Here is a 142,500-nt window from a genome sequence, read left to right as displayed (position 1 = left end):
GGGCAAAGGTGCTGGGGTGCCATTCCCCAGACCAACCCTGAAGCCAGAGGGACTGCTGACAGGGTGCCCGGCCCTTGGCGGCCCTCTCTGCGTTCCCTGCTATCAGCTGGTATTTATTGTCCTGCAGCCTCGTAGCGAACCAGGACAGTCAATCCCAGAGAGGATTCTCCCCCTTTTTTTGACACAGTTTGAGCCAGATACAGGGCTGCTCCATGAACAAGGTGTTTGTGCGCCTGAGGCAGCGAGACTGCGCTTGGTGAGGAATAGCAGGTCATGTCCAGGAGCCAGGGGCATGGTTGCAGGCCACGACTCCTGCAGGGCCACCCAGCTTTGGTGCAGCACAGGTGACACTTTGGCAGGACAGGACGGGATGCAGCAGAGCGGTGGCAGGGTGGAACCCCACGGAGGGGATACCCCTGTGGAATGCTGCTGCTGGCAGCACATCCCCCATGTCAGCCACCTCCTCTGGACAACTGGCAGAACCCCTTGTCCATAACGCCACAGATCGCAGGCTGGCTACCTTTGAATTTCCTCCCGTCTGTGCCATCTAGTGCCCAGTACAAGAACTGGGACTGACCCAGCGTCTCACCCACAGGGGAACAGCCCGGCTGCTCTGGAGAAGAGGCTGTCCTCTCCCTGGGCCAGCACCGAGCCCTGGCCCGGGCAGGGGTGTGCTAGGAGAACCTCTGAGATGCTGCACCGCCTGCGTGGAAAATCCCACTTAGCTCCAGGTAGGATCGTGGTGCGCAGGTGTGTCTGTGGGGAGAGTGGCTGTTCAGAGGCTGGAGGTGAGGTGAGGCTGGGGGATTTTACACTGCCAGAGGCTCCAGGTAGGGAAAGGAAGGCTTGAAGCTCTCGGGAATCCTGCCTTTGCTTTTCAGGCATTGCATTCTCATAGCATACGCTGGCGCTGCACACATGTTTTAAGGGACAAAAATACTGACCTCTGGCTGGAATTCTCCTATTTGGATGGACTTCAATGCTATTCCAAGGAAAGCTACAGTTAGCTTTACTTAAGTGAATGTCCTAGACCATAAGACACTTTTTTTTTCAATATAGCTATAGGTTGTTGGGCATAATCTTTGTTACGCCATTTCTTAGGTAAGTTCCTTGTACTAAGTTATATTTTTTTCAAAAAGCTTCTATAGATGTAGCTTGATCTGCCAGCTTTGATTCTTAACTCTGCCTCTGTCCTCTTTATCCTTTTCAAAGGAATACGTTTCCTCTTTACAGACCCAGTTTCATTTATAAGCTCTAAATAAGAGGTGATGAATCAGGAGCTAACAAATTCCTCCTTCCTTTGCTGCTTTTTTCCCCCATATCTGTATAAGAGATTTAATGGTGATGAAAAGAGCTGCTAACTCAAACCCATCAGTATATATCTATCTTTCATATTGGTTTATCAGAGCCAGGGATTACATATTTCTCTATACTGAATTTCATCTGCTCTTATTTGCCCTGTTTCACAGATGTTTTGAAGTTTTCCACAGGCTCTTTGAAATTTTCCTAATGTCCTTTGCTAGCTCCATATGTTATCTTCTGCTGATAACACTGAACCTGCTGCCTCTAGCACCTATAGGGCACTCCACTCAGCTTTTTCTACATGAAGTTTTGATCATTCCTTCTTCACTTGTAACTTGTATTGGATTAAAAATTACTATCTGATATCTGCTTCCCAGAACTTCTTATTAGGGACTTCAGGGAGTTAGTAGTAAAAACATTCAAGGAGCAGATAAACGTATTCCCATTCTCAAGATCACATCCAGGAGTCGGTGAGTTCTGCTCCTCTCTGTTTGTGAACTGTATCTGCTGGTTTGCTCTCCATAAAGCTCTGCAGGTTTGCCTCTCCAGTATATATTGCACAGGCATGTCATCCTGTTTCTGAAATGTAACTTTTCTTACTCATTTATTTTTTTTCTTGGTACTTTAGTAAGCCTGACTTCTTAGGAAGTCTCAGTAGCCTTTTCAAATGTGAAAGGGTGGAATTAGCATCTGATAGGTAACTGGCTGTGGTGATAACTCGGTGGTTTTGGAGCTGGCATCCTCAGAGGTCTCCTGGGGCTGCTATTGATCTTGGCATGTTAGTGCTTTTGAAGGGACTGATCTTTGAAACCAGGGCTCCAGGAAGTCATTTAAGGGTGTGTTTGCATACTGCTGAGCACTGAAACTGTGAGGATTTCAGTGGGAAGGAAACTCATCTTGAAACAGATGCAGTGTTTATCTGCTTTCCCTAATTAGCGCTCCATCTTCCTGGATGTGGTATTCTCCAGAGCATCCCCTCAGCAGTGGGAGGCTGCTGCTGGTGTCAACCCCCACCTGCCCGAAGCTTAACTGGTCCCAGCTGTGCTCTCCTTTACTTCTGGGGTGCCTGAGCTCAGTGCAGGTGTCTTGCTGTGCTGCTCACACAGCTGTTTTCACATCTGCAGTTGTTCTGCTCCTGAGACAGAGTGGTGCAGAGGCAGGGTTGGTTCTCCAGCAAGATCTTGGCTCCTCACAGGTCTGTAAGCTTCTTTATTGCTGTCTCTCAGCTACTATGTTTGGGACTCATAGTCTCTAGGGCTTCACACCTTCCCCTATGTAATGAACTCCCAAGTCTGTTGGTGTGCCACTGTCTACACAGGCTTTAAAGTGTTTGTGTGAGATGGGTGGCAGCAAGAGTCCTTTCTGCACTTTGTCCCCAGAGCCCCTTAATTAAGAGAGAAGCCCAAAATCTCTGTTTTACATGCAAGGAAATGGAGGCTCAGACAGGCAATGTGATTTATTGCAATCATTTAGCAGCAGAGACAGGAGTAAATACCTTCCCCATTTCTCAGCGCCATAACCCAAAGGCTGTGTTTCCCTTTACCCAGGCCATGTCTGTGCAGCAGAGTCAATACGGCTGTACCTTGGGGAGGTTTGGTGCAGGGGACTTGTTCCCTGGTGCTAAGGAGGTGCTTGGCCTTACGTGCATCACCTTCAACTGCGGCACAGCGGCGGCTGTGCTGGGGTATTGGGGAGGAAGTGGTCAAGGGCTGAGCTCATTGTGGCGGCTGAGCCTGGCTTTGCCCAGCCCGTCTGGTTAGAGCGGTGCAGGGAAGGGTTGTGTGACAGCTGAGCTCCCGGCTCCCCAAATGTGCGTCTCAACTTTAATTACAGTGGCACTGCTGCCTGCGTATAATTAGCAGTTAAGAAATTCTGAGTGTGATGTTAATAAGCTGAGAGTAATGCAATTTGTCTTTTCTATAAGAGATGCTTTGCAAACAAAAAACATAATTAAAAGCGCACACACGAGGCAAACAGCAACTGTGCAGTGGGTGCGTTACTGCTCTATGTGCAGCACGATTGGCATGTGGCCTGACCTGGCACACAGGTCCCCCTTTGGGGCAATCTTCATGATATGGTTCCTGGGGGACCAACATGTAAAAACTGCAGGATTTGGCTCAATTACAGGTTTTACAAAAGGCTCTTCCCATTCTTCTCAACTCTCTTTTGATATAATGTTGTTCCTCAATAAGGATGAGTCTCCTGGGTGTCGTCCTTGTTGCTTTTCATTCCTGTGGCCATTGTGTTTCTGTGCTCTTCCCCACAAGCCCAAATTAGCTTGAGGCTGGTGGGATCTCTGTGGCAGAAGCCAGCAAGGCGGCCAGGGCGGCATGGGGAGAGGTAGGAAGCCCTTTCAAGAGCAGCCAGCATTTCTGGTACCCTCAGATCTGAGCAGCCAGACTGAGCCCTTGACTCTGTCTCTCTCCCCTGCTCCTTCCTGCTGTCTTAAAAAAAAAAAAAAGTCTCTTTTGTCTAGTCTCCTGTCTCTTCACAGACCTGCCCTGCCCTGCTGGAGTTCTAAGTTGATTTCTGGCCATGGGAGCTCTCATGGGGGAGCGGCCCCATTGAGTCCCCAAGGTCTGTTTACCCCAAATCCCCATTACACACCAGAGCTGACCTCACCAGCAAATCGTCTCTTTTCCCCAGCGCTGCAAGGCAACTGTGCAAGGGAGGGAGCGGAGGCACAATGGCTATCAGAAAATGACTGTATTGTCTCCCCATGCATCAGAGGGCTGGACTCAGGGATGTATGCCTGACATCTGGGGAAAGGAGGAGGGTGGGAATATGGCTCCAGCCTGTGGGAAGCCCTTTTGCTTCTGTCTGCAGGGGAAGGTGAAGGACTTGCCCTGGAGAGGCCGCTTGTCCTCCTGCAAACGTCCATTTGTGCCTGATGGCACTGGGTGCTGCAGCTCTTGTAATTTGGAGGGTGCCTATGTTTGTACCGCCCCTCCTCTCAACCTGTGGGAGACATCCTGGTCTTTGAGAGTGCAGAGCCAGAGAAATGCCAGTGATTTCCCACCTGTTGCCATTTTTCCCTGCCTGGGAGCAGTGGTCAGGGATTTCTGGTTGATAAGGGGGGCTTAAAAGCAGCTTGCTAACTCATATACCTTTGTGCTGTGCAGGTGTGACTATCCTGCTGCCTACTCTGCCAGCTAATTATAGCCCTGGTGTACTGGGAAAACAAACAAAGTCTTCCCCAGATATCATGTTGAAATGTGGTAAAGGGATCTGTGACTTCCACTGGCAGTGGAAATGGCAGCAGGTGTGGGCTCAGCTGATGGGAAAACATCCAGCATCTGCTCCATCCCAACATAGAGAGGCTGTGGAGCAAACACAGAGCAGCCCATCCGTGTGGGATGGAGAGGGAGAGCTGGTGGGACCGATGATGGAGCCAAGCTCGTGTTCAGGCTTGGTCGCTGTGCAGTGCTGCGTGCCCAGCCTCTGTGGCACGTGTGCTCCTTCCAAAGCCATGGCCAGTGGGTCTTCCCAGGAGCTGTGCTGGTACAGCCTCTGCCTCCAGCCCAGCCAGCCCATTCACAATTTCCAAGACGGGGTGCAAGCGCTTTGAGGCAGAGGTTTGTGATTCTGGCATCTCAAAAGCAATGGCCATCTCTGGTGCCCTTTGCAGCACTGAAATGAACAAGCCTAAAAAAGATAAACCAGACAGGGACTCTTTTCTCCCATCTAGGGCTTTAGGACCTCTACTTGAGATGTGAGTTTTGTTCTCCTGATAGCGAGTTTTGTCTCTCAGCACAGGGGACCTATTGATGTTTGAACACTTACCCTTCCGCAGTCTTGTGTTATGCTCTGCCCAGAGGAGGAGATGCAGTGACCATCAAACCTGCCAGGTTTCTGCATTCAGATGCAGAGCCCATCAAGACAGCCTCCTGTCTCTGTGGTCTTTTGTATGAACTTTGTGACCACCATCCTGTGAACACACAGAATCATCCAGTGATTTCAGTGTATACTCTTTGGCTGGTGGAAGACGAATGCACTTGACTGGTTTGCTGAAGCACGGGCTGTGACAGGAGCCTGCCCCATTCTACAATAGTGCCCATCCCACATAAGGGCTATGGCTCAAGGATGTTTTCACCAAGATTATATCTGTACTGTGCATTTTCCTCTTAAGGTCAAAACTGTTGGGTTGCAAATGTCCATGCAGAGATGAACTGTGTTTCCCAAGTCTTAACTGGACTAACTGTGAGCCTGAAGGGCTAGGGGAGTACTCGGAGCTGCAGGGAGTGGCATCTTTAGAAAGGATAATCCATTTATTTCCCAAGGCTGTCATTCTGGGGAACAAACAGTGAGTGGTAGGTGCTGAGAGCCATTGGAACAAAACAGATGTAAGTCCAGATCCTCACTTACAGCATGAGCTGTCTGGCACAGTAAGCAACCTTCCTGTGTAGTGCTATATGAATTATCTGTACTGCTGCTGAGCACCCTCCTCACCTGCCCACAGCAGGGAAAATGGTCCTGGTGTAAATCAGAATTCCTCAGCCCATGGAACCCTTGCTTCTGGGTGTTCATCCCAGAGACGGGTTTGCCCTCTGGAGACTGGTGGTGGTATAGCCAGAAAGTAGGTAGCCTCTGCACACTCAGTGCAAATTAGCACTTTAAAGCCTTCTCAAGGGGCTGGGTGAAAATCCTTTCCACGCAGCACCTGGAGAGCCATCAGGGGCTCTTTGCTCCTGCAGCACAGCAGGTCTGGGGCTGGCTGCACCGCTCCTTGCCTCCGCTGCTTTGCCTCATCCCTCTCTGAGAGGTTGCAACCCCGAAGCTGCTAAGTGGTCTGATTGAAAACTTGCCATACTAAGGCAACCCCAGACTGATTCCGCCTTACCAGGATGCGCTGAATTTTATGCTGAGAGGTTTCATTTGTTGCTCTGAGACCAGTAGAGCTGATCCTGCAGCAGAAACTGCTGAGAAAGGGACAAGGTGTCATGAGGCTTCCTGAGAAGTGTGGTTCTCCCAAGGTGAAGTTTGGCTGGGCCGCACACACAGATCTCTACGGGACTGAGCCTTGGGTAACTTCTGAGCTTCACGTCTCTGAGTCTCACTGATTCTTAGGCAGAATGGAAAAAGATTCATGGAGTTCTGCATAGTGGACCTTGGCTCCTTCTGGGAAAAGTCCTTGTTCCTCTGGTTTTAGGTCCCTCTTGCTTTGGTTAGACTTTAACAGCAATTAGTTACCCAACAACTTTATATAACAATCCACAAGTTTTCCATTAAGTGGCAAACACGTCGAACTTCCCAGCTTCACTGCTGCAATCTAATCTGTCATTTTTCACAAGGAGACAGAGTTACCTTCATGTTTTATTGATTTCCTGTTTACAGCAGGGGAGAAACATGAGAAACAGCAAAAACAACAGCCCACGGAGATCCAGGCACTGTGCATTAGATCACTGTCAGTCTCTGAACTTGTCACTTCCAACTGCGTCTGGATTTACTGCATATATAGGACACATGACAGGGAAGAGAGGTGATGTCTAGCAACACACTTAAAGGAATCTGGGGGGAAGACTGTTTATTCCAGCCCAGGCACTGAGGCCAGGTCAAGATTATCTCTGTTGCCCTATTTCTAAAGTGTGGATATGAATGCTTTTGTCTTGTTGGCCTGTAAGGCTCCCTGGCCCTGACAGTAGCTTAAAAATGCTGTTAAGTAGCAAAAGTTTTTGTTGTGATGATGGTAACAATTTGGCAATCTGGACAGGTTATGGAGTTTGGGGATCTTCCTGTAGGTGCAGCGAGTACTGGAGGATGTTATTTGGTAGGCAGCTTTACCCAGTCTCTCCTGGGTCTCTCCCTCTCTTACCATGAGTATCAGTGGAGAAATAGGGGAAGGGACCAATTATAACTCTGCTCTTCCTCTTTGTACTTACAACGTGATTAGAGCTCGCTCTGCCACCAGCCTAGTATGTTTAGGTTGTCTCCAAACTAACCTGTAAAAGGCATTGTGCACCTTGAGCAAATGGGGAGCTTTCTTTGGGATGGTTGGTATCTGCTGCAGTTGTGGTCATCCTTAAAAATGCTTGCCAGAGGTGCAGATTTCTTCTTTGGATAAGGATATCCGAACAATACAATGTTAATTGTTTCTTGTTTGATCCCAACAGCTCCAAAGCCAGGCCCCCTCCAAAACAACAGAACAAGAGGGAATAGTTTACCGAGATCATGCTTATGTAATTTGCAGGGGAGTACAAATATAGTGAGCAAATCTTACACATGTAAGAGAAAATTAGTTTGTCCTAGATAAGAAAAAAAATCTCTTATGCAGCCTTCCTAGGAGTTAGAAGAAGGGGATCTACATCAGATGTGTGTCTGATTTTGAGTCCCTTGACACTACCAAAGCAGGCCTATTCCTACAGGTAAATGGGATTTGGACAGCGATTTGGTGTACAGGAACACTCCTTACAGTGTTTTAAATAGCTCTGTTACTTGGGCTGGACAGGTGTTACGTGAAGAGGACAGGGGAGGTCTCTGGCTGAAAAATAGCCTGTGAAGTGGAAAAAGTAGCTCCAGTTCAGTAAGCATTACGCAAGCAGCTCTGCTTGAAAGACTCATTCCCACATCTCCCCCACCCAAAGCCAAGAACTATCCATGGAGGTTCGCCTTGGTGTGGGATTTAGATTCTGGGAACTGGTTGCATTTATTTGGCTGTTGTTGTGTAATCCCGCAGATCTTTGTGCCATTGCTGGTAGGTGACAGTAACTCTATGAATTCCACTTTGTGAAAGGCTGGGCTGGCTCCTGCCTTTTCCAGTTGCTGCGGCTGAGAAGACACGCACATCTTTTGTTAGATTTGGCATCTCCTTCATACAGCTATTCCAGAGATAACCAATAATTTATAAGCTCTGAATCAGTCAAACCTTGTCCTAATACGTGACGTGGCTTTTCATGGCCGAACAAACCCTTCAGTGAAAGATCAACAAAACCGTAATGAAGGAAGTTGAAAATGAATTATTTTCCCTTTGGAGAGCAATGGTACATCCTTGAGAGATTTCCTCTCCATTCACAGGCCACAAGACTTCCTCTGATGGAGAAGGACAGGATGTGCCTCCCAAGAGCTTCCCAGGTCAGTGTCCGGGACACCACCTTTTACAGGATGCACGTTCTTTCTCCTCCACAGAGCTCCCAGCCCCTATGGCCATGGAGCTGGGCAGTGCTCCAGCATCAGCTAACTTCGAAGAATGCAGGAATAGGTTTTTCCTTACCAGGGTGGATATGGGGGCAACAGTGCTCTAACGCAGAGGGTGTCCCTGCTGTCACAGCTTGTGCCATGGGCAAAACCAGCAACCAGCAGCGTATTGCTCGATGCACGAAGAAAAGGGAAGAAACAACTTTGCCAGTAGAGATTCACTCCTGGGACTACCCAACGTCAAAGTATTGTCTCCATTCAAGTCTGATCATTCCTCTCTCTCCACCCTCTATGCTGTTCCCTTTAGCGTGAGAAAGTACGGTACGGAAAGTCTCTGACCACTCTGTTCTCAGCTTGCCCTGTGAGCCAGTAATTCTTCAGGGACGGAGAGGGGGAAGGGTGGCATGCCTTTACTGCTCAAAGATACAGCTTCATTACATCACCCTCCCTTTCTGACTACTCCCATATATAAGGTCTTGCTGCCACTCAGCTCTGTGTGACCGATCTGGCTTTTGAAATCCATCTTTCTGGGAACCTTTGAGGAGCAAGCAGCAAGAGAGCAAGGCAGAAGCACCTTCTTTTGGTGTCACTGGCAGAAGTTGAACTGCACCCCCGAAGAACAGAGGTTTTAAAGTAGTGAGTAAACAGCGTGATTTTATCTATCATCTTATTTTTGTCTTCTCTTATTTTGGTTGGATCGGGCTGTGAGATAGAGGAGTTGTTTCTTTCCCTTTACTAAGTACCTTTCCAGCTCTTTAATCATATTTTATTAAAGCACACCTTTGTTTCACAAGCCTTCAGGCTCAGGTTTGAAGAGAAAGTGTTTCTCTTTTATAGAGATTGCCAAGTCTTAATCTCCTGTGTTGGCTTTGGATTCTCTTAATGAAGGCCAGGTCACAGGCAATAGCATTTCTACCCAGGTAGTCTGAACAGCTGCTGATTCACCCCTTAAGAGAGCTACTTAACTGGCTTGATGGGGTCAGCAGTACATGAACTGATGGTTTCAAGAGGAATTGGATTTTCTGACAGGTGCTGAGATCAGAGAAAGGAGCTGGGGATCTAGTGACCTGGGATCTCAGTCAGGTCACCGGGCAAGTTATTTCATCTCTGTATGGCCCATCCTACCCTTGAAGGTGCTCTATCTACCGCCCAACTTGATGTCGGTCTTCATTCCTTGTTGGGTTGAAAAGGTCTGTGGAAAGGTTGGTGTCCAGGGTCATAAGACCGAGTCACAATTTGCCCCTGATTTTGGATGTAGTGTGAGAGGGCCTGCTCATAAGAGAAGTGCTGCTTTAGCAATCTGACAGAGGAAATACTCTCAAAACTACCGGAGGCATCAGAGCTATACAAACACTGGAAGGCAGATTTCATGGGGTCCTAAAGATGAGAAATTCTTACTTAATTCAATGTCCTGCTGGCAAGTGGTCCTCTTCAGAGAAAGCTAGGTCTAAGGAGTGGGCTGAAATCCATAGGTCTTGCATACCTCCTCTTTCCACATCGTTCTGGGCTTGTAAGTGGTAACCTGGAAAATGCAGACTCTGTTGGGAGGGGAGTTCAAGCACTGGCAGGTTTCTTAGGTGGCAGCAAGGGGGAAGGGCAGGAGGCAGGTGCAGAGCCAGGAAAGCTGCAGGGACGATGGGACGATGCTGGGGGTGTTTTGCAGGAGCAGAGTGGATTGGATGATGTGGGAGAGAACTGAGCTCCTGATGCAGAGCAGGGAGAGCGCTCAGCAGGGCACATCAGGGGATTAGTTGTGTATGGGGAAACTGGCCTGTGAAGCAGAAAGAAATGTCCTGAAATAAACCAAGCAGGCCACATTTAATTCTTTGTAAATAAATTTCTGTTGCAAGGAACAATCAAGAGCAACTGCATTTGTGTGAGAAGGAACAGATTCTGTCCAGGAAAATTAATATTTAGACACATGAAGGACCAGGACAACACCCAGGAGACCGTGTGCTCATTACCAGAACAAAATAATGGCTGTCTTCTACGTGTGCTTGGAAAACAAAGACCTGCTCCTGCCCTTGGCTGTTTCTCATGCTGTGGTATATCCATCTCATGCTGATTGCTAAAGCTGAATCCAACAGCCCTGGTTACCTCTCTAGTGGAAGACGTACAACATCCCCCACTAAAAATCCACTCTGTCCCCATACAGCTGTTTCGTTTGAGCTGAAGCTCACATCAAAGGTAGCCTCTTGGGACCAGGGCTCCTCTCTCTGTTTCCAGCACAAGGTCCCAGTCCTGGGATGCATTTCCCGATTCAGCTGTCCACAATAAGCAGGAGTCAGACCGTGACTGCTCCAGGAGTGGCAAAGTTATTCAAACCAGCTCTGTGGCAATTAAGACACTCATGTATTGGCAGAGTCTTGATTTAGCAAAAGGACGTGAATTTAAGCAGGTAGCTGCAAATATTTTCAGTTGGAAACTGAGCTCTTTTCCAGTTTCTGCTGAAGTTCGTGGAAACCTCTTCAGTGAATGCAGCACTGAGTTCATGTATTATTTTGGAATCTAGGTTTTTGTTGTTTTCTTTTCCCCCTGTCCAGATGCTCTACAGCCTACAAAATAAACGGTTACCTGCTATGGCAATAAAGTTAAATAAATCCTTCTGCAAAGGACCAAGAAAGTCCAAACTTCATCTGTGGTCTGAGAGCTTCGGTGGGCATGTGAAGTAAAGGTCCAACTGCAGCAACCCTCTGGCCTTGAGAATGGGCACCATTTTCCCCCCCCTTTAGTTTCCGCCTTTCCTATTCTTTAGTCATTTTTGTCTTCCTCTCTGCCTCCTTCATTCCTTTTTTCTCTGTTTTTCCCTTCCGCCAGCTTAGGTTTTGTTCTTTCCCCCTCTCTTCCTTCAGTAGCCCTCTGCCCTCTTTTATTCCAGGACGGTGAGGTTGAGGGGAAGCTGTGAGGGGCTGTGCCGCTGAGCTGATTGCTGTGCGGAAAGGCAGGTCTGTTCACCGCAAGAACACAGTCCCGTTGGGGGCCTGGCAGAAAGGCTTTGCAAAGACGAAAGGGCTTCATAAAGCTGAAAAATAAAGGGTACAAATTGGTGTAGTTTTTGGAAACTGTGAAGCTTGACATAAAATTTATGAGTAAAGACTGAGTCTAAGTAGCAGAAAGATAATAAATTGAGGAAAAGTGATAAGACAGACCTTGATCAGTCACCGTTTTCTGGAAGGAAGAGGCAGAAGGTTTGCATTTATTGTCAGATAGGACTTGAAATGAGGTAAGGTTTAATGAATTGGTCCTTGTTACTGTCATTGTGCTCACTTTTGCATACGGAGTTATTATAGAAAGTCATTTGAACAGAAAATAGGAAATAAGGGTTAACATCCTTTATTACCAAAGTTAAGAAAGTACTCTTACAAAATACAATATCACTAGTAAGCTGTTATTTCTTTCATGCATACGTCCTCTTTATCTGACAGAACAAGATGATGCAAGATGCAGAAATATGCTTTCCAGGAAAGCTCAGAAAACAGCTTTTTGTGCTGACCCTTCTTATAGCCTAAGCTATATAACCTAAATACCAGTACACCTTTCATAATCCTTTTGAGTATCTTATACCACTGTCTAATAATCTTCTCCTTTAGATTCATATATCTTCTACATGTGGAATATCCTTAGGATGATAATCACACTTTGCAGAATCAGAATCCAGTGGGATGAAAACAATTTTATTAATATGCCAGCAACATGAATCCTTGATGTCAGAGAAGTACAACCTTAAAAGGCTTTATCAAAACTTTCCCCCTTTAAACACATCCCGGTGGTCTTTGTCAAAGATAAATTGCTATTCCTTCTGCACAGCAATCAACAACACCTCTTATGGCCAAGGAGCCTCGTCAGCTGTCACACCGAAACACTGTCCCAGTAACACTACTTCAGCCTCCTGTGAGGGCAGAAGATAACCAGAACTGGGCCACGTGTTTGGCAAGAAAGGGTTAATAAACCTCTCCATTTACCAGTATCTTTCGTTTTGCTTGCCTTTGCCCCAGGGAGGAGCGTGCACCTATGGATGATACGGGAAACCAGACTTCATAAAATGAGAAGATGTGAGTTAGTGGGTTCCTCCTCTTTGAGCAGGTGCATTATAGTGAAAGCAGCTCTCACTGGAGCGTAAGAGGTGCTTTGGCTGTGGACAAACATCTGCTTATTTAGTTTCAGCTCTGAAAGTCAACAGTTGTGTTCCTGCTCTTAGTCAATTTGACCTATTACGTGCTAGGCAACTTTTCTAGTTCCTAAAGTACCTTTTCTCTTAAGAGTATCCCCTAGTGACTTGTTTTCCAGGGCTTTTGTAGCAGTCATCTCTTTTTTGCATCAGTGTTTCTCCTGTAGTATTTAGCTTAAATTAGGACTGCCTGCTACCCGTGCAGCTGGTTCTTAACTTCCACTGATTGCCCTAAATGTGGAAGACTGGAGCAAGAAGAAAACTGTTATTTAGTGGGAAGAAGCCTCACATGCTTATTAACATCTCTGTGTTATTGGGAACTCAAGATATTATTCGACACTTATGTTCAGGTAGTATTGTATTGCAACATTGCTCTGTTAGAGGGAGGAAATGATGGGGGGAAAAAAAAACCCCTAACCTGCAAAATGACGGCATCTTGTAACAGCTTCTATTCCAATAATGCATTAGTTTAACCATCAGGAAATTGAGACCTTGGGTTGTGTGTTCTGCCATAAAAAGGAGGAGTCTGAACAGCAGACGTGGTTGCGTGATCTGTATTGTGTGAGTTGTTGCTGGTGTTGCTTCCTGAAATTCCTGTGGAAAAAATCAATAGGGTGTGGGGGAAGAAACAAAAAGAAAAACTACCCAGAAGTGCTTTCAGGTTGCCTGATGCACTTCAGTAGTTGCAAGTTCTGTTAGAAGAGCTGTGAAGGCGTTGCTTCATACGATGATGGATGCAATCCTTTAGCAGAAGGGACTAACTGAAATTTCACTCCATTGCTCATGTTTCAATGTAATACTACATGCTAATTTTTGGGGAATGTTAAAGATGACCATGCCATGAACATCACAAATGGAAAGAGGTGGCAAGCCCTGCAGGAGGTACTTTTTTCTTTTTTTTGTAATGGGTTGAGATTAACAAGGCAGCAATGCACCTGCGTTAACCATGTATTTCTGTTTGAGGTGTGGCTTGGCTGTGTGAAACATTCAAAACTGAGTTATAACAGGAGAAGCTATTAGATCAGTGCCTGGACAGAGATACTTGACAGTTCCCTAAGTCTACGTAGAACTGAAATGAGGTGGTTGTGCATAGTGCAACCTGTGCACAGCACGGTATTCTCCTATCAGAACCAGAGACACTAACTTCAGGTTTCATAACTTTCTCTGACCCCATCTTCAACTCTACTTGTGCATAAGTGAAAGAGTAACTTGCTGAGGAGTATCCAACTTGTTCCAGTTCTGCGCTGGTAAGAACATGCTGCAGATGAGAGTGCATTGCCCTTGGAATTGGACATAGGAATGTGCTTAATTTTGGTGGCTCACTGTTCTAAAACTTGCCTTTCAGTAGTGGGGGTTAAAAGTAACAGCTGGATGATAACAATTTAGAGGAGAGGTTTCTTACAGATAGCAGCCTTTGTACCCTCTGAGACAAACGTGGAGACAGGGAGACACTTTTCTGACTTTGACCTGCTTCAGGGACATAGTTTTATAGCTCTGAAGTTGCCTTTAAGCATAAAACCTGATACTGTTACACCTATGATGTTAGTAAATTAAGAAAAGGGTTCAGTTCAGATTGCACCTTGAATTCCCCTATAAAATATTAATCATTTAATATTAAAGGTATGACAGGCTGGAAGTGCGGTTCAGTTTATTTGAGGCAGAGGACAGATATCTTTCCACACTGTCTGCCCCTTCAGAGGATAGTTGTTTTGGAACAGCTCCTGTCACAATCCTTTTCTGTGGAGCATCATGGGTCTCACATCAATAAATTAGATTGTATGTGTTACTCACTGAACGTGGCCTGGGCTCTGAATGTGTGCATTAGACTGGCCAGTAGAAACAGTAAATACATCAAATCCTTCTGAGTCTTCAGAACATTTCCTGTGCCAGTACCTACTTTCCAGAAAGCTTCCATTTTTGCTCAAGATCTCTCAGACAATAGCAATATAATGGAAGCGACCTGGCCTCTTGATGCAATGTCTTGAAACAGGTGTTTGAAAGTCGTCTTTGAAAGATGGGCACATGCGAAATTCTTTCCAGATATCTCAAGACTGGAATGCTCATGTTTTATAATGCTGATTTTACCAAATGCAAATGTTAAACAGAACTCCATTTTGGTGCCATTACAGAAAAGATGTAGTTTTAAGCAGAGGAATCATGGCTTGTGTTCCCCAAAGCCTTTAGTCTTGGAGCTAGGTCAAACTTTATTGCTGAGTCGTTGTGATATAGGTACCACCCTTCTGAAGTAATAAATATCCAGTGTGTCAAAGGTTGGAGTGGGGCAGAGGGACTGGGCAGGTTTGGAATTGAGATATTAACCACTTGACTGATCCTAGTAGGTCAAAAGTTAGCATCTAGCAGTGCTGACTGGCATTTAGGCAGCCTTTGTTTCATTCTGCACTTGCAGGACAGCCTGCTGGCTAAAAACCAGGCTTAGGACATGTGGGCTTGAGTCCTCGCTGTGCTCAAGTTTCAGGCAAGCTGCGATTCGCCTGTGCTGCGTTCTGGGTGGGCATTAGCTCTTGTGTTCAAAGCTGGGTCTGAGGTTTCTAGCAAGCCATGGGCAGCAGCAGTGGCATAAGCTTTAGCAGGCGAGTCCTTAGAGTCCAAAGACACTTCATGCAACTCATCACCTTGAATCTGGGGGGGGTTTATGCTACACTGCTCAATGGCAGGCGAGCTGCAACCTTTGAGCTGCAACTGTACTTCTAGACTTGGTGCAAGCAGACATGATGTAGAATTGCTGCTTAAAAGCCTCAGTGAGGTTTAGTGATGGAGGGTGGGTTTCTTCATCCCTACCTTCCTGCCCTGGCATCCTTCCTGCAGGAGGGCGCTGCCACGGGAGCAGGGGTGGCAGAACAGGCGTTGCATCTACTCGTTGCCGCTGGAGTATTAATCTGAACTAAAACCAATGACAATTTAAGGTAGCATGTAGCTGTGATTGCTGAAGAACAGACGATACGTGAGCTGATCAGGTGCCCTTGCATTGCATGCAGTCACTCACACTTGGCAGAGAGGTTATTCCCACCAAATATAATCACAGCTGAATCTGTCAGGGTGTCTGGGTTTAGCTGCAAGGTACAGGCATGCTTAAAACCCAGTTTCATTTTGAACAATAAGGGTACCAGTTGGTTAGGCAAGAGGGGTGGCAGGGTACAGGACCACATGGAGATGGGAGCACTTCTACTTAAGGTGACCACATATATTCTCAGTTATGTGATCAGAACTTAAGAGCCAGCAATGAGGTGTGGGAACACTCACATTTGCACCAGGTAGCAACTGAATCAAAGAACGATTCTGCTGGTGACACGCAACCTTTGTGGAAGCCAAAATATGCATTTTAAAAGGTGTGGGCTCTTGACTCTTCACCCAGTCAATGATTACTTATGCATTCCTCTGGTGAATTCAAGCATAATGAGTTTCAATGGGTTAATCTCCATGAGCAGAGCAGTACAAATATCAAATAGTATGGTACACTTCAGAGAGCTTTTATGGGAAGATGGTGGTTACTGCTACAAGGATGCATGGTCCCTAGAAAGCGGTTTGCTGTTTGAGAAAGGATATTCAAAGGATACCAGTACATAAAGATCTGAGCAGAAAGACAGGACGGACTTGCAGATACTCTCAAGAGGTAAGGGGGAATTAGAAATTACCTTCATTAAGCCACTTCCCTCAGCCTGGAAGTGCTACGTGGGATTTCTTATTCAACAGAATGTGGGACAGTGTGACTTTTTTTACTGTATCGGATGAAAGCTTGCCAAAAGAGTGTGATAGGACCTGACTAACCAGTCTGAATAAGCTCAGGTCTAATAAACAACTTCTATTTTAATGGCAGAAGAACATCTGAAAACATATCTCACAACAGTTGGGAGAATAGAAGTATTTTAATGAAGCATTTTGATTTTAAATCGGGTGTGAATGTAACAGTGATGTTCTGAATGACTTTATAAAACTTTATTTTAATAACTTGCATTTTTGAGGTGGTTTGCCAGTTCTGGATTTCTGGGAGGTTTACAGCTAGAGAAACTGTGAAAACTATGTGAAATGGGGTATTCTGCATTTATTCCACCTTTCTGCCTTTTCTAACTGCATAGTTTATGCTGAAGTGTCTTAAATTTAAAAAAAAAAAAGTTGGATTTCATGCTAAAATTTATGCAGGAAACACGAAAGCATTTTTGGGGAAAAAGGTTGCTTCAAGAGGAAATTATTGTCTCTCAGTGAACTTGGAGTTTACAGTGGACAGAATACTACATGCCATTAGGCTTCAGAAAACCTAATGCTTGTGGAGGAGTTTCAAATCTTGATTACAATAGCTGTCTTTGTGAGCAGCATACCTGAAAGCCAGCTGGAACAGCCTGCTTTATTCAGGGACTTTTTGCTCGGCTCTGTTCGGTGTCAGTTATCTCTGGCTCGACATCACAGCAATAAGTAGGGACCACTGATGTCTGCGGAGGCCTTTCTCCCTAAAATTGATCTGTATGCACATGAGCCTTCAATGCCAGGCTTAACGAAGAGGATGCTGAAAGCTTTTAACCTGCATCTGGGAGGAACAGCCCTTGTGAATAAGTAGCCTGTCCTGTCAAACAGTACGTGCACCTGTAGCCAGACAGGAGGTCAGACCGATCGATTCTGCAGACCTGATCCCGAAGCACGGTGTCAGCACAAGTCTTATATACACCTGTGTGATCAATTGCAGGCGCCCTCATTAGGTTGTCACACAATGCTGGATCAGTAATGGGACGTTTGTGTGAGCAGCCCCAGCTGCTAGCAACCCCATTCTGCTCTTTTGAGGCCTCTGTTGGCTTATACTCCTGGGGACCCTGTGGTAATCTTGCAGCTCTTCACTTTATGTCCCTTTTCACTGAAAAGTCACTGACAGTTCAGTATACACAACAGTAGAGTGTGAAAACATGATTTCAGTTGCTTATTATTAATTATTTAAATATGGCAATGTTATTGATATGGATTAGAGTTTGTGTTTTATCAGAAGAGCTTAGCCTATGTGCTGTGACAAGATTCAAGATGTCCAGTCCATCCTTGCATAACATGTGCTGCCTGGGGAAAGTAAGGATGGGTGTTTCAAAGCTGATGGTCAAGTATTGCTGCTGGGCTGGGGGTGGAAGTACCAGGACCTCTTAGGAGCGGGCGCTGAGGTTTGCGGCTGTTGCAAGATGGGTTTAAAGCCTGTTTGGTTAAAGTTTCAGGTGTTGTCAGTGAATGCTTTCTTCATTACTTCATGCAGGAACAAGGCAGTGCCTGGCCATACCTGGACTCCTTTGTCATCCTCTGGTATCCCTCTCTTCTCTCTCCCCTGCCTTCTGGCTGGTACATCTCATCTTTCTCCTCTTTCAGTTCTCCTGGTGCTTTCCCTGACCATGGCAGGTTCCTCATCTCTCCAGCGTGCTCCAGCTCTCTTGGCAGAGATGTCAGACCCTGTATTCCCTGCCTGTTGCACTGGGGTTCTTTTAATTCAAAAAACAATGTCATATTTAAAAAAATGTTGTGGATGTTGTGATACATCCAAATACAGCTCAATGGGGTTGCTCGTATAAGTGTAACTCTGCTACTTGCTGGTCCTCCCCATCTCCCAATATAAATTAAGACAAACTATCAGCCTACATTTTAAATTCCGTGGCTAGGACTGGCTGTTGGACCATTATAGCAGAGAGAAATAATCATGTTGCTTTTAATGGTTTTATAGCCCCTCTCTCCTGGAGACCTACTGCTGCTGCCAAGCAGCGCTGTGTGACTGAACTGCTGGCCAAGGCTCCAAACAGCTGGATTTGGCAGAGATCTGAAAGTTGAAGCCAGCCTAGGCAGACAATAGCTGGGGAGCCAGCTCAGGTGGCAGCCCACAGCAGCTGCTCCACTCCCCGCAATAAATCATAGCAGGGACTCGACTTCAGAGCCGAGACTCAAAAAGTCTGTCGGTGCAAAAACTCAGCTGTTCCTGCAATGCGCCTGCCCAGGACACTGGGCAAGCACGGTGAGGTGGGTTAGAGCGTGGATGTCTGCAGGCTCCTGATCCATCACCCGATTGCTGCACGGCAAACCGAGCGCCTGTTCGGCTTGGTGCTGTGACACAGTTTGGAAGGCGGTAAGGACCATGCAAGGGACCCTCTGGGGTCAGGCCTGAAATAGGTTGTGGGAGTTGAGCTGGCAGTTAAGATGGAGAGGATTATTCTCAGCTGAGTTTGCTCTCTGTACTGTTGCAGAAGAGAAAGCTGCAATTCTTTAGCTCATATGTCTGCAGCTTCCTTAGCAGGATCAATCTGACAGATTGCACAGATGCGCTTTTATTAAGAACATTCCCTTTTTGTGGCCCCACTTGGGTCCCAGAGTCCCAGCCCAGAGGGCAACGTGGTACCACAGCGCAGTGCAGGAGCGGTGCCCAGCAATCGGTGTCTCTTCTCCACTGCAGACTGCGCGCTGGTTCCTGCTCCCAGGGGTGCGTGTCTGATCCTCGCCCCAGGGGCTGGCTGCGGGTCAGGAGCTGCACCTGAGGCATATGAAATGGGCTGGAGGGCCCCTTTCAAGCTCTGTGCATGCACTGGGCACCCAGTGTGGAGCTCTTATGGGTCTAGGAGATGCTCACGAGTGTCATCTGAATCCAGAGAGGAGGTGAAAGATGAGAGCAGAGGTACCATCTGAGGTTTCCCCTTCTCCTGTCCTGCTCTCAGAATAACTTGCCTGACAAGGTGTTAAATCTTTCCAGGAGCCCAGCAGCGAGGCAAGCAGTTGTGCAGGAGAACTGCACAGCCCCAGCCAGGAGCCGATGGGTTAATGTACCACCCATGGGGCTTGAGTCACCCCAGGCTTGGGGGACAGCCCAGCATAGAGCAGCCTTCAGATAAAACAAAGTACCTTCTGCCTAGCTGGGCCGCAGATAAAAGATGCCATGGCATTTCTTGTGAAGCCTGGAGGAGACTGCCAGTGCTGAAGCTGAACTCTCTCTGCCAGCAAAACTGTCTTTAAACTCTGAGGCTGTGTGTGAGCTATTGTCGGGAACATAATGGCTTCTCTGTTTCCCTGCACAGTCATTGCTCTGCAAACACGCCACTGGTCTCTTTTAAAAGTAGTTGGGTGTAAATCAAGTTCTAGAACCTGGAAAGACGTTTCATCCATTTACCTTTTACTGCCCTCGGTTGACATTTGTTTACAGAACAGCACATAGAGTAGATTTACACCCTGGTTTGAGCTGCTTTACTTGGAAATGGACATCTTCAGCACTCAGACTGAGACTCACATATACAGGGCTTGGATAGCAAATATATATCTTCTAATTTAAATAACAGGGGGGTGAAGTGAGGTGGAGGGGGCAGTGCTTGCTATTCTCCTCCTTCTGAGAAGAGTTTTGCTTTGGCTGGCCTGGCCTTTTTCCTCTAGTTAGCTCAGTGCTGGCGCACGCACTGCTCCCTAATCCTGCTGCTGCTGCAAGGCAGCGAGCGCTGCTCTGACTGCCGGAGTTTGCTCTGCTTTGGGCTGTTGAACATCCATGGAGGATGGGGCTGGTGGATCCACTCTTCACTCGCAATGCCGGGGATTGGCTTGTCTCTGAGGATGGCAGATGCTTGGGTAAGGTAAAGGGCATCTTGGCTTTTGCGCAAGCACAGTGGTCGTGGTGAAAACCTAACCCTGCACTACACGGGGAAGTTGGTCCCTGAAGGCAATATGATGAATTTAAGTCTTTTTTTTGCTGGAACAATCCTATAATGGGAAAGGTCAAAGAGTAGCTATTCAAGCTGTGTTTCATGAACTGTCAGTCCCAATATGGTGGCAGTGACTCTCCATCTCCCCAGTAGCTCTCGACTAATACTGGTGTATGTCTGGAATACGCTCACTGGAGAGCTCCTCAGTGTCCTGGTGCTTGGTCACAGGTGACCTGTAACCCTGTGCACCCCAAGAGCATCTATGTGCAGGACTGGGAAACATGGAGACATGAGCACTGGCCATCACCCTCTGAAAGTGGCAGGTTGATTGGAAAGGTGCTCTGGCCAAGGGCCCTGAACAGGAGCGTGTGCTGTGCTCGCCCTGGGGTGTGCCAAACAGCTTTGGCCAAAGTTGCTCACTAGTGACTAAGATGTGTTTTGCGCTGGTCATTGACAACCTTCTGGACAGAGACTCCTTCACAGACAGGTTATTTAAAAGCAGATTATACGAAGTTAAACCTCTGAATTTTTCCTCTGTGAGGATGATGTGAGTCATGAATAATATCAATTATGTTCTGCTCCTTGGACTTCCTTTCTCATCTGCGGCTTTTTTGGTGTATGAGGTTACCTACCTGCTATAAGACAGGTTCTCACTCAAGTGATGGTTTGGGTCCTTTTCATTGCTGGTACTGTAACATTTCAGAGCTCTTATCAAAAGGCTCCCAGGAGTGCCTGGGGTGCTCAGTGAAGTAGATCGCTCTGCAAACAGGATGACAGTAATGGGTAAAGGGGAAGTTGGTAAAAGCTTTGGAGTTGTTAGAATGGTTGTTCTGCACAGATATAGCAGAGGCATAAAGAAATGGCACCAGCGGTGCCCACAGAAAAGGTCTTGATATGAATCTGAGTGAGGAAATTTGGGAGACCCCCTCTGTGAGAGGTTCAGGGGAGGAGGAGCTGCTCACTGCCCACAGCTCAGAACTCATGGAAACCTGATAAAAAGCAAGGGCTGAAAAGATGGGAAGGATTAATATATCCAGCCTCACCACGCGGCTGTGACGTAAGGAAGAAGAGGTCGACACAAATGGCTGCTCACCTGCCCGCCTTCAGGGTGTGGGCAGGATGCGGTCCTCGACTCCATCACGTTACAAAGGAGGTGAAGGGCCTGCCAGCGTGTGTTGGAGGGGGAATCTGGTATGAAGTCTCTGATTGGTATTGCTGACTTGATTTGGGAAATAGGTAAAATCCAATCTGACATTGGCCCCTGTCCTCCTAAGCAGAGCAGTAACTTAAATGCCTGCTGAGCATCTAAAATCCTCAGACCGTAAAGTCACAAAGAGCAATCGGTTGTCCTGTCACCACTGAAAGGAAATGGTACAGGATATCTTGAACATCCCCTCCCCTCTTGATATTCTATTTCACTTCAAAGCAGAACATCACTCTGTAACTGTTAAGGCCAGAACTGGGCTCACACCTTCCCCGGCCACTCCTTCCCAAACTGCCCTGCCATAGGCAGAGCTGTCATCTGCCGGAGGTAGAGGGGAAAACAGTGGATATGAAAGAAGGTAGAAGAAAAGGCTGCTCTTGTGCCTGATCATCTGCTCCCTAGTTCCCATGTCCCCCAGAAGCAGCAAAGCTAATGATCCTTTTTCTTTCCACAGGAAGATGAAGCAGTGCTATGTGGTGACCGGAGTGCTGACCGCAGCCCTGCTGGGGCTCGTCTTGTTCCTGGCTCTCTTCTTTGGGCTGCGCGCTGGCTTGGAGGACACACACATTTATCAGAGGGCAGCTGTGGCTACAGATGCGGGGCAGTGCTCAATAATTGGGAGGTACCTGCTGACTGTGCCACGACTCTTGTTATCTCTGACAGTTCTTCTGCAAGGCAAAACTGTTGTTTCCCTGATATCCAGGTGCAAGCCTGGCAGTTGCCCAGCACAAATGATCTCTAACCTCACTGTAGAAAGAGGAGGCCATAATAAAACTTGAGCTTTTAGCATGCCTCACCAACGGTCCTGCAGTTGCTCAAAGACAACATAGCAGGCAAAGATTCCCTAGATGCATGAACGAGGAGAACGAGAGATGCTTTTCAAGGTCCTTTTAAAAACCATTTATTAAGCTCTTTCCCAGTTGTAGATGCAAGTGCTGCAGATTTCAGGCTCCTCAGGGAGTTGTCATTTCTCATGTGTAATGAATGTGTCTGGGATGTCTGTCCCCAAGCATACTTTGACACATCTCGGTGTTTTCAAGGTAGTTTGGATGTGTGTCTAATGAGGGCTGGTGTGGTCTGCACCTAGATCGTTAGGATCTGCTCTCTAAGGTGACACGGGCTCAAAACTTCTGTTCCTGAGGAACCTATAGACTGAGTGTGGACATATGTACATTAGAGAATCTGTTATAGCTGCTCCAATGAGATGACTCCACTGCTGACAGGTAGCTGAGACACGGTAACATGTCACCATATGATGCCTTCTCTTCTGCTGCACAGGGACATCCTTCAGCAAGGAGGATCAGCAGTGGATGCCGCGATTGCAGCTCTGCTTTGTGTAGGACTCATGAATGCTCACAGCATGGGCATTGGAGGGGGCCTCTTCTTTACCATCTACAGCAGCACAGGTAAGGGACAAGGCCATACACATCTGGGACAGTTAGAGAACTACTTATCTAAAGCAGGTGATTTATCCTACCTGAGCAAAGATAAGAGACTGATTCCCACAGCTTCTGGGGGAACAGGCTGTCCTCAAAATAATTGTCAAGAAACAGGCTTGCATTGATCAGACTTCTTCAGCAGAGACCATACCTGTGTGTTAGGTCCAGAGCTAAACATCATCTTCCTTGCTCTGTCATTAAAGGAAAAGTGGAAATCATTAATGCAAGAGAGGTGGCTCCAAAAAGAGCATCAGAGGACATGTTTGGGAACAACACACAGCTCTCTCTGAAAGGTATGGCAAAGGTTGTTTTGTTGGTTAGGGGGAACTGCATAGCTCCAACATTACCTGCTACTGACATGTCTGAATTAAGACCTTCTTTTGCTTAGGTTCTTGCATATCTACAGGATTTCTCACCTAGAAATGTCCTCTACTTTACACAACCTGCAAGCACAGACTGTGTCCTCTTACTGTAAAGTGTTCTCCTCTGAAGGACTGGAAGCTGCAGGCAGCTATGATAGCTTCCATGTTCTGAGCAGCTTTTCTCTGATACAGAGCCAACTGAGGAGAAATGACCCAAAAACCTGAGTTACCAGCAAGAGGACAGACGTGTTTCAACAGTCCAGAATATATATGCAGAAATGTGAGGTCAAATAATTCTGTTAGTATTGTATGCCTAAGCTGAGCTGGTCATAGTATACATAATATCTGCCTAAAAACAGGGCTGATAGAGAAGGCTGCTCTAGCTCCTAGTCCACTAATCGCTTTCTTTTCTTGCTGTGGAAGACTAATACATTCTTTATCTGCTCCAGGAGGACTGTCCATTGCTGTTCCAGGAGAAATCCGTGGGTATGAACTGGCTCACAAACGTCATGGCAAACTGGCATGGAAAGACTTGTTTCTACCCAGTATCAAGTTGGCAAGAGAAGGATTCCCTCTTGGGAAAGGACTTGCAGCAGCCATCAAATCAAGAGAGGAGTCAATTGAAAGCAATCCCTCATTGTGGTAGGTAGAGCAGTCTCGCTGTGGCAGGTAAAGCAGTTGCTGTTCTGTGCAGAGAAATTTGGGGTGACTGCATCCTAGCTGAGGAGTCTCTGTGCTTGTGTAATGTAGTGTCTGTGAGGAGTGTGCCTCCCCTCCACTGACCATACTCACTGTACCTGCTGGTACACCTGAAGGTGCTAAATCACATGGCAAATATTAGGAATGTTCAGTCCTGACCTTTAAATGGAAATAAATTCTGCTCTCAGAGTTCATTTGTCTGAGTAAAGGTGGAATTAGAGTACATGCTGGGATAAACCTGTCAGATGGCGATGTATTTTCTGAATCCCCAGCTTTTCCTCATGTTCTTAGTGCACTAAGTTAATCTGACCTGCATTGGGGGCAATTGCAGAGTCTCCTTGAACACCTCATTTGCTGTCAGGCAGTGGGAATTTGGGTCATCTCTTACTCTGTGGTCAGCCTTCCTCAAGCAGTGCCTCTGACCATCCACTCTGGGCAATAGCTATGAAAATGAAGGGGGCTTTAAATGCTCTTCCACTTCCTCTTACAGTCCAACCCTTGGTGTCTGTGCCCAGCCTTACTGGAGATCATGCTTAATCCTCTCTTTCCCTCAAAATCTCTGACAGCTGCAGGTTGGTTTCCAATCCAATTGGGATGTACAACCTGGGCCTGTCTCCTGTACTTCCATTTGGCAGGTCCATGGCAGCACATTCATGATCTGTGACGAGGGAGCTAGAGAGGAAACTATCTACCTCAAAGTGCTCTGACAAACAGGACTTAAACGCTTTCTCCTGGACTCACTGGAAGCTGTGAGCCTCATAGCTTCATAGTCTGTGCTCTGAACTGCCTGAGGTCCAGGACGATGGCCCCTCCTGGGCATCCTGAGGCAGTTGTTGGCCCCTTGGGCAGGTAGGGAGGGTGGCCTGCCTTGGTGAAAAAGATTGAGACTTCCTCCTGAAGGCTTCACTGAGCAAACTCTGAGCGATGTGGAATCCCAGGTCAGAAACCACTGTTCACTTCTATGTCCCAGTGCAAGACATCAGGACCCCTGGGGCTCAGGCAGTTTCTCTTCTCCCCAAGAAGCCTCTAGCATGAACACTCAAATATTGTGTCAGCTGGTACAGGTACACAGAGTTTTGAACTTGTCTCTCAGATCTGATCTTGTCAATCTCGTTTCTCTGTTAGCGAAGTGTTCTGCAGAGGAGGGAAAATTCTGCATGAGGGCGATATCGTCAAGATGCCTAAACTAGCCAACACATATGAGACTATAGCCAGTGAAGGAGCAGATGCGTTTTACACAGGAAGCCTGGCAAAACAGATCATCGAGGACATCCACAGTGTAGGTGAGAAACAGGACATCTGTCCAAAACAGCGTGAGTGACCTGACTGCTGTGGCTCAGCATCCGGGGAGGAGCCGGTGACCTGCAGAAGTCTTGGAAGCGGGTCCAGCCTGCTGCCTGAAATGCCGCCTCTGAGATCCGTGTCAACAGGGCACCCAAGAGAAGCCGTTAGCGCTTTAGTGGATGAAACTCAGTCAGAAATGGACAGTAAATACTGTGCATTTCTGTCTATCAAGTCTCTGTGTTTCTGGATAGAGCTGAGCAGATACACGCTGTTACAGAGCCTGAATCCCACAAGTTTCTGCCTAGAGCAGTAACATACGTGGTCCTGTAAACGCTGAGCTTGTTTAATCTTTCGGTGCCACTAGATGGGGGTAGTATCCTGTCCTGACCAGCTAGCACTGGCTAGCTTCAGCCAGCCTCCTGTGACTAAGTAATTTACTGCCTTTGTTTATTTATTTATTTTATTTTTATTTTACTATCTTCGCCTTTCTGATAAGAAAGGCAATGGAACATACGAATTATTCTGTTTGTGGGGTAGCACAAAGCATCTGCACCCAAAAGCTGCATCTTCCTCCTGTAAGCAGGACTCTTAAGGACGTTTTGTTACCTGACATGGCTGGTGACCTTTGTAAAAAAGATGGATCACCAGATTTCTGGCTGCCCAATTTCAAGCCCAATCAGCCCAATTTCAAGCTTAGGCTATCTGAGCCTCAGCTGGATCTGTCAAGGAATAAATTCATCTCCTGTGCACCCATCTTTGCTCTCTTTACCTCGCAACTTTTAGGCTTTGTCTGTGTTCCCTCCGGTTTTTGCTGTGATGCATGGTGATGGCCTATTACCGCTTCTTCCCACCAGAGATCACACATACCCACATCTATAGTTTCCTTCTCTTTTTCCAGGGGGCATCGTCACTTTGGATGACCTGCGGGACTACAACGCAACCGTGATCGAAGACCCCATACAGCTCACGCTTGGGGAGTTTACCCTCTACACACCTAGTGCCCCCCTGAGCGGCCCAGTGCTCGCCCTCATTTTGAACATCCTGAAAGGTGAGAGGGCCCTGAGTGGTGCCTGATGAGCAGCAGGAGCTGGCAGAGCTGCAAAGACAGCGCCTTGTTTGTCCTGGGAGCTGGGCCTCCCTTAAGAGCACTCCAGCAGGGGAGAAGTCTGAGACCCCAGGAGGGATCAGAGATGCAGAAACATTCCTCTTCTGCTGCAAACTTAGGGGTGTCACCTTCCTACTTGAAATACAGGTGTGAGAGGAAAAATATGCTCCCAGTTGGGGCACTTCCCTGGTACTTGCCTGGGTGGAAACTGATTTGTACTTGAGGCTTCTTTAGAAACCCTGCTGATGACTCCCACAGTGCTCAAAACTACCAGAGCTCCTGTCCATGTGGAGATTGGGACAGTCCAGAGGCTGCATCTCTACAGAAACTGGGTTTCAAGATCACACCATTTGACACAGGTTTATTAGCAGTCCATTGACCAGGTACTTTCCTTTGTGTTCACAATCATTTGTCTTCTGTTGCCAGGATATAATTTCTCTGCTGACAGCATCAAAACCATGGAGGAGAAAGGTTTGACTTACCACCGCATCGTGGAGGCATTTCGCTTTGCCTACGCCAAGAGGACTTTACTGGGAGATCCAAAATTTGTCAACATTACAGAGGTACCTGACAAAAGCCTTTTATTTCCGCAACACCAAGGTTGAATGGAACATAGCTTAAAGTTTTCGAGTGACTAAACTTTGTCAGGGATGCTCTGTACCACCTGCTATTGACAGGCACTGAAATATCTCTGATCAAAACGTAAAGTCCTTTGTGACTCATGACTGAGCTGTGAGGGATATAAATGGAGGAAACCTTCCTACTGTAAGGAAAAGCAGAATCCTCAAATCACCAGGAGTGTTTGAGTATATTTAGAGCTAACCCTCCTTGTTTTCATAGTGTTTGAAGCCTTATTTTTTAGGTGACATTCCCAGCATCCCTGTAGCTCTCTGACCACAGTCCTACCTATAGTAAAGGGACTTAAGATGGGAAGGGGTAAGGCAGGAATCCTCCTTTTCCCAACTTCGCACTTTGTGCTTTTATTTCTATGAGTCTGCAAAAGCAGCAGGATCTGAGCCTGGCTTGGCTTGGTGGAGACAAATTCGCAACTTACAGAGCAATGATCAGAGCTTGCCTTGGCCTAGTCCTCCCAGCCCCATCCCTTTCCTCTCATCCCTGAAGCAAGTGTAACGCTGCTTGCCTGCACCTTACAGCAGTGTTGAGGACAGCTTTCCATAGATGTACAGTAATGGATGCTGATTGACTTCCCACACAAAGGGGTGCATTGTAACAGCTGCTGCTGTGACTGCTTAAAATGCTCTTCGGTACAATGTCCAACTTTCAAGAAGGAGGAAAGCCCCTGCTGGAAAGCAATAGCCTCCCTGCTGGGATTTGCCACTCTTCCGTGGTCTGAAGTATTGGATATCAGCCTCATAACTACACGCCTCTTAAACTTAATCTGCTGAGTAACTGCACTGGATTTCTCTGACAGGCAATCGGGAACATGACGTCGGAGTTCTTTGCGGATAGTCTCCGGAGGAAAATCACAAACACCTCCCATCCCGTTGACTACTATGAGCCAGTATATTACACTGGAGATAATGCCGGTACATCCCACCTCTCCATTGTGGCTGATGATGGCAGTGCTGTGTCCGCCACCAGCACCATCAACCAATAGTATGAGCTCAGACATTACTTCCATGTGGGCCTTTGCCATCTTCCTAGTGGTGGTTCTGTGGCTGGTATAAAACGTCACTGAACTGTCACCTCTCTGGCGGGGTAGCGATGGGTAGCACCGATGATGGGCACTTCTGCTGAGCTTGCAGGTCAGTTCTTAACGTTGAGGCCTGTGTGGCTGGGTCAGAGCACAAAATGTGTCCCCTCTCACATTGGGTTCACCCACCAAGAAAACATTCACTGCATCTGGATCTTCTCATAAGCACTGGTATCGCTGCCGGCTCTGATTTCCCAGGCATCTGGAAGGAATTTGAGCTAATACAGCTGGCCTGGAAGTGCTGTCAGGAAGAGCTGTGTTCTGTATGCATGGCCTGAAGCTAGGAGGTGAAGGTTCTTTTTTGTCGGTAGAAAATGTCTCCAGCTTTGACACATCTAAGCAAAACCCCAATCGTTCCTCAATGTGCCCGTCTTTGAGCTCTGCTGCCTCTAAATGGAGCGCAGCGCTGCCCAGCTGGGAGGGGAATTGTTTGTACTTCACTGTTGTGCTGTTTCTCCCCTTGGGGCCCTTGCAGGGGAGCTGCAGAGCAGGGCTCTGGGCTTCTTTTCCTCTTTGTGTATGTGTGTATTCATGGTATAAACTACTTCCTTCCCACAAGGAGTGACAGAATGTCCTTTACAACAGGAGAGAGGGGAGATTTGCTCGAATCAAATCCCAGGTTTCACACTGCAGTAATTTGCATGAACCTCTTCCTGGGTTTGCTCTGGTTTTGACATGTCTGCATCAACTTGTTTTGTCTAGCTTTGGCTCTGATGTGCGATCCAACGTGAGCGGAATCATATTTAATGATGAGATGGATGACTTCAGCTCGCCTTACATAATCAATGGATTTGGGATCCCTCCTTCTCCAGCAAATTTCATAGCACCAGGTAGCTGTAAACTACCTTCCTGGCTCAGACTTTTGGCTATATCTTGCATGCTAATGCTGTGGTGTCTGCAAGGTGGGCTGCAGCACATCTGTGATCAGGCACAGATCTGAGGCTTTTTCCAGGGGACAGGGACAGTGGGATCCCCAGGGACTGACCAAGACACATGAGCTTAGTCAGGAAGGTGGATACGGAGGCTCTGGGTTTAGACACGGAACAGGAGCTGGTAGTTTGCAGTCTGCAGGTGGAAAGCTGAACCTCTGTTGCATCCGTGTCCCCAACAGGTAAACAGCCGATGTCTTCTATGTGCCCCTCCATCTTGGTGGATAAAACAAAGAAGGTCAGGATGGTGGTTGGTGCTTCTGGAGGAACAAAAATAACCACAGCAACAGCACTGGTATGTGATGATATGGGCAAACTGGGGACAAGGCCGAGGCAAAACAAGGTGGGGGCGAGGCAGTGTTGGGGGCAAGGGGCTCGAGCCTCTGCCTGTGACGTGACCGTGGCTGTGGCTCTGTGCTGTGGGCCGGGGGCCTGAGAGGTTCTTGCCCGGACTCCTGAGGGCCACACCTCCAATGCCAACTCCTGCCAGAGCTACAAAGGGTCTCTTATTAAATTACTTCCTTCGGTGATTCCAGGTCTTTTCCTTTGGCAAGTTGTTCTTACCACTTGTGGTGATTTGTGACCGGTTTAGCTTTGACTTCTGTTCTCCGGATCTCCGTGAACTAGTCTCTTTATCTAGTTTAGAGCCGTTCCCATCCACCGTCCTAAGCTTTGGATGAAAGTCACACAGAGAGGCTAAATAAGAACTTAGGTGAGGTGCGGCATCAGGCTCTCCGTGGACTGCTGTGGCAGCTGCTCAAGTGCCCAGACAGACCAAAAGTGACTGCAGGAGAAAGCTGCCTCCTGTGCCAGCACTCGTGGCAGGTCGGAGCAGCAGGCTGGATGTTGCTTTCTGGCTGAGGCAGAGGAGAAACCTCTATAAAAACCGCTACAAGCAGCTTTCTAAGCCCTTGATCCTGAGGGTCTTTTCACTTGCCAGCAGCTCCAACCTGCAATTCAAGCATGTAAAGATGAGCCGAACTTAAGGAAACCGGTTGCACGGTCGTAGGAAGGCGTAGCTATGTTTTTGCTGAGGTAACTGCTGTGCCAGTGCTAGCTTAATCATAGTGGCATAAATCAAAAATAGTTTGAGGATCTGATCCTTTTATTATGTTAAATTTAGTAACTCAAGGCTTCTTTATGTGGGAATCCTCCTCAGCATACACAAGATGACTTGTTGCAGCGTACCTGTGTTTTGCTTTGCCAAGAGAGGGACAGGTGAAAGCAGCAGGAACCAGGAATTACTGCTTTTATGCACTCTGGTGAACATCCTTCAGATATCTCTGCTTATTTTGCTACAAGGGTCAGGCCTCTTTGAAGGCAAGTAACTAACATTAAGGCATTTTGCTTCTCATAGGCGATCATCAATTCCATCTGGTTTGGTTATGATGTGAAGAAAGCAGTGGAAGAGCCCAGAATTCACGATCAGCTGTTTCCCAATGTCACAGAGCTTGAGCAGCAAATAGAGGAGGTTTGTCTAGCTGGAGTCTGGGGTGCGCGTGAGTTTCTTGTATGATGCTGGGTTCCTATTGTCGGGAAGGCATGCGTCTGTGGAAAATCATGAAGCTTTGTCAAATATTCCTAGGTGAGCAGTATTAAAGCTGGCACAGGTCAAGTACTGGGTCACAATAAGCTGTTCAAAGCGTACATTTAGTCCCAGTCATATGGGTTTAAGGTCTAGTGCATTCAAGCATGACCTACATCTGAAACTGAGGTTCTGTACCTCCTTGCAATGTTGTTTGGCTCAAAGGACTTACCAAATAGCAAACCCCATCAGGGCCTGAACCATCCAGCAGTCTAAATCCAGTGACTCTCAGGAAACTCTTGACCTATTGTGCAATCTCCTGATGAGTCCCAAAGCGCTGGCACAGAGCTAGCGAGGGAGGATGCACAGAGGGACCTGAGAACAAACTTGAAAATGTTTTCACAGTGAAGGTCTCTGTGCAGCACTGTCAGTCTGAGAGCTGATGGCAGGATCTGCCTCGCTCTGCCTACCACTCGTCTGAGCTGGCAGCTTCATTCACCCTGAGGAATTATGCATCCCAGAGGACTGAGACAGATGTGGTCTTTGTACATATCTCAACCCATGTCTCTATATTAGCAAAAATGCTCCTGCATAAGGCAGTTTTCATCAAACTATGCAGAAGATCCTCCTTCAATAAGCTTCTTGTTAAGGTAACAGCTGAGATACCTGCCTGTACCAGGGAGGATGCTCTGCACTCTACAAGTCCTGTGTTTTCCCCAGTTCCCAAACTGGATCCACCAGTTCTGGCTGTTGGTATATGAATATCTGAGGCAGAATGCTCTGTGACCAGGAATAGCATCAAAAGCCCACACTGAGTGACACAAATGCCACATCTTCTCAATTTCAGCTCTTCAAAAGCAGGACATCCCAGAAAGCAAAGAGAAGAGGAGGAACAGCGTGTAGTTTTAGGAGACCTACCTAAACCAGGCACTGAACAGTTGGGTAGTCATGGAGGATGCAGGTTGCAGACTACGGCACGCGTGCAGTTTCTCTCTCCCTGTTGTCCTTATTCACTTCTGCATTCCAGGGTATAGAAGAACAACTACAGAAGAGAAAACACGATACCACACGGGTGAGCGGCGGTGCGGTCGTGCAGGCCATTCTCAGAACAGATGACGGATGGGCTGCAGCCTCTGATTCCCGGAAAGGTGGCTTCCCTGCAGGCTACTGACGTGGCTCAGCTCCTTTTTTCAGTGTCTAGTGAGACACTGAGGTGTGTTTAGGGGGAAGATCCTTTAGGTCTGCAACTCAGGGACTTCTCACAGGAAAGAGAACAAATTTACTTGTGGTTCTGTTGACAGAGCTGGGACAGTTTTCTACAGCCATGACCGAAGTGCCTCATGCCACAGCAGTCTGCTAAGACAGGCGCGTCTCCCAGGACGCGCAGTACTTACTTGAAGAGTCTGTTCTGCCTTGAAGAGTTTGTTCCCTGCCTCCTGTCCAGCTCGTGAAGACAGATTGGGTACCCAGAGTTTCTGAAAAGGTCCAGCTCACCCAAGCTGCAGGAAGTGTTTCCCTTGCACAGCATCAGCTACAAGGAATGTCCCTGTCACTGGTAGAGATGAGATTTGTTTCTTGTTGAGTAGATGGGGGTTGCAGGACTCTGGGGACTGGGTTTTCGAAGTTACAAACTGATAGATCTGTGCCATAACAGGAAGCCCAGCTCTAGACTGGGATAAGCCTTTACAAACTCACCACTCTTAACAGAAGATGTTTCTGCTTTTCACTTCACTTGGTTATTGGAGATGAGTGGGTAAATGGGCAAGTGGCTTCAAACTTTTTTATATTTCTGTTGAGAAGGTCTAAAGGGAAGATGCTACCTGTAAAACTCTGAGCACAACTGAAATAAATAAATATGGAGTCACATATTTTTCTCGCCTGCACAGTTGCTACTGTGAAAAGTAGGACTATGTGAGTCTGCATGAAAGAAGCTCTCCTGAGATTTTTCTTTCTTCACTCCTTTGATGAAGCTATGATTGAAAAGAACAGTTACATAGCTAAAACAAGCTTGTTTTTCTCTAGTTTTCTTTATACTACGTCATACTGCAGGCCTGAAATACCAGAGCTGAGGAGGTGAAACCTCTAAAAAAGAGCATGCTGCAGATACTCATTTAAAGGTAAGTTACCATTAATCAGACAGCTAATGACCTCTTAGAAATCCATATCTGATACGGAACAGCTATGAGCTGTGTACCTGTGCATGAGAGGGTTTTTGTGTTCAGCTACCAGCATGAACTAATACATCATGCTAGATGAACTTAGCGTAAGATGTTTCAGGATGTTGTCAAGCTCCAGGAATGTTTCTGAAGTCCTTGAATCACAACTAACAGTAACTGAACTCATCTCTTTGGCTTATTGAAACTTCCTGTCAGTTTGTAAGAACCTTAAAATACAGAATGCATTGAAGAGAAAGTGAAAGGCTGAATTTTAGGCATCAGGCACCCTCTTTGCCAGTAGTTTCTGGAATTGAGGAGAGTCTAGTTTCAAAGAATAAAGTGGTGGCTAGCTCATGTTTAAATCAAAGGGTCACAACTTTGACATATATATTTGCTTATATCACTCCCGCTGAATGAGGAGCTTTTACCAAAAGTTGCCTGGAATGTGCTCTGTGCTTTCCTGATGTGTTAGGTGCAGCTAAGGCAGTTGTTGTAAATAACCTAGAGTCATTGTGTTTCTTTAAGAATGAGATTGGTTTGGGGCCAAACCTGTATCTTTTTATTGCTGAACTGAGACTCTGACTTTTCTACTTCTTGTAATTCCATGACAGATGCCACTGGGTGGTACGCTGCTGTTTAAATCCAGTTTGCAGGGCATTTCAGGGAGCTTTGATACAAGTTTGTGCATGGAGCAGCATCAGCTGCTATTTGTTAGAAATACCTTGCTCTTTGGACTTAGGACTACCTGAACTCTTTCTTGGCCAATTGTGATCTGAGAAATAAACAAAATAATTGCACAGCAAAATGAGTTTATCGCAATCTTAGAGTCACTATAGTGAGCCTGAACTACAACAGCAAAAGCTTGTGTTCTGAAACCAGAGGGTAACTGTTTTCTGGGAAATGACTGTTGGACAAACACGCTTTCTGAAACAAGTTTGAGTGCTGCTGGGCTGCTTCTAGCAGTTTGTGGTACAGCAGTCTTGCATTCGTGAATTTCTTCTAGCTGGTCAGAAAACTCCCCTATTATTTATAACCTATTTAACAAAACTTCCCTTATGGAAAGGTCAGCTATTTGCTATGGCTAAAAACACTTCTGTTGAAAACTGTTCCTATAAATGCATTTGCATCTTTGACTCTCTGCATAAATGGATGTTTGTTTGCTTGTTTCAGCAGTATCACCAGAAATGACTAATTTGTTAAAACTAAACTGGGCTAAGGCTTGCACGTAGTTGGTACTTTTTTTTTTTTTTTTTAAGAACAACTTTGGCTACTTCTGCATGCTGTAATTATCTACATCTCATTTGGACTCATCTGTACATAGGCCATGTACCTGTGCCACCTGCTTTGGGGCAGGTTCCACTGCTCGCGCGGCACTGAGGCTGTCTGTGTATTGACAGGCAAATGTCACGTGTCGGTTCATGCTGCAACTGCCTGACAGTGCAGGGGATGGAGAGCAGGACATGTGGGTTTAGAGAACAAACTCTCAGACAGGTTTAAAAACACTTTATTAAAAATATAATTTAAAGACTTCATTAGAAAATAGAGCAGCCTCTGTACAGTGATGATTTAAAAGTCCATGTAAGTTGACTAAGTACAAAATAATGCTTTCCTGTTGGCATGAGCATGAATGGGGAGAGACCAAACTCGAGGCTCGTGACCCAAGCAAATTTCAGCAGCGGTGAGGAGGTGGGAGGGCAAGAGCAGAGGTGCTAAGGGAGGTACGATCCCTCAGCTTCACCTGATGTTTTGCTGGTGAGGACTCCAGGACTGGAAGTTTCTGCTGCTGAGAAAGGTCTGCGCTCTCATTCCTTTCTGTCTGGCAAATTAAAGCTGTGATGGGTTTTAAAACGGCTTAATTGGCTCAGTTTCGGTGTTAGTAGCAAAGCAGTTAAATTGCATTGAGTGCTGGAGTACAGATAACATTCCCATGTCTTGGTGGTGGGAAGCAGCTGTGATACTATTGCGCTGGAAAGGTGATAGGCTGATTACTGAAGCGTGCTTTTCCCTAAGGTATGTCGGAAGTGAAGGTAATTGGAGGCTCAGTTACTTGGTGACTATGGGTTTTTTTTTTCTGTTGGTGGAAGGTGATGGAGTGTGACCCAGGGCACTGCTGAGCGCTGCGCTGAAGCCCGATGGGGAAGCAAGAACCACTCTCCCTGTCTCCCGCCAGTGCCGTTCCCAGTTGCTGTTGTGAACCCCAAGCACAGGCGAGCTAGAAATAACTACAGCTCTTGCTAAAGCCTCCATCTGATCTAGTTAGTGTGTCTGGTCCTAAAATGTGAGCCACAGGTGGTGTCTGCTGCCCGTAAGTGCTTCCCCTGTGACAACTCTGAAGCTGGGGTGTTATTTCTGACACTAGAACCATCGCAGCCAGGAACTGGTAGCTGAGGTAAGAGAGGAGTTAATCTAAGTAGAAAACTTCAGCAAATTATATAGATTAAATATGGCTACCAAGAAAACCCAATGTAACCCTTTCCAAATTAACATAAATACTGCACCCCCTCAAACTTTAGGCCTACTCCCTTTCTCTATTCACATTCAGCAACACTGTACTGCTGACGGTGCTGTGCGCTTCTAGGGCTTGAGTGAGCAGCTCTGATGGAGAAATCAGTAGTTTTTCCTGAACTAGGGGACTTAGTGTAAATTCCACTTGAACAAGGAAGGCGGGGACAGTGCACGGAGCTGGCTCTCTACGTAAGTAACTTGTCTTCCAGATGCATGATTAAGTACTTGCGGTTATGATCTGGTAACTTAGGAATACTTTTTTTCATTAGGCTCTGATACAGCTGTGGTCATACTATGGTCCTTAGTGTGTAATTTCTAAAGGAAAACACATGTCTGGCTCCAGTCAGCTTTACTCAGACTATCATTAAAATGCAAGTGAAGGCTGAGCTTTCAACAAGCCGATGGCTTTATTGGACAGACTTCACGGGTAAGAACATAGCCTTAAAACTTATCTGGCCTTGTTTGCAAGTATATGTGTGGATGGCCTTGTTTTGGTTTGTTTGTGCTCAAATACTTGCTACAGTGTTTACAGAAGGTTTTTATTTGTTTGTGTACTAGGAATACCAGGGGCTGTGTATGAGGTAAGGACACACATACGCAGGGACACACAGATGCGCACAAACACACAGACACAGGCACCCAGACACACATACACACCACCCCCCACCTCACCCTCACACCTATGTGTGCCTATAGGGAGGTACAGCTCATAAGCTTTCAGAAAATGGAGTTGGGAACTTGTCCCTAGGTATTGGAGAAGAGCTTTCATGTGTTCTTTGTTTGGTGTTTGTTGGTTTGGTGTTCAGTGTTTGTTGCTTTTTTTTGCTTTTTTTTTCCCCTTAAATGTTTGATTCTCTAGACCATTTTGAGCAGGGCAAGGTTGTGGAGTAACTATTAATACAAAAGACCTTTTGCATCCAGGTGCATGAGTTCAGGTCTCCTTGAGAAGGTGATAGTTCTTAATTAGTCCTACAATTTCCTCCTTGTGTTCTTAAGGGAACATTAGAGAGTAGTTGTGGTGAACAGGGAGCTGGAGCATGTCCTTAGCTATGGGAGAAAAGTCTTCCGGCAGTGTCTGATGGTGCTGCATCGCGTCTCAGCAGTCCTGGTGTTTGCCTGGCCAGGCTGAGCTCACGGCTACAAATGAAGTCTTCTGAGCATGTATCCTTTGTATTTCGAAGAAAGTTATAAAGCATCCAAAATCAACAGCTCTTCCACTGCTGAAGCCTGTCCATCCTGGGAGCAGGGAATTCTCCAGGTCACCAGTGTGCAGGGTTGAAGGAAGCTTTGGCGCAGTTACTCAGAGCTCATGGGGTCCTTTGCATCCCCCAGGCAGAGAGTAGCAGGGCAGCAAACTTGTGTTATGGCACTCTGATTTAATCTGCCACCTTCGGGAAAAGTAGGGCTGCTTTGGATGGGAAAACCAAGAGGGGGAGTGTGGAGTTTTGCTCTCTTCCCCTTCCAAACCTACTCTCTAAGCCTGGATGCTTAAGATTTTAAAATCCTGACCCTACAGACGCTTCTTGTAATCCTTCTAACCAAAATACTCAGTCACTTACTTCACACTGCTGAACCCCAGTAAAAATAAGTGTATTGTGGTAACAGCTTGAAAGAAAACAATCCTACTCTTAATGGAGACCCTCCAGCAGGAACAGAAGCTGGGTCATTTCACAGTGTTCCCAGTGGGTTTTGGACCCATTTTCCTTTCCCACTTTGTATTCTCTTATTCTGAATAGCTGATCTGCTCAAGAAATATGTTTTTCCATATATCACGTAAGTAATGGAGGGTGTAGCTATAAACAAGGTTGGCTGACCTGTCCTTGTGTTGCCTGAGTGTGCCTTGCAGTCCGCTGGAATTAGGTGTAGTCAATCTCAAGTGTTGCCCATAGTGTAGGAGGCCTCATGATGGGAACAGGCAATACTGGCATGTCCAAGCCAAAGCATGTTCTGAATCTAGTTATCTCCTGTGGTTTTGTGAGTTGTGATGGCATTTAATGCTAATAACCAGCTGACTTCCCCAGCTTCCTTTTATCAGAGTAAGCAGAGATGCATTTTCCTTCCTTGGAAATTCCCTGCACAACATTCATTGCAAAATTAGCTTTCACTTCTTTATGTCCTCGTCCCAGCAGGCTGCTCCTAACCTCCTGCAGGGGAGAGAAGAGCAAATGAAGTGAATGGGGCAGGAGCCCGAGGTCTTTGCAGTGGCAGTGTGAAAATGAAGGGTGTGTATGTGGGATCAGGTTGAGAAAGTGAGCTTTAAGTAAATAGGAGGTTAGCTAGGAGTAAACCACAGATCATTCAGGAGAGTTGGAGAAGAAATCTTCTTCTCACCAAAAGGAGAAGACAAGAAGATCCAAGCAAGGCCACTCACCTCACTGAAGTGTTCCTCAAATAGGATATTGTCACCTTCGGCATGCATGATGGGAGCTGAAATGGCATGTTCCAAGTCATAGCCAAACCACAGCTTGTTTATAATTGCCTGCAACAGAACAAATCCCACCTGACTGACTGGAGATATTGAATAAGAATCTGGGTCACATGCTGCCATCCCATGCACTGGTGTTCAGCCAGACCAGCTCTCTGCAGCTGGTGCAAATCTGGACTGATCGAGAGGCTGCACTGAGTCAGACCCGAAGTCCTACTAGCCTGGTCTCCTGTCTTCATGGTGACCATTACCAGATGCTCAGGGAAAGTATAAAAACAGAGTGATCACATAATGATACTTCCTAGATGCTTTGCCTGAGCCAAAGTCACATGCTGATGGATCTTATCTCTTTTTTTTGACAGTTGTTCTATTTTCAGATAAAGTCTTAGCATGGACCCCTTCCCATGCTTCTCTCCAGTTGAAGAAAAAAAAGAGTCCTCTTTTTCCTCTTTTGGTGTTTTTTTTTTTTTTCCATGATTGCTGAACAAGATGTTTGTTAGACTTCATGCTTCAGCAAGCTCTTTTTTTTGTTAAGATTTGTTACTCTGTATATACGTGTAGTAGTGGATTTCTGTTTTTCTTTCCATCACATAACTTATCTGTTTATTTTTGGGCAATACCTCTCTTCCTAGTAGCTGCCTTAACTTGCTATTTGATTATTCTCACTTTTTCCCTTTCGAAAAAGAACTGAGAGGCGCAACTGGCACTTGCCACAGAAATGCTGGAGGCAAGAGGATGAGGACAGACGGGTCTGCAGCAGGCCCTCTTCACTGCTGCCTCCCATGTATCAGTACGAGCAGCAGCAAAGCAATGCCTTTTGTTCAGGACAGCACGTTCTCCCCTTGCTCAGTGGAAAGCGTTACTGTGTGGTACCTGTTCACTCACCATAGCAGTAGCACTGATGATCCGGGCCCCGCCTGCTCCACCGATCACCAGCATGTCTCCTGTCTTGGAGATGAGAATGGAAGGCACCATTGCTGAGGGAGGCTTCTCTCCTAGAGCAGAGGCAGAGAGTGTTATTTCTCCCACATGGCTGTTAAGGGGGTTGGAGGGACACACAAGTTTATCCACCTCAACCTTCTTGCGTTCCCCATGGAAAACCAAGCTGCTGCTCATTCCTCAAGAAGTTCAAGTCTTCCAGAAAACTAGCTTCCTTGTGCTGAGACCCCACCTCACAAGAAGCTGGATCTTCATGGCACAGGCTAAATAGAAAGCACCTCTTGGTGCCAGGCATCCTACAAGCATTGCTGCAGCTCCTTCAACCCAGGTGAGGAACCATTAGCAGCAACCCTGCCATTGCAGTACTGATGTCCTCTCTCACGGCAGAGACAAGGGAGATTGCATCAGGGGTAGCTTATTTCACAAAGCAATGTCTCTGCATCAACACTGCTGTCACAGAACTCAGTGTAAACCTATAGTATTACTGACTGTGCATGCAACTATATCCCATGTTTTTATGCAAGGGCGTGTGTGAGTGGACAAGACAACACTGCAAGGCTTTGGCCTCTGTTAGTCTGAAACAAACTTGCTCTCATCTAAACCTAGGAAAGGAAGGAGTACCTGCAGTTTACAGGCAGTCCCTGCCCAGTTGTACATGGCCTGAATATCCATCTCCTGGCCTTGTATATTTTTCTGAGGGTGAGAATGCTCACCTGACTCGATGCTTCTGTTTGCTATGCAGAAATCAGCAAGTTCATTATTTAAAATGATCCCGGTTTGGTTAGAATACACAAAGGAGCCAAACCTGCAGGGGGAAAGAAGCAGACTTTCAATGCCCTTGTGTTGTGAATGACAATAACAGAACCTGGCACCCTGTGGTTACCTCTGTCTCTTCCCAGCCCAGCTGCCCCAGCCAGGGTGTCCAGAAGGTGTTTGTGTGGCTGTGCTGGGGCCAGAGATAAGCTCCCTGTTACTAGTGGATATGGGGATCTGCCCAACTCGCAGAGCTCAGCAACATGTTACATCTTTGTGAATTGTGATATTCCTTTGGGCTGATGCTCAAAGACCTTTGCTGTCACATGAAAAAGGCATTAACGAGTAAGAGACTGCCTAAATCTGTGAAGCCCAAAGGTTTTGCATTTCTGGTAAATAGCCCTCACAGGTATCCTGTGAATGTGATACATGGCCTGTGTGAATTACCAACCCCCCAGCTACTCACGGGTAGTTGATGGTGCTGGTGGCGGACACAGCACTGCCATCTGCAGCGAGCACAGAGATGTGGCTTGTGCCCTTATTTTTGTATCCATGGTTGTAGATGGACTCCAACAAGTTGTAATGGTTGAGTGGATGGTCACCTCGGTCATCTATTCGGCTTCTGGCAAGCTCAGCAATCTTGTCAGACAGCATGGTCCCCACAGTCACCTGCAATCACAGCAAGGACACTGAGTTTGTGTCCCCAAAGCACAGACTTGTCTGTCTTTGGGCACAAGGATGCCTGGGGGGATTCAGCCTTAACAGTCAGAGCTTGGGGACCTGCACCAGCAGCACTCAGCCCCAGCCTGAATCCCTGGGCCACCCTCATCACAAAATGGAACAAGTTCAGTACTGAGGCACCTCAGCATTGGTCTTAGTACGTGCACATCCTTTATCAGACAAGTGAGCGCCAGCTGACAGCTGAACAGCTGAACAGAAACTGCAGACAATGTAAATGTCCTAATCCTGCCTCTGCCTTGGCCAGCTGAGCAGCATTCCTCTTGACTAGCAGTTCTACTTTCTTTCCTTCTGTGGCTGCAAAGCAGGATGGTGTCAGAGTATCGCTTGTACTATAGCACTGTGCTGGCAGGCAGGATAGTCTGGCTAGGTGGCCTGCTTGAGTTGATGCCGATGCAAGTTTAAAAAAAAAAAAAAAAAAAAAAAAAAAAAAGGCTGCTCTGTAAAGCAGCAAGGTAGAAGAAGCTGCCAGTGCTGTGGGTGTCTGTGGTGCCCTCATGTACCATGCCAGCTCACCTGAGCTTTGGAGAAGGCTGGGTCACTCATATGGGGTTTTAGCATGTTGCCAAACTTCAGGGCCTCCGCAATGCGATGGTAGGTTTCCACCTTCTCCTTGGGTGTTGCCAATGATGCTTCATGGAATTTATACACTATGAAGCAGGATGAAATATTTTGTTAATAGACCCAAGGCAATATTTAATTGTAAAGAAAAAGCTGAAAGGAACTCCCTTTTCCCAGCCCAGTTCTTATCAAGTCTCCCCTATGCTTTAGCAGGAGGTAGGCACAAAACCAACCAAGTACTAATTTCTGCTGTGACTTCAATTCCTCTTGAAGCCTTGGGAAAATCATGTATCCTTTGGCTCCTGCAGCAGCTATGGTGATGCTGATGCGCTATAAGAATGAGCCAATTCATCACTCGCTGCACAGCATGGCCACACTGCTGTTTTGTAGCCCATTCTGGCTTGCCAACTCCATTTCTGCCCACTACTTTTCTACTGCTCTAGAGCAACAGTTTTTGCAAACCTCTTGCTGCCCCTTGTCCCTTAGGAATTTACCTTCCAATATCTTGAGGATGAACATGAGCACAGCACCTCCCATGGGTGGTCCAGCAGAAAACACTGTGGTGTGGTTGTTCAGGGTAATGTTCAAAGCTGAGGACACATCTGCTCTGTATGCCTGAAGGTCCTCCAGTGAGATGCCGGACCCTTCAACAGAAAACCAGACAGGTAACTGGCATTAGCAAGTTAACTTCTACACGTTACTACAGGCTGGCTACATCAGAGCCTTGGTAACGCTTATAGCCATCCCTGTGTGCTCTAAATTTCTTCCACCAAGCCCAGCAACATCTTCATGTGTCCTAATCTACCACCAAAACCAGGACATCACAAAGCCCGAGGGTGTTGGAGAGGCCAGTGCATGAGCGCCATGGGTGAATGCCAGAGCAGCAGGTGGCTCTCAGCCTTGCTTCTGGGCCTGAGTTCTAAGTGCCGGGGAAAGGTGGCCCCTTCCCATGCCAGGTGTCACCCCAAGTGGCACACAAATGCCAAGTGTTAGTGTTCCCCTGGTAAACTCTCACTGTTGGCCAATTGTGGGGAAAAGGCCTATCTGTTAGTATTAACTGTAGCTGTTACCTACCAGCCTTCCTAATATCCTCCACCAGGGCCTTTCCTATCTGTCCCTCATAAAATGCTGCAGCTCCATTTTCTGCTACAACTTTCAGTGTTTTCTGCAGCGCTGGCCACCTGAAGGTCTCTCCATGCTTCAAAAACCTTGGACCGTCACATATCAGTGGGCTGTTAAAGAAGAACATCCATCAGTTTACAGCATGTGCTTATTCTGTCCCCAGGGCCAACCTCTTTCTACTTCCCAAAGCTGATTTGGTTTGTGCCTGTTGTATGCCTTCCAAGCCAGGGCTACACTGCCATCTACATGGAGAAAAGTTCTCAGCCAATTGCTACCCGTAGTACTAGGAACTCTTTACCCAATGTTTCCTCCACAGGACCTAATGCTTTGACCTTGGCTCAGGTCAGTGGGGCTTCTCCGAACAGGTATCTGCTGTAGGGCCCTACTGCCAGGGGATGATTTCCACACAGATGGAGGCAAGCCACATGCAGCCAGCTCCTCCTCATGAGCAGATGTGCAGTTTTGCTGTGCCAAGACTCTCTAAATTACAAAAAACCACCCCAAAAAAACAAAAACAGTTGCTGGCAGAAAAAAAAAAATTAAAAACCATTTCTGTTATTCCTTTCCTCTCCATAGCAAGTATTTACTGAGCAGAAGTCACGGCACCAGCCTGCACTTCATGTCGGTATGTTAGAGGAAGGATCTGAAGCTGAGGGAACAGTGGTCCTCACACTGCAATTTAATTCATGGGTCTTACCACAGGCTTTTTCCTGGACGGGAGAAGAGTGGGTGATGGATTATTTTGTCCATAACCGGGGAAATGACAAGTGGCTCTGAAAGGAGCTTGATGGTTGGTTCAAATAGGGCTTTCCATGGTAAGCGGCCATATCGCTTATGGGCTTCTTCATACCCACGAAGTTCTCCTGGTACAGCAATCCAGCGGGAGCCTGAAGAGCAGAACGGCAGTGTCACACCCACTAACTCAGTGGCCTGTAAGTTTCACCTCTCAAAGCACTCCAAAGGAAGTGTGGATTTGTACAGGGAGGACTAAAGTTTCTAAAGCAGACTTAGTTTCTTTTCTTTCCTTTTTCTGTTCGTGTATTTCTTCCGCCACCTAATAGAAGGGGTATTGAGAAGCTGGAGCCCAACTTAGAGGTGCATGGTGAAAGCAAAAGAGGCAACAGGCACATGTTGCAGCAAGGGAGATGGCAGCAGGACCTAAGAGAAAAAGCAGTCACGCAGAGCCTGGTCAAACACCGCAACAAATGGAGCTGTGAAACTCCCCAGCCTTGGAGAAGTTAAAAATGAGACAGAACAAGGCCCCACGCAGCTCTGACATGACTCTGACATGACTCTGCTTTGAGCAGGAATTGGAGCAGAGACCTCCAACTGTCCCTTCCAACCATAGTTGTTCCTGTTCCTTTTCGGGCTCTTCTTCTGAGGATAAGAACATCTCTAGGAACTAGGACACACCCCAAAAGAAAACATGCTAGGGAAGGAGAATGAATGCAGCAGGAAATGTGGAGAGATCCGAGATGCGCTGCTAAAGCAAGAGTGCCTGTTACCAAACCAGTAACAGCAAATGGGCACGGAGCCTCCTCAGATGGGATTGAGGTGATAGTTGAGTTAGGCTGGAGTCCAGCAGCTCAACTTCTGAATCTAAAGACATGGGCAAGCGCACTAGACTGATTTCTTTCATTTCCAGAAAGTCTGAGCAGCTATTGACCTTATTTTTCGCTGTAAGAACTGCTGGGAAATGAGTGCTTTGGGAAATCTGGTCTTGAAATGCAGACTTCCTATGAAGAGAAATTTCATAGTGACTTCTCTTCATGCTTTGCTCCCCACCCCCTTGCTGGTCAGGTTGCCAATGTTACCACAAAACAGGAATTCTAAGGAACTAGTATTTTTTCTTACTTTTGCAAAAATCAATCCAGGAAGAGTGCAAGCAATTAAACAGAACTTCAGATAAAGTCAGCAAGGTCCTTACTTCCCCCACCCCAAGCTTAGTGCACTGCACACCAGGAGCACACACAGCCCTCATGGGCCAGTCTGTGTCCTTACCAATGGGTGACCCGGCAGCACAGCCAGACAACAGATTGTGCGGAAACTCTCGTGGGACTGTCTCGCGGGCATTGATCACCTCGACTGTTCCTAGAAAGGAGAAGGGAGAAATCCGTAACACTGTCCTCCCGAAGCAGGTGAAGAACACACCTCAGCCAGGGGCTAGCCCAGAGCCCCCGGCACCACGCCAAACTGCCCTGAAGCCTTTTGCCATGTGTCAAGCACACGTGCAGGGTGAGGCTGCAGCTGGCACACACTGTCGTTTGCTCCCATGCTTTTATTCAGAGCAAACGAAGCAGCGCCTACCTAGAGGCCAGAACGGTACAGGGACAAGGCCAGGGTCTGTCTCCAGCCAGGTAAGGTCCACCCAGGGCTCACATCTGATTTGCAGGTTCCGGCACTTCCTCTACAGGTGGGACATCAGAGACATAACAGGAGCCTCATGCTCCATGGTGGGCCATTTTCTACGTGATGAGCCATCACATTTGTAAGGAGAACGGTAATACTGAAAGACTCTCTATGTATCAGGAAGCTTAAAGGGAAAAAAAAAAACCCCAATCCAAACAATAAAAAACCCCAAATCAAACAAACCCAAAAACCCCACTTGTGTACACTCGTATTTCAGGTCTAGCACATTAGTTCACCTTCTGCTCTGCCCTGTATTTATCTGTCACAGTCGTCAGAGCCAGCTGTGCTGCAGGAGCCCACAGTGCTACCTCGTGTACCAAGCACCCGAGCCGTGCATGGCCATGTGTGGCTCTGTGCGGCACGATAGTTCAGGTAACAGAGGAGGACTGTTGATAGGAAACAAAGTTACATGGCTCTGCCAAAAGGGAAAAAATAAAAATATGGGTGTTTTGCCAAATCATACTATTGCATAAGATACACCCAAGCATTTCCAGACTCGTGATTCTGTGAAACTACTTGGCAGGGTTTTTAAAACTACAATATTGTTATTGTGCTCACTGGTGATTTTACTATTTGGATCTATAAGCTCTGGGGGCTTTGCGGAGCCAAAGCAGTTTAAAAAAAACCCCAAACACTAAAAACACAAAAGAACACAACACTAGAGATAGAGTCAAACACAGGAGGGCTTCCCAGCAGGCGCTGAACATTGCTAGATTTAAGTTTCTGAAGGGAAAATGCATCTCCTGGGACAGGAAGCCTCACTGCCGCTCTGGGGAGTCCTACCCACGCAGCGAGGGCAGTGTGCGATGCTGCTCCGGGTCAGTGGGCACTGCCTGAGCTGCCGAAGCAGGAGGAGCCCCCACATGTTCTTGCTGCAAAAACATGCACTTGCTGTAGCGGGTGCTCTGGGTTAAGTGCAAAAGCATGGTTTGTGATCAGAGGATGCAGTTTTTACATTCAAAAAATTGCTCTGAGAGAACATGAAGGATTCTGACTTCTCCATGGCAGCTGTGTGTCTGCAAGGGGACAGGGCACCATGGAGAGGCCAGGGCTGGCTCATACCTGTGCTGGCATTATAGATAGTAAATACGACCCCACCACCCAGGCCTGAGCTCTGAGGGTTCATCACCGAGGTGCAGATCAAGCCAGCGATGGCGGCATCCACAGCTGTGCCTCCACTTTTCAGGATGTCCCTGCAGTGGAAAGGGAAGAAAAAAGACAATGTTAGAATCCAGGGATGACGGAATGGAGGAGTGTGAGAGTGCAGAAAGGTGCCTTTGTGGGAGTGGGAAAGAAAAATTAGTGGGAGAGATGAATCTGTGGGAGGAAAGAGCAGCCATGGGCAAGACCTATGTGGTCTTTCTCTGGGCAAACAGGGATAGGACAGAGAGAAGTACAGCTGCTCACAAACATTGTTGAAAAAAAGGAACAGCAAGGAGCTCCCAGACATGGAGGAAAGTGCTCTTGGCAGGGGAGAGAGCTTTCCACATGCTGGGAACCAAACAACTGATGTCTAGCTCCCCACCTACCATTCCTAATAACAACTCCTATGCTTGTCAACAGGACAGGGCCACTGAAGCAGGAGTGATGGATCCATGTGAAGAAAACTCCTGAGACTTAGCATGTCAATTAGCACAACATTTAGGCTTTACTTCATTGCTGCTTTACTTCATTGCTCCTACACTGTGCCTTCCTGGGCTTATGTGATATCAGCACAAAAATCTCATTCCCTCCTTGTATCCCCAAAGGTAAAACAAACAAACACACACAAAAACCACAACAACAACAATTACACCACAAAATAAAAAAATCCACAAACAGGAAAAAAACCCTCAACTGTTTCTACCTAGGCACAGCCACACCAAAGAACATACAGGCATTAAGGCAGCCTCATGCTGTTGACAGCAATGAGTTCCTGCTAGAGAAACATGTCTCAACAAATGTTTCCCTCAAGCAGAGCTGTAAAAACCCCTTTTCCTTGCAGTGGAAATGTGGTGAGGTGGGGTTTCTTTACACAGCCTGCCAGTAGCCAGTACTGGTATTTGCTAGGAAGGTTTCTGACTGTTTGGGTCGGTCCACTGCTTAGGTAAGGCAAAGCCAGAAGGGAAAGTGGAGTAGTTCGTTAATTGGACTGCAACTGCTCCCAGAGGCTGTGACAGGAACAAAGAGCCCATGCGGGGACTGCTGTTTATTTTACACCCACTGATGTGGTTGGGACCTGCTGGGGCTGGGAACAGGATGCTGCCAGCAGGCACACTGATTGCAGCTTCCCTTTTTTTCTCTAAGTGCCTCTGGAACCCCCACCTGCAAGGAAATGGCATGTGGACAAGCAGGGAGAAAAGAAATGGCAGGGAACCCCCGCGCCTTCTGTCTGGGGTCTGCATGGTGTTTAGCCTCCCAGCAGCAGGCTGCTCCCCGGCTGTAGCGCTGGAAATGGAGACTGAGGCTCAGGCTCGTCCATTCATCTCCTTGCAGAAGGGGTAAAACTCACCACATGAACGTCCCTGGGTGGTGTTTTTCTGAAACTCGAGCTTTTTAGTTGTTAACAACAGAAGGGAATAACACAAGGGCTTCATGGGAAACAGCTACTCCTGCAGAAGGCACAGACAGCACGTTAGAAACTTGGGGCAAGAGGGGAGAAAGACCACTACATGGACATGGGACAGCGCTCCCCAGAGCCCCGGATTATGGGCTGTGAGACAGCACATGTACAAAGCCTGGTGCCAGGGAAAACCACGGTTCTGAGTTAATTTGCAGTGCAAAACAACTTTAAAAAGAAACTTTGAGATTGTATGGTATTCAACACAAGGCATTAAGACTTTAACATGGAACATCAGACACATTCTCCTAAAGGCTGGAAAACACCAGATCCTCACCCAAGTTCCCAGCCACACTCACAGTTGTGTAAGTTGATGCACATCTTGCAACACATCTTGTCCCAAGACCCTCCTGTCACTCTCCCTCTGAAGCTGGTGCCATACGCCTCTCACCATGTCCCCAGAAACACTTGTCTTCCAGAGGAGCACTCCCTGATGAAGCTTCTCATCCCTTCTTGTGTCATCTGGTGATGGTCGTCTACCTGCTCCGAAAGATGAGCTGTTCCCCCCCCTCACTGATCTGCACCAAGCCAGCATGCTCTGCATCGGAATGGCATTAACTTAGCATGCTCTAAGGGGTGACTGCAGTTAATCAAGTTATTAATTTAATATTTGTACACCTAGATGGTCTGTTTCTGGATGATGCTAAGATATTTTGGTGTTCTCAAGTACTTGTTTATAAAAGCAACATTGTGGGCTAAATACCCTTTAACTACCACAAATGTAGCACCATAGGCACAAAGCACACAAACCCGAGTTTCTTAGCATGACCTTATCCATGCTCCAACCCCCACAACACTCCCAGTTAGAGCCAGGATAACACAAGCCCTGTAAACTCCAGTTTATAGCTGTGTCCTTGGCTCCCACTGAGATCAGGGAGGACAAATGAGGTCTCAGTCTCAGCAGAAAAGGTTTATCTAACTGCTAAAGAGAGCAGCAAACATCTCAAGAGAGCTGAGACCTGGACTGTTACTGCCAAAGGGACACAAACTTCCCAAGAGCATCAAAGGAACAAGTGGGAGAAGGACGTTCACTGTCCAGTGGAGAGGACATCAGCAGCGCTGCCAGGATGGACACATCCTGCCTGGCAAGGTGAAGGCAAATCTAGTGCTTATGAGCACTGATTACTCCAGCCTGCCAATCCACTCAATAGTTTTCAGATGGGTCATGCCCAAGACACTGACATGGTGCACGCCTCAGGGAGGCAGGAAAGCCAGAGATAGTCTTTATTGTTCCTGATTCTTGGCTGCAACTCCTTAGCGTTAACACAATAGAGAGCAAAATAACAGCAGCAGCCAACACAGGGACAACTTTTCAGAGAAAAGTAAAGCATGTTTTGCTTTGCCCCTGGTCACTAGCCCTCATTAATCACATTTGGCAATATAAACAAGATGACAAGAAAACCAGAATTTCCAGATAATCTGAAAGTGCTTTACGTTCCTGTCTACTGTGTCTATACGGGTGGTAACTGGCACCTCTGGTGGCAAACACTACATCTAACAACACACACACAAACCTGTTTCTTGCCCAAGGGAAGGAGGGCTTTCCAGTTGCCTGCTGCCTCTCAGTGAGCACCCTGGGACGGAGAGCTAAGGCTTCCTATCCACGAGCAACGTGTACGGCACCTGAGACTTCTCAGTGTGGGATGGGATGTGTGGTGCTGGGCATGGTCCTTTGCCCGCTGCTTCTTTGGGGGACAGGGGCTGAGGGAAGGGGAGCTCAGATTTCTCTCCAAAACTAGGCATTATTTTGGCTCTTCTCAGTCTGGCAGGAAGCACCTCTAGCCCCAAGTCTCACAAACACATCTTGGAGGGCTCACAGACCACACTGATATTGTTTCCCTGGCTCTGTGTGGGGTGTACGTGCCTGTCCAGTTTTTCACTTGCACCCCAGCACAGGTAGTGTCCCATGACACAGGAGAGGCACGGTGGTAGCTAAGGAAAAGCAAGACTTAAAGAAACAACTGAATCCAGCAGGAGTAAAACTAAATCCTGATCATGGTTATTAACAAGATTGCTTTTGAGCTGCTTTGCTTTTTCACCCAGGAGGTCTGATATGTGTCCCACCAGGGTCCAGGGCCCGCAGCCATTCTATGCCATCTGCAGACTAGACCCCAGTCTCAACAGCTTTCCCTTCAGGCTCTCTGGAGACTGCAACACAAAAAAACCCCACTGTCTGAGCTGGCGCTTGGCCTGTCACACTTGGCTCCCATTGTCTGGCTCACCCGCTTTCAGGCAGAGCCTTGCCATTTCCTTGGAAGTGATGCCTGGGGATTTAGGGCCATTATGTCTTTCTCATCCAGCTAGACTGTCCTATCAGGTTGCTCCCTTTATATGGATCACTGCTACAGCTACCTTAATTATAGAGCACATGCCCCTCAGTCAAAGTGTGGTACCCTACCGGGTCTCTCTAGAGACATCTTAGTGCTACAGCTGACAAGATCTGATAACAACATGTTTTGTCCTACATCCTTCCTGCCACATAGTTTCAGCTTTAGTGTTTGGCCATTAATGGAGTTTCCTTAAAGCTGGGAGCAGAAGAGGACGTTAACAACCAAGTCTCACTGCAGCAGCTGCAAAACAGGGATTCACCCTCCCAGGAAGGGTGAATGATGGCACTTTGCTTACACAATCCTCACAGCAAAATCTGCTGCTCTGTTCTGGGCTAGAAGGAGCCCTGAAGCTATTTTAAATACACAGGAAATGCTAAGGTATTAAATGATACTGACCTTTTTTTGTGCTAAAGAAAGCTGGGGGCTGGGAGGAGACCACCCGTTATATGGGAGCTGCCTGCTTAAGATTTATGAAGATTATGTTGCAAAAGCAACAGCTGTTTCAGTAAAAAAGGGTCAGTTGACAAATTTAAAACTTAAAATACAAGAAGAAGGGAAAGCAAATCCTTTGGGATATTAACATTCTTCAGAAATGCTGCTGGGCCATCACTGAAAAGGATTTTTTCAGCACATTCTTTGCCTAGGACTGAGCTTCCCAGGACCACAGGCATTTTCTGAGCATTAAATTCTCACCCTCCCCGCCACCCCGTTCCCCAGGCGGGGGTTCGTTTCAGAAAAAGCCAGTTCCCAGGGGCTGTGCTGGGCTACATTGGAGAAGTGGGATCAGAAATGGTGCTGGGCCAGGTCAGGTCGGCTCGCCTTGCTGCAGCAAATCCCATCTCTGGGAATGAGCGCTTCTCCTAAATCTCTCCCTGGCCTTATGCTGGCTCTTGCTTCTGCCATTTGGGAAACAAACAGATGCAGAGCAGTGGAGAGCAGAGTTCAAACAGCACACTGGTAGGGAATATAAAGCATCTTGTATGGTTGACAGAAAAAGCCTCTTCCATTGCCAGTAGGGAACAAGTAGCTCAGAGCTGGAGGTAAAGGTGGGTTTGGGTACCACTCCCTGCCAGGGAAATCACCTTCTATCTCTTCATGGCTTCCTGACATGAGGAGAAATTACTGAGGTGGCCTTTGGTACCAAATCCACATCCTTGGGTTAAAAACTGCTCTAACTCTCCTTTTAGCCTCCCACCCCTCTTCATCAAAGTGTTTCACTTCATTCAGGGAGAAGTGTTCTTCCAGCGCATGGCCCCTGTCTGGACCAGACAGCTGCACAATATTGCTGTCAGTCCCCTGTCTCCAGCAGTAAAACCATTCGTAGCAAAAGACCCCACCTTGTTCACCACCAAGAGTTGGGTACTGATGTCTAACAGCAAGTCTAGCACAGGACCTGCCAACAAGGATGATGACATGCTGGAGGCTTGCTGCGGGGAGCCAAAGAGTTGCATAAAGGTTTCAGAAAGCCCAACCTTACACAGCCCCAGAATATACAAACACCATCTCCAGAGCTGGAAAACCCAAGCCTGAAGATGACAGCTGAGTACAATTGAAGAAAAAGAGCAGCAAACAGGGGCTGGGACTCTGTCTCCAATCTCCTACTTGTACTAACGAATTACAGAGCTACACAGTTCCTTCACTGGCCCTTCCTTCACAGCTGAACTACCAGAGATGGAAAACACAAGGGCCCTGAGGTATTTGCCCCAACCCACCATGCCACTTCTTAAAAGACAAGATCGCTTTTTGGGCAAGAGGTTCAGGTCAGTCATTATCAACAAGTTCAATTAAGAGCTCTATTAGGAGCACACAAAACTCTGTCTTAAACAGCAGCATCTTAAACCAACACAGTATCATGTAATGCCCTAGGAATTTCGTTATTATTAATGACAACTCACAGAGCATACGGTTTGAGTTTCTTGTGTTTTTGTTGGTCTGTTTGTAAGTAAACGAGATTTTTCAATAAAGAATAAAATTTATAAGTAGGTCAGAAATTAGGTGCTGCTTTTAGCTTCCAAGACTTTAGGCACCAGAACACTGCACTTGGTTTAATGCCCGTCCTGCCCTGGGGGTTCTCTGAGCATTGCCCGCATGGGTTCCTGGGAGCTTGGGGGGAATCTGCAGGATGAAGGGGGTGGCTGGGGGGACAGCCCAGGGTCCCAGCAGAGAGAGGGTCTGCAGAGTCAGCGGGGAGAGCAGGGACAAACCGGCACTGTTGAATCTGTCTGTGGTGTGCCTTTCGGGACTGGCTGCATTGCAATGACTCCTGCTCTCACCAGCGGGGTGGGCAGGCCAACAGGTTCAGTTACAACATGTGGTTTTCCTTTGACTGTAGCTTTGCCATACCCAAGCCACCAAGACTATTGTTTTTCCATGGTGCTGGAGGTCACTCTTTCTCTTTTTTGTATGCTTCTACTAAAAGCATTCAGCAATTACTATAAAGTTAGACTGAGGAAACTTGTTGCTTCACCTAATTTTAGTTGTTTTAAACTCCTCTAGATTTGTTATAAGGCTCTGCAGTGTGCACATAAAAAGCCAGAGATGTAATCTGCCTCACTCTAATTTAGGCAAGAATTAATTTAGTGGTGATTATCACATGTTAATAGCTAAGAGCTACACTGTGACATAAGATAAAACAGTACAGAAATGTCTGGGAGAAAATGAACAAGACCACATACAGTGCAGAGCATTCAGTAAGCTTCACTCAAAGAAAAAACGTTCCTTCCTTACAAGCTACCACTGTGGGCCAGTGGGGACAAAGAGAGAACTAGGATGATGACAAAGACAAGGGCAAATGCTGTACAAAGCTTACAAATCTTCTGATCACAAGCTCTGTTGCAGATGAACTTTTTTATAAACAGTTTTATTATGATCTATTGCCAGAAGATGAGCAGATAGCTCAAGCTGGGAGAACAACCCAGGAGGTTGGTTCATTTCAAGTATAAGGACAGCAGGAAACGAGCACTAAAGTTTCCAAGATTGGATAGAGACGAAGGATACCTGGAAAAGCAGCAGACAGCATGCAGCAGCAGAGGAGCAGGGCTAACCTCTAGGCAGAGCGTGAGTGGTGTAGAGGAAGGTGAAGGAGGAGAATAGTCTCATCTGGGGAGATCCACAGGTCTTGGCAGGCCTGGAGGAGACAGCTGGTACCTTTGGAGCAGCAGGACATGATGTGCAGATGCCCCAGGCTGGGGGAAAGGGTCGAAAAAGGTGTGATGGGAAGTTGGAGCAAGGGCAGAACTCTGTGGGGATCATTGGCAAACTATTTGTAGGAAATCTAAGGTGGTCACCACACAGACACCACAGACCTCGACAGCAAGTGTGCTGGAGGCGCAGGTCCAGCAATGGAAGCAGGTGGAGCTTCTTGTGGGGAGAAGGGAAGGGAACAGATGACAGCCTAGCGGCAGTGGCCAAAGCTTCTCAGTTGTCAACCTGATCACAGATTCCTGCGGCTGTCACTTCAGTGCCTTCCAACTGATTCTACACTACTTCAAGTTAAAAAAAGCTGCAAAATAAGCACTCTGGTTTTCCCAGCAGATTATTTGGGTAATCTAGTAATGTATTTTCCTCTATTTCCATTAATACTAATTTAAAATATACTTCTCCTACCCTGAAGAACTAACCTGTGGCTTAGTGTAAAAAAAACTCCGTCTCATTCCTTGACATATGTACAGCCACAGTACATTTTCTCCAGCTGCTCACAACTGCTGTGTCAGCACATCATTGCAAGAACCACAGGTGCGACATGGCAAGCACGGTGTACCTCACTCCTCCAGCCACAAGACAGAGCACACAGCTCCAGCATCCACTGCTGGAGCATCCAGCATCACATGTAGCTTGTAAAGTTCCATCCTACTTTCGTGTATACAAGTGTATAAGAATTGAAGTAACAGTAACAGTAAAATAACAACATAAGAGTCAAAATGTTTGAGAGAGAAGTTATTACACAAACTGAAGTGTTACAACCTGGGCAGCTAGAGAATTTTGTAAACCTACATCTTTCCTTCCAAATGATGTAAATATGTCTTTTGTACTTACAGTCTGTTGGCCGAATTTCAATTAAATCTGCTCTTTGCTTTACAATACAGCGTCTCTCTCAATAGCAGACACAACTGCTGCAAGCTTGCGTCCAGAAACACACACCCCAAAGGCTGAGATGCCCAGTCCCTCTTACCTCTCCGCCTGCCCTCCTTGCCTCTGCTGAAGCCCAGCTGCAGCTCTCTCCTACCTCCTCTCGCTTCTTCCTTAATTTATTTCTAAGCCACTTAACTGACAGACTTACCACCATGAAGCAAGCAGTTAATTTCCTGCTCCCCCACTTAAAAACAATCTTGCATTTGTATATTATAAATATTTGTACCTTCCAAAAGGCCATGGATTTGCAGAGCTGCAATTTTTTTTTTACATTGGATAACGAAAATAAGCATTAACCACAGAGGTAGGGCTCCATCTGCGCTCTGAGCGGGTCCACGCCAATGGAGAGCACCCAGGGAGCAGCACTGCTGCTCAGCCCCAGAAGCGGGGACAGGGCAGAAACTCGGCGCACCCCCATAGTACGTGTACCTGCCTGTCACTCTGAGTCCATGACAAACACAACATGTGACCCAAAAACCCGAGAGGTCTGTGCACATACCGGCCGATGACAGAGCAGGTCTCGCTGTCAGCAGCCACCGCACCGTGCAGGTAGCGCTGAGGACCGCACTTGGGTTGAGTCAGGATGACTGCGAGCACAACAACCACCGTCAGCACCCCGAGGGTCAGCAGCACCAGGCAACAGATCTTCCCTGTAGACATGTCTATTCCTACACCGCCGGAGGCAGATGGGAGGGTTTTACTCCTTCTGTGAAGGCGCCTGCTTTGCTCAGGGTGGAAGTAGAGGATTCCGGCAGTTTTGTGAGGGAGGTCTCACTGATTTGGGCTCTGCCCCCTGCAACTGAGAATTACATTCTTTTTTAAGATTAAAAGCTGCTAAAAAGGAAAGCGTACTCTCTCTTTCCTGCTCTCTTAGGTGTGAGAGGCTTTTCACTCTCTTTTAGAAAGTAAACTTTTTCTGGCATATCCACCATGTGCGGTGTTTTTTTTTTTTTGAGTCTCTGGTGGAAACATTTAACGCATTCACTGCTGGAGCATTTCAAAGTGAAATCTCTACACTGCTTATTGACTTCACGCAGCCTCTCTGTCTTCACATTCTTGCCACACAGAGCAAATTACTAAACAAAGGCAGCCTACATGGTGAATCACTGAGAAAATTACAACATCAATGCCACATTGTGAACTTGGGGTATTTTCTTTCCGTAAGACTACTCCAAGAAGTAAAAGCTAAATACAAATTACGAAGCTGGAACCTTCATATTTACTCTTACTTTACCTTATAGTTTATTATAACTTTGCTTACTGACTTTTTTCCTTATTGAATCTTGCCAGTGTCCACACCAGACATCTTCTGTAAAAGAGCATAACAGAATAGCTTGAATAAAACAGTACACCTCTGCACTTCTGCCAAACAGTACAGCTAAAAGCTCTGGGGTCCAGCCAGTCCCAGTCAGCAACCACAGCACTCAGGAAGCAAACGGCTGCTCAGTAAGACCAGACCCAATTCCTGACAGAGCAGCAGTCAGCGGCGGCAGCATCAAGCGCTACACAGCGCAGCTGGCCCCGGTCAGCTCTTCAAGAGCCTCTTAATTACACAGTTCTCTTTGCACTTAAAAAGTTAGGGCTCCACATCTGCCTGCTGTCTTTCTAAAAGGTGTTATCTGTGATCCTTTTCCAGCTAGAGTTAGGAAAAGAGGGATGCATCCAGGCAGATTTACACCTGTATTTCAGTACGGACTTCAAACTTGCACCCACTAAACTTTATCTCATAGCTAAGTAACACTATTTTGTGTATTATTTCTCAAGAAATTAAATTTTATAGAGTAGACTGTCTTTTTTGTAGTTGTATCTTCCCGTAAGGTTATCTTGGGGAAGTGAGAATAGTCCAAGAAAAATATATAGTTTTGTCCAAGATAAAACCATGGTCCCTGGGGAATAATTTCTTGGTCTCCACATTTCTGTCTGACTTGGTGAATATACTTGGCATGTGTAACAAGCCTCCACAGCTCTAATGTGACCCTTCATTTCACCCCATTGCAAAACATTGCTGATCTTGTAAAATTTCCCAATCTCTACATGACTTTCTTGTTTCATTTTTTACAAATTATCATATAACACTTAAAGAGTCATCATTTTTGGAGAAAGCTCTTCCCTGTAAATTCATAGCAGGGCTGAAAGCCTAAATTTGAAAATTATTTAACATCTGAAGTACAGGCATTGATAAGGTTGACACGAACACCACAGCTACTCTGTGGAGGGTAAGAAATCATCAAGGGATAGAAATCCTCAGATTTTAAGAGCAGAGCATAACTACTAAGTGAAGGAGTTCGGAAGAGATTCCTCTTGTAGGTGGATTCTTGCAGACATGTTGAGAGGTCTCAGCCATTGATGTGAGCTCAAGGGGAGAGCACATGGGGCAGTTAGTCTAATCCCATCACATAGTGACCAAGGGGACCCGAGCAGGCTTTAGAGCCACCAGGAGCTTCTCCCTCAGCCCTGCTGGGGACAGTGTGCACCTTTGCTTGCTCTGGCAGCAGTGTAGGGCACTAAGCCAATGTAATTTTACCTCAAGCTCCACAATGTTCTCGACACATCGAGCAGCCATCTGTAGTGCCTACTTCTCTGACAGGGAAGCTGGTTTCAGATGATGACTGGTATCAGTCAGGCATATCTGAGGAAAAGAAAGCTGGTTGCTGTTTGAAATCCAGCCCTCATAACCAGTCTCAGGATCCTGGAGGTAAAGAGACAATCCCAAAGAGCACCAGCATCTACACATGCTGGACACACGTTTGTTGTTCAGCAGAATAAAGCTGGAGATGCAAATCAAGGAGTCATCTGCTGAGAAGATTGAGATCTCTAGGCTGAAGCAGGATTCACGACAGGCTGTGGCCAAACTAAAGAGAACAAGGAAGGCTGCTGCCTTATCTACAGCATTTTAACTATTGTGTTTTCTCCATGCCTCCTTTTCTCCAGTGTTGCTTTCCATCGATGGAGGGGAAGAAAAGAACATCATTGGACAGAAAGCCAGACATTTCTACTCAGCAAAGAAGAGATGAGTAAGATATTGACCCTCAATTTATCACTCTTCATGTCATCTTCAAAAAATATAAACTAAAAGAACCCTAAGCACACACCAAACTCATGAAGCATTCTGATGCTAGTGTCCTAAACATCACCCTTTGCCTTTCTCTTTATACTGTTCAAATTACATTACAACATACTCAAGAAGATGCCTTTTTCTGCTGGTGTTTGCTTGCATAGTATTGTCTACAGTCACCAAGCTCTTATTGTAATAAATAAGTGCATTGTGCATTTTGCATTTCCCAACTCTAAATTAAGTTTAAACCATTGGACAAGAGTCTAGGAAAGTTTCCAAGAGCATGCAACCAAAGCCAAACTGGATGCACTTCATACACCATTTGTTGCCTCCTCCAGTCATGTTTATATATAACCCAGGAATATCAGCTGTCTCTATAGGATAACCAAATTACAAAAATATAGGAAACGTGCTGGGAATTTATTGTTCAAATCTTCTAACAGACACAGCTGTGAGTTCCACAGATGTTTGCGCTCAGGATCCATTTGTCTCAGTACAATTTTTTAGAAACTAAGAAAAACTAACCTTTGCACATTGATTTCTGTTGCACACAAAAAAATTTTCTTTATTGAGGGCCATGGGTTTGCTCCCACAAAAATCAAGTTTGCATAGTTTTCAGACATCTTGAAAAACAGACACTCAAAAATCAGAAATTCTAGTACTGAAGAACTTCTCATTCATGTCTCTGTTTCCTCTGTTATTTCTGAGAATTCATAATGAAAGTAAAGTCCATAAACTCCTCTGATTCAGGAAAACCAAACCGGCTTCTTTTGTTATTGAAATCTGAAAAGGGAAACATGCTCCAAAATTACTCACCGACTTAATGTTCCACTGAGATTAACATTTAAGTACCTTCTGAATCACGGCTTTTTGGTTTTCCTATTAATCTCAAGAAAACACACTTCTGGATACAGCTGTAATGGTTAAACAGATTCCTCCTACAAGCCCTGAAAGGGTTAGATGGTGATCACAAGCAGTCCGTGTGTTAGGAGTGCAGCAGCAGGGCAGTGATGATGACTGGGAGGGGCAAACCTACATCTTGCAGAGGACATGTACCAACAGTCCAACACTACTCTGGCACTATTTTCCTCAGCCACCCTAACTTGCAGCTTGCTACTGTGAGGGATCTCTTTTTGTGTGCTGCAAGCATGAACAAAGGGAAAGCACTTGAACAAGACAGTCACAGGACGCACCATTTCTCACACCACTGAAATAAAAAAAAGGACCCAGTAGAATCTCAGGGACTCCTCTATCTTTGTTGAATTTTCCTAGGTTAAAGGCAGAGCTCCTGCCTCCTTCTTCCTTTCCCGCTTGTTACAAAGCAATGCCTGAAATAAATGATCTGTCAAACCCAAACCTGAACGTCCTCTATTCTGCAGTTCAATCAACATATTGAAAGTCAATTATTTGCATGGCTCTACTTAGAAGGATGCATGGCACAGACCACTGCTCAAGGGAATCTTTTCTCCATTAACTCTATTCAATGAGTATATCCAGGCCCAGTTTACTGCACAGCATCAGCATTCTGTTCTTTCTATAACAGTGCAGCTATGGTCAAGATTAGATTAACAGTGAAACCTTCTGATTCTGTTTTTAACTCTTGAGTGCTCTTCTGGAGCAACTCCAGCAGCTTTCTTGAAGACTAAACCTCATTAGTACAATTACTATAGCAGCTGAAAGTATTGACACTAGAAAACAAAAGAGAGCTTTGTGTGCATCCAAAGAAACCATGAGTAAACTCTCTCTGAACTCTGTATTGACCAAATTAGGCCAAAGTCTTATGGTAGTGACTCCAGGGGATATCCATGGAGGGGTTTAACTCACATGAAAGTACTAAACTCACTGAAAGTACTAAATATAACATATAGTTAAATGCACATGTACCTGTATGTAACAACCTACACAACTGCCGTCATATGCTGACAGGATGAGCAGCAGAGCGTCATCCACAGGGACCATGATGAACTTGAACAGAAACCTCAGGAAGTTTGGCAAAGAGCAGGGCAACACCCTGCACCTGGGCAGAATTAGATCATGCTCAGCACAGGCTCTCTTGTGAAGGGCCTGGGCTTGCAGCAGGAGCCAGACAGACCCTGCCCTGCAACGTGCTAGTGCGGCAAACCTGGCCGGCAGATACTGGACTCCTTCAGGAGTGGGGTCAGCAGATCAAAGGAAGCTCTTCTCCTCTTTTTCAGGCAGCACCTGGAATACTGTGATCTACTGTGGGAGCTGAGCCCTGGGAGCTCAAGGACAAATTGAACAAAAAGAGCACATTAAAAGTCAAATTCCTGGTGAGAGAACATGCAACAAACACAAAGGGGAAATACAGAGGGACCTCCCTGCCTGGGCAGTGGTGAATCCTTGGTCAGCTTGAGCTGTCCTCTTTCACCTCTTTGGAAACTCCTCTGGTTTCAATACACTCATGCCAGGAAAGGTTGAAAGACCTGGGCCTGGAGCTGGGCTGAGCTGTTCTTTTTGGTTGAGAGGGTTACATGTAAATGACTATTTAAAAACTGGCAAAATGCACAAGCTTGCCTGTGTGTCCTCTCCCAGGCCCTCTACCTGCTTCTCCTGCCCCAGCACCCTGGTTCCTAACTCCACCTCCACAAAGCAGAGACACTCCCCAACCAAACGTCCCTCCATCTCCCACCCCCTGCCATCCCCACACATTCCTGGTCCCCATGCTCCTGCTTCACACACATGCTAACTCCACACAGGGGACAGAGGGCAAACACTCCACAGCCTGCACGTACCGAGCCCCAAGCAACTGTGATGCTACATCTGCATTAGGCTGTTTGTGTAGATGGTACAACTCTTTTTTTTTTTTTTTTTTAAAGTTCTTGATGTTGGTTAAGTGTATATAGAAACAATAGGGACTTTTGTGCTAAGAGACCATCTGAGAACGACCTCATCCCCTCAGAAAGAGGAGCACGGAGGGGAAATATTTCTTAAAAATCCCCTAAATTAAAACTGAAAAGAAAATGAGACCAGGCTTTTCTGGGATTCCCAGGTAAATGACAGAGCTGTACTGCTGCACACAGCAAGCCTGTCCAAAATGTTTAATCACATTGAAATCTTTGAGTCAGGAATAAAGACCAGGACTAGCATCTGGATTTCATCTCCTCTCCCAAATAAGCAGGAATGCTCAGTCAGATATCAAACAGAGCCAAACAGATCCCACTTTGCTCTGGAGACTGTGGGCCCCTTCTCTGCCTACCCCTGCAGCTCTTGCTGAGAAATAAGAGCATACAGACAGCATCCTCACTGGAGCTCTGCCATTTCCTACCATCTCATTGGAATCCAGCGACATCCACCAGCATCAGAGCTGGTGCTGAAAGCAGGACAGAGTGACAAGATGTGCAACTGGTGTAGAAAGGGTAGGAAGGGAGCAGAACATGCCCCTGGGAAGCCACAAGCTGCTGGAGATACTCACACTTGCCATAGAGTCCCCTCTCACGAGTCCCAGCCTAAGCACTCGGCACCACTGATCTCCCTGCTGCACTTCCAGCTCTTCGGGAAGGAGAAGTCCTGGAAATACAAGCCAGATGTGTGAGCGCTGCCAGTCAATAGGATCTCATGAGAACCAGCACATAATCAAACACAGTGCAAGCTGAGTTTCTCTGCAAGGGAAGTGGGGAAGAAGGGGTTCTTAACTGCCCTTACAATCCTCATGTACTTCACAAGCAAAGCAATGGAGAGGCTGACAGAAGGAGAAAAAGTAGCTCCACAAACAGCCCTTGCCATGCCCTGGTACAAAAAAAGAGGGTTATTGCTGATTGTGCGACTACAGATGTGGCTCCTAGTTCTGTCTTGGTTTCAGGGGTAACAGCATTGCTTCATAATGACTGCTCTTCCTTCTGAATGGCCTCAGGAGCTTGTGTGAAACCCTTGTGCAAGAATACAGGAAAGTGTTTGTTTTCTTCACCAGCAAGTGGAGGAGCAGCATGCACAAGGGAAGAAATTCAGTCTTTTGGAGTTTGTTTTCTGTCCTTTTCTTTTTCCCTGTTTATCTTCCACTGCTGTTTTACTTTGGAAATTCCCCAGTGTTCAAATCCTTTCAAGAAATGGTGCTTCCAGGCTCTTGCACAATTCCCTTTGGAACTGTTGCATTATTTATCCTTAACCACTTTCCCACACAGTGATCACTGTAAGTGGCTCCTTTCTTTCTTCAAAATTTTACACCCTTTCCTCTAGGGACACACTGATATTACAGTCCCAGAATTTACTCAGCTGGAACGTGGGGCAGAAATTGCAAAAATTCAACTGTTGCTCATTCATGAGAATGAGCAATGGGAATGCAAAAGAAAACCCGCTTTCCTGCATTCAGAACTGGAATACTAATCTTTGTTGATATTAAATATGCAGTGTAAGAATATCTGAGCTGAGCTGGATGAATGCTACTTCTTTTTATTTCAATAGAGAATAAGCTGTTTTCAGAATTTCATGCATATCCTTCCCTCCTTTTCTACATGGTGTATTTAATGTTAAGACCTTTCTTTGCAAGACAGCTGGTTAGGCTATTTTCAGCTTATCATATTGGAAAATTCAAGTAAGTTATTGTCAGCAATAAATTCTAGATAGTTACAATTTTCATAAGCATGTCTTTTTTTTTTTTTCCCTCCTTTTTTAATTTCCAAAATCTGGACTGGCTACTCAGGCCACCACTTAGCCTGGTCAGTGCTGTAGGAGATTCTATGCATAGCACTACAGGATTGCCAAGAAAACGTTGGAACATACCCAAAAATATCTGAGGTGATACATATGTGTTGAGCGTTCTTTCAGAGACAGCAGAAACCTATACACCTGTTAACTACAGGAAGTGCAAATGGAAAAAGCAGAGAAATGGAAACCAGGAATATTTACAGCAATAAAATGATACTGCTCGGTGTCTGCTACCTCTTGCAAATCATGTGAGAGCTCTTGGGAAGTGCAACAGCAAACTGAAAAACACAGTTCTGAGCAAGGCTCCTGCTGGGTGAAGAAATTAAAGTTCCCAGCAATGACACAGTCCCTTTCCAAATTATGTGGCAGTACCAGCACAGTATATTTCATCTCATCTCTTGACTTTAATTTACTTCTGCTTTATCCACCACAAGCCTTCTCTGCATTAAAACCCTAAGCTTCCACAGAGCCATCCACTGAGGTCATCGAAAGAAAGGTAGTGGCATGAGAAAAAAAGTTGACTCAAGAAAATCTTGAGATGTTTTGGTTTTTTGTTTTTGTTTTGTTGTGTTTTGGGGTCTTTTTTAATAAAAAGCAGAGCTACTGGCCTCCATATCAAAGGGCAGATGGAAGCAGCAGCATTTAACAAAGAGAAACAGACCGGTTTCTACATGGTGCACCAGGGTCACTGTAGAAAGGACATAAAATAAATAATGCTCACAGAAACATCTGGGGTTTGTCTGCTACAGATTAAAGGACTTCCAGCAGCGACTAGCTGGGGTGTCCTATTTTAATGAAAATTAAATTAATGTGAAAGCTTTTGGAGCACAGAAAGAGGATCCTCAGAGTTTCATGCTAGCAGCCAGAATGGCACTGAAACATAAAGGAAATGGACTTGGTCCTTCAGGCTCCCACATCCTCCTCTCCAGAAATCAAGAAGCCAAACCCCAATGCCAGGTGCTAAAGCCATGGAACTAATTGCATCTTGGCTTCCTTTCTGTTCCTCTTCTCCTTCCCTGTCTGCACCAGCAGCTTTCGCAATACTTCCACTTTTAGTACTTCGTTCAGGCAGTGTTTTGGATGTTGTACACCACTAGTGACCAACCTTTCCGTCACTTCAGGCCTCAGGATGAATTCCTGAGGACTGAGATCCACAGGTCTCCCGTCAGGTGACTGCAGGTGTTCCCATCACCGAGACAACACCTACCCTCCCTTGTGCCGCATTCTCTCCTTACATCCACAGCACGTACACACATCCTTCCCAGCTGGCAATCCCTGGTGCAGCCTCTTGAGAGCTGCACAGCCATAAAGCATTCAGTTCCCAAACCACGTGGAATCCACAATGGGTTACAGATATTCTCTCGGTTGCCCAAAAGCATGGGCAGTGCCTTATTATTAAAACTCCAACCACTCTCCGACCACTCCCTGGTAACTACTCCCTGCCGTGGCAGAGCCTGGCCATGCTTCTGCCACAGGGGCATTTCTTTTCTTTCAGCCGCTCTGCACAGCATCTGTCACCTCCTGGATGAGGAACCTTAGTCCTTCAAACCCAGGTAGCCATCACCAAGGGGTACCCCAAGTCCAAAAGAAACACTTCTTCTGGACTCGACCTTCAGTCAGTCTGAGCAGGGTTGGACACATGCACAAACACATACATCACACACACACCAGCGGCCAAGATTGCTCAAAACAATGTTTTGGAGGCTTGTTTATTCAAGGCCAAACAAACAGCCATTTTGAAAATATAAACTCAGTAAAAGCAAAAGTGCTTATATTCGGGAATCTTCTCTGTTGTGCAGACACTGCTTAGAAAGAGAAAAAATATTTTAAACCCCCCTGAAATAGCTCAACATTTAAATGTAGAGACATTTAGTGCAGCCCTGTCCTGGTTTCATGGTCATATATACTGTTTCATTTGAAGAATATTTGTCTCATTTGCTTCCATTCAGTTTCCACCCTTTCTATACAATAGGCATAGATATTGACTATATTTACATAAGAACATAAAAACAGATAGGTGGGTCAAACATAGCTCAGCGTCCTGCTTCTCACAGCAGCCAGTAGTAGATGCCCAGGGAAGACCATAGCAAGAAGAGTATAACAATAAATGTGTAGCAATTTTTCCCCTAAATGCTCTTCCAGCCTCCAAATACTTGAAACTCAGAAACTTCCTGAGCCACAAGCGTGGTCTTTGTATCTGGTTGCCCTTCATAATTTAGTTGCATTAATTTCTCTAATTTTATCCAGCTTCTGATTTACTGGATGCTAAAGGTTTTCAGAGCAAAACACTGGATACATACAAACTTATTGTTTATTTGAAAATTAAGGAAACTGCCTGGTTTTTATCTGCTTTTTAATGCTGTTACAATTCCAAAACCATAGTACCACAATAAAGCAGGTTAAGTATTACCCAACAGTGACCTATTCCTGACAATTAACTACTGCATTAATATCTGCAAAACTGGATTTCAAATGTCTCCTTTTCTAAGCCTCCAAGGCAATCCTGTGATTCCTCTAGGTCCTATTAGAAGACCTGGAGATGGGGAAAGAGTGGGACTGACCCAGTTAAAAGACCCAAGGACTTTGACTCCATCAGCACCAAGCCCTGCTTGAACACGAGCTGAGACTGGGTTCATTCTGGGCTCTGTGACAACATTTGTACTGGAACATTAACTGGGCACATGGAGGTCAGCTGGTACAGAGCAGTTGTGTTCAGGCTAGTAAACTGGTTAGTCCTAAAATGGGATGGCTGCAGCAATCTGCCTTTGGAGAACAGTTCCTTGACTTCCCCAATTGCCAACCCATGCCCAGGAGCTGTTTGAGGAAATTCTGGCTGGAACAGCCAAACCCACTATTAGGAATGTGCTGGCGAGTTGGCCAGCACCAACGGTCACGTTCCAGTGCCTGTGGACACTCTGGGTATGGCTGGATTTATAGAGAAGCAGTCCATACCTTCACTGTGCTGCATCCCTTCAGGGTCTTCACCGTGGGTGCCCCAGACTGCTGTCACTCCAGCAGTGGAATAACAGTGGTGAGTCTCCACTTCAGAAAAAACAGACTTGTCAAAGTAGCTGTATTTGACCTGAAAGAAACACTGTCTCTTCACCCGTCACCTACTGCTTCACCTCCTGTGAGTCCAGGCCGATAAGGTCACTAGGAAAGAGCGAGTTTCAAAGCAGGCAGCACCAATATTCTACTGAAAGCCAGTGCTAACCATCTTGCCTTTAACACCCTCCTGTCTGTGGCATCTTGATCCCTGAAGTCCCAGGGAGGAGCCCATGCAAGGACCTGGAATGTTGGTCTAAATAAACGATCAGAGAGAAAGAAACCTGCTGAAACTGAAAGAGCTGCCTCTGTCCTGTGAAGGACCCTTTAGGCAACTGAGCCAACTTTTAGGGGCTTTTCTGAAAAACAAGTTGAAGTACAGTCACAGCACGGCAGGAGTCCTGGAAAATGAACTAAAAAGGGATTTATAACAAGAAAGAAAAAGGGAGATTTGACTAACTGCTTACTCTCATCCAAAAACACAGGCCTTATCTGTTCAACCATAACCCTGCACCTACAGCCAATGTTTAGCTCGTGACTCATGATGTGTTGGCCAGTTAAATGGGATCTCCTGATAAATGCAAATATGCCGTGACAGAAGAGTTCAACGTAAACACAGAACCGTCTCAAATCACAGCTTACAACTGATAAACTTCATTTCCCATGACCCACTAGAAACTCAAAAGCAAATTCCTATCCCAGTTATATTTATGTTGACACTTGGAGTCAATTGAGATTAAAGGTGTTAACTGCTGAACTGACAATCACAACAGAAGCAGTGATAACATATCCGTCTCACTGAAAACACAGGATGGACTGGAAATAATTTCCAACAGAGAACATAAGAGAGAGGAATATTTAGGTCAGACTATAGTCAAGAGCTACTACCCATAATAGCCATCTTTCACATGAAATTAAAGATGAAACTTGCTTTTGAGTCCAAGCAGTTCCTTTGGTGGTTCTTCAGTGATTCAGCAAAGTGAGGATTAACAGTGACCACTTGCTGCAGAGCACAGGTGTCCACAGTTTTAAAACTACTCTCACAGTAGTATCCTCAATAAGAAGGCCAAAAGTTAGAACTAGCCCTCAGTCTCCTCCTTGCCTCAAGCAGGTCCCTATGCATTTGCCACAGTGCAGCATGCATTCTCATCCTGCAAATATTGTTCTTGCAAGAAAACAGTAGTTTTGTTCTTCTTGGGGTTCTAATTGGGCATCTCTCATCAGCTACAAAGTGTCAGTAATAAAAAGTTATGTAAAAGAAATTGAAGTATGTAAAAGATAACTAGTGAACTTGTGATTTTCTTCAAGGCTGACTTAACTCTGCTCTAGACAGAATGCAGACAAAGCAAAGAGATTCTTGGCAAGGGGCCGGCTTTTCAAGATGCTGTCAGGAATCCCTACCAAGGAGAAATGCATATGACCACAGCTTTCCATGTGCTGAAGAGCTGCACTCCAGCAGCTCTGCACTCTCTATCAATACACAGCGACACTCATGCTATACGACGTCAAACTAAGAGTCACCTCTTCTGTGTTTCTTGGTGTTTAGTCACTTCCTTTTACTAGAAGTAACAGGAATGTCAAATCCAAATACTCTGAGAACAGCAGAGAACAATGTAAAATGGCCAGCAACAGGTGACTAATCGCAAAATTACGGTTTGACAATGGTGGTGAAGCAATGTGAGTGCCTGGTTAAACTATCAAGGACAGGAAGTGAGAGAAACACAAGCTGGAGCCTCTCAGCATGCTAGATATGAGAGACATGAATACCGAAGTTTGAAAAGCAGAATACATTTCTGGGAAACAGAGAAGAGTTTAGGAAAAAAGGAAAAAAATACACAGGCTTAAAACCAAAGTTCATTAGTGAAACTTGGAACCCTGCCCTGGACCTCTACAATTCTAAATTCAAATTGATAGCAAGGGCCTTTATAAGGATGCAATGAACTTAATCTCTGTTTACATGTGAGAGTAGCTCTGTCCCAAGGAAAATGAGTGGGTGTTGAGGTTGTGTTGTGTTAACCCTGGTTGTGCTATCGGAAAACAGTCATGGCATGTTCTTTTCCTCTCTAGCAGTGACAGCCCTGGTCCTTCTGGCTGGGGCAGTGCCCTCAGGACACTGAGGGCTACTGTGCGGGCACCGTATTACCTCTGGCTCTGGTTACACTTCCAGTGCCCTGTGGTGCCCCACTTGGTGCTGGCACATGCCCCATCCACACTGAGCATGGGAATTACAACTCAGGAGGAGCCAGAGGGGTGTAAAGCTCTGGTTGAGAAGGACCCCAGTGTCCCAGCCTAAAAGCCACTCGGGCCTTTCCCTCACCTACCCCTAGGCTGGCACTTACCCATGGGGCACTCCAGTCCCCAGGCAAAGGACCACTTCGGGGAGAGCAGAAGCCCTCACTTTACTTTGGTATCCCCTTTGAACTCCACTCTTACTATATTGGCTTGAATTTCCCATTTTCAGAGTCCTAATTTTGACTCTAAACCTAGACCAGGCTCTAAGCCAGGATGTCCGCCACATCCCCAGGTCACACGATGTTAAGGGAAGCCTAACAACAACATTCCAAACATTTTGGAAACTCCTTTTGAGCATCTCTCTCTCACTGTACATCTAGGATTTTTCTTTCTTAGATTCTCAACCCTAACTCTCTGCCTGCACCAAGTCTTATGCAATGGGAAACAACGCAAAACTTGGCAAAGTTTAGGTGGGATCAACCCAACAGTCCCCAGTGGCAGAGCTACTGCTGTTCTCTAGTAATGCTTTGATGAGTAACTCCAACCTTTCAGGTGGGCTTTATTATGAGAAACATCTATGCATGATCCATCGGTGCCTCAGTGCATTCAGAAACTAATATTCAGTTTAGTTAATAGATTTGGAGATGAGGACACCTACAGGAAGAGGGCTAAGGGATCTTCCCTAGACTGTGTCTTAAGAATTGCTTCAATTATGTTTTTGATGTCACACCATCCTGTCCCTGCGCTGCACAGAGCAGCTGGTAGGTCTGAAGAAGATGACTGATACTGCCCTAGGTCCAGCCATAGCTTTTCTGGCATTGATGGTGTTGATTTTTTAATCCCTGCAGCTTACTGTTGGTTGTTCTGTTTACGCCTTTTTGTGTACAAAGGATTGCACAAAGCAAGTTATCTTAGACACCACATCCACAGGAGCTAACAATTTCCTTCATCTCCTAATATTCTTCTAGGCAATTCTAACCCCAAAACCTGTCTAAGTACCTGGACTGAATCAGGCCATCGGAATTCCTCCTCTGTGTGTCTCTATTTGCCTTTTAAATCAACCTGTTTCTCTTACCTCTGTCTCTCATGCACAAGAGCACTAAGCAAAGTCTCTCCTACGCAAGCACAATAAATGCTGCCCTCTGTTCTTCAAAAACATATGAAGCTACAGCAGTGCCTGGTGCTCAGGTGATGGTCTCAGCTAGTGGAATGCAGCAGCCCAGTAGCGGAATCCCAGTTTGCCCCAATGTACACAGGATGGTCCCATAAACCTTGCTACCCTTCTTGGCAAAGCAGAAGCTGAGAGAGATAGAAGTGACTTATCTACAGAAAGATACTAGTGATTTACTAATGGCTACTGAGCTGGTCAGCAGCAGAAATAAGAATAAAACCAAGAGGGAATCTTCCTCATTCCACCTGTAAGACAACACTTACACAGCTCCCTTTCCACAGTCAAAAAGCTAACACGACTAAGAGTTCAAAGATTAAAATGCAGTGTGCATATCCAAACGGCACTGCATTACTCTCTGTAGAGGTCTTAGAAAGACAAACCACAGTTTCAGAGCCAGACAGGCAACAAAAATCAAATACACTTTTAAAGTCAGACAGTCAAATAAAAGAATTGTCTTTACACAGAATTTTTTTCTGTATCTGTGAACTTTTTACTCTTCCTTTATGATTCCAAAACGAAAACAAATCAAAGGTATCATGTATCAAGCACATCCTTTTATCTAAGAAAATGAGAAAGTTCATAAATAGCACTGATTTCAGGATAATTTATTGACTGACCTTACTTTAGATTCCTCAAAGCATACTGTGTGTCTTGCTGTTTGAATCAGCTGCAGAATAATTTATGTAAATAAGATTTAGAGGTTGATGGAAATTGTCTATTTAGAAAAACAGAAGTCTAGAGAAGCTCTTTTGAAGGTGTTTATGCTATACAGTCACCTGAATGCCAGAGCAATCTTCCAGTGTTCAATGTTTCTCCTCACTACACTCCTATGAAGCAGGAAACCCTTCATTACAGAAACGGGAAACTGAGTCTCTAAAAAGCTACATGACTAGTGGCAATCCAGCAAAGCATTTAAACACATGCTTACTGCCTTCTGTGAGACTCCTTACATACTTAATTTAAGCACATGCTTCAACGCTCTGAATTCCTTGTTCATGGAAAGCTGACATGCCCTTGGAGATGTTCAGATAAGGTGCAAAGCGTAAGGCAGTCAGAGGAAGCAGATTTGGTTCAGCTGCTTTTCCATGCCAACTAGAGAGCACAAATCTTGGCAGGGTGAAACTGAGCTGACTGTCCTGTCTACAAGTCCTCTCATAGCTTTGGGGAAAAGAACATCAGTAACTTCAAGCTAACATCACCTTAGACACCCATGGTTGCCAATGTCTTTCTTCCTCTATTATGGCTTGTTCAGCAACTCCTAAAGTTCTGAATATGAAGGATATAAGAACAGGACATGAAGACATGAGGTATGTGCCCACACAGCCAGAACTCTGTCCTCCTTGAAAGATAGCCCAGTCCACATACAAGAGCTCCCTAGAACAGGAGCTGTTGATACCTAACAGCCATATAATTATATTGCACAACAGAAATAACTCTGCACACGGCACCCATCTGAATTCCTTCATCTTTATGCAATAAACTATATTTTATTTTAACTAATGGTAATCCTACAAATCACATTCATTTCCCACTAAAGTGGGAATAAAAATTTATGTTTCCCCTCAGGCAAACATTTTACTTATTCTCCAAATCCGAATGATTTAAAAGGTACCTTTTGTGATATTCACTATTCAGTATTTCGTGCAAGATTATAAAGTTGTAGCATTTTGGAGAACAGAACAATGTGATATACCATTTTTATGATATTGCTGTGAGCCCTTAGATACCATTCTGCACCTGATATGATCCCACTGACCTCCCTACATTTAGTGCAGGTTGATATTCAATTAAGAACTGCAGCATTTATTTTAAATGTGGTCTTGTGGTATAAAGTAAACTTCAGCCTGGGAAATCTGGCAACTGAGGACTTCACGTGCACAAGGTGAATTGTTGGTTGGTAATTTATCTGCTCCAGCTAGCTCTGTGTCATTGCAGGCATAAATCTGGTGTGCCTGGCAGGCGGTTTGCTTTAGGTTGGCGCTAACACCAATGGGAGCAAAGCGACAGTGTCCCTTTTCACAGTTATGTTCAGTACTTCTGGAAATACACCAAGAAATTTTGGTTCAGGATAAGAACAGCCTGTTCCAAGACAGTTTCTCTCCTCTCAACATTTCAAATGCTCTTGAATACTTGTCTTTGCATCCAAAGTAGAAATTCTTAATTCCATCTGAATGTTATGCAAGTACCAGTCTCGTATGACTGTGAAGTTTTACGGTGACAATTTTGCTTACAGACTTGGGCACTTGAAACAAACAAACAAAAAATATTAATGAAGCAAAAAATGGATAATGGGAAATCTGATGCGTTCAAAATAGCGTTATATAACCACTGCTAGAAAAGCGGCTTCAAAGCGCATTTTCTCTTGTACTGCAAGGAAACACATCCATCTTCCATTTGCAGGGAACAAGAAAGTGTCAGCTTCTGAAAAGAAATTAAAGATCATACCAAATCAAACTATCTTTAAAAATGTATTTGACTAAATACAAATGTCCAGGCCATCTCTGTAAACATCTTCACGCAAATCCGTGGTCTCCCCCACAGATAGTTAGGTTAAATGAAGAAAACAGAGTGGAGAATAAACTTGTGTAAAACTTTGAAAGGTGAATCAACACCAGAAGTAGTTCTGAAATGCAGTGCTGAATTTGCTAGAGGAGCAGCTAGGGCGAGACAGAGTCAAATCAACAGTATCCATCTCACAAACTCAAAGGGATTCGGAGTCCAAGCTCAAAGACAATATTCGAACTTATGTGAAGCAATTATCTATGACAGATGTTCATTCCTAGGTCAAACACACACATACTCCCAATATTTCACTGGAAGTCTTGTAGTAACTGAATCTATATTCTCCTAGTAGAAAGATGTCTCTGGATGCACAGAGTCTGCTTATAGTCCTTTCCATGTACCCTTTCAGCTGACCAGCACTAATGTCAACTTCCATGACTTTATCGCAAGATGTGCGATATAGAATATTTCTCTTAGGGTTGTTGCACATAATTTAAAAAAAATCTAGAATCAACATCTTCTTAAAAAGGCCTCATAAACGCTCACCTGACGTGCAGTACTCAGATCTGGAAGTAACAAATCAAGAGTCAAAATAAAGCATCTCTCTTCAGCTATCAGGGAGCCTAGTCCCAAATCCCAGTGGTGTAGACCATTGTAAGCAAACAAATTCCAGGAGCCATTTCAAGGCTCTGCTTTCTAAAGCTGCTCAATAACAGATTTTTTTACTTAAGGAAACTTCTGTAACAGAATACTTAGCTTTCTCGTCCTTATCTTAAAAGGTCCACAGGCGAATAGTTTTGAAGACAATGATCTCCTGGTATTGAGGACAACCCAGGTTCTTCCACAGGTTTCTGCAGACCCAGAGCCCTGTCCAGTATGTTCAGAAGTTTCGTACACAAGTCTCAAGAAATAATTTCTTTCTACCTCAGGGGATCTTAATTTGCTCTTTTTTATATGATTTTCTGAGGCCCTGTAACTGATCCTCCTCCACGAGCTCTATGCAGTTTCCCATTCGTGTACACTTCATCTTGCTTTTCAGGCTGAAGCACCCAATATCCAAGGCTTTTTGGCTGTCACCTCCTGGTCACTCACCCCAGCAATTTACATTGATTCCTCTCATCTTGACTGCCAGGAGCTAAAAACTGCACGTTCTAAGAGCAAATGCTTCACATGGGTGACTGCAGAATCAGAAAGGATAAAGATGAAAGCCAGTTGGCAGACAGCCATTAGTGGGAGACATTCTGCTTCCCAAATACCACTTTCAGAAGGAAAGAGATTATTAAAGGTATCATTAAATAGATTCACTGCTCTTTAACAACAGCAGTATCTAGTTTTAACCGGAAGGATAAAAATAACATGAACTACTGTATCAGCCACAAAACCGACCAGCTACAGCTTATTCCATTTATATTATGGAACTGCCTCCCTTCCTAAGGCTATTATTTATCCTTCATTATATTTCATTTTATTAAGTAGCTTAGAGCTGCATTCACTTTTCTGTGGATTTTTTTGAGTACTAGGTTTATAAAAGGACCTGGATGCTAAACTAATCCAAGGACATCTTGCCATGGTGATAGTTATATAGGATCCTTGGGAACAACTCACCTACAACAAATCCTGTAGAGAGAGAAGCTGCCTTTCAGGCACACCGAAAGAGCAATCATGTTTGCAGGTACCCCACACAGCTTGGCAAGGAATGTCACTGTTTCCTCTGTTGAGGGACAGATGCTTCTCCACCACACTGTTGAGTATCATGCAGTTATGGAAGACACTAGGAAATGTGTGGGAACACAAAGAGACATTTGTTTGAAATGAGAACAATGATTACCAACATCAGTCAGGTACTTTCCGAAAGGCCCAGACCCCACAGCCGAAAACGCACAGAATTTAGAGGCTGATTTTGTGCTCTGTACCAAAGTCCCCAGTCAGAGGAGCATTTCACAGGGAGCCCACTCCTCCCCTTAGTGCTACACGGTGCACTACGCACACCCAGTTGGATGATGGAGGGGCAGCCAAAGGCAATCCTCCTTCTTCACAGTGCCCACGTCTAGCCCTGAAGAGAGAACTGCAGCTCTCAGCAGAACAGGTGACATTGTGGTCAATGGCATTTTGCAGAAACCTGGTGAACTGAGAAACAGGAATGCCAACTTGGCAAAGCATAAGTAGCAAGCAGAGTGCTAACTGCACGCTTCAACTATTAGGCAATGCTGAGCAATTCATGCTTATCTTACTGCATCAAGATCTTGCTTTAGAAATACGGGGAAATAGCTAGAAACAAAACAAAATCATAGTTCTCAGCTTGAAGTGCCATTTCCTTCCAAATCAACAGGAAAATCTTCTCATAAATGGAACAAAGTGTTTTTCCCCCCAGGCTGACCTTGCTAAATTAGAAATCAGAATACAGATCACCAGCAACTAGAATGGAAAACAGTAGATTAAATGTTGCTTTACTTCTAGAAGCCCAAACCTCAACCCCTATATTAATAAAGCAAAACCCAGAAAGTAGTTTCAGTAGAAATGCTCATCATATTCAAACTTCCTTAGACTCTGGATCCAAGAGTTGCTTTAGCTCCCTGCATAATGCATTATGTTAATACACTCTGCCACCAGTACTCATATTTTATCCCAAGTGTTGAAATGTTGAGATTACTTATGTCTCAAGCTCCTGGATTCATGTCATTATGCAAGAAAACCAGTTTTATTTGAAAACAAATTTCTAGCACTTCATATGAGAAGAAAATCTTCAAAATGGGATGGCTAAAGTTGCAAACCTCAACATACACATAAAAAGGCACAAAATACACTGCTTATTAAATCAGACTATTCTTTAAGTACTCTCAAGACTGCGGGCAACAAGCTGGAGTTGGGACTGCTGATATCGTGCTGTCATGCAACAAGCAAGAATATCATGCTGTCAAGCAATCTCTATTTGCAGAAGCTAGGCAAAAACGTACCAAATTTTCAGAAATCATTGGGACAAAATAATTAATATGCCCCAATAGAAATTAACTGATATGGAAAAAAACCTGTGTCTCTTTTCTCTCTTATATATGATGGAAGACTTCAATGAACACTTTTCCCTGCAGAGCTGTCCTGTTGCTTTCCATCAACCCCTGGAGATGTCACATTTAAGCAGGCACACAATCCAATGCACCACTGTCCCCTGCTTCTGGGTCTTGTCAAACCAAGAGTTACTGCAATTTTTACTTCATATTAAAAGACAAAGAAAACTCTCTCTGACCTCTTAAAAGAGCTGCAACATAAGAGATAAACTAGAGCGGCATTTCTATGAAGCCTTCTGTTTCTGCCTGAGCGTCCTGGCATCAGTAGTGTGTGAGTACAATAGTCTCATATTTCTTAAGGATGAGTTTCTATAGACCAAAGAGGAACGCATAAAGTCTTGTCCTTTGAGAATCTATAGTCTTCTGTAAGATTCTGCTACTAGATATGTATTTATTTACCCCAAGAAGTTTAATATTTAAAATTTTTGTCCTGGCTACATAAATTAAACGTACAACAGACTGCTCAAAGAACTGTACATGGAAAGAAGGCAGCCATGCAGATACAGTGCCCTGCAATGCCCAAACATACCCTGAGAGCCTGCTGACGTTTCGTTCAGCAGAGAAGCCATTACATACAAGAAGTGGGTTAATGTTTTCTCAGACTACAAAGGAAGTTTCATCTTTACCCATGTGAAACTTCGACTTGCAGCCTTAACAGGTCTGTGCATGTTAGGGACAGCATAATGTTGATGTCTGCCTGAGCTGAACAGCTTTGGAAAAAGAAGTTGCTTCAGCTGGACCAGAAACATTACTACAGCTGTGAAAATTCCCCTTTTCTCCTCACCTATGTGACTCCAGGCTCTGTTCCAGGTGCACTCTCATTAACTGGTAGTCAGGTTTTGCACCCACCACAGCTGAACAGAATATATGTTTTCTAATCAACACCCAAACAATTCTCCAGCCAAAAGAACACATTTGACAGAGTTCTTCACTGTTATGACCCTCTAACCTGTCTTTACAGGAAGAGATTAAATTAATTCTGCACAAGCAACAACATCTGTCTAATTATTCAGAAACCTATGCTGTTTTCTTTAAGTTAGATTATTTCTAATTTATCTTTTTCTCTCAGATTCACTGATTAACAAAATCAGGTTAAAGTTATAGTAACTTGTTCCCAGCTTGGAGTTGTTTGCTGCATCTGAGTCAGACTTCAAGAGAAGCCAGAGTGCCTCAAAGCTGCTCTCTTTCTCCTTCTGACGTCCATTGGCTTTACGAAAGATGGCATCTTTCGCTACAAACACTGCTTCATTTTAAAGTGGGTAAGCCACTTACTAAAGCACTGATGTAATGTCCCTTCTGTACCCAAACTTCTCACTGAGGTCTGTAAAATGCAGAGGAGGCCCCTTATGGTTTAATTTGAAGTTTTTTAGGACTGCTTTCAGAAAAGAAGGCTGAGCTCCAGAGATGCTTTGTGAGCAGCAGAATCACACGAATCTGGTTTCCTATATATCCCAAATGTTTAATCTGAACATCAGTAAGGGTGCAAGCTGCTAGCAGAGGATATAGAGCAGGGCTGCCAAACTCATTTTCTCCGGAGGCCGCACCAGCCTCGCGGTTGCCTTCAGAGGGTCGAATGTCATTTTAGGACTGTCTAAATGTAACTACTCCTACATTTAGACAGTCCTAAAATGACATTCGGCCCTCTGAAGGCAATTGCGAGGCTGATGTGGTCTCGGTGAAAGTGAGTTTGACACCCCGATACAGAGAGTCTCTTTTCCCAGTGGATTTCCTGGTACTGAGTGTTGTATTAACTCACTCTACTATGCACAAATTCCTTGTGCTTTACTGAGTCATTCATCTTTACAGCAATTGTATGAACTTAACTACCTCTGTAGAGTTTGATTGAACCTGTACTGCTGTAGCGATTACACCAAGGTGACAAAATGCTGGCTTACCTTTGAAGCTACCCAGGAGAAGCATTAGCATGGCTGAAGGTAATCACTTCAGCTGTGTCCTTCTTTATCTAACAGAAACCTCTAGCACAAATGAATTACAAAAACACAGAGCAAGCACCAAAGAGCGTTACTGAATGGAATACATACTTTCAGAAAACAGCTCAACCTCCAGCTATCTCAGGAATATTGCTCTTAGGACAAACACCTTCTCGTTGCCATGGCTTGAGGACAGCTATCGCTTGGGAAAAACTGAAAGAGGCAACCTGGGTAAGTGGCATATCAGCAGGTGACATAACTTTTCTGGGCCTCTGTCTCTCCATCTGCAAAATGGGAAAAATACATACACAATCCTGGTATACACATTTGAAAACGCTACTTGTGAGAGTGATAACAGACTGATTTCAGTAGGTTCCAGAGCAGACCTACAAATATAAATAACCTGTTGTTCTACAGTTCTCCTCAGCAGTTCCGCTAGTTCTGAAAATAATTTGATAAATTTCTCCCATGCAGCTATTTTATTAACTTGCACAAGTATTACTGAGCCATCCAAGCACCTCCATTGTTCTGTTTCTACTTATTCAAGCAATCATTTTTTTTCATGTTTTCTTTCTCCAGTTCTATCACCCGCTGGAAATATATCAGGTCTACTGTTTCCTTAACTTCTGGCAATCATACCCATAATTTTTATAGCTAAATAAACCCATTGTGGGAGCCTTGCCATCAAGTCCCAATAGCTTTTTCTGGGGCTAAAATAGCTCTTTATCCCCACCTGGAGGAAGAACCGACCCCTCAAATAAAAGTGTTCACTCACAGGCAGAGACAGTCTCCATCTGCAAATGTACTTTAAAAACAAGGCCAGCATCCCACCCAGGACACGCGTTTCAAACACGTATACGCATCACAGCAAATATAGTTCAAACGGTTCTATTCAATCACACTTGTATGTGTCAAAGAATTCCCTCGTCATCTGTTACCAGCTTGCTACATTCAAAAACTGGACATTTGTTAGGCAACAAACCAAAAACAAAGAAAGAAACCTCCAAACCCAAACATATGTAACATAAAAAGGAAAGGAATAAGGAAATTATTGCCGGGCAGAATCCCAAACGGGGCGGTCTGAAAAGCTGTTGTAATTTCAGCAGTCAGAACTGGATTGTTCTACTGCCCCTGGAGCTGCTGCCTTCCCTCCTCTTACTCACCAAGACCAAAAGCAGTTCTGAGACCCAGTTGGGAGAAGCAGACTGGAGCGGAAGCACATGGCAATACCAAGAAATAAGGTACCATTTTCAATTCTGATCCTGTAAACGTTTATGTAAATATTGAATCATTTTACACTGCAAAATAATCCTATTAAACTAGATTAATAAAGCCACCTTGCAGGGTCAGAGCTGATGTTACAAAAGGAATTCCTGTGTTGTTCTCTCTAACACAATTTTTTATGCTTTGTTTCGGTGTTAATTACAGCAGCGGAATATGAGGCCACATGATTTTGTTTGACCTCCTACACAACCTAAACCAGACCACTACTCCTGCACCTTCACACATAAATAATAAAAATGATCAAGAAAATCTACACTTTACACACACTGATCTCTACCAACAAAACATGTAAATCCTGTCACAAACAAACCAAACTTGTCTGAGCAGGATTACTTTCTGTAATTGTGTTTACTCGTGTTAATTATACAGCTGGTTTTGGTGTTTGATAAAATTAATTACTCTTTTCTAGACATCTCACTGGAATTCTCTCAATACTGGCACAACATAAGCATTCTGTGGTTCTGTGATTCTTCTGGTTTTATGGATTTCCCCCAAAATTCCCAATTTAAAAAAAAAAAAAAAAAAAGAAAAAAGAAAAAAAGAAAAAAAAAAAGAGCAGCAGATGGGTTTTCTGCCCATCTATTTTTCTTGCACACAAATTACTGGGGCTTTGGAATTAAACATTATCATCTTGCTTCATTTTAAATATGAATCATAAGCATGTACCAAACACTCTTCTGAATTATTAGTAATTCTACTTTGTCTACCTGCTGGTGGGATATTACCCCCACAAGGATTTCTTTCACTCTCCTTGTACACTGAGAAGTGATTATTCTTACCTCTAGTACCATGTGTTTTTCCTGGTGTCTTCAGCTCCCTTATCAATTCTCTGAACTTCAAATGTGTAATCACCGTTTCCTACAGTTCAAGTGATGTACGCAGCTCTCATTTCTAAGAGTTTCATGTCATATCTGCCTCATTTTCTGATGTAGTTTTCTGGCCATTGTGTTTAAAATCTCTTACTTTTCCTCCACAGTACTGTGATGTTCTTCTAACATGCTGTTTTTAAATTCACCCATAGTTTGGACAAAATCTGCCCTTCTGAACGGTCAGGAAGTATCACCAGCGGGGTCTCTGACCACACTGCGTTCACCTGCTCACAAGGTGCTCTCTGCACACACCAATACGGGGGCAAATGGCGGCAGTTTCCCCAAGCCCCACGCTGCTGCGGGCCTGTCTGACCGCGCTCCCGTTCATCATTAACACCTGCCCAGGTGTGTACGCAAAAGCAATTTCCAGAGCCCCCGGAGAGGGGCTGAGGCCCTCGACCCCCCCACCAGCGCGGCCATGTTGGGGGAACCGCGCCGGGCCCGTCACCATGGCAACAGCGGCACGCGCCCCTCCGCGCAGCGTCGCGGGGGATGTGGCGTCACCGCGGCGCGCCGCGCCAGCGTGGTGACGTCGAATGGTTGCGCCGAGCGCGGGAGGCGGTGTCCGGGAGGGCGCCGGTCCCGCCGGGAAGTGTAACGGGGGTTTCCGCCCCGCTTCCTGCCGCGCGGCCCGGGGACGGAGCGGGGACGGGCGGCATGGCCGGGCCGCACCTGCAGCAGCCCAGCTTCCTGCTGGTGCGTGGGGCGGCGGGGGGCGCGGGCGGGCGCCGAGCGCCTCCCGGTTCGGCGGTGTTTGCGATTCGGTTGTCAGCTTTGTTCTAAACCTGAGGGGTTGTAAGGTCGGTCAGCACAACCGGCTTTGTTACAAACCTGAGGGGTTATTGATACCTCTATTTCTAATTATTAGAATGTGTTTTAAGGAATTATAGAACTCATAGTTTAGGAGAATACTAAGGTAGCAACCTTTAAAGATTCACCAACCCTGTAACCATAGAATCTATACCCAGTTCTTAAAATTTGCATAATTTATGACATATTCTTTTAAAACAGGTAATTGAGAAACACAGGAATGTTACTTAGCATTGCTTAAACAGCTTATGTTAGAATAAGCGTGGAATATGTTAATGGTTGTCAAGAATTGTAATGAATATTTAATTTTTCTGTCAATATAAGCCGTGTATGACCAACTGGTCAGCAGCAGACCTATGGAGGGACACCCGCAGTCCCGCCCCAGCACTGAATAAGAAATGCTACTTTTAAACGCTTAAAACCACGTTTTAAAGTTTTGTCAATTTGCTGATTTTACGGTATCATTATAAGGTTGGTCAGTGTAACTCCTGCCATACCCATGGACATGCTGTACCGGAGGAGCCGTGTAATCAGGGGGGTTTTAAGTCACGGCCATGACAAATGTTGTCCCTTCTGGCCCCAGTGATGTGGTTTCCCCTGTGATCTGTCCCAGGCCACGCTGAAGGCAGATTGTGTGAACAAACCCTTCGTGCAGAGGTGCCATGACCTGGAGACCATCATCGAAGAGTTTCCTGCCAAGGTGAGCGGTTGTGGTGGGTTCAGAAACTCCCTGCCTGGCACCGTGCAGGGGAACTTGCCTTTTTCATTATTATTTTCTTTGTTGCTATTTCTCTTACCAAGAGTTTTGAGGACCCCAGGCGAAACAGCAGGAATCCCGTATTTCCCCAAAAGTTAAAAACGTTTTCTAGTCATTAAGAGATTGTTTCAGTTGACTGCACTTCATTTATACCTTTCAGCCCTGATTTATGGGGAAAACTAGTTTTTAAAATGTGACATATGCAGGGCTGATCACTATCCTTGCAACTTTAGTGGGATCAGAAATCAGGATAGATTTCTTGTAATTGCCTTATTATAATACATTCTTTTGAATGGACGTTCTGCCCAGAGAGTGGTTGGAAACAGCACTAACTAACCCTGTGCTGTTAGTAGCTGGCAGACAGTATCTTGGTGTATTCTAGAGATTGGACCTAGAGATTGTTCACACGAGGAATTGTGGACATTAACTATTTGTGTCTGTTTTCCCTAAAGGAACTACATGGCATCTTCCCATGGCTGGTGGAGAACATTTTTGGTAGCCTGGATGGCATCATTGTAGGCTGGAATCTTCGCTGCTTGCAAGGAAGAACAAATCCTACCGAATATTCTGTGGCTTTAGATTTCCTGGATCCCAGGTAAACTCATTAGTTTCAGCACAGATTAAAAAAATGTACAGGGAACAGAGAACCGGTGTTTGACCTTTTTTCTATTGTGCAAACGTATTTCACAAAAATGAGACCGGAGGGGTTACTTACCACGGATTTTCTTTCTGATGCTTGTTTGCAGTGGCCCAATGATGAAGCTGGTTTACAAACTCCAAGTTGAAGAGTACAGATATGACTTCCCTGTCTCATATCTTCCAGTGAGTAACTGAAAAATTTGTTAGAAGAGAATGTAGTTGTTGCAGCTACTGGAACTTTGCACACTCTCTATACATACAGATCAGTATAGGCCAAGGTGTATCCTCCATGCTCCGGGTTTAGAGCATCCTCGTTTCTTTAAACGGTTGATAGAGGTGAGTTCCCAGCCATATACTTGTGGGAGATGACAGTTGCTAGCAGCTAGATATTTGTGCTGTTCTCAGCCAAAAAAGCTGCACTGTGATTCTTATCCTGTCCCCAGAGAAAGTCGTGTGCTTTATCTTGGTTACCACTAGTTGCAGGATTGAAAAATAGTTTTCCAACCTCATCACAGAGCAACACCTTCCCTGGCAGCACTTTATACCCACGTTTTTGAAGACTAACCGCTATCCTGGACATGGAGTATGACACTTCAAACAAAAATGTTTATCTGCAGAATTATTTCACTATGTTCCTTCCATAGCTACCTGCTATCTAGAAATTGCTTCAGATAGTTCTACAGTCTTTAACAAAAGGAAACACCATTTAAGTATATAGCGATTGCTGATCCACAGCTCACTTACCTTGACAAAACCATCAGGCAGACACCAGCCTTCTGCTGCTCTGACTCCAACTGGAAAGCCTTGAGGAAGGCTCTTTTTTTTTTTTTATACTGAATACTCATTTTCAGTGAGGAAGTTGGCAGTTATTTAAGGAGCATGCATTTGCACAAGGAACTGCTGCAATGCAGTAGAATCCCACTGAGCTGAATGTAGATGTAATCCCAGAATGCTGGAATGCAGCGGAACTTTGCTATCTGAAAACATCTCCGCAAGTATACTGAGCAGCCTGATTAATATTTCATTACTCTCTCTTTCAGGGCCCCGTGAAGGCTTCGATACAAGAGCAAGTCCTGCCTGAATGCTCTTTATACCACAACAAAGTCCAGTTTCCTTCTTCTGGTGGTTTAGGTTTGAATTTGGCTCTTAGTATCCTTTTAACAACTGGATATTGAATTCCTTTTAAATGTCTAAACAGGAGAGATTGTGAAGCATTTCTGCTGTATATGTATTATGCATCTATGGTAAATTGCTGTTGTGCTGAAGAGTTTGGGCTGATTAGAAATGTTTAGATTCCAATGAAAGAAAACCTGCCCTCTTCATATAAACCCTTGCAGGGGAATTTCTGGCCTCGTTCAAGTCCTACAACAAAATTCCCAGTGATTTCAGTAGACCCTGTATTTCACAATTTTTGGTTTTGTAACTACTCATAGTTTATGTAGTGTGACAGAAAAAGGGCATGTTAACTTTGCAGCTGGCTTGCTTGTTGGAAGCAGTCTAGCTGCAGCTGTGCTCGTTTCAGTTTGAGATAGCCAAATGTGCTAAGAGGAGCAATGCAAACACACTTTGCCACACAGAGAAAACCTCAGTTACCAATGTTTGAGTCAGTTGGAAAGCAAGAAGGCAAAGGTGAATTTGCTGTTAAGCTCTAGCAAGTTAATTTAGCATTGACAAAATAAAAATTTAGTGTCTAGTCATCATCCCCAGATATCTAACAGCTGTGCTTGTTTTTTTTATCTGATCCTTGACTCTGGTCTTCCAGATCCATTTGAATATTATATGTTTTACTTCGCAATTAGTTTGATTACACAGAAGGTAAGTACCTTTCACAGTTTTTCCCTTAAAATAGTATTGGCCTTTCTTCACAACGCTTTAAGAGCCTCTTGAGGTGCTGTCCAGCTAAATTAACAGCAGTTTTATCTGTACTTTTAGAACTTGTTATTGCTTTAGTTTGGTTTCTTAAGGAGGTAACGTAAAACTAAATAATAAACAAAATACCCACCTTAGATAAACCAGTAAGCAGTCTGTCCAACAACATGGAGCAGGCAATGGATTCCAAATGGGTTTCCTACCCCTCTATCCAATAACACCGTTGATACGGTCATAACCACAGCTTTGTACTGTGGCATCTGGTTGTTCGGTTCCTCTTGCTGTCACTACCTGTGCTATAAAACACAATCTTCTCATACTTTGCTAAATTCACTAATACAGCAGTAGTTATCTTACAGCTAGTTGCTTTACGTTTGCTCCAAAGTGCCTTTGTTGTTAGTTCACCCTTTATCACCACCTGGGCTCTGCTAATTTATACTAAATGGGTCCAGCTGTGTAGCAGACACTCCCCAGCAGGGCCTTAAAGCAACAGCACATAACTCCAAGTATTGATATATCCTTATGGCCGTTTCAGAACTCGCCTGTCACCCATCACGTCAGTCCTTCCAACAGCGCGTATTTCATCTTGGTGGACACGTACCTGAAGTGTTTCCTCCCCACAGAGGGCAGTGTCCTTCCTCCACCTTCTTCAAACCCTGGGGGAGCCATCCCTTCCCCGGCCCCCAGGTAACGTCTGCAATGCCAGAGGGAAACTGCAGGAATGGTGCTTACAAAATACAGCTTGTTGGAACTAAATCTCTAACAAGTAGAAAACACCTCTTTATGATCTGTATGTACTCATTATATCATTACAAAAATTAAGTAGATTTTTGTTCACTTAATTTTACCATAAAGGTTTAATTTGAAAGTCTGAAAGGTAGCTATTATTGAGGCAGAAAAGACATGTACAAGCAACAAAAATTCATCAATTCAGCAGCTCCAGTTGTGTGCCATGTGATAATGGCATATAAACAAACTCACAAAGTTGTAGTGAAAATTCTCCAATGCAAGGACCCAGTCTTTTGTACTTTGTACTGGCTAGGTGTGTCAAAGTCCACATTTTCAAAACTGATTTTGCTACTCAAATGTATAAAATGTTATCAATATTAGCAATTTTATACAAATGTAAAAATAAATAGCTGTTATATTTTATAGAACCACATATTAAATACATTTCAAATATCCATTTCCATGGTCTGTTGAGCCTTAGCATATACCTAGAAAAATGCAGACCAGGTGAATTATGAATATGGAGGGCAGAGTGAAAGAAAACAAATTGAATAGGAGAAAGTAAAAAACCACGTAGTGTAACATCAGGCCTGTGCAGAGCTGGCTCAAGGCAGTATGAGTAGTGATGTAGTGCTTGTTTAGAGTCAAAGTGACTAGTAATTATAACACATTGCAGAAGTTTGAATTATGTAATCAACTATGAAGTTTTACTTCTGAAAGACTGTTTTCCAGTTTATAGACTGGGGATTAGAAGCAATGATATATTTCCCTGTCCTGAGGCTTACTGACTTCAGTACTTCCATTGGTTTGTCGTTAAAGGTCTCCAGCAGTGCCTTTCACGTCCTACGGCATGCACCACACCAGCCTGCTGAAACGGCACATCGCCCATCAGCCTTCTGTGAACGCTGACCCAGCCTCCCAGGAGATCTGGAGATCGGAAACACTGCTTCAGGTAAATTAGATTTAAAGAAGTAAAAAGCATTTCTTGCTGCTGAGGAATCTCTTTATAAACCAGGGACAGTTATAGCATTTTGCTTTAGCTTGTTTTTGGAATTGAGCAGTGCAGCTGTTGTTTTCTGTTAGTGAAACAAAGAACCACTGTGAAACTGTTAAGTTGTAATTTAGAAAGGGACTTAATATATTTTTTTTTAGACTGCATATCTAACAACTGACCTCAAGCATTTGAGTAATTTTTTCCAGAAAAGTTTCTAAACCTGTTTTTTTTTTTTAAATCTTACATCAGTTCTATACTCTCAAACTTTGAGCACAGAAAAGTTGGTTCTGTTCAACATCAAGGGAAGGGATAGGAAAAGACAAGTACAGCTTAGATTTCAAATTATGTACTGTGGCCTTCCCTTGTATCCAGCTCGTGACTGACAACTCCTGGATTGTTTATTTTTCCCTAGCTGAGAAAATATTTGTTTTGCAGGTCTTTGTTGAAATGTGGCTTCATCATTATTCACTGGAAATGTATCAGAAAATGCAGTCCCCTCATGTCAAGGTAATAGTTTGTACTTCATTCATGAGCATCAACTGATGGTCGACCTCTTATCTTGAGCTACATCTCCTGTTCTGTGGAGAATTTTTTTGTTATATTGGTGCAAAGGAAAGAAATAGCTTAGAGTTATCTATATGAGTGTGTCAAAATTGCTAATCCAGTTATGAAGAATGTTGTGAATGTGTGTCATCCAGATTTGCCTTCATTGCAGAAGTTGTGGTGTTTTGTTTTTGTTTTTGTAAAAGACAAGTTTGTGGGATGGTCACAACAATCTGCACATCAACAATCAAAGTGCTAATGACAGGGGAGATGCCACTATAAAACCATAGTGTTAAATCCCACTGGGGCAATATGGATGCTAAAAATTATCTAAATTAATTTCCGCCAGTGGTAGCAACTGTTACTGAAATACCAATTAATAATTTCTAAGATCGGTAACCATTTTTTAGCATAAATCCAAATCAAAAAAGGAAATCTTATTAAACTGTCCTTCAGTTTTAAGTAAATAAACCATATTCCAAAAGATGTTTTTCACCATAATGGTGTCAGAAGCAGTTCTGTAGCTACGGAGTTCAGAATATCTTACAAGCTCTTGTGTGGATAATACACTGTTTTAAGCAGTTTGTGGTGGCCTGTTCAGTAACAAACTACTGCATGTAAAATCTAAGCACATGGTGGGGACACTAAGGTCAAAGCACTATCAATGTAAAGGGAATTTGAAGGAGAAAATGTTGATCCTCTGAATTCCCTCTGAGTCACAGTGGGACTTTCACAGAAGGGGAGAACAATGTAAAAGCTACTTGGGATTTATTCCTGTGTGAAAGAGTAATATGAGAGTTGATTGAGAAATTCTGATCCTTCACTCCAGAGGCTATAAAATAACAAAATTATTTAAATTTTGCTAGGGAAAAACATTGCAGAACTTAAGTGTGATGTGTTTTATTTTTAAAGTTGAGGTCAAAACGCAAACTCACTGATGTTGCAAAGTCTCCACTTGGGAGTCCCAGCAGCGTGGCTGTGCACCTGTGGTGGAAAGGCTTTGCTTGAAGTACCTTTGGTCTGTCTGTCCAGTCTCTGTGCATCAAGCGCTGTGCTTAGGCCAGAAATAATGATTGCTTTAAACTTCTCTCCTCTGTTCACCCTCTGTATTTCAGATGCTCTCTTCTCACACTGGGGAGCAGCTGTTTAGACAATGACTGTGAATGTTGTGGTGGAATAGGGCCTAGGCAGAGCTTAAAGTTCTCTAAAATCATCACTTCAGGATCCTCCACAAGGTGTGTTGAGCCACAACTTGAGGCCATAACTCCCTGATGATATTTTAGTTTCCTCTTTGTTGGGAAGTAATCATGGGCATGTAAAAAGTAAGTCTTTATACTCTTTGGGGTTAGAACACCTGAATAGGGGACTGCAATTCCACCTGACATCCATAAACAGATGAAGGATCCCTCCTGCAGGACTGAGGAAAGGCTGCAGATCAGCTGGCGACAGGACTGTTCATAAGCCTTGATGCTTAAACTAAGTTTTGTAGACTGGTCTCAAGGTGGGCTGAAGGAGAACAGTCTGCTTCATAGTTCCTCAAATGAGGAAGCAGAATATGCAGAAATGCAAGTTTTGTTTTAACATAAGGGTTAAAGGGCTTGACTGGAAACCCAAGATCACCCTAAACCTTATTCTTAATTAATAATTGTGCAGGTTCACTTGATTCCATTCAGCTTTCTGTGTGTATGGAAGGAGGGGTAATTAGTGATCGATCATCCCTGGATCTAGACCTGTTTGACCATCAGTGACTTGAAATGGCTACATACCTGTATTGGAAGGTGGGATGAGATTCCACAGAACTTGCTCTTCCTTTGTCTAGCAGCCAAACTTGTTTGCTGCGATGGGCCAAACCAGATCCCAGATATGTAACTTTCCTGTGAAGTGCCTCAAAGAATTATAGATTTTCCTTAAACCTTGTTAACATCATCACAGACTTCTCTTCACAGTAGAAGGGGCTGGAATGGGAATAAATAGTAAATAATTTTCTTTTGAGAAGGTGTACTTCTTTACTGCTTTGAATTCCCTCCGGGTCTGGTGTAAACCTGAGGTTGATGCTATTTGCTATGCTGAGTTTAACTGTTTTCCCCATTAATTCAACTATTTTCCTGTGCTTTTTCGTTTTCTATTCGCTTTCTCTTTCTCAGCTGATCCAGAGCCCAAGCGTGCAGCTTCTGTTTCCCTATTCCCTTCTGCTGTAATTCACAGTGAACTCTTAAAAAGGAGTTGTTTGATAAAACTTCATGTAACGCTTCCTGACCTTCCAATGCCAGGTGCCACAGCCCCAGCCCTGCATGTGGGACACCCATTAGGCTACAGGCTCCTGCTGATTCCTGCAGCAGGAGAGTTGCTGATGAAGCAACCAACACGTTTGAGCTGCTGGGGAGTTTGGATAACAACCCCACCACTCCTAGGAGAGTGTAAAACCAAAAGATACCAAACTGGCACTAGAGGAGATTGGGTAGGGGCTGTTCAAAGACAGCAGAGGTGTGAATCTGGAGAGTTAGTTTAGATGCCTGACAATAGTCATTGGGATCTGTGTAGTGTACATTTTTTGTTTTATGTTTTTTCATTAATTTCATACATGTGTGTCACTGTCACTACAGTATCCTCTTCACCATCACATTGTCAAAAATATGCTTTACCTTATTCATCCAAGAAGGGATCTGGCTGAGGCTTGCAGAGATTTCCGTGTTAAGATGCCTTTTGCATTAGCATATAACACTGGTGTTAGGTATGTCCTCTACCTTCATATTTACATGATGTTTCCCTCACAGTAAAAGTAATTTCCTCTTTTGGGGAAGTTCAGAAGATCTGCAGCCTTCCCAAATGGTCTTTAACTAGAAAGAGAAGACAAAGGGTTTCTCTGAACTGGATACTTACTGGATGGGCTCACAGTGATTATAAGAAGCCAAACTTCTTTTCCTCCTGTTCCTTGGGAAGAAGAAAGTATCAATTTGAGTTTCTTCCCAGTATGCAAACTCTGCTACTTCAAAATAGCATTTAAAAAGTTTGCAGAATATTGGATGCTTTTACTCCATTGTTTAATAAAACACTGTAACAGTGTGTAAATCCTTGTTGCTGCAGTTCAGTTGAATTGGGGAGTTTATTTGGCAGATGCTCCTTATCTCCTGCCAGACTTGCTCTGATCTACTGAACACCAGAAAGAAGAGGATACTGTGGCTGCAGTTGTTATTGTGATATGTTGTCCCTGATTGTATTTGTGATGTTCATTTTTCCCCCCCACCCTTCTTCCTTGGGCTCATTCTCACTTTTTTTTTTCTCTTGCTCTCTTCTCTCCTTTTTCCCTCCCCCCCTTTTTGTTTCTGTTGTCTCAGCTGGAGGTTCTCCACTACCGACTCAGTATCTCCAGTAAACACCACGGTAGTCCTGCCCAATCCAGCTACCAGGCCCTCCACGCGTACCAAGTATTATCATATTTTCATTTTGTTTCCTTTTTAAAAATCTTGTTCCATCATATAATCTGCAAAGTGTATTGGTGCTAGCTGTACAGCAACTTTTTCTGCCAAATTGTGGGTTTACAACCTGAGAACAATACATTGAGATTTATTAAATTGTCAGTGAAAACAGATTCTGAGAGGTATTAGCAAGGGTCATGAGGAAAATAGGTAAAACCTAGGATATTATGAGGACTAAATGGGAACTCCATTTTTAGAGATGCATTCGTGTAATGCATTGTAGAAAGAGACTTATCATCTATGACGACACTTTCTGACACTAAAACTGGCTTCACGGATGGCAGATTTCTGCCCCTCACACACTAGTCATTTAAGCAAACCTTGCATGGAAGAGAATATCAGAATTTGCCTGACTGTCCTCTAAAATTAAGGTAGGTAACATGTAGGGATTTTTAGTCAGTGAAATGTCATTGGATAGTACTAAATTTGTAGCAATGTGAACCTGACTGTCCAGTTTTGCAAAAGCACACAAGTGGTACACTTGCAGATTGTTCAGGAAATGCGCATGCGAAAAATCATTCCTGTTGGAACAGATTGCTGATTTCTCTTTCCCTACTTCAGCCCTTTATTCATTGGGTCTTCATTTTGGGAAAGGGGAGGGCTGAGCATATGTACTATAAAGCTCTTATTATAACATGCTATGATGTATCCAGGTACTGCTTAGGAAGGAAAACAAGAACTACTACTTGTCTTTAAATCCTTTTTACTATTATGCTTATCTAATTACTATGTTAAGAAAAGAATGGCATATATCCATCCTGTAAGCTAAGGTTTCACAACCGAATTACTACTTTAACTGGTAGGGTTCCTAATAGTGCTGGTCTGGGCTAAGAGAAATTATAACACTTACTAAGGAGAAAAACTACTAGCATCACCTGAAACAAGGTATTGAAATAGTGGTACTGGCAATTTTATAAGTTCAAAAGGTACCTTCAAGGAGAGCCTAGAATTTTTTTAAAATTACACCCTTTCAAGGCCTATAGAAGAGTGTTTGACCTCTCTAATTGCTTTTAGAGATTCTGATGTGAACTCTAGGACTGAGTAACTTCTGGGAGTTCTAACCTCTTATATAAACTCTCCTCAGGACTGTAGAAAACATGTTGACTTAGGGGCGCTTGTGTGAAGAACACAAGAGCAGCCTTCATTAGAAGGGGTAACAGGTTATCTTCTCTCTTAGAAGAGTCTCAGATCTGGCTGTACTACATGACTACATCTATCATTGAGCTTTGAATCTTTTCCTGGAGTGAACTTTATAGTATATTAAAAATCTTAAGAGATTGTAAAAACACGCCTGCTTTGCTTCAAGCATTGCAGAGGAAGGACACACAAAGACACGCACGGACACCCCCTGCTTCCCACCCCCAGCGCTGGAAATACGGTTCAATGGATTTAAGAAGCTTTTTGTATAAAAATGGTTGCCAGTCCCCGTGAGTCATATTTAGCATCTTACCTCAGCACAGCTGCGTGTTGCATCCTGAAACATCTGGCAGCTATTCTCTAACACATTCTTCCAGCGTTTTCCATTATACTTGCAGCTGTAACTTTTGTTTCATGTACATTCTTCTTGACTTTAGAGAAGTACAAGAGATGTGAAACTTGGAATACAAATGATATCTTAAAATCTACTTTCAGTAGTGGTTTGAGATTAGTACACTACTCTTAAAGTAGTTTACAGTAGCAAAGGACTTAGTGCTTTGTCCTCAGATTCTGCAGCAGACCAGCCTTGGTGCTGGGCACCCAGAACAACTAGCTCTTTTTTACCTCCTTCATCTCCCTGCTATATCATACACTCACTCTATTATTAGTAACATCACTGGCTCACCATCGCTCCTTGTACTACTCCTGCCCAGGCTGCCTCTACTTCTACCCATAGTGATGCTAGAAGCAACAGGATCATGCAGGACTTGAAGCAGTTCTTATTCTCACCATAGCTCTTTCTAGAATTACTCTTTCTTATAAAGGGAGATGAGTAGGAGCATAGGAAGGAGAACTCAGTAAAGTCAGCCGAAAGCATAAACTAAGGATCTGTTATGCTGCCCACAGCAATGAACTTATAACCATAATGAAAGGCTGAATATTCTTTTTTCAGAAAGGGGTAAGTCAAAGTCTGCAAGTTACTCTGTTCTTTAATGCTAGCCTGAAATTCAATGCATTAGAGTACTGTAGATGCTTTTTCTTATATTAGAATACTGTAGATGCTTTTTCTTACAATCACATTATCAAAAATGCAGTACTGTTTCTCAGTGAACTGGTGGCAGAAATTAATGCAGCTTGTCCTGGACAGCAAGTCTGTCTAAAATCAGGTGGCACCAAACTACAGTGAAGAACATAGAAGGAAGAGAGCATTTCTTGTATTTTGATTTCTGATCTAAGAATATAATTTTCCTGAATTATCTCCTGGACATTTACCACATCATACTTATTATCTTCCTGGTTTTTGCTTTGAATCTAGGAGTCGTTTAAGCCCACTGAAGAGCACGTGCTAGTGGTAAGACTGCTAGTGAAACACCTGCATGCTTTCAGCAACAGCCTGAAACCAGAGCCTCTGTCCCCCTCAGCCCACTCCCACACAGCCAGCCCACTCGAGGAGTTTAAAAGGTACGTACATGAGCAGCCTGGCTCTGAGACCTATAGAGCTTCTCCCTGAAAAGCTCTGCTTTCACCGAGAGGTTGAATCAGGTTGTTTTGATGGTAAATACAGAAGCGTGTTATTAAAAGTACATGAGAGCTAATGAATTACGTTTTTCACATCCATTAGATGTGGGGGGGAGTAACTTCAGGCTGGGGGATATCTTGCTATTGCACTAGTTTATATCTTGGCACAAGTCAGAGAAAAGAAAATGCTACCAGAGTATTCTGGCCAAGGGTAATGAAAAATGTTATATTTATATATTTGAGTTGAAATACAATGGCCAGAAGTAGCTTCAGTTAAGGAAGAACAAGTTTGGGTCAGTCCTTTCTGTATTTGCATTTGTGGCCGTGTGTTGGGTTGGGCTTTTTGCTTTTAAAATTTGCTGCTGGTTTATACATGTGACTGTCTTTGTTTGCAGGGTTGTAATTCCTCGGTTTGTCCAGGAAAAACTTTATATTTTTCTGCAACACTGTTTTGGTCACTGGCCTCTGGATGCTTCTTTCAGAGCAGTACGTACCTGCTTCTTTAAGTCTGTACTGAACAGAAATAGTAATTAGTTACTGCTGTTTAGCAGCTATTTCTTGGTCTTTAAATATCTTTTTTTTCTAGAGCACTGACATTCTTTATACAACATGTACACTTAGAGTGCCAATTAGACATAACAGAGAAGTCAAATAGATCTTGGTGAGAATTACCACAGGTTGTTGATTTTCCTGACACTGAAAATGGCTGTTGATTGAAAAGTAGTAGGTGTTACTCTTAAAACAGATACATTCTTATAGTCCTAATTTCTTAATATCTTATATTTTTTTGTAGTAGCTGCTTGAGTGCCATCTCATTAGAGTATTACAGAAAATCCAGGTTGGTCCTAATGAACATGCCCTTAGTTTTTTGAGTTCTTTTTCAAAGATACTCAGATTACCAGAGAGAGCTTTATTCCTAAAAACTTTTAGGTGTCATTAAGATAATATTCACTAGGTTTAAAAGAAATAAACAAAAACCCCCTTTCTGTCTTCCTTTCCAAAAAGTATTGATATGTGTTTTTCTGTAGGTTCTTGAGATGTGGTTAAGTTACTTGCAGCCTTGGAGGTATGCTCCGGAAAAGCTGCCACAAAGTGAAGAGCCCTTGCCTCGCAGTGTGCCGGAGAAATGGTAAGGAGGAAAGCAGCTGTGAGTAACCTGAACCAGACCTCAAGTTTGTGCAGATCTTGAGTAGAACTGCAGGATTTTAAGAACCATCCACCAACCTGAATTATCTTCCTGTACAAGATTAGAGATAATTTCTTACTACAGCGGCTTTTGTTTTGAGAGGAAGATTCTTTTGCCTCAGTGCAAATAGACCATCTTTCCAGAGACAGTATAAAGCATTCCTTTAGTGACTCGTTTGGCAGAAAACAAATAACAGTTATTTCAACAGCTGTACTCATGAATCCTGTACTCACTTTGACAGGGCTGCCTTCGTTCAAGAAAACCTACTCATGTATACTAAGCTGTTCATAGGATTTCTGAACAGAGCTCTTCGAACAGACTTGGTCAGTCCAAAAAACGCTCTTATGGTGTTCCGAGTAGCCAAAGTCTTTGCTCAGCCCAATCTAGCTGAAATGATCCTGAAAGGTAAATGGATATTTTGGCATCTTATGTTGCCCTGTCTCAATCTTTCTTCGTAACAGCTACATCTTACCTCAGAAACACTGAGGTGAATAGACTTACTCTCCTGTTTTGCTTGCTGTTTTGCCATTCAAAAGTCTGCATGTCTTCACTAATGTTTGTCATATTGTTTTAATGTCTCTAGTTCTTTTCTAACCACCATCGTCTAGATTTAATTGCACAATTTTTCTTTAAACTATAAAGAACACACTATCAGTTTTGCTTACATGTGCCTTATTTGGTTATTTACTCAGGATTAAAACTTCTTACATCTCTAAAGGTATCTATACTTAGCAAAATAGCTAGTCAGCTAGTCATGTATGCACTAATCACGATATAGTAAATTTGAGAGAGGCAAGATCTGACAGGTATCAGTCTTTAAGTGTCATGATTCTCTATTGTTTTGTTGAAATAAAGTTAGAGACTTAAAATGATGTCTGTGTGGTCTGCATTTAAATGCACTCCAACATTTTCTGCTGTGGACAGAGAGGATTAAATTTTAAAAAAAAATTAAAAAGGTAATTAAGGCTTCTTTCCCCCTAAAACTTCCTGCTTGTCTAAAAGCAAGTTGCCCAGCAGGCTTAAGAAGCTTTGCAGCTAGACCTTCCCCAGGCAAAACCAGGAGTATTATGTCACCATTTTCATTCCTTTTCTCACACTAGGAGAACAGTTATTCCTGGAGCCAGAACTTGTTATTCCCCATCGTCAACACCGACTTTTTATGAGCCCCACAATTGGTGGAGGCTTCTTATCATCGTGGCCTCCAGCTATTACAGATGCCTCATTTAAGGTGAAAAGTCACGTTTACAGCCTGGAAGGACAGGATTTCCAGTATAAACAGATGTTTGGCACAGAAGTCAGAAATTTGGTAAGCAACAAATTTGTCACCTTGTCTTTCTGCTTTGACAGGTGTTTTCTCAATGCAGAGCACCCATATTATGAGAAGTTAAGAGTGGAAAACTTAAATATACAATAGTGGAGAAGTTCACTGATGGTGACTTCTGGAGCATGAGTGGTCTTAATTCAGCACAGCTGTAAAAATCTGCTTGCTCTTCGCTAAATAAGAAGTTAATGTAACAGTTTGCTGCCTTGTAGTACTATATTGCAAGTATTTCTTCTCAAGCATGCTTACTCTGAACTTCTGATTCATCGTATTGATTAGTACCTATCAACAAGTCAGATAAAAACAGGAGGAGATTAAAAAAGTAGCTGAAAAACCTAAGCAGCACTCAAGTTCCTTGAAGGCTTCAACAGCAAAACCTTTGACCAGTTGGAAATGCAACCAGCAGTCTTAGCACAAGTCCATGTGAGCTAAAATAGTGACTTTACTGGGTTTGCTCTCACTGCCAGTTATCAGGGCACAGTTTTATCCATCTAGTGATGCTTAGTGGTCCTTCATCTTTGTCCCACACAATTTTTTTTTGTTGTAGGTGTTAAAACTGGCTCAGTTAATTTGTCAGGCACAGCAGACGGCAAAATCCATATCAGACCATTCTTCAGAGACAACAGCTAGCCAGTCCTTCTTCTCATGGTTTAGATTTACATCATCTGAGATGAATGGTTCCTACACAGGCAATGACCTTGATGAAATTGGGCAAGACAGCATCAAAAAAACAGATGAATATTTAGAAAAGGCACTGGAATACTTGTGCCAAATCTTTAAGGTATGTCACATCTTTCTAAGATCTTTCCCTATGTGGCAGATGTGATCAAGAGTCAGGATTCCTCAAATGTACTTCAGTCACTCTTGTACTTTGTGGGGGCACAAAGCCATCCAGAGATCCTGCTAGCAGATTTTGTTGTAAACATCTTTTAGGCTTGACTTTACCTGAAAAATTCAAAATTGCTTTCAATATAGATAGAACTAAATGTTCTTAATTTTTAAATATTAAGCTTTGTTTAAAGTGACCACTTGTTCAGACTGTGTCGTTTATACCAAACCTGTCTCTTTACTTGTGCCTGTTCTGATGTTTACAAATAGGCCAGACATGGCTTAAATTTTAGAATATCTTCTATATGTAGAGCACTATAAAAATACAACGTATAACTGCAGCTATAGATGGATGAACTAGAAGCATGCTGCTTCTTTGGTTAAACTCAACAGATTAATTTGTCAGCCACACTCCCTTAGACAGAATTGACCTAGGAGAAGACAGCTATTTGACAGCTCTCAAGAAGTAAGGGACACACAAATCAGAACACCTCTCTTGGAGTTGATGAGCACAGACAAGAATCTGGAGACTTTTATCTCCTTTTAATGTCTAACTTGAGGTGCTATTAAGTAATTCTTGGTATCTGTGCTGGCTGTCAAAAGCTTCCATTGCTAAGGAGTTTGTGGAGAAATAAATGAAATAGAAGAAGGGGGCAAATCAAACATGTGCATTAGAACTTCTTATTCTTGAGTAGCTGAATGAAGCCCAGCTGACCCAGATGATGATGAAGTGTGGGACAGCTCAAGATGAGAATGGAAAAAACCAACTTCCAGACTGCATTGAAAGCGAGGATGGCCTCATTCTTACACACCTCGGCAGGTACCAGGTGAGAGAAGATTCTATAAAGCTACCCTAGATGGTTCATAAAAAACAAGTTCTCTTTCTACATCAAGAGAAATGCACATAAAAACATTTCGGACAGGAGCAACAAGATAAGGGGTTTATTTTCCTGTTTCTAGATCATAAATGGCTTACGTAGATTTGAGGTGCAGTATCAAGGAGATACTGAGCTTCAGCCCATCCGAAGTTATGAAAATGCCACTCTTGTTCGCCTCCTATTTCGTTTATCCTCGGTGCTTAATGAGAGGGTAAGTGCAGCACTGCCTCCTTTTATATTTTCCATTGCAAATTCCTGTTCTTCACTGCACCTGCACATGTGACACTTTAGTTTGTTCTTGCTATCTCCTTTATTGTGGTCCAGATGGGCATTTGCAAATAGCATCAGGCCTGCTTCTCTAACTTTAGTTCTACTTTTCCTACACAAAATGTTAATAAATAACATTTTAAATGTATTCTTTATGCTTGAAAAACAACGGGAATATCATTCAGAATGAATGATTCTAAAAAAGAAAAGCAAATCCTTTTCTTCTATAGGTATAATAGATAAAGGCAAGTCTGCACTAAAACAGTTCTACTAGTTAAAAGTGCGTTTTGTGGGGTTTTTTTCCTCTATTTCCTATACATGAAGAAAACTGTAGAATAAGTTACACTTTATGACAGCAGTCGCAGTAGAATACTAATGTTTAAATTTTTCTTACCTCAGTTTGCTGATCAGATGGATGAGCTTTGCTCCAGGGAAGATTTTGTTGGCAGACTTTGTCGCTATCATCTTACCAACCCCCACCTCATACAGAAAATCAGGCGTAGTCCTGTGGTAAGGGACAGAACAAGCCAGAACTGGGGACCAAGGATCAGCCTGAGGTTTCTGGCTAGCTACAGAACTCTCACGTCTTTGCTGATGACCTACTTCATTGCATCCTGGTTTTACATTGGGCCAGTGGGCTGCACATTCATTATCCTGATTGGATATTTTCTTTATGCTGTAATAATGACTTTTTTCTCTGAAGAATGGAAACCACATGAACACTAATTCCCTTCTCTCAGCTTACACTTGTAAAAATAAATGATTTAAGGATGAGCCTGGGATTCAATGACTAAAATGTTTGAATTATCATATCAGATCTTCCTATGGTATTTTTTAAATATTAAAATTAATCGAGTTTTATGAACAATTATGTGGTCCTTGTGGAGATAATCAATGTAAATTTTATTTTTATAAAAGCATTCCTATGGAATCTAGTGAATGACTTTTATTTTTGAGGGGGGAAGAATAAGTCATCAGTACTTATAACATGGCAATGAACCATGCCATATGTAAAAACATTTTTGCTCCAGCAGTAACTGCATTGGAGCCTCTTACACTGTTCTATAAAGCAAGAATTAGCTGTAGGACCTACACATTGTGCTTACAGGCAGAGCAGTTACAAAAGCAACAGAAATCGCAGTGCACCAAGAAATTCATAGGAATTTGCACTGACAAACAAACACACACCACCAAAAAAACCCCCAAAACAAAACACAAACAAAAACCAAACAGAACATGGGACAAGGCAGCAAGAATGGCATCTCATAGCCCAGTGATGGGCTTAAACCTCCTCTTCCCTATCTGAGGCCTCCTCAGCCCAAGCAGGTTCATGTATTCTACCTCCATAGAAGATCTTCATAAATCTCATTATTCATTAAACTCAGAATGGATCAGGGATTATTACTAAAAGGTACGCCACGTTTTTCTGTTGCTGCAGACAGGATGGATTAAAAGCCGTGACAGAGGTTGCCCATGACCTTGTCATCAATACTCACAACTGGAAGACCGAGCTGCAAGGAAGTCTTGAAAACCTGTCACCTTTTCTTGCGGTGGCCCTTGGCCCTGCGGTAGTTGTTGACTTACACTCAGTAACTCAGAGCCGTACTTGCTACTTTTATCAAGAGCAGTCCTGCCAGCTTATACAGAAAACCAGAATTTAAAATTGTAAATTGTCATTTACAAAACTCAGTCTGGTCTAGAAATACAGTTTCTAGTAAACCACCACTCAAAACAGCAACAGCAGGCTGGGCAAAGCTGGAGGTGTGGATTATGAAGTAATTGTACAACACAAACTGTATTGGTGGCACTGGTTCTTTTGCCACAAGAAAAGAGCCAGCCATGTCACAGCACCAGTTAAAAAAAATACATCTTTCATTTGCAGATACCATTACTAACCTCTTGACAGGTCTTCCAATCCACTATGAGGACAGTAAAGATAGTGTTTCATGGGATGAAGAGCCATTTATGATTTCTTCCCCTAACCTTCAAAGTGTGTGAGTTTTCACTTACCATAGAACAAAGCAACCACCATCCAATGGACACAACAGAACTGGTTTCTAAGGATCAACATGGGAAGAGCAGTATAATGTTAGCATCAAACACAGGAATAATAATTAATTTATTACAATAGAAACAAACAGATAATGCATTAGTTCATGTACAAAATACTGATAGCATTCTGCTGCCTCAGTCAGTGCTTACTAAGTACCCACATTTAAAAATATCCTAAAATTGATGACACCACACAGATTTACGAAGGTCATAGCAATTTCTTGACACTACTGTAAGAGAGCCCAGCTACTCTTTAAGGTTTGCTGCACAATACAGGGAGATGGAGCAGGACTTAATGGAACAACTTCAAATTCTTCTGCACCAGGAAATCAAGAGTGAGCAACTTAAAAGCATGGGGAAAATAAAAACACGCTATGCACGAAAACAGTTACTTGTGGCAAGTGTTTTCATTAGAAGTGCCCAACACTAAGGCAGCTGATGACTGACTTGAGTGCCCATCATTGCTCAAGGCACAAAATATTAGTTGTCAGTTCTACTCCTGGGCTATGTTGGCTTTTTCCTTTTGTTTTTAAACAAACTGATGTAGCATGGAAGCATTTTCACTGAACTGCATCAACTCTCAAATGAAGCCAGATGTCTCAGGAAGACTCTTAGTAAAAGAAGAAACATAGCTACAAGCCTGCTGGATTGATTTGTCTTACTCGGGCTTCATACTCTTTGTTTCCCCCACCTCCCCCCACACCTTTACGTACACGTTTACTGAGTTTATAGAAGAAGTCAGTGTGCGCATTAATATCTCTTCTTTCTAATCACCTCACTTTTTTGGAGTGAGAAACATGTGGTCCATGCTAACCAAAAACCATTTATCCAAAGTAGTGTTTAAAATAACCTATACAATACTTTTTTTCCCCTCTATTTGGTTTCCCCCTCACCCCCAGTGTAATTATCCAGATTTATCTCATGTATTTGAGGGATGCCTTAAAAGGCTGTAATTTATCCCATCTCTGGGCAAAGCTAATAGGCAAGAAGATTCCTGCAACCAGTGAGAAGTTTGCAAGCACGTTCTAGTTGCAGCTAATTTATTTCTGGGGCAGTATCAGGTCACAAAACATACAGTGTGAAAGAAATACTGGCACTGAGCAAACTTCGAAGCAAATTAGGACATTCTCTCCCTATTCACTCTTATACCAGACTCCCTGATGGAAGTCCACAAATAATTTCTTCTCTAAGAAGACAATAAAAACTCATCCTAATACAGTCTCAAGAACCATATATACACACTTTGTATATTTCAAAATGCTGGCAAAAGTCCACAGAGGCAGAAGATAAAAAGCATGAAAGCTAAATCTAACATCGGGTTCTCTACTGAACCTGACACCTAGAAACAAAACAACATAAGGCTTCTTTTCTTCTGAAGTACCCTCTCCAAAATGTGATTTTCCAGTGGCATGTGGCAGAGGCCAGCTGTGAGACCTTCTTTCTTGCTTCAGGATTTAGAAAGCGAGATGTTACGCAGCAGAGAGGCAGGCCTGACGGATACTTTGTGCCCAGGTGTTTAAGAGTGCCGTGACTGAATGCTTGTCTGGAAGTTGCAATAGTTTTGAAGTCATGTACCGATACACTGACTGCAAAAAGGGGTTGGCTGCTGGAAAAAAAAAAAAGATAACAGATAAACGGAGGTATAACAAAAATAATAATAAAAAAGTAACATCAGGAGTTCACACATTTCCCCACTATTACCACATATACATGCTCAACAAAAGTCATGCTAGCATCCTCATACCATATTGTCTAGGGTTTTTTATCCACAGAGGGCTCTGATCGGGATAGTCTGCTGGAACGCTGAGCTGTAGTGGTGGGACGTTTGGAAGATTCTTGTCATCTAGAATGCAAACACACTTCCCATCAGAACAAAGCACTCCCTGCTGGATGGAGGGTCCAGCAATTGTGCATAATTCAGCTTGGTTTCTAGCCTCTGAACCCCAAAGAGGAACCAGGCTGTACATTTCCAGTTTTACCGGAAGGCAAGCTCATTGTTCACTTTAACAACACTTAAATTTTTGGAAGAAGAGCCTGGCAAACATAACTCCATCTCTTACATATTTCCTGCACCTAACCAACCTCACCATTTCATTAGCTGAACTTCACTAAAGATAGCTCATTTTTTAAAATAAAGTGCCTTATGTACTAATATTCAGAACAAAACCAGTTCAGATTTCTCAAATGAAGGGGAGCAGGAAAGCATCTGCTTTCTCCACTGGAAAGTTAGACTATAATACATGTTTATGCTTATTCAGCTGAGATGGAAAAAAGACGCAATTTGAATTTTTTTCTTGAATATACACATTGTCAGTGATCATTGGGACAAATTGAAACAGACCCTTCAAAAAATTAACTCAACATTTCTCTAGCTCTGTCCTCGTTATTGGAGGGAAAATAATTAACACACAGGTCAAAATCAGGAATCAAGATTGTTGCTAGCAGCAAGTAATTTTACAGACACTAAATGAGATTACCAATTGCAACTTCAGTGCAAAGAAAGGATCAATCAGTGTAAATGAAATGTCCAGGTGTAGCGTGAAGCTGGCTGTGCAGAATGTCCTGATTAGGCAGTGCTATGAATCTGCTAAGTACAGATGTCATGCAGAAGTCACAGGTTGGCAAGATTCAAGACTGTTAGTAAAAAACTCTTCAAATTTCTACAATTGAGCTCAGCACTTCTTTCTGAATTCAGTTCTTAGTTTCTTCTTGCTTACCTAGCTTGCATATGAGATGAACGGTGCCATTGTTACTGCAGTGTGAAGGGTCCAGGTTCACCAGGAATTTAGGATTTAATCGTGCAACTTCCCCTTGTAAGACATTTGGTATAGTCTGTCTTTCATCCTCTTCATATTTCCGTTTTCGAGGGGAAGCAATCGGGGCTCTATGTAAAATACAGGCCACAAAGGTACTAGGTGAAACCATTATGCCAACACCACATTTGTCAAATATTTTACAGATGTAAAAAGGAAATACATAACTCACTCCTGTCCATAAACTCATCTGTCTTTTAATAGCTCCTACTAATAAATATTTTTCCCTTAAATAATGAACATTTAAGACAGACAGCAGGTCAATGATACGTACGTGATTGGTGGTCCATGAATTGCAGTCATAGCTGGCATAAATGTACGGTACAGGGAATGGTTGAAGACGGGTGAACGGATGTTGGCCAAAACAGCATCCAAAAGTGGCTGACACAAGTACTGCTGTTTGGTGGGGGGCACTGGAGGAGGCGGTGGAGTAGGCTAAAACACAAGAGAAGTCCCTTTTACCATCACCAAAAAAGAAACCTCTACTAATGATTCTGCAAAATCTTATAGCAGTAAACTTCCAATGCGTGAAATGCATCAAAACAAAACCACACAGTCCACAGTTTTCATTTAGGAAGTCTGTCTTCAAATCAGCTACAAAAGTTCACACAAAGAATTACTCAAGTCTTTGCACGAAGCACAAGAACTCGAAAGTTCAGTTAAAAGATACATACAGCTGACTTAAATGAAGTAAGTGCTTACCCATTTTTTCCTGATTTCATATTTTGGCCAACCTTACTTCAAGTCTTAACATCATGAACAACAAGAAACACAAAAAAAAACCACCCCTTTTGGAATTAATTGTTTCTCTCTTGCTAGCGCAAAGCATTACATACCACAGCCATATCATTTTTCAGCTTCTCCAGAGCAATTTCACATTTCTGCAGTGTCTTCAGAGGGCACCTGCAGAAGAGGCAAAATTTCATCATCACAAAACGGTCACCTCGGCTGAAGTGTTTCTGCTGTCTGAGCCCCACAGACAGCTTCAACGCCAACATGGCTGGATGCTAAACGACAAATTTCTGGAAGAGCTGGGGAATCTGATGTCCAGCCAAAAGAAACAAAAAAGGTTACCGTACCGTTTTGAAGGGTCAGTCAGGATATCTAAGAGACTCTTCATTTTACTCAGGTCCTTCTTCCTATCTAAAATAGTATCAGAGACACAAACACTGATTACGAGAATAGCTTCCATACTTGCAGACAGAAATTCAGTATACTGTTCGAAGTGAAAATATGAGCCAACACTGAAGAAAGTAGTGAGGATCAAAGATCTTTTATCTAAGCAGAAGTATATCCATTGCACAAGCTCTGTGTGTCTCAAAAACATCAGAAGAGTGGTGGGAATTTAAGGATGAAGATTTTACCCACTCTTCACAGTGAAATCTTTACAGTGGTACACAAGAAAGAGCAACTAACTTTCACTGTCACTTTAAATTCCTGGAACAGAAACCATTACAAAACGCAAGGTACTGCTTTCATCAGAAGAGAGAGCTGACAGAGAGAAATGCATGACTAAATATAGGAGACCTCACCTTCATTTTTATCTATTTTATTGATCATTCTCCGGAGTGGCTCAATGTATTTTGATAGCTGTTTGAGTTTCTCCAGATACTGTTGCTCCTCTGACTGGCTAGAACTGGCTGGACTCATGACAGAATTGGGATTTCCTGGCAAGAAGTAAAGACTGAATGTCACTGGACCGATGAAAGATACTGCAGAACAGCACTCTCACATTTCAGAATTTAGATCTGAAATGCGGCACTCTCAAAGTATAGCTCACGTCAAATATCCAAATCCACTACTGGATGCCCTCCACAGTTTTAGTGCTTGTCCAACCCTCTGATCTTTGTGTAGAAATAAAGTGTTCTGTGGACAGAACAGCAATTCCTATTTAACACTTTTTTTTTTTCTGAAAAGGTCCGAAGTTTCGTATACCCATTTTCTGAGTCCTCATTTTGCCTTCACTCTGGTACATGAAACACTAAATCGATACACTGAATTTGCTGCAGTTTTCCCTAAGTAGATGCTTTCCAAACTGCAGAGCACACAACACTGGTATGAGAGAAGAAGCCACTATGTTACTTCCCTTCACAGTATTAGAAACTGCTTATTACATCTGGCAGAGAGAAGAGCACAAGTGTCCGAGCACACCTAGGAAGGTGTTTCGGAGCAAAGCAGCCTGCGGCCCGTGACTAAGTGGTTACATCTTTCACAATTGCATGCTGTTGCTCAGGGTTCCTTCCTGCATGGAACTAAAGAATCACTATGCCTCTAGAAACTTGCTCCATTAAATTAAGTATCATTCTTTTTTCAAAAGATTGGGGAAGTTATAAAAAACCCATTAGATAGTTCATTGCTGAGAAAAGAGGTTTCAATAGATTTCGATTTGAGATGGTTTTGGTTTCACCCCTTACAATGCTGGCTGCTTTGTAGAGCTCTTTAAAGTTTACATCATGTCAAACAATAACAGGCTTCCTGAGAACTATTACAATTACCAAAACACACCCCAACTCGGGGTCTGCAGTATAGCTCTCAGACCATTTACCTGGAGTGTTTAAAGGACCTGGAGATGGGACACTGAAGTTCTGAGGTGTTCGTGCAGCTGCTGGGCTCTGGGATGGTTGTGGAGATGGACTGGGGAGAAAGCTGCTGGGTGATGGAGCTGGGCCAGAGCTGAAAAACAAGCATAAAATCAAGCCTGCCAGAATTTGACAAGGAGGCAATGTCAGCCTGTGAGCAGATATGCTTTTAGTACACATTGCTATGGCACTCTGTAGCTCTGCCAGCAGACTTGGTGAGAATTTTGTACACAGCTTCTTTATTTAAAAATGGGGGTTTTCAGAGTGTATTCAGCACATTCCCACCTGTGCTCTCACTGAAGTTCATGCTAAAATTCATTCACTTCAATGGAAACAGTTAGGTATATTAAATGATTCTGAAAACCTCACCCTTACAGCACTGACAAAGGTCCTCAAGAGTTGCAGTCAAGCTCACCTGACATTTGAATTTGGCTGCGAAGTTGGCTGGCCCGGCTGAGGAGATGGCTGTGGCTGTGGTGGCGGAGGCATTGACTGGGGTGTTTGGGCTTGTTGGACCGGAGATGGGGATGACATCATGGTAATATTGTTCTGGCTGACCTGAAAGGTGGAAAAGGATAAGATCAATAACAACAAAACGGAGTAGAGGATGGGAACCTAATTAAAAGTATTTACCTATGGAGAGAAGCATATCCTCAGGCCTATGAGAAATGAAAGTGTTAGTTTCCTGTTCTCCTACATAATGACAGTCCCACCTGTATCACTCTTGAGGCTCCCAGGGCAGTACTTTATATAAACTTTACTAGAAATAAACATTAAAACTGCACATAATTCAAATAACTGTATAATAATGGTTCTTCATTTCCCAAACCATCATATTGCAATTAAAATGTCAAAAGTGCCATTTGAAAAACCTACACTTTATTAGAACTAAAGAAGAGCAGGAAGAAAAGTCAGTTCTAACTTGAGAATTAACAGCCATAAAAAACCCTCCTTATTTTGACATTTTAATTACAGTCTTCAGACTTGACTGTAGCTTCCCAATTGGTTTTCTTTAGGAGGAAGAAAAAAAAACACGGAGTAAGCCAAACCACCATCATCTTGTTTAAATATTCAGCTTTGAAAATCTGGATTGAGACAGAAACACTCCAAACTGAATGGCTGGGTAGAAAAAAAACAAAGTAGCTTTCCGATCTTTGGAGAAGGATGAGAATGCCTGAAGGACAAAAAGACAAATAAGAACATTTCCAGAACAGCACCCAATGCTGGGTAACAACTAAGTTTATTCTGTACACTCCAAAATGCCAGAGCCAGATAATGCTCAAATTAGAGCAACTTCTCACACTTGTTCTAATGGACATTTTTCCCCTTGATTACTTAAAACCAACCAACCAACAAAACCCTGTATCATGGCCAGGAGCATCCTATAGTAATGCAAATATTAAGTGATCACGTTTATTGAAGGCACATGCAGAGTTCTTATCAGCTGAGGCTAAAAATAAGTACATACAAAGATAAATTGAATTAGACCACAGAGGCCACAGATTGTGACTCAGTAACCCATGCGCCCATTCTGTAAATCATTGATTTGCACCTTTATGAATTAACAACTCTGTTTCCCTCTGTCATTCTTAAGCCATTTTTAAGCAAAGGTCCCAGGAAATTCACAAGTTCCAGGCACTTCATGGGCACTGCAATTTGGTGTTGTCCTTCACTCACTCATTAAATATCCACCTAAATCATCCAGCTGTTTCCAGTGGACATAATACTTAGCACATTAAAAAGTAAGTATTGCCTAGTCTACTTCTCCATGTACGCACTGAATATGCAAGAGGTCACACTCCACTTAAAAAAAAAAAAAAGGGTCCCCAAAATCCCCAGCTAGGTGCAAAAGTAAAGCTACTAAACATGAAGATACTAGTTTATCATCCATTAGATAGTTTAAAATCAAATGCAGCTTGATGTGCTATGATTTTTTTTTTTAATCTTCAATAACCCCATTACCTTTGCAGCCTCTCCTACAAAGATAATATCTAGAACAAGTGAGGCTGAAATGGTGTTTTCAATCAGCTATTACATCTTCCTTTTCTCCATGATCAACAAATACTGAGACTGTGCTTACTGTTTTTCATAGGAGGCTGATTCTTTAACAGCATGTGTCTCCTCAACAGTTGGGAAAGCATTTCTGAGGTTGAAAAGCACAGTCTGCCTCCCACAGAAACCAAACGTCTCACCACTGTTTGGAAGGAAGCGGATGAATGCTGCAAAAAGCACTCCCTGATTGTTTTACATTTCTGTTTAACAGCAAGCAATAAAGAACTCACCCATATGGATGCTGCACCCATTTTTCATCAAGTCAAACTAAGACCACTTTTGAGTGGTTCATCACTTCCTGGAAATCAGGCCCCTTTTAAGTGTCTCAAGTTGGTTACATAAAATTACTTCTGAAAACTTAAATCCTAGTGTTTTGGGAAGGAGAAAGATTTTTTTTTTCCCCAGATTTAAGCTTCTGCATCTCCTTCAACACCAAGATCCCTTCACATTAATCTACAAATACTGCAGAAAAGCAAAGAACATACAGCATCTACTGTGCGCACAAGCCTGGAATGAATTAGATCTTTTTTTGCATTACCCTTTCTCATTAAATATGAGCACAGGCAAACAGCTTTCCTTCTTGCAACAGGATTGCTCTCTGCCAGCTTCATTTTAAAATACCAAAGGCTAATGTCTAATACTAAGCAAAACTGAGAAATTTTCAAAAACATGTACTCAGAAGTATGCAATTATGAACTTACTGCCATACTTTTCTTTGAAAGCAGTGAATTTGCTACATAATAATTTCAAATGTCTTTCTACAGAACAGATCTAAAGACACTTTCAGCTTTAGATTTCTACACAGTGTACAGGATATGGATTAAGATTATAACAATTTAATGAAATTTTAACTTACAGGGAATGCTGACTCCCACTAAAAAGAAGGCTTAAAACATTAAAAAAACCCCCCAACCAACCAAACAATAAACCCAAAAGAAAACTCTCTCTGGAGCTTTATCTCCATTAAACTCATTTAGCTCCTCATTTAACTGGAGAGTTAAGCCATGGTTACTGGCCATTTGTATACCCTTCATCTTCAACAGATATAAGAAAATCAACTACGTATTTTTCACTGCGGGATGAGAGGTTTTGGATCTACAAGCATATTCATGGACAGCCATTACAGCCCACTCAACACGAATTCACTCTGCAATTCTGCCGTGACCTGATCGTGACACCAAGCCCTGAAAGTCCTGTCAAAAAGATATTTAGGCTTGCATGACAAAAGCTTACACTTAATAGCCACTAAATCAAAGCTGTTCTTGGTGTCCAGAGCACACCGTGCTGGAAGATAAACAGCTATGAGGCCCACCTCCAGTTTGCTGAGTCTCAGGCAAGGAACAGCACCCAGAGGATAAGGCTGGCGAGAGTTTTTCAGGAGCTCCCAGCAGCAAGAGTGTACAATAAGCAGAAGCTCATGGCAAGGAAAAGGAGACTGCAACAAGGAAGTCATGGGAACAGTAGAAAGACTTCTAGTCTAAAGGAAGACTCTAGAAAGCATCTACACCACCATACTTACAGTTTCAACTTTAAGCCAGTAAGCACAGCCTCGCCTACTCTGTTGCCAAGTGGGTTTAATGTTCACCACTATGCCGCATGACTGACAAAACAGAAACTCTGCAGAGCTTCAACAAAGTTCAGATGCAAGTTTCCATATTCCCAGTCAGGCCAGTATCCCTTGCTTTATTTTAATATTAACTCAGTTTTACTTTTTTCCTGTATTTTCAATTTACTGAAGATTTCTGTGCCAACAATAAATTGAAGTTCATACTATTGCAGACTGTAATAAATTTGTAGACAGAACTTGAAGGTTTTGACACTAGAAATACAGGAGAATGGTATTAGCATCTCAGTTACCTAATTGCTAAAGCAAAAGCTAAGTATCAAATTAGTTTAATCCTTTAAAATTTCAAGATCAGCAGGTTTCTTGAGCCAATCCAAGCATGGTATACGAAACTTCTCATATTTGTTCAAAAAGTGCCACTAATGTTGATTGTCGTTCATCTTTGGTAACTACTCAGGCACAAACAAACCAGTTATGAATAAAAAAAAAAGTCAGTTCTAATCCTCTGGCTATTCAAAAGACCAGGAGACTCCTTGTGATAGAAAGAGACAGAGTGACATTTGTGTCATATGGGGTAAAAATAAATAGCCACACAGTACTGATATCACATCTGGTCCTTTTGTTGAAAGAGGTTCTTCAGTGCAATACCAAGATTCTTTTTTAAAGAGAAAAGACAGTCTGCACTACCTATCACCAAGTCTATAATACTTTTGATACTGTGGTAAAGGACATGACAGGCTCTCACATGACTAATTAATAACCAGATACAGCCCTTTACTCCTATTGTGAAGGCTTCTATTGCAAGGGCTCTGATGACAAAGTTATAACATATCCAACAGGCAATATTATTTAAGCGTTTTATGAAATTAAGAGGTGTAAATGACAACATTTCTAATTCACTTAGAACCTGAACAAAGTATTTTGGCAGATAGCACTAGAGATTCATGCTGATCCAGAGCTGTCAAGTATACAACATGTCAGACTGGCTTTAAAAACATGCGTCCTGCCACCATTAAACCATGACTCACTCATCCCGCCACCTGCTCAGGAGCCATTTTCACTCCCATCATTGTTCATAAAGAAATTTCCTTTCTTCTTCTGCCTTCTCTAGTTGTTCAGTCTTCTACATCAGTTTTTCAATTTGTGGCATGCTACTGAGAGCATTGGTGCTTCATGACTAACCCACGTGGTGTCAGGAATCAAAGCTGCTCAATAACCACAGACATGACAGCACTAAAAAGATCAGCCTATGGCACTGAATGCTTAAACTAGGTGTCTTTGTTATTACTCAAATCTTAAATATAAAACAATCTAATACTTAAATATCTGTCAGAAGGCCTCATCAAACCAAACACCGTGAATACTTCATATGGGAGATGATTGTCTGAATATAAACTGTTAGAGCAAATAAAGCTCAAAGTAAATTCTCTTCTGACTCAACAGATATGCCTAGGTTTATTTTTCAGTTAACATATAAACAATGACCCAGATTGAAATGACCATCCATCTTAAACCAAAAACAAAACCAGATGTGTTTGCCTAGGTCTGCAGAATCTTTCTGGTCACTGTGTCCACCTTAGCAAATTCCTGAGAAGAAAAGGCTGTGCCTACTAAACTTGATGCAGCAGCACTAGGAAGCAGAGATTCAGACATTCCACAGCCCCACGACAAGCTTGCAAAGGAAACAAAAATGCAAAGAGTGAAGAAACTTTCATTAAACCTATCAACAAAATGCAGCAGTATTAAGAACTAAAACTGCACCTGGTATTAGATTTGAAAATTAGCAGCTAGAAGAACGAGACATGAGGTTCATGACTAACAGAAAAATGCAGTTGAACACTACTCCACCATCATAGTACGATACATATTTAAGCCAACACCAATCGCGTAAGGCTCAGCAAATTCCTGCAGAGCAGAGCAGTGCCTCGTTTTGTGACTTACTGGTAGGAACTCAGTTCTGTTTCATTCTTGCTTTCCCCATTCCCACTCCCCCAGAATGACACATTTTGCTTGCAAAACATGATTGTGAGGTTTTCAGCAGATGCAGACCTGCACCACGCAGATGCTCTGACCTCACACATCCTCCAGCAGCAGCTGGCCAGGCGCTGCCAGGCTGCCTGCACGGGCTCTGCTCTGATGCAGGGACAAGTGGAATCCTGCTGGCAGCTCCTCCTACACCACCATGAAAGAAGAGAACGGCTCTGTTTTTCTTGGCCCCTGACACCATGCCAAGAAGCTGCTCAAACTGAAACCAGCCAAGTTCACTATTAACGAAAGAAGCACCTGTACAGAGCATAAACACATTATATGTAAGGCCACCAGCACAGCTCGGCCAGCATGTTGCAGAACTGACTTGCAACACTCTCATAAATGCACACTCGTGGAGTATGGGCAAAGACCAAACAGAAACCACAAAGTTCTCATTTGAGACTTGAATCAATTCTGAACATGGAAACATTTTAAGTGTTAAAATAAAGATCTATGCCACTTTAAAAATGCTTTATTTGATATTCCGCGCTCTCAGAAGACCTGTTATTTTAAAAGGATCCATAAAAAACCTAAACAGCCCAATACCCTGTGTAACACCAGCAAGTTAGTTGTTTGACGAAAAAGTGAACTTCCCCTTGCTGGAAAGCGAGTGCTATACAATCACGTATTGAATGCTTTGCACAATTCCTGACACAATGTGCTTTGACTCAGTAAATACCTGTGGCATTTGCTGTCCGCCCAAAGGAATGGAGCTTGGCGGCGTAGCAGACACAGCGGTGGTAGGCGGGAACCGTGGTCTTATTTGCATCCCACCTCGGGCCATAGGTGCGGTGATCATCTTTGAGGACAGAGGGACAACAGACAAAAGTAATCGCAAAACAAGAAATGCAGTGCACTGGCAGGATGAGAAGCACATGCAACCTCCAGGAATTAGGGGGAAAGGGAGCATGAAGGGAAGGTTAGTGAGCTTTTCTCTAAAGCTTAACCTAACATGCTAGTTTATAAATCAAACCTCTTTTTATACCCTTTCTATCCATTTTTAGATAGCATCTAATAAATTCTAGGTATCTTGAGGGAGCTGATATGTAGATTCAGATTCATGTGTCAAGGCTTGATTATGCTATCATTTGCATGAAAGGCCTTTCCTAAATTTTGCATAACATCTTCAGTTTCTAGAATTCTTGGAAATAAGTACTCCAAGACTGTTGTCAAGAACGTTCCATATAAGGAGCTATATAATGCCATAGGTTTCTGATGTGCTTTCCCCCACTGTGGACTCAAAGGATTTAGCAGTATTTGCACATGCCACCCTTGATTATAAAAGAATTTGGCAGACAGTTCAAAGCAACTGTCAGTAGGAATGCTCCACAGCGAGCAAAATTTCAGACCAACCCAACTTATGACAGTATAACAATGCCAAAGCAACAAAAAGGACTTCTGGGTTTGAAAAAGCTGTTTTGTTTGTTTTATAACCCACAGAATAAGTCAAATATATCCTTGTAATTTCCATCATTTTGACAAATACCCATTCCTCTATTACTAAATTGTGCTAAGATATTCTGAGATCACAGTCTGCCTTAAGCTTATTCATGCACTATGTGACTTTCCAGATGTCTACACTGAGCACACGCTGAAGTACAATCGTTTGGGACCAATGATGAAGGTTAGCATTAGGATTTGCATTTTAGAATAGTATTAGGACTATGCTACTCTGCAGTGTTTAAGAGTGCCTTTCGGAACCAGCAGCCTGCACAAGCCACATTGACTTAAATCATATATATCTGCACAGCTCTATGTTACTTAAAATTTGATATTACAGCATATATTCTGAGATTTTACAGCAAATACAGCATATTTTTGAGGTAGTATTCAGGTAACTTTAGCAGATTCACCTATTGGTAAAAGAGCTTGTGTTTGGTACTTCGAAGATCCACAGTAAAGTTCTCTGGGCTACTTTTTTTTCCAGCAGACATATTGCCAAGGAACCTGCACAGGTCCTAACTAATCTACAAGTTAATGAAATCTCCTTTCAGTAAATGGTTGGGGGAATTCTTGCTTAGCGTTCTATGTAAATGGACTGAAGCAGCCAGCAACATGTCTCTAGAAAGTCAGAAAATGCATGTGCTTACAATTGTTAAAAATAAATAAAATTAAATACAACATAGCAAGACTGAAAAAGGAAAGCAATAACTGGTAAAGAAAATGGTGTCAAGTTCAGCACAGCTGTTAGTTCACAACATCAGAGCAATGCAGTCCCTTCCCATCCAGGCAAAGAGGGATGGTCAGAGACAGGATTTCAAATGGGAAACAAATGAGAGCACTTCAGACGCCACACACACATGCACATGTACACACACAGCATGCAACAGCCGCCACGAGCAAACACAACAACCCAGCACTGGCACAAAGCACAGGTGGATGCTACAAAGTGCAGTGAAGAGCTACAGTATCAACATGAGAGCTGGTGAAGCAACACAACCCTAACAAACAAAAACAAAAAAGGGAAATTGCTAGAGCGGGGGGAGGGGAAAAAAAAAAAGGCAAACCAAACAAACATATCCTTCCAGGCACAATCACCCCATCTTAGACCCTCGTGAATGCACATGGATCTCTGGAGCGTGTGAAATCCCAGGGATGTTATGGTGACCCACATGTCCCATCTTGGTCCTGTTCCTCATGCCACACCACCAAAGTGTGAAGATTTAGACAATTTCCTCCAAGGTTGAACAAATTAGAAGCATTATTCACAACCTAAGTGTCTGGCAAACCACTGAACACCAGCTCACTGATTCAAAGGCTTTCAGCAGTTTGTTGTATTGTGGTTGGTCAAACGTGTACGCACATGCACACGATTTTGGTTTTGATTTTTTCTATATTTTGTTTTTTGAAATATGTGCTTTGGAAAGGAAGTGTTTATATGTAATGTGACACCAATTCCACTCTCTTAACAAAAGTAATCTATTTTTCTCATTATCCAGCTGATTTATATTTATGAAACCTGTGACATTTTCACAAAGGAGCTGGGTTCCAAGGGGGGTTCCAAAGATTGCAACTGTGTTATGCAAAGCAATATATCCATGAAGGAGTTGTTCTTGTCAATCTAAAACCAGAAGACAACCAGAAGTGTTCAAGTACTTCTGAAAAAAAGATTTAAACCAAAGGGAAATCCTCCTCCACAAGTGAAATTGATTTATCTCAATTTACAGAATTGAGAATTTTACCCCATAAAAACAAAGCAAGCAGAGGAAGAGAGCTTCCCTCTACTATAAAACACAAACCTCATTTTTTTAATAAAAATTAAGTGGAAGATAACAATTAGAATCCTGCACCTGTAATTTTCTTCCATCTAAAATCCAAAGATCAGAATTCCATAAATATGCAGCTTCCGGTGAGCATATGTAAGTACTGTGCCACCATCACTGCACGAAAGGCAGCTCTGACTTTCAAAGAGCAAGAGCCAATCTGCATTCTGAGCACCTAAAGGAGTTGCACTACAACAGTGATTTAAACTTTGTTAATACTTAACTCCAGTTGATTACAGATTTTCTTGTGGTGCTGCAAGCACTTGTGCAGCACTCGGTGGTCACTAGGACACAACTCTGTTTATTTATCAGCTTCACCTGTGAGTTACATGCTCACAAGGACTAGACACCCAAGCCAGGTAACACTGACCTGCACCGTGTCTTTACGACTTCAGAGAAGAACTTTAAAACTCACATGGATCCATGTTTAAACCCGGGATTGCTTTTATTTTTATGTAGGAAGGATGAACAGAAACTTTACGGAAAAATAAAAAAAGCAGCCATATCAACGGAAGTTCCCAGTTTGAAAGCCCCTAGAAACTAAGTTTAAAAGTAACAAGCAAAGATTAAGAAGAGGTTTGTTTATAACAAAAGCCTCCCTGAATCAAATGAAGAAATCAAGGTAGATTTATTTAAAATGTCAGTGCTAGTGAAAAACATACTAAATACAAAGCAAAATCTACTCTTAAAAGAAACATCCTATAAATTTAAGGTAATCCATACACACACTCAACACTGAAGCTGCATTGTAATACTGTACACAGCCACAATCTTAAAACTAAATATGATATATAGAAACATTTACACAAGTATAAGAAACCCATTTAATTATTTGACTTCACCGCATTAAGTGAATTTTAGTAGACTCATATTCCAATGGCATGAACATAAATGGAGTAAAGCCTCCATGTGGAATTTTCTGAACTCCATCTGTGACAGATGAGCAATCCCTGAGTTTACTAAATGTCTGAATAAACCTGCAACAGAAAACCTGCTGTCAACCATCTTATCACCCAAAACTTTTCAAATGCACCATGCTGTTAAGCCACTGGCATATGAACTTACTAAACCGGGCAAGAATGAAGTTGACTCTACATATGTACAATCCATCTGCTTAGGAGTTGAAAAGAGCACCATTAAGTTAGTAAAAAGAAGAAAAGTCAGAGACTCCTTCCAGTCAGCCTAAGTCCCTGAAGCTCCCACCTGGAAATCATTCAAGAAAGAAGCCGCAGTTTTAATTCACATTTCAACTGTAGAAAGAGAATTCTGTGTTGCTGCCAGTACTGTACCAACCGTACTTACCACTGCTCAGCTTTTACATCCTGTGCTACGTTTACACAAACAAAAGGACCAATACAGAAACAGAACTTGGCCACCAACACGGATGTTGGCCACGTGAGAGTTATGATGGTACAAGATGCTATTCCAGGTAAAAGTCTGGGAGATGTGTGTTGAAGAACCAATTGTTATCACAATCCATGTAAAAAGCTCCCAAATGTCCTAGTGAATCTATAATACTACTTGTGCACTGAAGGGAAAATGGTGCGTGCAGACATGGAATGTCTGAGTATGGCATTAATCCTAGACAACATCATTTCATCTGTCTGCTTCAGTCTCTTCATCTACGAAGTGGTGATAATTGTACTTACCCATGTCTGTAAAATGCCTCAATATGAAACACTACAGAGGTAAGCCACGAAAGACTATTTCATATGCTTGTGGAAAATGGGATGAGAGGTTCAGCTCAAGCCATTCTCAATTTTTTGCCCATGTCTCCTTCATACCAGACACACATCAAGGAACAACCACTGGGGCTACAAGTGTATTGCAGGATAAGAAAACTGTGTTAGACAATAAGCTTTCACCCAGCACTTTTTTTTTTTTTTTAAATGTAACTCTGCACTTGAGACACATGCCATTTGTTCTTCACAATTCACACCCAGAACAAGAGCAATCTATATCTACTGCCCATTTCACTCAGATGAAAAATGAAAGATGAAAGGAATGAAAGGGGAGTGCAAAGAGATTTCATTACCTATACTATTTTTTATGGTCAATACATGGAGATGGAAGGTAAATCACATGTGAGGAAAGATAGCAGGCAAAGATTCACAGTACAGAAATCAGTTTACACAACAAAGCAGTCACCTAAGAAAGTTTAACAAAAGAAGAGGTGATACACTCCAGGTACGAACAGTCAAACTTGTAGCATGACCACAGCGGGCCGTCTAACTGATATGCATTCCTGTGTCAGGCCAATCTCACCTACTTGGGACAGAGAGCATGCACAGAGAGGTTGTCAACGAAATCCTGCCTCTGACTCCAGGCAAAGGAGAAACAGCATAAAAGCCCACATCCCCTTTATAAAAGGGACGACCGACGTCACACCCCTCACCAGAAAGACACCAGGAACCCATCTTCATGCTCATCTCTAGCGTGCACTTGCTACAGGCCTGTAACAGTGACACTGGCTCCTGGACCCTTACCTGCCCTGACGCTCCCATCTGAGCAGCCTGGGCCTGAGCTGCTTGCACTGCTGCTGCCGCCTGCTGCTGCTGGACCAGCTGAGCTCTTACCTGAGTAGGAAAAGGGAGAATGAAGTAAATATACGTATCTGATTAGGGTATGACACTTCCATTTCAATTAGTATCAACTATACTCATTAAAAATGGTGTGAAGACAAGATCAGCCTCACATACGTGCTCTTTCTAGAGTTTCTGAGCTTTCTTTATGAAAACAAGTTCCCATGTTTCTAACATTTCGAACAGTCTTCCTGTAGACTATGCACACAAGATTAGGTTTCTTCTTGCAACTACTTCCCTGCACTATCAGGTCTTCCTATGAAAATAATAGATATTTCAACATTCTGGCAAACATAGTTAACCACATACATGTTGATTTCCCTTGAGCAAACTGAATTAAGCACCTATCGAAGCTCAGCATTTCAAATGTTTATACATTCATTATGATTGGCAGAGTGATGTACATGACATCTAACTACTCCTAGCTTAGCTGGTAGGAGCATCAAGTGGATTTACCAGCTCATCCATGTGGGGTCAATAATTTCTCAAGTGTGGCTAACACTCCACTCCTCCCCAGCAAAGCCCAAACAAAAGCAGGTCTTTGGATTATTTCTGAGCTTTTGCTCAATGGCACAGATGTGCTGACTGTAATGCAACAGTTCAAAAAGCTGTACCATTAAGAGGATTACACTGCAAGAGATTCAGAGTAAAACTATTGTCTTGCCCACATTCTCTTCAAGGCAGGAACTATGGTATCTTGAACTTTGACCAAACCTCTAAACATGGCAGCAGAAGCAAAGCCAGCATGCTAGAGAGCCAACACTGGCTCCAGTGACATGCACCAGGCACTTCAAAGCACTTGCTGATGTTCTAGAACAGCAAACATCATGGAGGTGATTTTTCTTTACTCAGAGTTTGTTTCTTTTTCTTTTTTACTTGTTCATTCAAGAGCAAGACAATAAATTATTTTAAAATATTAGCTTCATAAATGGTTTTCACAGATTTCCAGAAGTCCTACTCCTGGATGGAGAACTGTTCTCTACCAGCAGGCCGAGACATAAACCTTTAAAACCTCCATACTCATACCACACTAACTACAGATCTTTTAATAAGCTATGTTTTTTCCTACTCCATTATTAGCAAAAGTCAAAGAGTTTCTTTCATTTCTCTAGAGGATGATAATGAACCAACAATCGGCTCGTCACTAGCCCTTACCTGCATTGCTTTTAACTGCTGGGGTGTAAGAGTAACAGGCATAACCTGACTAGGAATTTGTCCTGAGATTGCCTGTGGCTGAGAAACCATGGGCTGGGGCTGAGGCTGGGATTGTGGTGGCAGCTGAGACTGTTGTGCCTGAGCAACCTGTTGTTGTTGTTGCTGCTGCTGTTGCTGCTGTTGTTGCTGCTGCATCTGTTGCATCTGCTGTTGCATTACTTGTTGAGGTGGCTGCTGCTGTATCTGTTGTTGCGGTATTTGTTGCTGTTGCTGTTGCTGCTGTTGCTGCTGCTGTTGTGCCTGCATAGCCTGTGCTGCCTGCAACTGCTGCATTTGGGCGATTCGCTGTAGTTGTTGCTGCTGCTGTTGCTGCTGCATCTGAAAAGCAGGAAAGGCCAGGATGCTAAAGCTTCCAGCAATGCAATAGCAGCCTTATTTTTATAGCATAAACCAAGAGCACACTGAATCCTAATACATCAGGCTAAGGTTTTAAGCCCAAAGGGAAAGTCCAACCTTTTTATCCACTCACTGCCACAGCTTATGTCCCCCCCTGCCACTTAAATACCAGGGCAGGTCAGGCACATTGGGGAGGACAATTCCCATTATGCAAGTGCAGTGAGTCAAAGCACTAAGGCACCCCCTCCATGCTCTCAGAACTGCTGCTGTGTGGGAAAAGACCCCCTTCTGCCTGGAAAGGTAGCAGTGATCAGTCACTCCCAACAGCCTGGTGCACCTGTGGCTCACCTGCTACCTGGATCATTGCCCAGTGAGACAGTTCCAGAACTATACAATCTGAAAAGTTCTAGACATAGACAAATGGTGGAAAACACCAGAATATTACCTCATCCTCAGTGTGGCCAGAGTGGAAAAGCACTGACTAAAGTCAATGATCTTGTGACCCTATAAACAGTCATCCTAAGCGAGACCTGTTGAGCCCCCCGGGGTTGCAGAGGTCTGTCACCTTCCATCTTCCTCTGAGGTGGGACGCCTCTCAGAGTCACCTTGTGACAAACAGACACCATGAAGCTATGGGTGGAGATAGATTACTTGATACTCAATGAGCACCCATTGAGAATGCCGATGCATTAAAGTGAGTAATTTGCTAAACTCAAGAGGGAAATTTCGGCCATGTGTATACCTCCACATATATTCAAATATGCATGGATTAATGTGCGCATGTGTGATTTATAAATTTGTATATATGTGTTTTTATCCATATATCTGTGTGCGTATCTATGTGTATGTGACCTGATTTATCCTTTTGTAAGTATAGGGTGGCCCTCGCCATTCTTGAATGTGTAATCAAGTTGCTGGTTTGGTTATAACAAATCCCATTGGATTGCTTTATTAATCAGCTATCGATTAAGTGTTATTAGAAATCATATATTAAAATTGTGATCTACCTCAAAAAATTTCAAATTACTGCTAAATCAAAACCATGTATAAATCCATCCACGACAGTCACTCTTCGTATATCTCAGCTCTACATAGTGCATATCCATGGTCTCTATATTACAAGCTTGTATCACTGCTAAAACAGTTTTCAAAAAGCAAATATGAGGTCTGTCAGCCTCTCCTGTACAAATGGGCTCCAAAGTACTTCTTCGAACGTAACCAGCCTGCATCGGCATTGCTGTTTACCAGAAACCGCACATGAGCATGAAAGCTGAAGTTTCCTCTTCCACTTTCGTGCCTAAGGATTACACCTATATATGATATGCTCAGCACACATTTTTAAAGTGGCAATTTGTAACTTACCCAATGACAAAACAGCCATTATTTCTAGAGTAATACAAGAACTTTTAGCTCTTGCCCACAGGCTTGTTCTTGTCAGAATGAAAGACTATCCTGATGTTTATAAATAGAAAGAGACAAAGTTTTAATTCTCTATTGCTGTGACAGATAAAAAGCAACCAACCCTTAACTGTTTCCTCTGGGATAAAATATATTGTTGCCAATTAACTTGCAAGTCTAAACTGAAGCCCTATCCCAAGTGGAAACAAGTTAATAACAGGCAGGGCTGATATTCAGTACTTCCCTGCAAGTCAAATCTCACTTGGACAAGTCACTCAACACAGAGCACCTCAATTGCCATTGTAATTGTTTGTCATCACCTGCTGTTGGTTTTGCTGCTGCTGCATCTGCAGTTTCAGCATGTGCTGCTGCTGCTGCTGGACGGCTTGCAACTGCTGCTGTTGCTGCTGCTGCTGCTGCTGGGCTGCTGCAGCTGCTGCTGCCTGCTGCTGCTGGACCTGAAACTGCTGTTGCATGGCGGACTGCTGGGCCTGGAACTGCTGCTGCTGCAAAGCCACCTGCTGCTGCTGGAATTGTTGCTGCTGCTGTTGCTGCTGAGCTATCTGCTGAAGCTGAAGCTGGGCTAAAAAGAAGGTAGACTGTACTTAAAACACGAGACCCAAACAGTGCAAGAGACAATTACCTGGTATAACTTACAATAATTGAAGATAATCCATAAAGTGTATTAATGTTCTTCATAAGCAGCACATTGCTTCCTGTACTTTTGCTTCCTCAAATGGATAAGGCACATTAACAGCAGAATTAATGATACTTCCTACTATCAACCTCAAATTCTCAGTGCCTATATTGAATCAGCAACCTAGGCAAAGAATGTAAAAATGTGCAAGACAAAATATGCACAGAGGACACCAGCAGGAAGCATGGTACCCATAGAAAACATAGGTGAGCTCTACAAAAACAAAGGTCTGAAGTTGACAGCTTGTAGGATGAAGCAGCATTTGCTCACACAACAGCTAAACTGTTCCTTACTATACTAAGGAAGACACTTGTCCCATTAGGTAGCAGTATTTGAAATCAATTCTTCCTGCAGCTCACTTGGCTGATTTCACCACAAGCATGAAACCTCTTCAGCACCCTTTCCTTGTGGAGAAGACTGAAAAGCTCATGTAACAATTTCAGTGGCTGAAGCAAACCAAACACTTACTCTGCTGAGTAGCTGTAGAGACACCAGGCATGCCATGAGGGGCCATTCCCGAGGTTCCAGGAGGCTGCTGCTGCCCCGGGAGACTCATCTGTTGCCCCATTGGACCAAGGCCACTCATCCCACTCATCGGTGCTCCTTGAGCTCGGGAAGCCATGCCCATTCCAGGCGCCCCTGCTGGGGGACCCCCAGTTAGATTCTGCAGGGCATTCATCGGATCTACAAAGAAAATAGTTACCAATATGCAGCCAGCCATGCAATTGTCTCCCCAAAATCCTCTGTTCTCCATCATCTATCCTCTGACCTGTCAGTATCAGACCATGATTAGATCCAATACCCTGAGAATCTAATGTTCACTGCTCTGCCTGTGAGACCACAAGAGCCTTCTGGTACATCTTTGCCTTTCTGTAAATAGCGTGGAGATTATTTAAAGTTCCTCAGATTTACGAAGTTCCACATAGATTCTAAATACATTAGAGAAAAGGAACTTATTAGCCACCTCTGAATTGGTATGCAAGTCAAAACAAGCTGCCAACAAAACTCCACGTGGATACACAGCTTGTAACCTCAAAACCCAAGAAGAGAGTCCCACTGTGGATCCAATTGGCCTCTTTCTCCTGAGATCAACACGGAGAAGCAGTGTTCAGACCAGAGGAAGGACTTTGCTATACAGTTTCCCCCATAACATCACATTGATTGAGTGGGTAAATTCAGTGCCTTTCAAGACAATTGTCATAATCTGAATCCTGGGCACACAGAAAAGTGAAGTTAAAGAGGGAATGGCAATTCAAGAGGGCAAAACACATTATTGCAGAAGCAATATTAATTATGTACAGACCACAACATCCCCTCTTTCTTAAGAATACTCATAAAATAATTTCCAACTGTCTAGGCTGGATGTTAATTGCAGATGCTGCATATTCAACCTACAGGGGATAAAAATAGATGATCATGCTATGTTCCTAACATCCACGGCTGTAAGAATTAGCACAGAGGCAGAAGACATGATCAGATCTGAGCTCTGCCAGAGGCAGAGTGCATACACCCCACAAACACAGCGCTGCCTCTAATGTAACACACTAAGGAACCCAAAGCTGGTACCAGGGCAAAACTTGGGCTGCTCAGCAGATTATTTTCAATCACTCTTGTTCTTTCAAGAATCTAAGTGTTGTGAGCTAACAGAAGTACAAACAGGGACACAAACAAGTCTTCTGTGTTACATCCAAAACACTGCCCAAGTCTGTCACTCTCATCACTAAACAACTTCAAGACTATCATGCTACCTAATATTCCAGCTGGGGAATCCACAGCCTTCGTAGCCCTAGTACCCCACAGCCCTGATTTCTAAGCTGTTCTATTTAGAAATGAGGGGGGAGGGAATAAAAAAAGAAGAAAGGAAGGAAAAAAAAAAAAGGAGCTCTTACCACTGACTGAGGCTTGAGATTTCTTATTGTCTGCAAAGGAAGAACAATTAATTACCTTAGATATACTCTCTACAATAAATACATTCACGTAATAATTTTTAAAAATCACTGTCTACTGTATTAAAAAAAATACTTTAACCTAAGCCAATTTGGTAACAAGAATGCTACACAAACGATGAAAAGAAAGCAAAAATACAGGAAAAAAATGGGAAGGTGGAAAAAGTAGTAGGTTTAAATAATTTCTCAGAGACTTTTCAATTCTAGATAGATGTCTAAAAGAAACAGTATTTTGAAATGAAACATGTATATTACAGAAAAATTTTTAAAGCAACTTGTGAAGAGTCACATGCAGAACCACACATACAAACCCTAAAATGTACTTTTTTTGGAAGGATGGGATAAGCAATCACATTACTAGGAGGAAAAAACAAGCACACAAATAAACCAAAACAAACAAAAGAACCTCACATCAAACAACTACTTACGAATATCTCGAAAATGGATAATAAGTCTGGCCACGAGAGAAAGATATTCCTCCTAAAGGTGAAAAATGAGTACTTTACCATAGGAAATAAAACCAGCAGCTATGACCTTCTGATCCTTCAATATTCTTCCTCAACACAACAGATTTTACTTTACAATGTCTCTCGGCCTTTCAGAGCAGTTCACTTACAAGGAACAGTCTGTTCATTAACTAAGTGCGAACATTTTTACTAACAGGACATTGTGGTTGATGGTACAAGATGGCCAAGAAACCACAAAATTAACTGGAAAGAACCTTTGTGACAGCCACACTAATAGGATCACGATATGTGAACATAATTACAAACCAATATACCCATTTTCCACTTCTTATCCACTCTAATTCCTTTTTCTTAAGGATTGAACCTGCTTACTTGGTACACTGACTTACTTTAGTACTTGAACATTCATACTACAAGAACTTTTTTTTTTACGATAAGTTAGTATTACAAGTAGGTTAAAAACTTTGAAGACTAACATATGATAGAAGCATCAGAAGTGAAAAGACAAATGTTCTTTGCAGCATCGTATTAGTGTGTTTCATAATGTGTAAGAGAAACTGCCCAGGGCTGGGAGGGCACCACCCCAGTAATGATGTCACCAGCAGCCATATATTTATGACATCGGTTTTACAAAACTTTCACCAAGAAGTTTTATCTCAAATGTGGCTTTTTTGGAGACAGCAACAGTATCCAATTTCTTATAAAACAACTCCAGGAAAGAAGTTTACATTGGGATAGTCTAGAATTGTACATGATGACCAGACTTTCACAGAGACAACAGCACTTCCCTTCATCCTGCTCTTGGCGCAGCCTTTTCATTGATATCTCAGAGTCTCTCCTGACCACCACACTGCTCATAAAGAATGGTGCTACACCATACGTCAAGGAAATTCTATGCAATTCACTACACGCAAGTCTTCAGATAAGACTTGAGTGTGGTTCCATATATACATTAAATGCTGCAGCATCAGCAAAGCTGTCTTGGACTGAAGTCCAGTTTGATGCATCTATTGCATGCAGAACACCTCACTTCCCCTCAGGCTAAGAGAAGCATACATAAATTGAAATTTTGTGTAACACTGTACTCTAAGCAGAGACAGTTAACTAAGTGCATTGGGTTTGCTGTTTCTGTGCATAGTTCCAAACTTCTTTTGACACCTTAGTAGCCTCAGGAAACAAATAGAGATGCTTTACCCTTGTTTTGGCCTTCATAAACACATGACTCTCCATATCTTTGCTGGATTTATTATGGGCAACACCAGCTTTCCTCATAGCTTCATCACTGAAAAAAAGAGGAAAAAACAAGGCTGGGTATTAATCGAGCACATCAGAAAATACTTTATGTAATTAGGAAGATTTGTAAAACAGCTTTTTACCCCTCTCCCATTTGTAGATTAAAACAAACAAACAAAAAAACAAACAAAAAACCCCACACCAAACACAACATACATTACTTACAATTGCCACTCTTTAAAATGTCTTCAAGTTATGGAGAAAAAAGCCAACTAATTTCTAAAAGGCAACACAAATATTCTTTGCAGAAATCAAAGAACAGCTGCTACACAAGTCGTTGTTTTACCACCTGATGTATTATTTTGACAAAATACCAGCACCTGTTCATTTTAGGAAAGCTGAACCACAGGATTAATGTAATCCATGTTTGGAGAACAATGGGTTTGAGCCTGACTAGCAAAAGAATTCTCTAAACACAAGGTGGAAGAATTAAATTTTTTTTAAAAGCCTAAATGCATAGAGGTTTGACCAATGAGTGAGAATAACAAGTGGAAGCATCGATCGGGGCAAAGAGCAGAGCTGCAGTGATGGGCAGGGAGGAGACAATCAACACAAAAGCAAGAGATGAAGCAATAAGATGAAAAGAAGGACGTGTTGACAGAAAGTTGAGGGGGAAAAAAAAAAAACGACTGGGTTGGTAATAAAAAGCTTTCAATTCCTTTACTCTTCTTTCCCATTTACCAGACTTGCTGTCCTTTCTCCATCACAACTCTGGGAAATTGGATGGAGATCTGCCCTCTGGATAGGATACTGAACACGCAAGATGAAAACGAGTATTCTCGGTACATCAAAAAGTAGCAAGCAATTCAACTGTGAAACATGCAACATGGTAAAGCCATCCTAAAATGAGGAGTTCACTCAGGTGCCTTACACAAATCCTCTGGTCATTCTCATTCTTGGAAACATTTCATTTCACTGCAAAACCTGTTCTGTTGTAAAGCAGCCCAGTAGCTACAGCCTTAATTCCACAAACAAGTTACCAGGAAATACTTTCACCTTGTAATTAATATCTCAGCACCTTATATCCCAGTAACTGCTGTTGCATGAGCAGCTACCCCACACTACATGTGTGGTAGGGTAGTGACCCCTGAAAGTTGCAGCCAGCCTACAGAGGGACTGTTCTGTTCCTCCTGAATTTCCAGCACCACCCATGCAGCAGCAGTGGTGCTTGCATGAGCCGTAAGCTGGTTCCGTTTCCTGAATTAACTCAGTAACACAGCCACAGAAGGGAGAAGAGCAGAGGCTGGAGCCTTAAAATGCAGGAGCTTAGGCTGCCACAACTCACAGCCTGACTTTGCAAACTAGTAGCATCCAGCTAACGTGCTGCAGGCTGCAAAGTAGCAGACAATGGAATATAACTACCTGCTGTAAGGCCCTCTCATCATAACTTCTTCATGGGGTCTGGCAGACACAAAAAAATGAGGTTTATCCATGACAATGGTTACTTAAACTGAAGCAGAATCCAAACATAGTGCAGAATAACTATTCCTCCATGTGGAAACAAGCCTTAAACTGAGCTGCTCATAAAGGAACTCTGCTGCAGAGGAAGAAGCTATATCCAATTCTTTGACACCTCCCTTCCTTAATGTTTTTCCTTCCAGACAGGCTGCCTCTCAATCCACACTCCTCTCTGAACCCTCCCTAGCTTCTCAGGCGTATGCAGAAAGACAAGAAAAAGATTATGCAGAGGCAAGCAAAGGACGCAACATGTAGGTAGTACTAAGTGGCAGTGATACAGACAGTGATCAGTGTGGTATCAGGAACCACAGCAAAGAAATTATCTACTTTTATATGTATCTACTGTTTCCTTTTGATGTTATAGAACACAAAAGACATTTTATAATGACTACATCTGCATTACCAATAGTGCCACTCCAAGCAGTCCATGTCATATCTGCTAGCATTCCAAAGATTTAGACTAGAGGAAGAAAACCACCACACAACTTGTTCTTTGTTTACATATTCATCTGCAATCAACATAAGAATATTTACATTAAAAGACTGGGAAAGTCACTAAAAAAAAGAAAAGCCATAGCTTCAGCACAGATTTAAGGATACCAAATAATGTACGACATCCTTGCAGAACATCAGACTCAACAAAACTCTAAGAACACGATGGTACCAGCCAATTCGACCTTCATCTGCCTCATAAGTACTTACTAAGCACATCATAAGATGTGCATTAAAACTCTGCCTTTTTCATTTCATGCAGAACACTCAAATTTGCAGTTTCACAAGACAAAGCATTCAACATCAGCACCAGCTGCGGGAATTCCCCCTCCATTCCCAATAAGCTTGTTTCCAGCCCAACACCACGCAACCTCTCACTCAGGCCAGCTGGTCTACTTGAAAAAACTTGCAAAACACGTTCTTCAAAACTGTCCCAGCTCCCCTGGCCAGTTCACACCACCACTGCATGAATCACTTGTTCCAATGAAACAAAAGGACAATGAGTTCCAGGGGCAACACCACATCAAGCCACCGAACATCACCAAATGCTGCTTCAAGAAATAGACTATTTGATCACTACGACACTCGGTTCAACAAACCTTTCCTGCATAAAACAACAACCGGGGCAGGGGGGAAGCGTGCTGGCAAGCCATTAGCCACATCTATCCACATTCCAAGGTTTAAAAGCCTCCAAGTAAACACCAACAAATATATTAAACTTCCAACACTTGGTGTTGTGCACATGATGCTGTCCCACACAACATTTCTGTTAGTTACAGATCAGACACAACGAATTTCATCAATAGCAGCCCTCACTGCAGGAATACCCACATAACGACCCAGACCAGCAGAACACCCAACCAGGAATCATCCACATGACTTTATTCACACTTGCTTGACAGAACACATAGAGGCCTGAAGGGCCTTGGTCCCCAGAACACCACCTGCAGCTACAGAGGGGAAAGCAAAGGACTGTCTAGCCTCCTTAAGGTCTTGTTCTAGCATTACTGTTCTTTCCAGTTCTGCAGTGATTAAAAAACAACCCTTCCCATTACACATGGCATCACTCTTTCATAGCTACACAAGCACATCCTCCAGCAGAGGTGACCAGGAAAGAAGCCTCCCTTCCAAGTTATGCCAGTACACCTGTCTGTGTGGCTGTGCCATCAGCAGTACTGAAGAACAACCCAGGTTAAAAATAATCGCTTTTCCTGAGTTATTTTTAACTTTCAGAAATTTCCCCATCAGGTTCACTGCATGGCAACCCGAACACTTAGAAAGGAGAGGTATTGTAGAGGCAGTAGCTTCTTCAGTTCACGGTCATGTCATTTTTCTAAAACTAACTCCTCACTTTCTACCATCCCAGGAAGGGAGAAACATCTGCCTTCTTGGCCTTTTTTACCTGAATTCTCATCAGACAACCTAGGCAGGAATATAAAATTACAGCTGCTTTATGAACTGGTTTTGTGAACCGTTTCATACAGACCAGCAATGCAGATGATTTTTCCTTTTCTTTTTTCTTTCCCCTCATCACTCAAAAAACTTTAGCTAATCCACTCATCTCCTGCCTGCTTGTTCCTCAGTCTCCACCTCTACCTCCTTTCACGTGCTCTCTGCATTCTCAGCCTTATTTCTGCTCCCACATGTTCTTTCTTCCCACCTAGCTGAACCATTAGCTTAAGTGAGAATACGTATTTCAAAACCTCAAGCAAAAAACTGAACACAAAATTAACAGACCATCACACTACTTAAGTTACATCCTTTTTCTACGCTCAACACGACTCCCTTCTAACACTACCTAGAAGGAGCCTGGAGCAGGAACCCTACAAAACCACGTACTGAGTTTACCATCACAACAACCCAGTTCACATTTGTCCTTCAGGCAATACCAACATTTAAAAACATATTAAGGAAAGGCACCAGACTCCCAAGGCACCAGTATGCGCCTGCTCCCTATAAGGGCCAGAATAAAAGGGTGCCCTGCAAGCACAAGTATATAGTCACACTCCTACATCATCGCTGTCTCCTGGAACAACCTGGGAGAAGCCAAAGCTACTGCCTGACTCAGTGATCTGAGCTCACGCTTTCCTGGATCTTGCAACAGTCTGAAAGTCCTGCTTGGCCCTGCAGTCACGCAACAACCTACCACTGAAGGAGGCTTCTTAGGTCACCAAACGCAGCATTCTCTCAGTGACAACCACATCATACACACTGACCACTTACACACACACTAGGATACCACACAGCACCCCAAAATGTTCCTCCACATAACATCACTCTTTCAAAAACAAACCCCAAAAAAACCTTCAAAACTTAAATTCAGTGTTGTAAAGTAAACCCAAGTGTGAACAAATTAACAAATTGCAACAAATTAAGATTTCTGTATCCAGAAGCCGTAAAAAGGCACTCAAAATGAGTTATGTGAATGGTTCCATACATTTAAGTTAAATTTTAAGACCAAGTGTTAATATTTGCCTTGAGAAATACCACTTGTTATTTGCAGGAAGAACTGGAAGATATACATATATATAAGACAGTGTATTTTTGTAACTGCTAGAAACAACCTACACAGCATTCAAGGTTACTTTTGTTTGCTTGTTTTGATGGAGTAGAAGAGGAGAAGAAGAAAAAGCAAGGGATTAATCTAACAAGAGTGATGATTTTGCAGAAAGCTTAGAAAGCAAAACATCAGTTCTGAACACCAAGATAGTATGCACGGCTCTGACAGACACATATTATCATATTTCCTTAAATAATATCATAACAGTTTAATTTTGAAACAATACTGTAAATAAAGCCCACAGCTAGGCAGTAAAACCACATACAGCTAAACAGTGTAAACTGTTTACATACCATAAAAAAAAGACAGTCTGTTTTCAAATATTGACTCTCATAAGCAGCAATGCAAGACCAAGCTTTTTAAGCATACATAAGTAAGGATTTCAACACTACTTCAGAAGCACTGAACAGTGCTTTCACTTCTGTAATAGCCATCTTTTGTAGGGTAAAAGAGCCTTCCATAAAATAGAACAAGCAGAGCAGCAAAGTAATTCAAGTAAAGTGATTGTTTCACCAAGGACAACTGAAAAGGCAATAAGCTGAACTTTGGGTTTTTTTAAACAGCCTTTTAAGCATCACATAGATGCCAATTATGATGCTGTTTGCTCTAGAAGTGAGAAAGCAAATCCCCGTCCAAAATAACCAAAACATTAAGTCACTGACATTTTTATTCCATTTTTGCCTTAAAAAAAAAAAAAAAAAATCAGATGCAGGATAATAAGTGTGGGTTTCATAAGACGGAACATGTCAAACTTGGCAACGCTACGGACGCTGCCAAAGCCGGAGCGCTCAAAGCAGATGCTGTCCAGCGGGACAGGAAGCCGGTATTCCCGGGGAAGAGGAAAGTGAAAGGGAAGGAGGTTCAGAGAAACGACGCCAAAGAACCAGCCGGGCTGCCCCTCGCACAGGGTCGGAGCAGATCTGGGTAACGAAGCCACGCACAGCGGGGCGGCGGAAGGGCCCGGGGGAGAGGAAACGCCGGACGAACCCAGGCAGCAAGGTGAGGACTGGGAAGGACTCGCAGAGGCGCGGGGACGGGTGGCACAAGACACCACCCGGGCACGGGCGGCCCCGGGAGCAGCGGGAGCCCCTCTGGCAGCGGCCGAGACCCGCCTGCGGCCTACCCGGCGCTGGGGCCGCGGCCCCGCACTCACATCTGGCTGACGAGCTTCTGCCGGAAGTTGGTGCTGCGCCAGTCGGTCTCAGGCCCGGTCACGTCCATCCCTGCGGCCGCCGCTGCCGCCCCCCGCGCTCCCCGCCGCCGCTCCTCCGCACGCCGCGGCGGAAGCACCGCGAACCCACTTCCGGCGTGCTGAAGGCTTGTGGGAAATGAAGTCCCCACGCGAGCGCGACAAACCCTCGCGGGGGCTTCCGGCTCGGCGCGGGGCTCGCTGGGAAATGTAGTCCCGCCCCAGGCACCGGCACCGCAGCCCCGGGCCCCGCTGCGGGGGTGACAAGCCCGGCGCACGACCGGGTGCACCCGCGCCCAGGGACACGGCAGCGCCGCCGGGACCCGTCGGGCTGGCGGGCGCCTGGGTGACGCTGGGGACTCTCGCCCCCGCCGCCCGCCCCGGTTCCGGCCGCCCCTCCCTCGCCGGGCGGGCGCGTCAGGCGCGGGGCCGTGGTTTCCGGGTCGCACATGAAGGCGGAAGCCGCTGGCGGAGGCCGCCGCCGCCGCTCTCGGTAGGTGGCTGGGGCGGCGGCGGAGCGGGGACAGGGAGCGCAGGCCCCCGGGGAGGCCACCCGGTGCTCCCGGGGAGGCGGCGCTCCCCCAGCTGGCCCCGTTACCCGTTCCCGCAGGGGGGCCCAGCGAGCCCTGGGGCCGCATGCAGGATCCTGTCCCGGTGTCCCGCTTACCCCTGCCCGCCGCAGGGATGCCCGGGGCAAGGGCGCGGGGGGCGAGGGCAGCGGGCCGCCCGGTGCGGGGTCTGCGGCCCCAGCAGCCCCGCAGCCGCACGGAGCCACCGAGGCCGCCCCAGCCAGGCCGGGGCTGAGGCCAAGCCCCGCACGAAGTGCCCGAGGACGCCCCGGCGAGGTCGAGGCCAAGGCCCGCGTCCCTGGTCCGGGCCGCCGGCGCGGGGGTGGGATGAGCGGGCGGGAGGACGGCGGGTGCCAGGAGCTGCAAAGGCGTTTGCAACGGGGGAAGAGAAAGTAAAACCCCAGGTGTGCCTGGACTGGCTTCCACCACTTCATCACAGGGTTAGTCTAGAGTCAGGCTGTCTCTTCTGGTGATGGGCAACTCCCAAGTTGCCTTTGCCTGCAGAGAAAACCCCTCATTCTGTGTTCCAGGTGGGTAAGTTACAGGGAAGAAACTAAAAAAAAACATGGATCCCTGCAGAAACAAAATTAATGTGGTGAATAATAAGAATGAATTCATGTTTGGTAAAGAAATCAGAGCTGAAATGTGCTGGAAGAACCCTTTGCTCTCTTCCAGGTCACTTAATTGTTGTATTTGGCACAGAATTAATTACTTTCTATTTTTTTTCCCCAAAAATTCATTATGTGGTTTAAACAGTTCAGCAAAGCCAGTTCAGGTCTTACCAACTAGCTGAGTCTCTCAAGATTCATGGAACATTGGCTAATTTATAAACTGTCAATTTTGGAACAGTTATTACTGAGAGGACTCGATCGTGTAGAAGATTAATTTTTAAAAAGTGTTGTTCTTGTTATAGAAGACTTCAGGATTTTTGAGGGGCTTTCTAAGAGTTCTTGGAATAATTAAAACAATTCTGTCAAGAGAACATATTCCTCACAGATTTACCAGAGCTTTCTTGACATAGAACTAAGCACTACCCCTTGATTCTGCAAAAAGATGGAGCCTTAATGGGAGGCCACTTGTTTTTAGGGTAAGCAGGTATTCCCTGCCTGACTATAGTTGGGTAACTCTTCTTCCTTCAAAGACAAGCAGCTGCTCCATCCAAACCAGAACACCACTATTGAAAGACTCAGATGAAAGGCAGATCTTGTTTCAAAATTAGGAACAAGAAAAACAAAACTAGAAATATATATTCAAACTTTTAAAAATATGGTGAAGCCATAAGAGAAAGCATTTTAGCACTGTATTGAATTTATGTTTTCCTTATCACAATTTCTTGGTAGCATTTGGGCCACAGGCCACATCCCAAAAATGCACCACAGAAAACTTTACAGTTCTGTGAATTTGGGCGAGTTCGAAACTACTCATGGATATGGCAAAATATTAAAGATAGAAAGTTCATACTCTTTAGGTTAGGCTACTGTTCATGGGGAAAAGATATTTTAGAATATCTATATCTTTAAATATAGATACCTTTCATGTGAGCTTTGCCATAGATGTGTTAAATATGAGATGTTTTATTCTCCCTATGTCTTAGAAATAACTTGGAAAAAAAACCACCACAGGTATTTGCTGGAAGGAATGAATGTCAAAATTTGTGAGATGGTGTACTTTGCAAAAGCTGTTTCCCAAACCACACCTTTTGGTTTCCTCCCACACTTCAAGTATACTACTAATGCTAGAAACTGAAAATGGCTCAGAAATGCAGCCCAGAGTGACGTGCTTGCACATTTCCATTAGTGACTGTGTATAGACCTAGCAAAAGCATCTCATCATTTGATAAGTAATCAAAACTAATATGGAGATATTATATACTGCCAGATGTCTGCATTTCTTTTTGTGGGGGCCTTAGTCAACATGAGTTGTTCGGGTTGTTTCCTGTATTTGTAGAAGGTTTCTGAAGTGAAGTGGTATTTCAGGAAGTTTTGGTTGGTTTTTTTGGTTTTGTTTTTTTTTTTTTTTTTTTTTACATAGATGTTAATGCGTAGCAGGATCATTCTGAAAGAAGCACCACTGAGGCAAAGCTGCTGGTTTTCTTTTACTGCTCTTCCCATTTTCTTCAAAAAGCATGAAACTGGCTTAAGTCTTATCTTCGCATAATGGTGTAACTCAATTGTCTTCTATGTAGCAAACAGTCTTACAAGTGCCTATTACAAATTATGATATAGTTGGTGAATTATTCCAGTATTTGCACTTGTTAGCACGAACATTAGTTTTGCTTTTAATTTACATTGTTTGTGGCATCACATCTGTGTTCTGAACTATTTTGGCAGGCACCCAGCTGCCTCCCTATTCTGCACGTGCCCTGACTAGTTGATCTATTTGTTTGCGTGCCCTCTGCCCTGTTAAAATTCTGGTACATAGCCAGGTTCTGCCTATTTGCATTTGCAACCTTTGAGAGTCAGCATAACTATCATAGCATTTTGCTCTAGTCTTGTCTCCTGTCTGGTTTTCAGCTGAAGCCTGGCTTAGATCCTAATTCTTGTTACTCCCTATGGGGAGAGGAAGGTGTGGGAAGCCTTAGGGCACAGGTTTTAAACTTCCTTCAATGCACTAAGCCTTCTAATGGCCTAATCTATTTGGATCACAATCAGCAAGCCACACTGGTTGCCCTGCATTAGGAAAAAGCTCTGAAGAAGATGCCCTGCAAGAAAGAGGACAGAGCTGCAGCTGAGGGGTCCCCCAAACTTCAAGAATGGACCAAGAGTAACCACATACATTTTAATAGCAAAAGTGAAGTCATGCACCTGGATCAGAGTAACTCCACATAGCAGAGCAGGTTGGAGACAAGCCTAGCTAGAAGTCAGCTTTGCAAGAAGAAAGCTTGAGCATCCTGATGAGCAGCCAAGTGGAAAAATGATTCCTCCAACAGGGGTCGGCTTCATACTGGGCTGTGTTAGCAAAAGCATAGCCAGGTCATGGGAAATTATTATTTCCTGCTCTGTTCGGCACTTATAAGCCCACAAAAGCTGAATGCCAGGCCTGTGAGTTCTGTAGAGGACCACCATGCAGGGCAGGAGATAGAAGCACATGCAAGGCAAGAAGGTTTGTTCAACATAAAGAAGAAAAGGCTAAGGGCAGAGCAGGTGCCATTTTTTAAACTATCTAATAGGTACAGAAAAATGTAGAGCCAAACTCTTCTTTGTGGCACAGTGCCAAGGGTGAGAGACAAGTGTCACAAATTGCAGGAAAAGAAATTCAGACAGGATAAAGAAGAAAAAAAAAATTGATGGTTAAGCACCCAGTTTTCCAGTTATTGACAAAGTTGGAGATTCTGCACTTGACTAGACAAGGCTCTCAGCATCCTGACCTAATTTTGAAGCTTTTGCTGCTTTGGGCAGGAGACTGGACTAGAGACCTCCCAGGCTTCTTTCCAGCCTAAATTATTCCACAATTCTAAGAGAGCATGGGACCCGCCCCCCCCGCCCCCCGCAAACGTGAACCACCTGTCCATGTGGCAGTAAGCTAAACAGATTTGGATACCTGATACCAGGAAGCTCTAGTTTATTTTGGGCACAGCTGATGCACAAGAAAATATCACTATCTGCATAAAACACCTCTTTGTAGAGATATAACTGACAGCCATGAGCTCTTCAATACAAAAATGTCTGAGTTTCCATAGAAACTAACTTGGATAATCTTTCCTGTATCCAGCCATTTCTCTACAGTAGAGAATCAAAGCTGTCAGCACAACTGCACAAAAAAACAAAATAAACAACCCACCCACACACCACACACTAGTAAGCATCACTGTATGACATGGATGCTAGCCACAGAAGGGCTGAATACTTGTCTAGGTTTGTTTCATACCACGCAATACCAATAACAGACTTCAGCACTGTAAATTATCTACATTATGTTTAAAGCACAGGATCAGTGCATATCTCACCAGAGAATAAAGGCTGAGTATATCTATAATGGCAGCAGGATGCATCCAGGACATATGCCCTGACCCAGCTGCTGGGAGGTGCTCCCAGGTACAACACAGGTATATTCTTAGGGAAGCAAGACTCTGTTCTCAATCTGAGGAAGAGTGTGTTGTATGCCATATGAATTTCCACTCCCCAAAATGTTCTTTACTGGAGTAGCTCATATGCCTTCTTCCTCTTTATGTACTGGGCACTCAATCTTAATACCCTAAAACTAATCATTATCTTAACCCTTGTCCTCTAAAACACAAATGCAAACCAACATATCTACAGTCTTGAATACTTTGTACAGCCAGTTAAGAAAATCTCTAGTCTGATTTTCTCTGCAGTTTCAAAGTGATTGGAACAAGAACTTGCCTTCCCTTGTTTCTGGAGACAGCACCCACAACACATGGGACAACACTTTTTAGCTTCGCTGCCATTAAAGCAGCACAATGAACAGAAAGGGTCCCTCATCTCTTCCACCTTAGGGTCAGTCCTGCAATACTCAGCCAGCAAATCCCCCTGTTAACAGCTGACCAGCACAGAGAAACTTGCACAAGATGAGAGAAAAAAAAAAATTACTCAGGTTTCTAAGAACTTGGCTCAGTCACAGAGGTAGTTTCTCAATAACAGAAATAAAAGGACAGAGAGGACTGACGAACATCCTACAAGCAAGAAGCTGACAGCAGAGAGGCTCAGGACAAAGGGAACTTGGCTGTGTAGTTCAAGGGACTGTGCATTTACGTTAGCAAGGGCCTGCGTACAGCTCCTTTATTTACCAGGACAGAAATTCCAGCCTGTGAAAATGGTGTCTCAAGCCCTAAAAGCCAGCAAAGTTCCAAAGCAGTTAGGAAGGAAAAACAGTAAACAGAAGGTTTTCTGCAGCATGCAAAAGACCCAACAAACCTGTCTCTCCATTCAGAACCATACCGCTTGCACTACATTTTGCCTTTTTTTAATAAGCAAAATAAAGGTTTGAGGAGACAGGGTTGAATTATTTTCAGCTCACAATATACAGAGGTTATTTAATAAATTTCTTTGCCATTTTTAAGACTGATGGACCTTTAAAAGTCGTAACAATTCCTAAATACCTTAACAGTCACCTCTCCCCTACCCAACTGGTACACCACACAAAATGACGCACTTCCACTGTTTGGGCTACCAGATTTTTAGACAGTAACAAAGGCACAAAGCACACAGTGTACACAACCTGAGAAGCAAGGTACTAACTCCAATGTCCCTCCCCAACAAATCTGTAGTCAGCATTTAGAACAATACTCAGAGAAGTACACAAAACTATCAGCTCACCAAGCACAGCACATTTAATCTGGAAAACTCAAACACCAAAACCACCCCACTTTTCCTTCAAAGCAGCCCACAAAAGAACCCCACTAACCCTGCTTCAGCAACCACTCTTTGTAACTTCCCACCCAACCCCAGCTGCTCCTTGTACAGCTATTACAAAGCTGAGCACACTCAGTAATCAGCTAAATGAATCTTGCTGGCCACCCCCCACAAGCCTTTTGACGGTACTTCTTTGTCTTAAAGGTCTTTTCCACCAGCTCCTAAGACTACCTAGGTAGGAGTTAAGAGGCTTTCCTTGACTTTTAGCTCAAAGAAGAGGACTTAACCACCTATGTCAGTCAGACATCATAGACTAACACCACAAGCACTCTCCTGCAATTTTATATATTGGCAACAATTAATGAAAATCACTACAGCAAGAATTTTTCTTGAGTAGTCAGTATTGGTTAAAACTATGACAATAGACACACATATTTATTTATAAGCCTTGAAGCCCTGTTTAGGAGAGTAGGGAGGTACACATGACAGCATAGAGGTTCTCTGAGTGGCCACAATGTAACTGAGAAACTTCATGTATCCATGTACAAAAAGAGATTATGAGCGTTGGCAAGTTTTAGACCAGGTACATTGTACCTGCTCAATAGCATTCTAGCCTTTTTACACAGAGTCATCGCTATCAACCTACACACCCCAAACTGGTTAGAAGCAGATAACTGTGGATGGCAAAATACTCACAGGTTGCTACAGAGACAGTGACAGCCAAGATACAAGGGGCAGAAGTTGAGGACAAGAAATAGGGGCTGCCAAAATTCAGAAGATATTAATAAAGCAAAATACTTGTTGGCTGAGCTGTTGACCAGCCAAAAATCAGCTGCGGAGGATAGTTCAGCCACTCCAAGCATCTGTGTTTGACCACACTGGGCTTACCACAGGTCTGCTAGAAGGACTGGTTTGTTCGCCTATTGCCAACAGTTGTGGGATAATTCCAGTCCATATCTTGTAGAACTAGCAGCAAGATAAAGTCCCTGCAGACCTCTGAGACAGCCCCATTTGTCACTGAAAGCTGATGATGGATAGTTTCTCTTCTATTATCAACCTGACTGTGCTCCCTAGAAGGCTGTCCTATCAGAGCTCCTCTTCTAGAGCTGGTTGTCTTGGTTTTGCTGGCAAAGAGCAGAAAACCATTAACATGCTTTTTCAGTTTTGTTTTTCATCACATTTACCACACAATGCCACCTAGCTTTCTTTTGTTTTTGACAGTGTACAGTAACTTTCCTCAGGCAAAGTGATAAACATTTTCATATTTCTTGGTGTCATCCAGAAAGCTCCTTCCTCACTGACCACACACACAATACCTTGAGTACTTTGAGAGATTTCCAATGCTGCATTCGCTCTCCATGGCTGGCACAATTAAATAATGGTTCCCTTTCTTCATTGTCTGTTTCAGTTCGCTGGGTTTGTTCTGCTTTTGCTTCTCTGACTGCTGCTAACCCCTTGTGACCATTCCTTGTGCCACTAAGCTATTTCCCAGGCTGCTGGCCGAGAAGCTGTTATAACTGTCTTACACAGCCATATCAGCCAAGTTATTTCCTTTTGCTAATGTGTTGGGGTTTTTTTTAATGTGCTTTGACAACTGGATAGAGACTATGAGTTCTGACTGCTACAACTTCTCACATTCTTCAAAGACAATGGAAAGGGTAAATTACAGGATGGTAGAAGAGGACTCATGAGATTCTGAGAGCTTAACCATAGACATGAAACACAATCACTTCCAGACAGCTTTTTACACGTTTCCACGTGTGTCACAGGGGACCTTCCTCCAGTGCCAATGGCAGCCTCAGGAAAAGGTACAGGATAGGCCTATACAGTGCCTACACTGGAGGAAATACCCTCTCTGCAGGGAACCACAGTGAAGTGAAAAGCAGCTGTGCATACTAGCTTGAAGCTGTCACAATAAAGAAACTCACTTTGAAGCCTACAGTTTCATGTAGTATTTTATAGGATGATAGGTGGAAATGTGGTCAGCTAAGGAAAATGAAAAAGCAAAGACAGGGAGAGAGGAGAGCTTTCAAATTCTGGGTAAAATATCAAGAGAAAGAGAGAAGGTGCAGTTTATATAGCAGCGAAGTTATCCGAGTACATTAGCCTACTTGGAATTTGGCAAAAATTATGTCAGTTTTGTTCTTTGTTATAAATTATGCAGAAATGCAAAGGAAACAAGGGGTTCTTTCTGGTAATGGGTTGGGAAGTAAAACTCTTGCTAAGAAAAAAAGAATCCTTACATGCTACATACTCCGACGCCTGGACTGAAAACCCAAAAGTCAGAATACCTGTTTGAAAAACCATGTTGTGGCAATTTGATGTGCTGATATACACCTGTCTATTTCCAGTATCATGAGTCAGAATAATTTCTGCAGGGTCGAACTGTCTCTCCTTTGACTGAGTAGTTGGTTTGATTTATTTACATGTGGAGTTCAGAGGACCATTCGTAAAGCAAAAGGCACAAACCTTTGCTGATTCTGTTGTCTCACAGATTTCATTCTGCTACAGCTGGTGGCTGAGCATTTCTGCCTGGGATGGCGGAGGACCAGGAGCTGACTCAGCCACACAAAGCTCAGCTCGAGCCCTCCCTTCAGCAGCGCACCAGCAACACCTACCGCAGCGCAGAGCACTCTCAGGCCTTGCTCAGCGGCTTGGTATCTCTCCGAGACAGCAGCATCCTCTTCGATGTAGTTCTGGTAGTGGAAGAGAAACCTATTGAGGCTCATCGCATCCTTCTGGCTGCATCCTGTGACTATTTCAGGTACACTTCAGTACAGCAGTAATGTGCGTGTGTCTGAATGTTACTCAAGCCTGCAACATCCAATGTACTGTCTTGGCACATGGCTCCTGGGTGTAAAATTAGACCCATAAGATGGAGCTGAATGTATTTCAAAATACTAAGTATGGCTTTATTCATCTCTCTGTTATGTCTCTACAGAAATAAAGCTCTTGTTCCTGCACATTGAGCTTACCTCCACTAAATTCACTGCACGTAGTACTTGGAGGTATATATAGAGAAGCACCTATCTGAACAGGTGTATTCTGCATAAATGCACTCTGGGTGGCTTTTAACATATCCTTAGCATTGTAAGACTTTGCCCATTGTGGTGATGATTTCATAATGCACAAAAAGCCACTGGAAGCTGTCACTCCTTTGTTATGTGCCTGTAGTGTGACCTGCTGTCCATTAAATCAGGCACTCCCTGGTCAATTTGCTTGAACTGACTTTATTTTCATAGTGCAAACAAATTCCAAGGCAATCCAGACAAACTCTTAACTGAAGAACTGCTCTAGCTTAGAAAAAAATTCTTACTGTCCCAAGTTTCTCTCTTTTCCCTCTTACCCCACACACAGAGTATCTGCCTCTGCCCATTGACCATCCATATGTACTGGCTCTGTATGTAAGTCCTTCAGCCATGAATCCTACCTTTCACATGGCCCCTACTGTTGTCTTGCAGAATGAAGTGTATTACTTTATTACACCCTAAAGGCCTGTACTCTTTGTATAGTGGCTTAGAGAAGAGGCAATCCGATAAAAGCGTCTGGCTAGGTTTTTATTTTTTTGAATATTTCTTATGTTCCCGGACAATGCAAAATAACCAAACTGCATATAGCTTCAACGCAAATCTGCCACAGCACATGCCATTTTCTTTTTTACAGAGGAATGTTTGCAGGAGGACTGAGAGAGATGGAACAAGAAGAAGTTCATATTCATGGCATCTCCTACAACGCAATGTGTAAAATCTTGAACTTCATTTATACCTCTGAGCTGGAACTCAGTGTGAACAGTGTACAGGAAACCTTAGCTGCAGCCTGTCAGCTTCAGGTGAGGTACTGGGAGATGTGACAAAAAAGAAGCAAGAAAAAAAAGCAACAGTGAAGGAAAAAGTAAACACAGATATCTCATTAAATGGAGGGTTAGGGGGGGAAAAAAGCATGGGTCTTATGAGAAGAATTTCTTTGGGATACTGTATCCACTGGAACTAACTATGGAAGGGTAGGAACAATGTACATCTTATTTGTTCCAATGACTTTATTCCTTATATATACTTTCATTTTATACAGCACTCATTTCCACTGATCTGCTTATAAAAGCTTCCCTAGAACAGAATGCCTCTGGCCTATGGCAAAAGACAGGGCTTGCTGCTCAGAAATTGTTGTGCTGCTCAAGCCTGCCAAGATCTTTCCCAGACTGAGTCCATGGGCACATAACCTCCCCTGACCCTGGCACTACAGGAAATCCGACCACTAAGGTTTCTGCACTAAGTGCAGAAGATCTATATTATATTCATCTGCACACCCATGTTGGGTTGTTCTTTTCTTCTGGAGAAAGGCAAATTGGGTGCAAGTGAACATGGTGATCAGACTGGGAGAAGAGCAGTCATCTTGTGCATAACTTCCTTAAGAGTCATTCCAGGCTTCTGTCACCTGTCTTGAGTGTGAGGCAAGTAGCATCTGAAATGAAAGATCTCTCTCTCTCTTGCAGATTCCAGAAGTCATTAAGTTCTGTTGTGACTTTCTCATGTCCTGGGTAGATGAAGAGAACATCCTCGACGTATACAAATTAGCTGACCATTATGACTTGAGACACTTGAGTGATCAGCTGGACTCCTACATTTTGAAGAACTTTGCAGCTTTCTCAAGGACACAAGTGTACCGACAGCTACCCTTGCAGAAGGTCTACTCCCTTCTCAGCAGCAACCGTTTGGAGGTTAACTATGAGTTTGAAGTTTACGATGGAGCACTTTTTTATCATTATTCTCCAGAGCAACTGGAGACAGATCAGGTCTCCCTGATGGAGCCCCTTAAGCTACTTGAGACAGTTCGTTTTCCTCTGATGGAACCCCAGATCCTGCAAAGACTTCATGACAAATTAAGTCCATGTCCTTTAAAAGATACTGTCGCAGATGCATTAATGTACCACAAGAATGAATGTCTTCAGCCAATGCTTCAGAGCTCACAGACACAGCTGAGATCAGAGTTCCAGTGTGTAGTGGGATTTGGAGGGATGCATTCTACGCCATCCATTGTCCTCAGTGATCAAGCCAAGTATCTGAACCCCTTGTTGGGAGAGTGGAGGCACTTTACAGCTGCACTGGCTCCCAGAATGTCCAACCAAGGGATTGCTGTTCTCAATAATTTTGTATATTTAATTGGTGGAGACAACAATGTAAGTGGTTTTCGAGCAGAGTCAAGGTGTTGGAGGTAAGATAAGGATAATCCTGCTGGTTTTTTTATTACCACCCTGTTGCCCGTCTCCGAGTCAGTAAGCCAGTAGTGCAGTCTGTGCGCTTGCCAGCCAAAACATCAGGAACCGTGCAAGGGTCTCACTGAAAGAAAACTAGACATAAAGAAATGAGCCTCATAGTAACAGGAAGCTTCCAGCAGTGCTTGTGGGACAAAGCCAAGCCTGACAGGGTAAAAACAGCTCCTCATTCCACAGCATTTCACGTGGTACCTTCCTGCCTTGTTGAAGCAGGCAAGTATTAAAGTTGTGGGAAGCAGTAATGAACTAGGATGCCCTAGAACCCTAGATAGTCTAGATGCTCTTGAACTAGTATTTTCTAGAAGTCCTCTGTGTGTAGTTTTGGTCCCAATACAAAGGGGTTTAGCTGACAAAAATGATTTCTAAACAAAATGCTGTTATTGGTCAATTACCAAGAATTTGTGTGCACAATAGCAGGATTCCAGGGTCCTCTTATATGCTTCTGTGCCAGGGAAAAGAGCAGCAGGAAGGATCAGTTTTAGATCTTAATGCCCATTACATCGCAAAACTCATATAAACCGTTTTGTCTTTACATTGTAGTCATTTTTACTAGTTTTAGCTGGGTTGCCCTTATTTTATGGCATGCATAGTTTCTCTTCAAAACCAATTTTCTCTTTAACTAAAACTTCCAAACCAGATAGATATTTTCATCTGAAAATTAATCGTGAGGTTCACTTTGAGCAGCAGATATTTGGAGAAAAGAATTGAAGAACCCACCACATATTTTAGCTTTTCTTAGACTCTTGAAGATCCAGATTCAGTCTTTGTGCTATTTTTAGACTGTTCTACCTTGTAGAATGGCTTTGTGCAAACAGAGACTTTGATACATAACCTGACAGCAGTGCATAAGATAATGGAAACCCGAGGCTTTTATAGCATGATTATATCAGCTAAAATACATCTTCTAAAAATAGAATAAAACAACTTTGCTGGTAATAAAATGCTGACAGGCCAAGCTGAGCTCAATTTCAGCCAAAGGCAGTACAATAACCCACATCTGTGGTGCTGTCTGGTATTCCAGCAATGATTCTGTGGCTGTATGAAAAACTTTTCTTTGATCCCATTCTTCTATTAATACAAGGTATGACCCACGACACAACAAATGGTTCCAGATCCAGTCCCTGCAGCAAGAGCACGCTGACCTCAGTGTTTGTGTTGTGGACAACTATATATATGCCGTCGCAGGCCGAGATTACCATGAAGACTTGAGGGAAGTGGAGAGGTATGACCCTAAAAGCAACACTTGGGAATATGTGACACCTCTGAAGAAGGAGGTAAGAAGTGCATTAGCCACACACACTACTACAGTTCCCCAGTTCCTGATTTCATCTTTTTAAATGCTTTTCTCATGTGTAGCTTTAAATTTGCTGATATTCACATGGGAAGCAGTAGCCTCTGTATATAGGATAAATGAATATCAAGAACGGAGAATAATAATATATGTAAATTCCATTTTGAGATTAGATGCTTATTTTTCCTGTTTGCTTGTTGCTTTCCCATGCACCTTTATTGTCTTAATCGTTACAATTATTCAAGACTGAACACATAACCTCTGGGAACAGGAAGTTCCCATTCCTCCTAGGCAGGTAAACTATGAGCCACAGTCTTGACAAGATGCTTTACTCCTGATCAGAAGAGATAATGCCCCAGTACGAAGACACATCATTTTCTATAGACTGCTTAGTTCCTGGACACACAACTGGGACTGGGTAACAAGTTCTGGTCACAATACCTTATGTGATGCAGAATCACATCTCAGTCAGCTAACGTAGGACCATTACTCATTTGAAATATTTGAGTGAATAGCAATCTTGTGTCACCAGTACCATTTATCCTTCTTGGTTGGGGAAGAAAACTAAGATCCTATGTAATCTTTCAAGAAACTATGCTGATTTCTACTACACCTTTTAAAAACTTTGGGTCAAGTGACAAGCACAAAATAACATTTGTGATTTCATAATGCCTCTCAATTGAGAATCTCAGGACACCTTAAAAATTTTAATATTACCGCCATTTTACAAGAGGGATGCAGAGGCAGAAGAGGATAAACAGCTTGCATGAGGTCAAAAATAATAAATGTGTGTCAATGCTGAGTCTTTTTATAAAGACTTAAGATACAGTTGAGTGTTACTAAGTAGGATAACTTGCATTCCTGATAATACTGCCTGTATAAGGAAAATCTCCAAACAGAAAGGTATCCAAGTAGACTAGGGAGAAAAGTAATGGTATGAATGATCTTCTAACCAAGGAACAATAAAGAATGAGAACCCACTGCAGTTCTGGAAGCTTCAGAAAATCTAGTGTATTTAATTCAGAAATTCACACTTACAGAATAATCACCTAGAAAGGAATTGTCTATAAGAAAATCCTTCCAGATGTTGATATCTGTGTAATTCATGAAGAATGTCACTCCCTTAATATCTATTCCATACTTTGAAACTTGGACAAATACATAAATCCAGACCTCAACCTCTTGCTTTCCCGTGTGGTGATACAGGTATACGCACATGCTGGAGCAGCACTGGATGGGAAGATGTATATTACCTGTGGGAGGAGAGGAGAAGACTATTTGAAGGAGCTACAATGTTATGACCCAAAGACTGACCGCTGGGAAGTTTTAGCAGATGGTCCAGTGAGACGAGCTTGGCATGGGATGGCTGCACTGCTGGGAAAGCTCTATGTGATTGGAGGAAGCAATAATGACTCTGGCTACAGAAGGGATGTTCACCAGGTGAGAGCATGTCATACCTGTGTCTTTCCTGGAAGAGTCTTTCTTATGGATGCTTGCACTCCAATGTGTTATAATGTCTTTCTCCTACTAAGTAAGCAAATAAAACTGCCCGGCATAGCTCCTGCACCTGCTCTCCTTCACTCAATTGCAATGATTTATTTACTGGTGTCTGTCTTGAACGCATTGCCTAAACCACAAAGCATTAAAGCTCCAGCACCTGGAATTCCTATCAATTTTAAAACAACTTTGATAGATAACATTCACTGGCATACACATACCCAATAAGTAGCACATCAGCTCAATTTACTTTACATTGTCTTCTCACATGCATTTTTTTCTAAGTTGAAGACTTGGATTACCAATGTGTAATTGCTGGACAGAGTTATTAAGGATATGTTACATAGCAATTGTATAATGCAATTAAATATACAATACCTGATGGTAAGTGATGTCTGGAGAGAATTCTCTTGAGTCTTATTCTGCCTTGTAGAACTGCTAGAGACATGAAAAAAAGACACAAAAAGTAACTGCTCTTATAAAGCCAATGAAGATGGCAGAATTAATGTATCTGAATGATAAAAAGGTGCTTACAAAGACAAGCAGTTATCCAACTAGGTACCCAGTGAAATCTAAACCTTCTCAACATATGGTACAGAGACAGCTTAGCAGATTTGTCATATTTGTACGTTCCAGCACATTTTTTCCTAATGCAAACAGATGCATTATGTCTGAGCTTACATTAGCACGTGTCCCCATCTCTTTCACTTTTGTGTACATTTTTTGAATGGCATACAGCTGTTAGCCCAGCAGCAGGGTCAGAAGTTGTGATTCAAAGCTATATGGCAACTGTGCAGATTTTTCTGCTGAGTACTGTACTTCTACTACACAGCGATATGCTCTCTCCATTATCAACACCCTGTCAAAAGACTGATGATATCGCATGGCTTCCTACGTAGTTTGCCATATGGCCAGGCTTTGTCACTAAGATACAAGTTCAACTTTGGCTAATCTCTTCTTTTTTTCACAGGTCGCCTGCTATACGCCAAGCACTGATCAGTGGACAAATGTATGTCCGCTTCCTGCAGGACACGGAGAGCCAGGAATTGCAGTCTTAGACAACAGGATCTATGTCTTGGGAGGCAGATCCCACAACAGAGGAATCCGCATGGACTACGTCCACATTTACGATGCAGAGAGAGACTGTTGGGAGGAAGGACCCCAGTTGGAAGATGATATTTCTGGGATGGCTGCCTGTGTCCTCACTTTGCCCAGGGCTATTTTAATGGAAACAGAGAAATGGTTCTCAGAATGGCACGCAGATCGCGTGAAGTATCACCTTGACTTTCCATCGGAAGTTATGAGTGTATCAGACTGGGAGGAATTTGACAATTCAAGTGAAGATTAGAAAACTTTAATATTTATTTTTTTGCCAGTGAATGAAGAAATTAAGGCTTGGAGAAAATATTTAGAGATTTTATATGTCTTTCCTATATACATAAATCAGTATTTAAAGGTTTGAAAAATAAGTGTTCTGCACAAAATGCCATTCACAGTCAATATCTGCCAGTCTGCAAGTGTTCTGCACAAAATGCCACTTACAGTCAGTATCTGCCTGCCTGCCAGAAAGCAGCATTTTTAAAGTAACCACAGAACTGCCATTTCGCCCCCAGTTAAAGTATAGAGGTTCTTTTCCTTTGAAGGAGACTTTTCTGAACCTTCAGCATGGACAGAAAAAAAAAAAAAAAAAGGCACAGAAGGCTCAGCTTGACTAGCTTCTTTCCTTCCGGCTTTTAGCTTGAAATAGCTTTGTGAGATTTTTTTTTCCTTTTCTTTTTGGTAATAAAACCTCCTAGCCAGCTTAACACAGGAAGGTGACACCTTGTGTCTCCCTCCTGTACCAGGTGTCAGACAGCTTGATTGGGTTTTCAGCAAGATTGAACATACAGAAACAGGAACAGTAGCGAGAAAGTCTGAACCTTCATCTCATCTGGGCATGCAGCCATCTTCGTAACTGGGTTAGAGTCTGGGAACTGACACCCACTCCTGAACTTCTATACTGCAAGTTCTGTCAACACAGTGGAAAGAAGATTTCTAGAAAAAACTCTCTGTACAGAGTATGGCAATCTCATCATTCAACTGTCAGACACATTTGTTCAGAAGCATAAATTAATAAATCCTTGTCAGAACTTTTTAACTACTGTCTCGGTTTTATTAACCATGATGGGAGTCTGAAAGTTACTGAGCTTAATTAGGTACTATAGTACCACATTAGCATCAGTGAAGTTTCACCAGCTTGGAAGACGGGCAATTTTTTTCAGTCTTTCATTATATGCTTTAGAAGAGGATAAAGAGAGCAGAATTGGTTTGTCACAGCATAAGAAAAAAAATAATAATGAGATAACTAGAGGAATTGAAGATTACACTGGTCCAAGACCTTGCAGTAGCTGAACTAATGCCAGGAACATAATACAGAATTACTACAGCTGAGAAAGATAAGGCATAGTAAATCCTTCAAGAGGCCTTAAAATAATTGGCTTCCGACTACCATATTGTTTAACATTAGTTTAGAAGCTGATTTAAAATGTGAACCAGTGCGATGCCTGAATAGTACAGGATCCTTTCTCTTGGAGGGGCAGGAAGTAATCAGTGCCACAGAAAAATCATGACAAACTACTGAAAGCTTTTAAGTCT

At 43.6% G+C, this 142,500-nt stretch overlaps 5 protein-coding genes across 11 annotated transcripts; 3 read left to right on the top strand and 2 right to left on the bottom strand.

Annotated features, from left to right (window-relative positions):
• Positions 1-20,134: 20,134 nt before the first annotated feature.
• GGT1 (gamma-glutamyltransferase 1) lies at positions 20,135-31,682 on the top strand. Its single transcript, XM_065646352.1, has 13 exons — positions 20,135-20,181; positions 21,909-22,076; positions 22,733-22,860; positions 23,097-23,186; positions 23,705-23,897; positions 25,080-25,237; positions 26,137-26,286; positions 26,770-26,906; positions 27,776-27,960; positions 28,760-28,887; positions 29,169-29,281; positions 30,344-30,457; positions 31,539-31,682. The coding sequence occupies exons 1-13, from the start codon at positions 20,135-20,137 to the stop codon at positions 31,680-31,682; spliced, it is 1,755 nt and encodes a 584-aa protein (XP_065502424.1).
• A 2,517-nt stretch (positions 31,683-34,199) lies between these two features.
• Positions 34,200-54,465, bottom strand: GGT5 (gamma-glutamyltransferase 5). 2 transcript variants are annotated; one of them, XM_065646704.1, is made up of 13 exons: positions 54,414-54,465; positions 53,679-53,978; positions 45,182-45,312; positions 43,712-43,801; positions 42,408-42,597; positions 41,663-41,820; positions 41,083-41,232; positions 40,544-40,677; positions 39,756-39,958; positions 39,250-39,341; positions 38,483-38,592; positions 37,544-37,651; positions 34,200-37,316 (listed from the first exon to the last, which is right to left on the bottom strand). In XM_065646704.1, the coding sequence occupies exons 2-13, from the start codon at positions 53,837-53,839 to the stop codon at positions 37,170-37,172; spliced, it is 1,674 nt and encodes a 557-aa protein (XP_065502776.1). In that variant the 5' UTR covers positions 53,840-53,978; positions 54,414-54,465; the 3' UTR covers positions 34,200-37,169. The 2 variants fall into 2 exon arrangements, with proteins under 2 accessions (XP_065502776.1, XP_065502775.1); XM_065646703.1 differs by lacking the exon at positions 54,414-54,465 and having other exon boundaries at positions 53,679-54,064.
• A 23,079-nt stretch (positions 54,466-77,544) lies between these two features.
• On the top strand, positions 77,545-94,764 carry SMPD4 (sphingomyelin phosphodiesterase 4). The gene is made up of 19 exons (XM_065646300.1): positions 77,545-77,688; positions 78,416-78,502; positions 79,012-79,154; positions 79,306-79,381; positions 80,239-80,347; positions 80,961-81,013; positions 81,603-81,754; positions 82,616-82,748; positions 83,226-83,297; positions 86,669-86,758; positions 89,262-89,407; positions 89,860-89,950; positions 90,493-90,593; positions 90,892-91,055; positions 91,751-91,956; positions 92,519-92,752; positions 93,495-93,626; positions 93,760-93,888; positions 94,344-94,764. Exons 1-19 carry the CDS (start codon positions 77,650-77,652, stop codon positions 94,668-94,670), a joined length of 2,484 nt encoding a protein of 827 aa, XP_065502372.1. The 5' UTR covers positions 77,545-77,649; the 3' UTR covers positions 94,671-94,764.
• A 1,285-nt stretch (positions 94,765-96,049) lies between these two features.
• On the bottom strand, positions 96,050-126,012 carry MED15 (mediator complex subunit 15). 5 transcript variants are annotated; one of them, XM_065646259.1, is made up of 18 exons: positions 125,893-126,012; positions 120,131-120,218; positions 118,898-118,949; positions 118,413-118,442; positions 116,992-117,207; positions 116,147-116,409; positions 114,033-114,410; positions 112,782-112,871; positions 107,712-107,831; positions 101,804-101,946; positions 101,355-101,482; positions 100,342-100,476; positions 99,889-99,952; positions 99,646-99,712; positions 99,084-99,244; positions 98,714-98,880; positions 97,741-97,839; positions 96,050-97,602 (listed from the first exon to the last, which is right to left on the bottom strand). In XM_065646259.1, exons 1-18 carry the CDS (start codon positions 125,958-125,960, stop codon positions 97,466-97,468), a joined length of 2,406 nt encoding a protein of 801 aa, XP_065502331.1. In that variant the 5' UTR covers positions 125,961-126,012; the 3' UTR covers positions 96,050-97,465. The 5 variants fall into 5 exon arrangements, with proteins under 5 accessions (XP_065502331.1, XP_065502332.1, XP_065502334.1 ...); XM_065646260.1 differs by having other exon boundaries at positions 96,050-97,599; XM_065646262.1 differs by having other exon boundaries at positions 125,863-125,932.
• Positions 126,013-126,343: 331 nt separating this feature from the next.
• On the top strand, positions 126,344-141,989 carry KLHL22 (kelch like family member 22). 2 transcript variants are annotated; one of them, XM_065646296.1, is made up of 7 exons: positions 126,344-126,421; positions 134,321-134,573; positions 135,473-135,638; positions 136,299-137,017; positions 138,160-138,352; positions 139,576-139,809; positions 140,837-141,989. In XM_065646296.1, the coding sequence occupies exons 2-7, from the start codon at positions 134,347-134,349 to the stop codon at positions 141,212-141,214; spliced, it is 1,917 nt and encodes a 638-aa protein (XP_065502368.1). In that variant the 5' UTR covers positions 126,344-126,421; positions 134,321-134,346; the 3' UTR covers positions 141,215-141,989. The 2 variants fall into 2 exon arrangements, with proteins under 2 accessions (XP_065502368.1, XP_065502369.1); XM_065646297.1 differs by having other exon boundaries at positions 126,355-126,421; positions 134,304-134,573.
• Positions 141,990-142,500: the final 511 nt, after the last annotated feature.

Source organism: Caloenas nicobarica, chromosome 16, assembly GCF_036013445.1.
Source record: "Caloenas nicobarica isolate bCalNic1 chromosome 16, bCalNic1.hap1, whole genome shotgun sequence".
Lineage (NCBI taxonomy): Eukaryota > Metazoa > Chordata > Aves > Columbiformes > Columbidae > Caloenas > Caloenas nicobarica.
This window is presented reverse-complemented; position numbering and strand designations above follow the sequence as displayed.

Excerpts from the sequence above, each read along its gene's own strand:
- GGT1 (XM_065646352.1), top strand. The coding sequence starts at position 20,135 with ATGCCGGGGATTGGCTTGTCTCTGAGGATGGCAGATGCTTGGGTAAG. Across the intron at positions 22,861-23,096 it reads TACCATCTACAGCAGCACAG|GAAAAGTGGAAATCATTAAT; the intron begins GTAAGGGACAAG and ends CTGTCATTAAAG. Across the intron at positions 23,898-25,079 it reads GAAAGCAATCCCTCATTGTG|CGAAGTGTTCTGCAGAGGAG; the intron begins GTAGGTAGAGCA and ends TTTCTCTGTTAG.
- KLHL22 (XM_065646296.1), top strand. The coding sequence starts at position 134,347 with ATGGCGGAGGACCAGGAGCTGACTCAGCCACACAAAGCTCAGCTCGAG. Across the intron at positions 134,574-135,472 it reads GCATCCTGTGACTATTTCAG|AGGAATGTTTGCAGGAGGAC; the intron begins GTACACTTCAGT and ends TCTTTTTTACAG. Across the intron at positions 138,353-139,575 it reads TGACACCTCTGAAGAAGGAG|GTATACGCACATGCTGGAGC; the intron begins GTAAGAAGTGCA and ends GTGGTGATACAG.
- GGT5 (XM_065646704.1), bottom strand. The coding sequence starts at position 53,839 with ATGTCTACAGGGAAGATCTGTTGCCTGGTGCTGCTGACCCTCGGGGTG. Across the intron at positions 40,678-41,082 it reads CATCCTCAAGATATTGGAAG|TGTATAAATTCCATGAAGCA; the intron begins GTAAATTCCTAA and ends CCTGCTTCATAG. Across the intron at positions 38,593-39,249 it reads AAACAGAAGCATCGAGTCAG|GAGAGAAGCCTCCCTCAGCA; the intron begins GTGAGCATTCTC and ends CCTCTGCTCTAG.
- SMPD4 (XM_065646300.1), top strand. The coding sequence starts at position 77,650 with ATGGCCGGGCCGCACCTGCAGCAGCCCAGCTTCCTGCTG. Across the intron at positions 81,755-82,615 it reads ATCCCTTCCCCGGCCCCCAG|GTCTCCAGCAGTGCCTTTCA; the intron begins GTAACGTCTGCA and ends TTGTCGTTAAAG. Across the intron at positions 90,594-90,891 it reads CGCAGTGTGCCGGAGAAATG|GGCTGCCTTCGTTCAAGAAA; the intron begins GTAAGGAGGAAA and ends TCACTTTGACAG.
- MED15 (XM_065646259.1), bottom strand. The coding sequence starts at position 125,960 with ATGGACGTGACCGGGCCTGAGACCGACTGGCGCAGCACCAACTTCCGG. Across the intron at positions 116,410-116,991 it reads CTCTACAGCTACTCAGCAGA|CCCAGCTTCAGCTTCAGCAG; the intron begins GTAAGTGTTTGG and ends CCTTCTTTTTAG. Across the intron at positions 98,881-99,083 it reads ATTCATGGACCACCAATCAC|AGCCCCGATTGCTTCCCCTC; the intron begins GTACGTATCATT and ends TATTTTACATAG.